The sequence below is a fragment of the Carcharhinus amblyrhynchos genome, chromosome 1 (assembly GCF_965287045.1).
Source record: "Carcharhinus amblyrhynchos chromosome 1, sCarAmb.v2.hapA, whole genome shotgun sequence".
Lineage (NCBI taxonomy): Eukaryota > Metazoa > Chordata > Chondrichthyes > Carcharhiniformes > Carcharhinidae > Carcharhinus > Carcharhinus amblyrhynchos.
The window spans coordinates 137578713-137705366 of record NC_137324.1 but is presented as its reverse complement, the minus strand read 5'-3'; the positions used below and the strand labels follow the sequence as shown (position 1 = coordinate 137705366).

Here is a 126654-nt window from a genome sequence, read left to right as displayed (position 1 = left end):
GATGTTGCGCCAACTAATTAAAAAAGCAATGACCCTCTAACCTAAACCAATCCCTTTCCATCCATAAACCTATCCACGGATCTCTTAAATGCCCCTAAACTAGGCGCATCTACAACTGCAGCAGGCAAGGCATTCCAATCCCTCACCACCCTCTGGGTAAAGAACCTACCTCTGACATCTGTCCTATATCTACCACCCCTTAATTTAAAGCTATGCCCCCTTGTGCTAGCTTTCTCCATCCGAGGAAAAAGGCTATCACTATCCACCCTATCTAAACCTCTAATCATCTTATGTTTCAATAAGGTCCCCTCTTAGCTGCCTTCTTTCTAACGAAAACGACCCCAAATCCCTCAGTCTCTCCTCATAGGACCTTCCCTCCATACCAGGCAACATCCTGGTAAACCTCCTCTGCACTCTCTCCAATGCCTCCACATCCTTCCTATAATGTGGGGACCAGAACTGCACACAATACTCCAAGTGCGGATGCACCAGAAAATAATAGTTTTAATAAATGTTCCTCATCAAAACCTGGTTTCTGTCACCTAACCATTGTTTTTTATTGTCCACACAAATAGTATCTTGACAACTTGTGCATTCACAGTCAGTTGTGTTTGAGTTTCACAACTTACATCTACTTGCAATAGAGTGGGTCTCTTCTCATATGCATTTTGTGGAGTGGCAAGTCTGCAAGTGCATTGTGAACTAGCTTGTGCAGTTATTTGGATAATGGCAGTTGCCTGTGAAATACTCTATATGGACATAGTGATCAGTCTATTACTCAGAACCCATTTGCCCAGGTGTTCTTACTTCATGAGAGAAAGGACTGTGGTTTAATCTAAAGCTTCATTATATAGAAATAATCTCTACACAACAAATTAACTTTTCCCCAAATTAGGCTAACTGCCTGAAAACATGCATCCTACCCATTCGGGTGAAGTTAACTGGGCTGTTGGAATCAGTTCACTGAGCTTGTGTTGCTAGATGAGCTCAGGGTTTTTCTTGGTACGAAGGTTAATCTCTTATGCCCTCTTCTGTTGTCACAGGTCACAGTAGGCCAGTTGAGTTTTCACTGGGGTTTGTTTGCCTTAAGATGTCTGTTTTTATCTCCATCTTCGAGCCCTTCTGGAATATTCTCTGGGTTTCAGCCAATGGATTGAGAGAGCAGGGGTCACAACACCCAGGTCATCCTAGGTGTACATATCTCCTTTCAGCATATGGTTAATAGTAGCAAGTCTGGCTGAAAGTAGGGTATAGACAAATTATTTTTCAATTGTTTTGGCTGAGTACCTTTTGAATTTTGGTCATAACAATTCTTCCATTTTTAAGTTCATGCATTTCTTTTCAATATGCAAGAGAGGTCTGGGTTCTCTCTAAGATATGGCTAAATACTTGATGGATTTCAGGTCATAATGATTCTCCCATTAAGGTCCAGCAATATGCAAGATAGGTCTGGGCTTGTCCCTATTGGCTTTGATCTGTGGTAACCTTGTCCTGTCCAAGTTCTATGACTTTTTGCTTACAGAAGCTGTTTAACTGTGGGTTAATTTAAATTGTCCAATTTTATGTTGGGCCTAGTTGCTTAAGCCGTTAGCCATTTGGCCACACAGCCATTTATCCACAGGAGAGGTTTCTTGTATTTTAATATCCTCAATGAAATGTTCTAAAAATTTGATTTTAATGTCTTGACCAAACAGGCCAACTTCAAGCCCAACTTCAAGCAACTCCATTTTGCTTTAAAAGTAAAATGTTAACTTTTCATAAATCCATGGGTATAACTGTGAATATGACCACAATTATAACTTGATTATTAGCTGAAGTATCTGCAAATTACAGAGGAGGTAAATAGATGAACCTAGCTGAGGCCAGGGCTCTAGCAGAAACAATAGTTTGGACAGTCATATTGGCTTTGAATCTGAGGCAGAGGGCTCAGGTGGAATAGATAGTATAAATAATATTAAACTGACAAACAGGAGAGTAATGACCAGAAATAGTACTCCAGCACAAAGATGAAGGGAAAATTAAAAAATGTAAAGTAATTAAATCACAATGGAAATTGGGAAGAAATCAGAGTGGAAGGACAATAGGGTTTGTAGTCTGAAGTGTTATTTAAGCAAACAAAGAGTGTAAAAAAAACAAATCAAATGAATTACAGTTAGAGTGCAACATGATAGCCATTAATGAGAATTAGCTGCAAGACAATCAGGATCGTGAACTGGATATACCAAGTTATAACAAAGGATAGGCAAAATGGTAAGGGGAGAAGCAACTTTTGTGTTTCGCCCTTCAAATGTTATTCATATTTACCCTTTTATGGACCAAAACAGATGACTTCACACAACTCAGATCTAATCCATTGACCACATTTCATTTTGTATTTTGCAATTTGTTCTGTAATTTTATGCTTGTCATTATTAACTACTGAACCACTAATGTCTTTCTTTGCCATCAGTAAACTCGGATATATGGTCCTCTCTTGTGTAATCTAAATTATTGATAAATGTAGTTAAAGGTATCAACAGATTCCCATCAGCCCCCACTAGTCTCTTTCCAATAATGGAAAATCTAAAGTTTATTAATTAGTGTCGCAAGTATGATCATTAACTCCAATTCTCTTCCACAAAAGGAGATAGGCAATTTTTGAATATCTTTAAGGCAGAAATAGATTGATTCTTGCTAAGCAAAGGATTGAGATGTGGAATTGAAGTTAAATTGATCAACCATGATATAACTGAATGGTGGAGCAGGCTCACAGGGCTAAGTGGCTTACTTCTAATTTGTAAATGGCAAAGTAGAGCATAGGGATCTTAAAGTACAGCTGCACAAACACTTACTTCTGGAAGAACAGAAGTGAATAGCAGAAATTATGTTAAACTTGTATAGACCACATTTGTGCAGAGTTCTGGTCTCCAGGTTATAAAATGATAGATACATAAAGAAAGTTTATGTAACAGGGAAGAAGAATAAGTTGGGATAAAAGTGCTGAAGAAACTCAGGTCAGGCAGCAATGGTAGAGAAAGAAACAGTTAACGTTCAAGTCCATTATGACTTCTTTGGAACAGGTTGGGGGTTATTTTCCATAGAAAAAAGAACTGACAATGGAGGTTTTATGGAGTAGACAAAGATGATGTTTCAATTTGTATAAAGAACAAAACTAAGTGTCATATAAATATAATAGCATTCAAATAGGAAATAGACACTATTCTAGTCACTTGCCACAAGGAACAGTTGAGACAAATAACCCTGATGCATTTAAAGGGAAGGCAAATAAGTACATGAGGGAGCAAGAAAGCTGTGGGATTAGATGAAGGGTGAAACCATGCTTATGTGGATCATAAACATACACAATGTACAGTACATTCTGCATAACATATAAATAGTGGTGAGCCCTTCTGAAAATGTGAATGTTCCTTTAACAGGCATTCCAACTCAAACCACCTAAAGGATAATCTTTTCTCAAACTCTGCAATCCTGGAAATCATGACTCATTGGTTGACAAATAGAAGTGGTGTTATGATTTGGATAGAGGTATGTAGATCTTAATCAGCAATGAACAAAGCACTTTAATCAAAACTGAAATGCAAAAACAATAAAAACTATTCTTGAATCTGCAGCTAATTGCTGAGAATGTAGAAAACTTTACAAATATAAATCTAAAATGCTTTTTGAATTTTTTTTGAAAGGTGAAATGTTTCCTCATGTCCTGATAAAAGTGAAGGCTATTGACAATGAAACAAAAGATAGGCAGATCAAAATGATACCCACGTACAAAGCATGAACTGAGCACATCCTTGTCTAACAGTGATTTCTGGCGGTATCACTTTTTTCCCCACTTGCCCCCTTAAAGGTCAACAACTATTACAACAAATCCAAGACACCAGTTTTTCTTTATTTAATATTCAAGGCACCAGTTTTTAACATTTTGTTCACAAGCACTTCAAGATAAAAGTACAAAACAATGAAGCATATTTCTACAACTAAGAAGAACTGCACAATGAAAAATAGAAAAAGGTACAAAATACAGTTCAAGTTTACATTACAACAAAATAAACCAGTCTAGTTCAGATTATATTGCATCCCTTTATGCATTACACAGTAAAATGTACTCTACTAGGTTAGGCACAATGCAATTAACACTACATCCTCAAAAGTAAAACAGTCCAATATAAAATAAGAACCAATAAATCTGAAGTAACTTTGCTACTATTACAAAGCACATCTCAATAATATACTTTCAAGTGTTTTTGTTGGTAACTAACAAAACAGAAATGAATGATGAATTTAGACACACACACACACACACACACACTCCACTTAAAATGTCCAACTGTGTGTGAAATTATTTAAGACATCAAATTTGGGCACTAATGTTCCAGTAATAAGTCTTATTGCATAATCATAATTAAAATGCACCCAAAGTCTCAAATACCAATACATTGTGAATAATGTTTTCCTGATCATGTTAACAAGTGTCAGTGCAATATATAATCCCTGTAAAGATAAGTAACAAATTAACAATTCAATTTTTCAGTCACCTTTCAATAAAAACATTACATTTATTGTAAACTGGATAAACCAATATCCGCATTTGTGATGTGCTATATTGGCTTCTAGTTAAGCAATACCTCGGCACTGAAATTCTCATCTTCATTTTCCAATCCTCCTGTCTTTGCCCCTCCTTATTTCAGTAATCTCCAGTTTATAACCTACTGAATTACATGCGGTCCTCCAATTCTGGTCTTGAGCATCCCCGATTATTATAACACCACTACTGGGGGTTGAGAGTTCAACTGCCAAGGCCCTAAGTTTTGGAATTCCCTCCCTAAACTTCCATGTCTCCTTAAAGAAGCTCTAAAACCTACCACTTTGACTAAGTTTTTGGTCACCTGTCCTAATATCAACTTGTATGGCTGTCAAATTCGACTCCATGAAGTGCCTGGGCATGTTTTAGTACAATAAAGGTGCTATTTAAACACAGGTTATTGTTAACTAATATTTTTTAAAATTTCTGCACGACACAAAAATGCAACAGACGAAACTATAAATTTAATGCTGAAATATTTAGAATGGGCTGGATCAAGGCACGGGCACGCAGATAAAGAACAGTGGGGAACTTAGTAGGTTACAAACCATAAAGATGTTACAATTTCTATTGGAAGATATGCAGAACTTGGAAGAGCATGGGGTAGTTTTGTAGTTGTAATTTCTTGTAGCAAAGATACAAATGCAGTAGTCCTAATAGTTTATTTGTGTGATAAACTTCTTTGGTTATAATTTGGAAATCCATAGAGTCCTACAGAAGTGTAGGTGGGAGTCTACAAATGAGGCCCAGCTCCAGACAAAAATAGATGTGCAGATAGCTTAGTCCACCGATGCAGGGTTTTGCAACCAATAGAGCAGCAGATTATCATAAAATTCAAGGCTCTGTAGTTTGAAACTGTTCATTAGCAGAAATTCACTTCACAATCTGGTTTGAATTTGAAAATATTCACTATTAGCCAAAGATATCATTTTAAGTTAATATTTGTTTTTGCTGATGAAGCCCAACTATCTCTCCCAGAGTGTCAATACTCTGAAGCTCACCGTCACAGGAATGGCCAACGGCTTCACTGATCCAACTGTATCTACACTGTGGCTACAAGAACAGATATGGAGATGCCGGCATTGGACTGGGGTAAACACAGTAAGAAGTCTCAACACCAGGTTAAAGTCCAACAGGTTTATTTGGTAGTAAACAAAGTGGCATTTACTACCAAATAAACCTGTTGGACTTAAACCTGGTGCTACAAGAGCAGTACAGAGTCAGCAAAACCTGTGGTAAATGGCTCATCTAAGACAAGTCGGGATAGTGTTGAAATATTTACTGCCTACTTAAAATGTCACACAAAAATGTTTTTGCAGTTTGTAAAGCTTGAGAGCCAACAACAAGACTACTTCACAGGAACACAGTGGATGCTCAATGTGCCATGCACAAACTTATCAATTTAACTAACATAGATATTGTCTTCCAAGTTCAATGTTGGATCTACCCTTTTAAATCATCAGAGTGCTGCTTTGATCAGTTGGTTTCTCCCCACTGTACTCTACACAAAATCTGTTGCTAACACTTAGGAGCAGAAGCAGCAGCTTCAATCTTATTTGTAAAACAACTACAAATAAATCAAAAACAGTTCCTAGTGACAACACACTCGAAAGAAGAACAAAGACTAGAAGAAGTTTTATACATGGAGGTTGAGCTTCTTTCAAATTAGATATTTATTTAAAAAAGGTTATTCTAATATTCTTTCCTCATTCAATTAAGCTTCGTGCATAGAGGAATATAACCAAAGGAATATAACTAAAGCAACTGCCAGTAAGTCTCTGGGAGGTATATATTCAAGTTTGATTGGAGTATTGAAGCACACAAGCATTTATCATGGGTGTTCGATCAGGGCAGTGAAAATATTGTGTAAACTGCTCGCAGATCAACAGACTTCATGAGCATTAATCAGTGGAGAAAGGCGCAACATACAATGTAAATATTAAACTACAGAATGAGCATAAACTAACCAGCACCAAGTTAGCTGAGGTAGGTCTACGCAGCCTAATGCAAAGGCACAAATGTCCTCAAGGAAAATGGCAGATACCCAAGCAAAAAGTGAAATGTTTAACAAGTTTTATAGAACTATTTCTACAGTTGCTACCATAAAGCTTTATGGTTTATTAGAAATGCTAATATCTGAACATGAATAGTGTTGCACTTCGCCTTAAAGTCATCACTCATAAGGAAGGATTTGAACTTGAATTAAGAATCTCAAGAACATCAGAAATATAGATTTTCTTCAGTGGAGTGGGGTGGGGTAGGGAAGAGAGAATAATGGGTTAGATTGGGGAATCAATTCTGTGCAGAGCACCAGATAAGCTCCCAGCTATCCACAACTGCAATTACCTGGGACAGGTATGGCATCTACAATCAACTGAACAAATTCAAATACATTTGGAATCAGAACCATACTACACTGGTTGAGGACATTCAGATCATTATGCTGACATGAACAAGCCATCCAACTAATATGATACCTACATTAAATTGTTAACTTAAATATAGAACTACCAAGGCCTAATCCCCACTTCTCACTGCCCCCCACCCCACCTTTGAATAAAGACTTACACTAATTCAGAACTGTATGATGTTCCTTCATGTTTTATACACAGTGTCCACTTAAAGAAATAACACTGCCCTCTAATATCTAAGAAAAGACTTCTAGATTAATCAAAACAATAATGTTCATATTTTAGTTTTTGTAACTTGCAGTAGTTCCTTCTCTCATCAAACGCCTATCTAGATTTGCAAAACAAGGGTGCAAAAATTGGTGGAACCATTATTGGGATGAAAGAGAAAGAAGTCCATTGTGGCAGCTGCAAGTTTCACAATAAACTTGACCCATTGGGTATATTGATCTACTTTAAAAATACAATGTAGGTATGTGTATTCTTAAATCAGCTCACTGTATTTCTTCCTCATCTATTTATTTTTCCAGATAACAAAGAATTACCTAATCCCTTTCCTGTAGATGTTATTATTTAGGAAATTCTATTTAATAGTACTATGGGGATAATAAAACATTTGATGGGCTGGAAACAAAGATCAGCCGTGAAAACATTAAATAAGTAAATGGCAGGCTCAAAAGGCAGAGGTAGCTCGGCACAGCCACTATGGAGGAAAAAGTGGACCTTCTGGATCACAAAGAAAAACTGAAGAGGTTTATGACAAATGTCAGGTACAGAATACAGTTTAAAACCATGCAAACTACAGGGGAAATTGATAAATATAAAGGGGGCCAAGAGAATATGATAAAAATTAGCAGGTGACATAAACAGGAACCCAAAAGTATTTTATCAACATAAAGTAAAAGCATATTTAAAGGAATAGTGTTGCCAATCAGGAGCACAAAAGGAAATCTTGTGGCACAGAGGACATGACTGAGGTATTGAATGAATATTTTGCATCTGTACTGAAAAGAGCATGAACTTAATGTTTCAACATGCGGCGGGGGGGGGGGGGGGGGGGGGGAGCTAAATAGATAGGAGTTACATGCTAAATGGGTTGGCGGCAGTCAAAAGCTAAAAAATCACCTTGTCCAGATAGGATGCAATCTGTGTCACTGAACTGGAGGATTATTTATGTTACACACTTGCTCCAAAAGGGAACAGGAATAAACTTGGGAATTATAGGCCATAATGCTGAGAAAAGTACTGGAAATTGTCAAGGATAAACATTTTCGTTTGGGGAAGCATGGGGCAACCAGCATGGATTTATTAAAAGGAAAACCAAGCTAAATTTTAAGCTAAAAATAATGTATCTAGGGTAGATGAAGGGGTTCAAACCATTAAAAAAAACCATCACCCAATCCAAATCCACCACCAATCTGAGGCCAAAAATTAGGTGGGCAGCTAACCTGCTCCAAAGGGATGGAGTGGAGTTTTTAAATAAAAAAAAAGAGGCTCTCGGTCACATTCCCAAACTTAATAGACTCGCTGGATTCAGAAGGTAAATGCTTATTTCCTGAATTCCATGGACCTTTGGTCCCACCACGAGGTCCACAATTCCATCCCTGATCGCCAGGCTCTGATTTCCCCCACCATGAGGCCTCTGTCCCTGCCACCTTCCCACCCCAGCCTCTGAACTGCAGTCCATCACTTCTCCATACCATCACAAAACCACCAATCATTCCTTCAGGTCAGCAGCCCATCCTCCCCATGACTTTCAAATCATTATAGGCCACATAATAGGTTTATGTAATCTCTCCTGATACATTTAACCCTTGGAGCCCAATCTGTGCTACATTTCTCCAAGGCCAATGTAGCTTTTCTAAAGTGCATTGCCCAGAACTGCACACTATACGTTTAATGTAGTCCAATTAGGGCTTTGTAGCTGTAGTAAAACGTCTTCCCTTGCGTATTCTCACCCTCTAACATCAATCTGATAATTTTTTATATTTTACAATATGTTAGTTTTCTGTGAATGTGGACCCTTAAAAATTTCTTTGTACCTATTCCTACCTTTTCACCCTTCCAATATTATTCATATTTACCCTTTAATGGAACAAAATAGATGACTTTGCACTTATCTTGGTTATAATAGGGGAATTTCATAGTAACTTCATTGCAGTGTTAATGTAAGCCTTACTTGTGACTAATAAATAAACTTTAACTTAATTGATAGGCCACATTTTGTCTTATTGCATTTTGTCCCTTTGTAATTTTATGCTTTCGTCATTATTAACTACTGAACCACCAACGTCTTTGCCATTGGTAAACTTGGACACAGTCCTCTCGTGTAATCTAAATTATTGATAAATATAGGCAATAGTTGAAGGTATCAATATAGATGTTCAGTGGACCCCACTCGTCTCTCCAACAATAGGAAAGTTTAAAATGTATTTATTAGTGTCACAAGTAGGCTTACACTACATGGCAATTAAGCTGCTGTGAAAATCCTCTAGTTGCTACACTCTGGTGCCTTATCGAGTACACTGACAGAGAATTTAACATGGCCAATACACCTAATCAGCATAACTTTCAGACTGTGAAGGAAACTGGAGCACCCGGAAGAAACCCAAGCAGACACAGGGAGAATGTGCAGGCTCCGCACGGACAGTGACCCAAGCCAGGAATCTAATGCAGATCCCTGACGCTGTCAGGCAGCAGTGCTAACCACTGTACTGTCCATCTAATAAAGGTATTCAAAATTATGAAAGATTTGATAGTGTAGGTTGGGAAAAACTGTTTTCTGTGGCAAGTGGGTCAGTAATCAAAGGTCACAGATTTAAAATAATTGGCAAAAAACTGGAGGGGAATTTTTTTGTCACACAATGAGTTAAGATTTAGAACATTGTATCTGAAAGGATGGTGGAAGCAGATTCCACAGGAGCTTTCAAAAAGATAACTGGAGACATACCTAAAAGGACTGATTTGCAGAGTTATGAGGAAAAGGCATGGGTATGGGACTAAAAGGATTGCTCTTTCAAAAAGCAGAAAAAGGATTAGCCAAATGGCCTCCTTCAGCAGCCTGGGACTGTTCGAGTAAAATCAAGCAATTGGAATGACTGAAAGGAAACCAACTACAGACAAACATCAGGCCAGAAATAGAAGCACAGCAAGGTGACATCAAAACTGATGTAGAAATTGCCCCAAGAGCAAGGTATGCTGGGATTACCTCAATCCAAACAATCTGCCTGGAAACAGGTCCTTTGCAAGATTCGAGTTTATACAATTGAAAACTAAAGATGCACCAGGATACATTAGCATGTGTGAAAGGACAGTTATACAGTTCCTGAGAATCAAATCAATATATACATGGCACAGACATGCATCAGTGAAACAAAAGATTCAATGTATATTAATAGCTGAAACTAGACATCTAGGCATTAGCACACAAACACAATGGATTGAAACTCATTAACACCCACTGAAACCCATCGACAACGATGTGAAACTAATCAGACCTAAGCACTGATAGCCAAATCCTCAGAAAATTCCGGAAGGTAGCCAGACAGATATAAGAAACCTAGGCTAGCGGCATTCGAAAGAAAATACGTCTTCAGCTTCCCCAGAAGTGAGTCACGACATGTCAGTGACAAGACCAGCTCGCCTCCAGACCAGAGAGATAGAGAGAGACAGAGACAGACTTGGGAGTTCAAAGTACTGATGGAATCACAAGGATCTGGGGTAGTATACGGATTTCTAAATGATCAGTTAGCTGGAGAGAGTTGTAAAACACAAGTCTTTTACTGTTTGGAATAAAGTTGCAAATTGGTTATTTTCATTGGTTCATGTGCGCAGTCCTTTTGCCTGATATATGCAGAGTAAAATCCATTATACTCAGTGCTGATTGAGTGAGTCCACAGGATATTAGAAATGCCCTGAACACTCCTCCTCTGCTGTAAGATTCTATGATTGTTGCAAAAAAAGAGTCAAAAATGTTTAAATTTGTGTAAAAAATAACTTTTAAATCTGTTTAAATGTACTGGTTCCATTTCTAGTTCTTCCAGTGTCAAAGATTTCTACAATTTGCTCAGTTACCATTTTCGTGCAGCAGGATTAGGTTTCCCCCCCTCTCTATATCTCTGTTTTTTAAAACTATTGCGCTTTGCTTCACATGGCACTCCGCTGGCATGTTCCACAACTACCCGACTCTGAAATTCTTTTGCATCATGATCTCTCCTGCTGCCAGGGCCAGTTTTTTCATCCAGTCTATTTTGACTCATATAAAACCTTTGGTTTTTCACTTTTTCCTGTATATTTTCATTTTTGCTTTCATGCCTGTCACAATCAAGACCTACAGGTATTTCAGAATCCTGTGCAATGCTATTTACGCCCTGAGTATTGTTGTTTTTAGTTGGCGATTTGCTCTCTCCCTTTGTATCAGCTGCTGTGTCCTGACTGTTAGCATGACTGTCAGATAGGATGCATGGGCTTTTTGATGGCAAAGGTTTCCCTTGCCATTTTTTCCTGTTAATTTCCCTTTCTCCCTTCTTACGGACATAAGGGGAACGGCGATACACAGTCCTTTCTGAAGAACCATCTTCCTTTATGTAATGTCTTTCCTTTCCCAAAGTCTGACCATAAAACTGCACAGATTTACTGTTGCTTAGTATGGCAGACATTTTGTAATTATTCTCAGCAGTCTGATCCATAAAGGTTACTTCTACAGTAGGTGCCATAGTATCAACTTTTGATTCATCAATGCGCTGTGAAGTTAAATCACTTCTTGATTTTGCCTCAAAGGGCTGATTACCAAATTCTGAATAATTTGCATCAGCTCCTGCAACCTTTAGGGACTCACTATAGGCTGTATCCACACCAGTGACAGCTGCTGAATTTTGATTTTCTATCAGCAACAGTTCTTTATCCTTTCTAATGGCTGAATGCTGCTTTGCATGAGAATTAGTTGATTGCTCCTCAGCCAAGGGGCATGAATTTCCAATTTCGCCACCAGGTTTTACCAATGGTTGAGAATCTTTGAAAATGACAGGCTGAGTCTTAGACAGTTTGCCCTCTCTAGCACTGATGAGTACTTCTGGCTGACTGTCCATCTCTCCTATTTCATGGCTCTGAGCATTGCCTGATACGTGTTCACATAGATCTGGTACACCAATATTCTGGTCATTTTGACAAGCAGGGCTCCCACTATTTACCTGCAATGGAAATACATGATTTGGTAGAGCCATGTACATAGGATGAAAACTGAAAGCATGCATTTGTGTACTCTGACTAAATAATGCCTGTGGTATAGGTGCTCTCCAATCAGAATGCTGGGTTCCATCTGAAATAAAGTTAGGAAAATACCGTGTGTAAAGGGGATTAAAGTTTTGAGGTGGCTGTTCAGGCTTTGGTGCATCTAAGACAGATTCATTTTTGTGTGGCAGGAGTGGTGTAGTTGCCTGTGGTATTGATGAATGGTCGCCATCATCACTGACATCTCTTTGCACTGATGGACCAGGAGCCTTGGTCTCTGGAGGGCTGGATACATGCGGTGGAATTGTAATATTTTCATTATGCATTAGTCCAGCAGTTGCATGGAACCAAGGATTTGGGTGAAATACTGGAGCAGGGCCCCTTGGAAAGATACCACAACTTTTCAAATAAGCCTGGTTCAATGGATACAGATACGAATATGGTGCCCACAATGGCAAACTGTAAGCCTGAAAAGAAAAAGAAATGCAAGTTTGATATGAAAAAAAAGTCACGCATTTATGATATAACAAATCACTGGCAGCTAGTACAGTAGTTCCCAAACTACTAACATGCAAGCTTTCATCAAGTGAGTCACTGCCACTTTAGGCCAGCACACTAACAAGTCCCAGCTCCAAAATGCTGCTATTGCTTCATTCAAAGATTACACTCTGCCATTGGGCAAAACTTCCAAATCGCTCAATAGCTTTTGGCAGATGAGGAATTCGGAGCCTTACAAAAATTTCCCTGAACAGTGGAGTATCACCAGCAAAGCTGAAGCAAAACCTACAGATGGGTAAAATCGGTGCGTAGGTATATCTTGGCCTTGGAGGGAGTGCAGAGGAGGTTTACTAGGCTGATGCCGGAGTTGAGGGGGTTGAGCTATGAGGAGAGGCTGAATAAATTAGGCTTGTACTCGTTAGAGTTTAGAAGAATGAGGGGAGATCTCATTGAGACGTATAAGATGATGAATGGGATAAGAACATAAGAAGAAATAGGAGGAGTAGGCCATCTAGCCCTTCGAGCCTGCCCCGCCATTCAATAAGATCATGGCTGATCTGTCGCTGCTGAGTTCCACTTTCCCGCTTTCTCCCCATAACCCTTAATCCCCTCTCTTATCAAAAACCCATCAACCCGCGTCTTAAAAATATTTATCGAGGCAGCCTCCACCACTTCAACGGGCAGAGAATTCCAGAGATTCACCACCCTTTGAGTGAAGAAGTTCCTCCTCAACTCCATTCTAAACCGCCCCCCTTTTATCTTGAGGCTGTGCCCCCTAGACCTACTGTCTTTTTTGAGCGGGAAGAGTCTCTCCACCTCCATCCTATCCATCCCATTCATCATCTTATACGTCTCAATGAGATCTCCCCTCATTCTTCTAAACTCTAACGAGTACAAGCCCAGTTTATTCAGCCTCTCCTCATAGCTCAACCCCCTCAACTCCAGTATCAGCCTAGTAAACCTCCTCTGCACTCCCTCCAAGGCCAAAATATCTTTGTGCAGGTGAGGCGCCCAAAACTGCACACAGTACTCCAGCTGCGGCCTCACCAATGCCCTATACAGCTGCAGCAAGACCTCCCTACTTTTATATTCAATCCCCCTCGCTATGAAGGCCAGCATCCCATTCGCCTTCCTGACCACCTGCTGCACCTGCAAGCTGGGTTTTTGCGACTCATGCACAAGGACCCCGAGGTCCCTCTGCACTGTCGCCTGCTGCAGTTTTTCGCCCTGTAAGTAAGTCCTTCCTACCAAAGTGGACCACCTCACACTTGCCAACATTAAATTCCATTTGCCAGTTCCTGGCCCATTCGCCCAGCCTATAGAACATAGAACATAGAACATAGAACACTACAGCACAAACAGGCCCTTCGGCCCACAAGTTGCGCCGACCACATCACCTACCAACCTACAGACCTATCTATAACCCTCAATCTCATTAAACCCCATATACTCATCCAGAAGTCTTTTAAAAGACCCCAGCGAGTTCGCCTCCACCACCACTGACGGCAGCCGATTCCATTCACTCACCACCCTCTGAGTGAAAAACTTACCCCTAACATCACTTCTGAACCTCCCTCTCCGCACCTTAAATCTGTGTCCTCTCGTAGCGACCATTTCAAACCGGGGAAATAGCCTCTGAGAGTCCACCCTATCTATTCCTCTCAACATTTTGTAAACTTCTATCAGGTCGCCTCTCAACCTTCGTCTCTCCAGGGAAAAGAGTCCCAGCTCCCTCAACCTAACTTCATAAGGCATGCCTCCCAGTCCAGGCAACATCCTTGTAAATCTCCTCTGCACCCTTTCAATAGCTTCTACATCTTTCCTATAGTGAGGCGACCAGAACTGCGCACAATACTCCAAATGAGGCCTGACAAGGGTCTTATAAAGTTCCAGCATTACCTCCCGACTCCTAAACTCAATCCCTCGATTAATGAAGGCCAGTACACCATACGCCTTCTTGACCACCTCCTCCACCTGCGAGGCCGATTTAAGAGTCCTGTGGACCCGGACCCCAAGATCCTTCTGCTCCTCAACACTACTCAGACTTCTGCCCTTAATAGTGTACTCGTTCATCCCGTTGGTTCTGCCAAAATGGACGACAACACATTTATCCGCGTTGAAGTCCATCTGCCACTTCTCCGCCCAGTCCTGCATCCTATCTATGTCCTGCTGCAACTTTTGCCATCCTTCCAGATCATCCACAACACCACCGACCTTCGTGTCATCAGCGAACTTACTTACCCATCCCTCCACTTCCTCATCCAGGTCATTTATGAAAATGACAAACAACAAGGGTCCCAGAACAGATCCTTGAGGCACTCCGCTGGTGACTGACCTCCATTCAGAAAAAGCCCCATCCACAACCACTCTCTGCCTTCTGCAGGCAAGCCAGTTCTGGATCCACAAGGCCAAAGGCCCTATCTAGATCCTTCTGCAGACTCTCCACACCCTCCGCACAATTTGCCGTTCCCCCAATCTTGGTGTCATCAGCAAATTTCGACACCCTACACTCGGTTCCCTCCTCCAGATCATCTATATAAATGGTAAAAAGCTGAGGCCCCAGCACCGACCCCTGGGGCACTCCACTAGTCACCATCCGCCAATCCGAATAGCACCCGTTGACCCCCACTCTGCCTCCTATTTGACAACCAATCCTCTATCCACGCTAACACTCTACCCCCAACTCCATGTCCCTCGACCTTCTGCAATAACCTCTTGTGAGGTACTTTGTCAAACGCCTTCTGAAAATCTAGAAAGACCACATCCACCGGCTCTCCTCTATCCACCACCCTAGACACATCCTCATAGAACTCCAGTAAATTTGTCAGACACGATTTCCCTTTAATGAAACCGTGCTGCGTCTGCTCTATCAAGCAATTCCCTTCAAGATGCCTCGCAATTTCCTCCTTAATGACAGATTCTAACATTTTACCTACCACAGACGTTAAACTAACCGGCCTATAATTCCCTGCCTTTTGCCTGGCACCCTTCTTAAACAACGGCGTAACATTAGCCGTTTTCCAATCATCCGGCACTTCCCCGGAATCCAGCGACGTCTGGAAAATAACCACCAAGGCATCCACTATCACCTCCGCCATTTCTTTCAGAGCCCTCAGATGCATTCCATCCGGTCCTGGGGATAGAGGTGGAGAGACTCTTCCCGCTCAGAAAGGACAGTAGGACTAGGGGGCACAGCCTCAAAATAAAGGGGGGGGGGGGGGGGGGGGCGGTTTAGAACGGAGTTGAGGAAGAATTTCTTCACTCAAAGGGTGGTGAATCTCTGGAATTCTCTGCCCGTTGAAGTGGTGGAGGCTACCTCGCTAAATATTTTTAAGACGCGGGTTGATGGGTTTTTGATAAGAGAGGGGATTAGGATTATGGGGAGAGGGCGGGAATGTGGAACTGAGCCACGACAGATCAGCCATGATCTTATTGAATGGCGGGGCAGGCTCGAAGGGCTAGATGGCCTACTCCTGCTCCTGTTTCTTATGTTCTTATGTATGGTGCAAACTAAAACTAAGGGTGGAGAAGACACAGATAGAAATAGGAATAATGCCACTACAACAGAGGCACGCATTTTTAGAAAGCTGTGTGAATACCTTATGGTTATATGGTCGGGGACAACTCATGAAACGGTGATGCAATTAACCTGATAATCTGATCTGAAGTTGTTAGAACAAAAAACATGCGAACAGGGATAAACCTTCAAGCCTGTTCTGCCATTCATTGAGATCATGACTGATCTGGAAACCTTGAACAAAATCTATCACTCAGTTTTAAACTTAACTGATTTGGCGTCAACAGCCATTTGTGTATGAGTTCTGACCATATAACTATCCTTTGTGTGCAGGAGTGTTTCCCAATTTCAGTTCTGAAAAATTTTTGACAACGCCTTCCCCCAGTCGTGGATCTCCAACTAGTGGAACTGACCCTAACTGTTCCCCTTAATGTCGTAAAAACTTTTTTCAAGTCACTTTCTAAATTCTAGGGAATGTAACACTAGATTATGCATTCTCTCCTTCAAACATATCCCTTGGAGTTTAGGTGTCACTCTGGTAGACTGAGCCTGCATGCCACCCATTGCCTAGGCTGAAATTCTCCCGTCTTGTCCACCACAGAAATTGTAGCAGGCAAGGCAGAAAATTTAAAGGTACGTTAAAAGGAGCTCGAGCAGGAATTTCCAGTTTTGTGGTGCACTTGACCAGAGAATTCCGCCCATATTTTTCCTAACATGTGGTCCCCAGTACTGCTCACACCTACCAAGGGCTTTGTGCACTTGAAGCTTGATTTCCATCCTTTAATATTCTGGTTCTCAAGATAATAAATGCTACCATTCCATAAGTCATTCTATAAACCTTTCTCATTATTTTCTGTACTGGTTTTTAACATTTTAACGATCTATGTACTGGATCCCAAAGTCTCTTTGATTCTCCACTATATCCAGCTTGTTTCCATTCAAAAAGTATCCTGTTCTTTCCTTTTTAGATGCAATTTGGATGGGCTCAGAATTGCCTTCATTGGGCAGAACTGTGCAAATTGATTTCAATCACTTGAGACATTAACCTGTTTGTAATTTTATGCTTCCCTTACACTGCTTACCAATGCCATCTATGTTTGTGTCATTGATAAATGTGGGAATGTAGCTTTTTATCCCACTATTTAAGCTGTTAATGAATACACTGAATAGTTGAGATACCAAAACAAATCCTTGCAGGTATCACTAGCCACATCCTGCAAATTAGAGTAACTACCCATTATCCTTACTTCCTGTATTCTTCTGCTAAACTAACTTCCTAACGAGGTCAATAATTCCATGTGTTCCAACTTTAGTTAATAGTCTCTTACAACGGACTTTATCAAATGCCTTCTGGAAGTCATAGAAATATACATTCCTTGTCCACTATTTTAGTTACCTCCTCAAACAGAGAGCACAATTTTTCCACCTAAAAAGTACTGTTCCTGAACCAAGATTGGAATATTATAGTTAAGGAATCTGCAATGGTCTCATCAACATTTTTCACAACCCTGCAATGGAAACCAACTGGTTCTTGGGATTTGCTATTTTTTACTTCCATTAATTTCTCCATTGCTGTTAATTTGCTTACATTAATTTTGTTAAATGCCTGCCTTTGATTTAACAATAGTTTGGGATGTCTGACCTCTTCCTCTACAGTAAACACTTAAGATAATTATACAACACATCTGCTATTTCCATATTTTCATTGGCATCCTCAGTTTTCATGGGGTCCATATTAATTCTGCCTCCCTCATTATATAATGTAATTGTAAAAAAAAGTATTGATTATGGCAATTGCAAATGTCTTTTTATGCCCTTTTTGTAGCTGTTTTGTCACAACTTGGTGGTAAAGTTAAATTCATAAAAGCACCATAAGTAAGTCATTATTTGAAACACATTAAGGATGGCAAGACAGGTGATGTATCAAGGCTACAGCATGTAAAAGCTCCTGGATAACATTGTGATCCAGGGAAAACATGTCTGCAATAAGTATTTGTGGTTCAGGGAACTTCGGCTCAGAATAATTGAGCTTCAGACACAACGATACGTCAGGGAGGATGAGGGTTAAATGGAAGCTGTGTTCGAAGAGGTGGTAACATCCCTTAGGATAGAGTCTTCTGGTTTGGAAAGTGGTCAGAGACATGAGGATGTAACTTCATTTGAAGCAGGTAAGGGGACCCAGAGGGCAGGAGTATCAGCTTCTGCAATTGTCCAACAGGTTTGAGGTTCTCTCAGCATGCTTGGATGAGAGTGCAGGCCACAGGTGGATGAGCTGACTAACCATGGCACTGTGGTTTAAGAAGCCATTCAAGTGGGGAGAGTGCATACAATGTAGTGCTAGTAGGGATAGTGAGGCGGGTTGACATTATTCTCTAGCAAGTATCAAGAGTCCAAATGGCCGTGTTGCCTGCCCAGTGCCAGGGTTCAGGACATCTGTTCAGGGCTGGAGAGGGACTTGCAGTGGGGGCAGAGGATCCAGTGGTCACGGCCCATGTAGGTACCAATGTCAATAGAAAGGAAGCGGAAGGAAGTTATGCATAGTTACAATGAGGCACCAAATTAAGAAACAGAATCTCTGGATTATTACCGGAACCAAATGCAAATTGGCATAAAACAAATAAGGTTAGAGAAATTAATGCATGGCTCAAAGACTGGTGTGGGAGAAATGGGTTCCAGATCTGAAAGCCTGTGATTCCAAATAAACTTATTGGACTTTAAAGTTGCGAGACTTCTATCTGAATGGTGAGAGTTGCGGAGCTCTGATATGCAGAGGATGTGGCTGTCCTCGTGCATGAATCACAAAAGGCTGGTAAATAGCTACAGCAATTAATTAGAAAGCTAAATCAGTGTTGCTGTTCATTGTGATGGAAATTGATCAAAAAAAGTGGAGATTGTACCTCAGCTGTATTGGTGAGGCCTCAGCTGGAGTACTGTGTATAATTCTGGTCTTATTTTACAAAAGGGTGTTAATGTGTTAAATGTTCAGAGAAGGTTTACTATACTAATACCAGGAATGGGCAAGTTGTTTTATGAGGAAAGGTTGGACAGGTTAAGCATGTATCGAATAGAGTTTTAAAAAAAAAGAGGTGATTTGATTGAAACCTTAAAGACCCTGAGCGTATTGACAAGGTAGGTGTGGAACAGATGTCTTTTCAAAGAATCTAGAACAAAGTTTTTAAAAAGGGGTCACTTATTTAAGATGGAGATCATTGGTCTCTAGAACTCTTCCTTAAAAGGCAGTGGAAGCAGTATTGTTAAATATTTTAATAGCACAGCTAGATAGGTTCTTAATTAACAAGGAACTGAAAGGTTACCAGGCATTGACGGGAGTGTGGGGTTGTGATTACAATCATATCAGCCATGACCTTAATGAATGGCAGAGTTGGCTTGGGAGAGGGGGCCACTCCTGCACCTAATCTGTATGATTGCATCTTTCCCATTGCCAGGATCAGTGCTGCTTCTGCAAGTCTTTATTTTGTCTCTTGCCTTGTTGGTTGTCCATTGAAGTTTGTTTTTAGCAAGTAGAATTCACATCCTTTGGAGGTGTAAACTGGTTCAGTATCAAAAATTCCTTTTTGAAAACTTCTATTTATCATGTCATTGTACCCACCAACTGTTTCATCTAGTTTACTGTGAACAATCGCTGTTGCATTCCATTGTAGTCAGCCTCAGCATTAACTAGTAGCTAACAGCTGTTCCATGCTCATCCCTTTCAAACACTACATTGAGCTCAATCATATCATTATCACTCTCAGATAAATTCATGCAACATTAAGCCAATAACTAAATCTGGTTCATTACTCATCACTAAATCATGGGAACTGTCTCCTTGTTAGTGCTTGGGCATATTGTTACAGAAATGAAAGCAAATTACAGTAGCTGCTGGAATCTGAAACCAAAACAGGAAATGCTGGAAAATCTCAGCAGGTCTAGCAGCATCTGTAAGGAGAGAAAACAGCTGACATTTCAAGTCCAGATACCCTGTGTCAAAGCTGTTACAAAAGGCTATTCTGGACATAGAGAAATTCACTCCCTTTCTGACCTGTTATACTGCCAATTCAAATCACACCTTAAAACCACTTGGCCTTTGATACATGATTGTCTAATCTCAGCATTCATATAAACTATTGCTTAAGTGGCCTAATCACAATTCCTGCTGCATTTTTAAATCCTTATCTGTTTCTTAATTTGACCCAAAAAGGCTACTCTTTGCTTAGCTCTCATTATGTCATTTATCATTTAATATATTTCATTCTTAACCACTGAAACTACTTCTCCCCTCTTCCATTTCACTATCCTTCCAGTCTTATAACTTGATATATTTATTCCCCAGTTCTGACCATCTTGAAGCTGTGTCTCATAATGGCTACAATGTCAGATCTTCTAAGCTGACTCTGCACCTTCAGTTAGTTCCTTCTGCTCAGTGGTTTTGTATACTTGGATATTTTACTTATTTGGACTGCACGTTTAATCTGTCCTTCTACTCTAACGTTGGTTTAATTACTTAACATTTTTATTTCGTTTTTCCTTTACCTGCAGTGCCCAAATGTAATCTCTATTACTAATTGTCTTCCATTTTTTGTTTTTGAATTATCTATGCTATCTTTTTCATTCCAATCCTCCTTCCCACTAAGTAGTTTAAAAGTTCTTGTGGTCATCTTATTTATCCTTCTCACCAGGGCCCATCCCAAAAGTATATTTCTTTCCATGAAATGGAATCCCTCTTACTCAAACCACTCATTCGGTCATATGTTCACCCCTCTGATCTGTTTATCCCTGTGCCGGAGATTAGAACCTGGAGGTCCATTTCTATAATTTAGCTCCAAGATCCTAGTACTATCCAAACAGGACCTCATGCCTACTCTTTCCTCTGTTGCTGGTCCCAACGTGGACCACAATGACGGAATTCTCCCAAATCCTTTCACATCAGTTTGAGGTATCACTCTACCTGGCACTGGGTAGGCAAATTGTGTATGACTCATCGTTCCGTTTACAAAGGCTGCTCTACAGTTATAATATTATGCTCCCCTTCCTCCCATTCCCCTCTTTGGATAGCCTCTTGCTCCAAGGTGCCATGGTCCACATTCTGGTTGTCCTTTCAGGTACACCAGATACATTGCATCTATTGGATAGATTCAAGTTGTTCCTCATTATCTCACCTGAACACAAGAACATAAGAAATAGGAGCTGGAGTAGGCCATCTAGCCCCTCGAGCCTGCCCCACCATTCAACAGGATCATGGCTGATCTGTCGTGGCTCAGTTCCACATTCCCACCCTCTCCCATAACCCTTAATTCCCTTGCCTATCAAAAACCTATCAACCTGCATCTTAAAAATATTGAGCGAGGTAGCCTCCACCACTTCAACGGGCAGAGAATTCCAGAGATTCACCACCCTTTGAGTGAAGAAGTTTCTCCTCAACTCCATTCTAAACCGCCCCCCCTTTATCTTGAGGCTGTGCCCCCTAGTCCTACTGTCCTTTCTGAGCGGGAAGAGTCTCTCCACCTCTATCCTATCCATCCCATTCAACATCTTATACGTCTCAATGAGATCTCCCCTCAGTCTTCTAAACTCTAATGAGTACAAGCCTAGTTTATTCAGCCTCTCCTCATAGTTCAACCCCCTCAACTCCGGCATCAGCCTAGTAAACCTCCTCTGCACTCCCTCCAAGGCCAAAATATCCCTGCATAAGTGCGGCGACCAAAACTGCACACAGTACTCCAGCTGTGGCCTCACCAGTGGCCTATACAGCTGCAGCAAGACCTCCCTGAGGTTCTTCTTACACTATACACTATCAGAGTGCACTATATAGCCTATAACAACAATCTTCTGAGCCCATGCCTCTGAGGTGTGACTGAAATCTAAAACAAACTGTTCAGATACTGGTCCCTTCCGTTAAGTGTCAAAGTGTCTCCAACTCAATAACTCAACTGGAGAGGATTGAGATTTATATCAAGTGTTAAGTCTGTAGTTTTTTTTTCCTACACACTACTTTGCATTCACCTACTAGGGGGGCACAGGTTTAAGGTCGAAGGGCAAGGGTTGAAGGAGATGTACAAGGTAATTTTTTTTTTACAGAGGGTGGTGGGTGCCTGGAACTTGTTGCCAGGGGAGATATTGGAGGCAGATAGTGACTTTTAAGGGATATCTTGATAAATAGATGAATAGGATGGGAATAGAGGGATATGGTTGGGGATTTTAGTTAAGTCAGGTAGCATGGTCGAAGCAGGCTTGTTCTTTGTTCTCTTCGTTTTTAAATACCCACAAACTCAACTTCAACGATAGCAGGAAAAATATATAAATGATGTAACTTTAGACTAAGGTATGATAGCACAGGTTCTGTGTCAGGATTGCAGCATGTGGGAGGTTATGTACAAGGAGATGTCTTGAATGAACACATCAACAATAGATGTCTCCATCTCAGATTTTTTCAGTTCAGTTTTTGAGTTGAAGATACTTTGGCACTTCCTTTCCCAGCGGCACCAAGTACCCATTAATGATCGTTCTGTGTTCTCCGCAAATAGCTGATTAGGGGCACTAGATATCTTCTTTAAAAAAGAACCACCAAATGGAATGACACTTTTATAAAGTTGTAAAAAACAAATTGTTCCTTTAATTCTAAGAATTTCTGTATAGTTTTTTTCCCACATTTATGAATAATTTCTAACCATTTTGAGTGTTTTAAAAATGTAAACATTTGCCTCCAAATTATCTCACTCACGATTTAACACACAGCATTAGTTGAACACAGATGGGACTTAATGGGGGCGGGATGTTGACATATTACAATTAGCCTGATTATTTCCTTAGTTCCTGATGGATACAGGGGGGAAAAAAGAACAGTCCAGGTTTTTGTTTCTTATACAGTTAACCATTATTTGAAAATGCACACACTTAGGTATTAGGTAACGGCAGATTTAGGTGACATTCATCATGTTTGAAAAGTCTGCTGGCACAAGCGGTGGGATTTTCTGGCCATGCTCGCCCCAAAACCAGAAAATCCCATCCAAGGTCAACAGACCTTTGTGTGATCTGCTCCCTGCCCACTACGATTCCTGTAGCAGGCGGGATAGGAAAATTCCCCCCAGATGTCCAGGCACACAGAGGGAATAAGTTTGAAGTTTATTTATTTGTCACAAGTGTGCCACTTACAGGGAGAAAGTGCACGACTATCAGCACTGGTGAAAGTGCATCCTAATGAACAAAGAACATAGAACAACACAGCATAGGAAACAGGCCCTTCAGCCCTACAAGCCCACACCGCCATTTTAACATTCAGTGAGTGCCCTCTTCTACCTATGACCTTTGTCTACGCCAACTGGACTCCACAATAAAGGTGTGCAAATTTAGAGAATTATAACCAGATTGAGGGACGCCTAATTTAGGGATAATGAGAGTCACCATCTTTCGAAGGGGGGCAAAGAACATTGGAAGGAGTGTGATTAAAAAACATGAAGAAGCATCCTCACATTTATAAAATCAGGATAAAGTTGATCCTTCACAAACACTTTAATATCATTAAAAACAGTAACAATAGCAATTCATTTCATGCAAAAACTGTGTGTGCAACAAGCCTATTGGCTAAGATCAAGTGTAGTATCGACATGCTGTCCTTGGTTGAAGTTATTAGGTTACATTTTAGCTTCATTTGAAGCAATTTTTAAAAGCGGCATCTCGGCTAAGATACAAATGAGGTCAAGCCTTGAAGGAGGAGCTGTGCCTACTCCAATCAGCTTGGATCATGTAGATCAAGCCCAAGACAGGAGGCGAGAGCCCTGTTGAGACTCTGAATTGGACTTGATTTGATTGAATTGGAATAAAAAAACAAGCTGTTAAATGAGAATATAGTTTGGAGAAAACCATGTGCAATGTAAATCAATAGAGCAGATAGGTTTGCTGTTGTTAATGATCTTTTAATACTGGCATAAACAGCTACTCCAAGAAAAATGGCTTACCTTAACACCAAGATTGTAGAAAAAGCGTAGGATGCTTTTATCTATTTGAAGAAATGAGACATGTCAGAAATCATTATTCTTCTTACAGTTGTCACAATTGCAATACTGTGACAATCGTACAGGACTTCAGTCTTTGTGTAGATTGGGCAAACCAAATTGGTAAAAAGTAGTCTTTCAGGACAAGTTCATGGAATGCATTCAAGTATTCTAGAACAATAAGTCGAGGAAGCAACCAGGGGACAGGTTTATTTTAAACTTAGTGTTGTTTAGGATTAATGCAGCAACATGATGAATTTCATACAATAAAAAATAGAAACTAAAGCAACTGAAAATATTCAGCAGGTCAGGGAGCATCAATGGGTAAGAAACATGCCCCTGTCTACATCAATGGGGGCTAAGTGGAAAGGGTGGAGTGCTTCACGTTTTTGGGTGTCCAGATCACCAACAACCTGTCCTGGTACCCCCCATGCCGACACTATAGTTAAGAAACCCCACCAACTCCTCCACTTTCTCAGAAGACTAAGGAAATTTGGCATGTCAGCTACAACTCACAAACTTTGACAGATGCACCATAGAAAGCATCCTTTCTGGTTGTATCACAGCTTGGTATGGCTCCTGCTCTGCCCAAGACCGCAAGAAACTACAAAAAGTCATGAACGTAGCCCAATCCATCACACAAACCAGCCTCCCATTCATTGATTCTGTCTACACTTCCCGCTGCCCTGGCGAAGCGGCCATGACTTTCTCTCTTCGATGTTCTTCGGTGGGGAGGGGTCTGAGGTCACTTACCAACCGACTTAAGAACAGCTTCTTCCCTGCTGCTTCAGACTTTTGAATGGACTTATCTTGCATTAAGTTGATCTTTCTCTAAACCCTAGCTATGACTGTATGGGACAGCACAGTAGCACAGAGGTTAGCACTGCTGCTTCACAGCGCCAGGGTTCGGGTCACTGTGTGGAGTTTGCACATTCTCCTCGTGTCTGCGTGGGTTTTCTCCAGATGCTCTGGTTTTCTCCCACAATCCAAAGATGTGCAGTTTAGGGTGACTGGCTATGCTAAAATTGCCCTTTAGTGTCCTGAGGTGCGTAGGTTAGAGGGATTAGCAGGTAAATATGTAGCGATATAGGGGTAGGTGGGATTGTGGTCGGTGCAGACTCGGTAAGCCAAATGGCCTCTTTCTGCACTGTAGGGTTTCTATGATCCTATGTAACACTACATTCTGCACTCACTCGTTTCCTTCTCTATGAACGGTATGTTTTGTCTGTGTAATGCGCAAGAAACAATACTTTTCACTGTGTGTTAATACATGTGACAATAATAAATCAAATCAAACAAGTTGTTTCGGGTCAATGACTTTTCATTAGAACCAATGAATTTCATATTCAGATTGAGTGTGCTACCATTAGGAATAAACTAGGGTCCTAACTTCAAACAAAGCCATTTGGAGTCATAGATAGAGTCATAGAGGTTTACAGCATGGAAACAGAACCTTCAGCCCAACTTGTCTATGCCGCTCTTTTTTTTTTAAAACCCCTAAGCTAATCCCAACTGCCTGCATTTGGCCCATATCCCTATATACCTATCATACGCATGTAAGTATCAAAATGCTTTTTAAAAGACAAAATTGTACCTGCCTCTACTACTACTTCTGGCAGCTAGTTTTAGACACTCACCACCCTCTGCGTGAAAAAATTGCCCCTCTGGACACTTCTATATCTCTCCCCTCTCACCTTAAACCTATGCCCTCTAGTTTCAGACTCCGTCAGCCTCCTACGCTCCAGAGAAAAAACTCCCATACTATCCAGCCTCTCCTTACAACTCAATCCATCAAGTCCTGGTAGCATCCTAGTAAATCTTCTCTGCACTTTTTCTAGTTTAATAATATCCTTTCTATAATAGGGTGACCACAATTGCACGCAGTATTCCAAGTGTGGCCTTACCAATGTCTTGTACAACTTTAACAAGACATTCCAACTCCTGTATTCAATGTTCTGACCGATGAAACCAAGCATGCCGAATGCCTTCTTCACCACTCTGTCCACCTGTGACTCCACTTTCAAGGAGCTATGAACATGTACCTATGAACATATGAACTACAACTCTCCCCAATGTCCTAACATTAACAGAGTAAGTCCTGCCCTGGTTCAATCTCCAAAATGCATCACCTTACATTTGTCTAAATTAAACTCTACCTACCATTTGTCAGCCCACTTGCCCAATTGATCAAGATCCTGTTGCAACTGGAGATAACTTTCTTCAATGTCCACTATGCCACCAATCTTAGTGTCATCTACAAACTTACTAACCATGCCTCTTACATTCTCATCCAAATCATTAATATAAATGACAAATAAGAGTGGGCACAGCACTCATCCCTGAGGCACACTGCTGGTCATAGGCCTCCAGTTTGAAAAAATAATTCTCTACAACCACCCTCTGGCTTCTGTCAAGAAGCCAATTTTGTACCCATTTAGATACTTCACCCTTGATCCCATGAGATTTAACTTTATGCAACAACCTACCATGTGGTACCTTGTCAAAGGCCTTGATAAAGACCATGTAGACAACATCAACTGCACTGCCCTCATCTACCTTCCTGGTTACCCCTTCAAAAAACTCAAATCAAATTTGAGAGACATGATTTTCCACTCACAAAGCCATGCTAAGTGTCCATAATCAGTACTTGCGTCCCTAAATGCCTTTCAATCCTGTCTCTCAAAATTCCAACAATTTACCCATCACAGATGTGAGGCTCACTGGCCTGCAGTTCCGAGGCTTTTCCCTGCAGCCCTTTTTAAACAAGGGCACAACATTCGCCATTCTCCAGCCTTCAGGTACCTCACCCATAACAATCGATGATTCAAATATCTTGGCTAGGGAACCTACAATTTCTTCCCTAGCCTCCCACAATGTCCTGGGATACACTTCATCAGATCCCAGGGATTTATCTTCCTTGATGCGCTTTAAGACTTCCAATACCTACTTCTCTGTAATATGTACACTCCTCAAGACATCACTATTTATTTCCCCAAGTTCCCCAACGTCCATGCTTTTCTCAATAGTAAATACTGATGAGAAATGCTCATTCAGGATCTCACCCATCTCTTGTGGATCCGCACGTTTACAGTGATGAGTGCAAACTGACTGAGGGAGGTTACGAAATTACACGAAAATTATAATGGTACTTAAATAATGGCAAACGTTTAAAGAAATAATACAGAATTGTCAATGATTATTCGTTCCTTAAGGAATAAAAGCTCCATTGAAGGGTACCTACTAGAGCATAACAGAACGGTATTAGTAGACTGTTGGAAGGGTCAGATAAAAGAGGATATACTTGGCCTTAATATTATAAAAGTTCATGATTTTTCCTCACAGGACAGCTCTTTCATCCCAGTAATCAGATGCAAGTACAACAGACATATGTTTTCTGAAGTTTAGGAGAATGAAAGGTGATCACACCACCACATAAAATTCTTCAAGGGCTCAAGAGGATAAATGCTGAGAGGTTGTTGTTATCCTTTACTGGGGAGCCTAGAATTAGAAGTCATTGGCCCAGGCAAGGGTTCAACTATTTAGGACTATAAAGAACATTCTATTGTACAGCCAGATGGTCAAAGACAGAACTGGAGCCTAATCTTTACATCCTTAAAAGTTTATATTTAAAAGCTTATAGAGACACAATACTGATATGCATCAGCAAACCCAATAAACACAGTTTCAGTCTGCTTCTGTATAAAAGCATAAATAAATTCCCAGTTAATACCCATCTCCTGAAAACAAAACTCTCAAAATAATGTGTAATTAATAACAAGGAGAAGTCTCTTCAAACATAAGACTAAGTTTGTGAATCTTTGAAATTCTTTATCCCAGAGAACTCTGGACTCTGGATGATCAATCAGTACATTCAAAATTGAGATCAGACACTTTGGGTACAAGGGGAATCAAGCGATAGGCGAACAGGGCAGGTAAGTGCAGTTCAGCTACGATCTTATTGAATGATGGAGCAAGCTCAATGGGCATAGTCCTGCTCTTATTTATATTCCATCAGACTTGTCAGGTTTGCTGCATTGTGCATAACTTAAATGGAATAACAGTCCCCGAATTCAAATACAATGTACAATCTGTTGGAATATCATAAGATGTATAACTGATGACATAATACAGTCTTGAACTTAACAATTCTCATACATTAGACCAGAAAGGAGGTATCAGTCTCAGACTATTTCTACCCAGGTAGCTCAAACTATTATTGGTGAAGGCCTGGAACCAAGTTTTTCCCAATCTTTTCTCATTATTCAATCTAATACCTTTAAGATTTAGAAGTGTATATAATAGAAATACAGATCATGGGGTTGGCTCCAAAATACTAGAAATTTTTTTGCACCCAATTTTTATATGGGTTCTGTTTGAATTCAGAAAAATAGACTGGAACTTAGATCTGGTTTTAAACAGCTAAATATATTTCCCTTACCCTGGCGGCAGCCTCAGTGATCCATAAGAAACACTTGGCTCGAAGCACCAGGCTCCCAAAACAAAACTAAAACACGACCAATATAAATGTTTCTCTGTTAAATAATTTAAACCTCACAGAGTAATTATTGAAAATTGAAATGTACTGAAAACACATCTGTACTACAATAACAACTTGCATTTATACGTGATTAATATCTTTAATATGGTAAAACATTGCAAGACAACACAGAAACATAAAACAAAAACCGACATCAAGTTACATAAGGTGGTAATTTAGGTACTTGGATCAGGAATTGGTTAGCAGATAGGAGACAGAGGGTGGTGGTTGATGGTAATTATTCATCATGGAGTTCGGTTACGAGTGGTGTGCCTCAGGGATCTGTTTTGGGGCCACTGCTGTTCGTAATCTTTATTAATGATCTGGATGAGGGTATAGTTGGGTGGATTAGTAAGTTTGCTGATGACACCAAAGTCGGAGGTGTGGTAGATTGTGAGGAAGGGTGTCGAAGTTTGCAGGGTGACTTGGACAGGTTGCAGAGCTGGGCCGCGAGGTGGCGGATGGAGTTTAATGCGGAGAAGTGTGAGGTAATCCATTTCGGTAGGAATAACAGATGTGTTGAGTATAGGGCTAACGGGAGGACTTTGAATAGAGTGGAGGAGCAGAGGGATCTAGGTGTATGTGTACATAGATCCCTGAAAGTTGGGAATCAAGTAGATAAGGTTGTTAAGAAGGCATACGGTGTCTTGGCGTTTATTGGTAGGGGGATTGAATTTAGGAGTCGCAGCGTCATGTTGCAACTGTACACAACTCTGGTGCGGCCGCACTTGGAGTACTGTGTGCAGTTCTGGTCCCCACATTACAGGAAGGATGTGGAGGCTTTGGAGAGGGTGCAGAGGAGGTTTACCAGGATGTTGCCTGGTATGCAGGGGAGGTCCTATGAGGAGAGACTGAGGGATTTGGGGTTGTTTTCACTGGAAAGAAGGCGGCTAAGAGGGGATCTTATAGAAACATATAAGATGATTAGAGGTTTAGATAGGGTGGATGGTGATAGCCTGTTTCCTCGGATGGAGAAATCTAGCACGAGGGGGCATGGCTTTAAATTAAGGGGGGGTAGTTATAGGACGGATGTCAGGGGCAGGTTCTTTACCCAGAGGGTGGTGAGGGACTGGAATGCCCTGCCTGCTGCAGTTGTAAATGCGCCTAGTTTGGGGGCGTTTAAGAGATTGGTGGATAGGTTTATGGACGAAAAAGGAGTGGTTTAGATTAGTGGGTCAATGTTTTTTTTTAAAAATAAGACTGGTCGGCGCAACATTGTGGGCCGAAGGGCCTGTTCCGCGCTGTAATGTTCTATGTTCTATGTTCTATTAGGGCGGGTGGCAAAAGGTTTAGTGAAAGAGGCAGTTTTAAGCAGTGCCTTCCGAAGAAGAAAAAAGTAGAGGCTTAGGGGAGTATTCCAATTCTTAGGCCTCAGCAGCTGAAGACACAGCCACCAAGTAATGGACGACAAAGACTGGGGATGTGCAAGCGACTTATGAAGAGAAGAAGACAGCTTGATGTTTTTGATTCGGATCGTTCATTTCATTAAATATTAATGCAGTTTTCGCTCTGACATTTTGTGGAACTTTCTTTGACATTTGTACGTGAAAACATTGGAGAGAAAAGGAAAGTTCAAATTAAATAAATCACTCATCTGTGTTGCAATGCAAAATTTAAAATTTCCTAAACCAGGACTTCAGGTTTTCTTGAAGAAAACTGTGAATACTCAATAAGGCATGACCGTGGTCAAGGACAAGGAATTGATGAACAGCAATTTGGAAATTAGCATTGCTGTAGCTGGCTAGCTTCAAAACAAGGACTGAGATCCAAATAACATGTAGCAATTTTACCAGTAATAAAAAAACAAAGGGCTAGAATTTGGGTAGTATCTCAAAGTAGAGAAAGAAAATTATATGGTTTGCAGAAGGAGTTTTTGTGAAAACTATAGATGGGCCCTGTTCATTTGATAACCTTCCTTATGCACAGAGAGCAAAAATGCATCTCTTCTCCTCGGCCCCTAGTGTAGATCTCTCACTGATGACATAATCTTTTAAATTATAACAAGATCTGCATGACAAACAGACTGCACGATGAAGGCATGTAACATTATGGTCAGCAATGCACCCCTCCATGGTAGGTATTTTATGCCCATTTTATGCCCATTTTGATCAAGAGATTAGCGACAGCATGTCATCCACCCTGGAAGCCCTGGATGAACCTGCATCTGGGGTCACCACTGCACACGTCAGAGCAACTTTCTTGAAGGTCAACCCATGGAAAGTGACTGGCCAAGATCAGGTACTCCGACAAGCACTCAAAATCCTGTGCGGATCAGCTGGTGGGAGTATTCGCAGACATTTGCAACCTCCCTTTACAACAGTCTGAGGTCCCTAGCTGCTTCAAGAAGATGACCATCACTCCAATACCTAAGAAAAACCAAGCAGCATGCCTTAATGACTATCGGCCGGTGGCTCTGACATGCATCATTATGAAGTGTTCCGAAAGGCACTTCATGGCCCAAATCAATTCCAGCCTCCTGGACTACCTGGATCCACTATAGTTTGTCTATCACTGCAACAGGTCCACAACCGACACCACCTTCCTGGCCCTGCACTCAACCCTGGAACACCTAGATAACAAAGACATCTATGTCAGACTCCTATTTTATTGATTACAGCTCAGCCTTCAACACTATTATTGCCACAAAACTGATCTCCAAACTCCATGGCCTGGGCCTTGGCCCCTCCCTCTGTGGCTGGATCCTGAACTTCTAACTCACAGACCATAATCAGTAAGGATAGGCAACAACACCTCCACGATTATTCTCAACACCGATGTCCCACAAGCCTGTGTTCTCAGCCCCCTACTATATTCCTTGCGCACCTATGACTGTGTGGCCAAATTCCCCTCCAATTTGATTTTCAAATTTGCTGACGACAACACCATAGTGGGCTGGATCTCAAACAATGACGAGACAGAGTACAGGAATGAGAGAGAGAATCTGGTGGACTGATGCAACAACAATAATCTCTCCCTCAATGTCAATAAAATGAAGGAGACTGTTATCGACTTCAGGAAGCGTAAAGGAGAACATGTCTACATCAATGGGGACAAAGTAGAAAGGGTCGAGAGCCTCACGTTTTTAGGTGTCCAGATCACCAACAACCTGTCCTGGTCCCCTCATGCCAACACTATAGTTGAGAAAGACCACCAACGCCTCTACTTTCTCAGAAGACTAAGGGAATTTGGCACGTCAGCTACAACTCTCACCAACTTTTACAGATGCACCATAGAAAGCATTTTTTCTGGTTGTATCACAGCTTAGTATGACTCCTGCTCTGCCCAAGACCACAAGGTACTACAACATGTTGTGAATGTAGCCCAATGCATCATGCAATTCAGCCTCCCATCTATTGATTCTGTCTATACTTCCTTGGCAAAGCAGCCAGCATAATTAAGGACCCCATGCATTCTCTCTTCCACCTCATTCCATTGGGAAAAAGATACAAAAGTCTAAGGTCATGTACCAACCGACTCAAGAACAGATTCTTTCTTGCTACTGTCAGACTTTTGAATGGACTTACCTTGCATTAAGTTGATCTTTTTCTACAACATCGTGGGCCGAAGGGCCTGTTCTGCGCTGTAATGTTCTATGTTCTATTACTATAACACTACATTCTGCACTCTCTCATTTCCTTCTCTATGAATGGTATGTTTTGTCTGTATAACTCGCAAGAAACAATACTTTTTATTGTATGTTAATACATGTGACAATAAATCAAATAAATTCAAAAATCTAGTTACAGTTTAGCAAAAGAAAAATACTTTAAATTGAGAATTCTGCAATATTCAACAACTATCGGATAAAATGCCTTTAAAGGAATTTAACATTTTTGTGAAAGAGTAACATCTGATTCGCAAAGCGTAAATTTTTGTATCAGAACAGCAGCCAGAGTGTAAGAATAAAAATGCAAGTCAACTATATATAATAATTTTTAGCCAGCTTTAGAAGGGCTTAATATCTGGAAAAACTCGCTCTCTTAATACATTAAACACAAACGAATATGTTTCAACTGCTATATTTTAAACTAACCAAAAACGGTGAGGAAAACGATTTTGGCATTTTACTATCTAAATCTCTAAAGACTGATGCTGTAAAATAGCAACAGCAAATAGAATGTTGCGGTGCACTTGCAGGAAAGTTGATCAGAAATCAAACCTTACTATTTTGTCCTTGTACTGTGTTCAGTTTTGGTCTCCTCACATGATAGGTGATATCGAAATTTGCAGAGGAAGATCACTAGACTAATTAACAGTAGCAAACATTTTATTGAAGATAGGTTCAAAGAGCTGGGGCTCTAAACACAGGGAACAACTGATTGAGATTTATAAAATGATGGGACAGTTAGAACCATAGGATCCCTCCAGTAAGAAGTCTGATCACACCAGTTTAATGTCCAACAGGCTCATCTGGAATCACAAGCTTTAGGAGCACTGCTCCTTCATCAGGTGAAAACGGTATTTTGCTCTTGCTTAAATTGATGTCAGTAAATTGACATCACTTGTACAAGATGGTAATCTGTTCCAAAGGTCCACTATTCTCTGGGAAAGGAGTCAGCACCAGACAATTAACTAGATCTGCCCAAATACAACTCAAAAATTGTAACCTCTGGTCCCCCCTGACCTATTTAATGGGAACAAAATATTAAGGTGCTTAAAGATCTAACTAGAGCAGCCCTTCAACTGTAACTTTCTAATCTTACATGGTCTACCACCACGTCTCATTGTCTCCCCAGAACGTACATCAAAGATGGAGGGGAACAGCTACCTACCTTGCCCCATTGCCTATGATGCACTTAGCGGGCGTCCTCTTGAGACCCTGGACTTGAAGGCCCTGGCTGGCTTCCAGGTGTCTGGGATGTTTCCATGACACATTCTTCATCCCGCTGCCCCTAAGATGTCCCGGTGTCAGGAAGGGGGGAGTTAGAAGATGTGGCCACAGCCGCTGTCTTCTGGCTGGAAGCTCCAGCACAGACTCAAGCCCTCCTCCACCCTTGGGTTCCTGTGGGCTCCTGTCACTCCATGGGACGGCTTTGCTTCTGCAATGAGCTCCAGAAGCTCTGGCCCTCCCAGTCCAGGAGGATCACCTGCGTCCTACCCATGGTAGTTGAGCCTTCTGCGATGGCCACCTGTGTTGGAAGCTACCTCTCAATGGCCACAGCAAGTGCCCTCTGAAACTGGGCATCCCCTCAGCCATGATGCTTTGTGACTGGGCCACATTCTCAAGGCCTGCTGCCATAGCCCGTGTCTCAGCGCTGTCCCGCTGGATCTTCTGCATGCTTTGTAGCCCCTCAGCCATGGCCCTCAGTGAATGGACTACATTCTCAAGGTGCACAGCAATAGCCCGCTGTGTCACAGCACTATCCCGCTGGGTCTCCTGCAAGCTCTCAAGCCTCTCAGCCATGGGCCGCAGAACCTCAAGAAACTTGTTCAGTCTCAGTTGTGGCCCACTGTGAAGCCGCCATCACTTGGAGCCTGCCACTCATGGTGAGAATCCCCTGCCCCAGGCTTTTTACTGCAGACACCAGCCTTGCAGTGTTGGCCTGGGATTCAGGTGAGACATGTAATAGCTGGTCCGCCTGGAAGCTTTGGGACTCCTCCAAACAGCCTCGCAGTCAGTTCAATGTGGCCGTCCTGCTTCCCTCGCTCTGTTGTTGCATCTCCAGCAGCTGAAGGAGAAGTGATCTCAGAGGTCCAACATGTAGCCTGGGGCCAGCAGAGTCGTCACTTCTGCAGGCCCCTGTGTGCCAGAGGCCTTGGGCATTCCCTCCTCCACCCGATTTATCTCAGCAGATGTGTCATGCTCACCAGAGTGACCTAGAAGCCTCACCACTAATTTAATCCACCGATATGTCAGCATCTTGGTGGTTGTAGTGCAGGCTTGCGGCAGACTGAAAAGCTCAAGTGTGTGGACATTAAGAAAGAGGATGTGTTGGAGCTTTTGAAAAGCATCAAGATAGATAAGTCGCCGGGACAGGATGGGATGTACCCCAGGTTACTGTGGGTGGCGAGAGAAGAGATTGCAGAGCCTCTGGCGACGATCTTTGTGTCATCGATGGAGACGGGAGGGGTTCCAGAGGATTGCGGACGTGGTTCCTATATTCAAGAAAGGGAATAGAGATAGCCCAGGAAATTATCGACCGGTGAGTCTAACCTCAGTGGTCAGTAAGCTGATGGAAAAGATCCTGAGAGACAGGATTTATGAACATTTGCAGAAGTATAGTATGATCAAAAATAGTCAGCACAGCTTTGTTAAAGGCAGATCGTGTCTTATGAGCCTGGTTGAGTTTTTTGAAAATGTGACTAAACACATTGATGAAGGAAAAGCGGTAGATGTGGTTAATATGGACTTCAGCAAGGCGTTCGATAAGGTCCCCCATGCAAGGCTTATTGAGAAAGTGAGGGGGCATAGGATCCAAGGGAACGTTGCTTTGTGGATCCAGAACTGGCTTGCCCACAGAAGGCAGACAGTGGTTGCAGATGGGTCTTTTTCTGCATGGAGGTCAGTCACCAGTGGAGTGCCCCAGGCATCTGTTCTGGGACCCTTGCAATTTGTGATTTTTATAAATGACCTGGATGAGGAAGTGGAGGGATGGTTTGATAAGTTTGTCGATGACACGAAGGAGGTATTGTGGATAGTTTGGAGGGATGTCAGAAGTTGCGGCGTGACATAGATAGGTTGCAAGACTGGGTGGAGAAGTGGTAGATGGACTTCAATCTGGATAAATGCATAGTGGTACATTTTGTAAGGTCAAATGGGATAAAGGAGTATATTATTAAGGGTAAGACTCTTAGCAGTGTGGAAGATCAGCAGGATCATGGGGTCCGGGTTCACAGGACTCTCAAATCGGCTTTGCAGGTAGAGGATGTGGTTAAGAAGGCACATGGTGTACTGGCCTTCATCAACAGAGGAACTGAGTTTAGGAGTCGGGAGATAATGCTGCAGCTGTATAAGACCCTGGTCAGACCCCACTTGGATTACTGTGCTCAGTTCTGGTCACCTCATTACAGGAAGGACGTGGAAGCCATTGAAAGGGTGCAGAGGAGATTTACAAGAACGTTACCTGGATTGGGTGGCATGCCTTATGAGGATAGGTTGAGAGAGCTCGGTCTTTTCTCCTTAGAGAGACGAAGGATGAGAGGGCACCTGATAAAGGTGTACGAGATGATGAGAGGTATTGATCAGAGGCTTTTCCCCAGGGCTGAAATGGCTGCCACAAGAGGACACGGGTTTAAGATGCTGGGGAGTAGGTACAGAGGAGATGTCAGGGGTAAGTTTTTCACTCAGAGGGTGGTGGGTGAGTGGAATCAGCTGCCATCGGTGGTGGTGGAGACAAATTCGTTAGAGTCTTTTAAGAGACTTCTGGATGAGTACATGGGACTTAATAGGATTGAGGGTTATAGGTAAGCCTAGTAGGCAGCGATATGATTGGTGCAACTTGTGGGCCAAAGGGCCTGTTTGCGCCGTAGTTTTTCTAAGATTCTATCTGGGATGGTGAACTGCAAGGTGAAAGCTGACACCAAAATGGTGCCACCCTTGGAGGTCCCTTCAGCCTTACCTCCGAGGACTCGTCCAAACTATCTGGAGCAGGATGGGTGGGAGCCGCAGTGGGGCCCACGATGCCAGAAGGCCCCGGGCCATCCGGATCTGTTCCTGCAACATAGGGAGCAAGGGAGGGAGAGGAATCTGGGATGCAAAAAACTTGATTTACATAGAACATTACAGCGCAGTACAGGTCCTTCGGCCCTCGATGTTGCGCCGACCAGTGGAACCAATCAAATGTCCCTCTAACCTAAACTATTCCATTTTACCATTGAACATTTTTTTTACATTTCTCCATTAAACATAGAACAAAACACAAAGAAGATTACATCACAGGAACAGACCCTTCAGCCCTCCAAGCCTACAACGACCAGGCTGCCCATCCGAATTGTAACTCCATACCCCTCTTGGCACCATATACCTCTATTCCCATTCCATTCATGTAGCTGTAAAGACATCCCTTAAAAGGTCACTTTTGTATCTGCCACTATGACTTCCAGCGAGTTCCAGGCACCCAACATCCCTCTCTGTGCAAATAAACATGTCTCATACATCTCCTTTAAGCCTTGCACCCAAAACCCATGCCCCTTAGAAGTCGCCTCAAATTGAGTGAGGGATTGACAGGTGCTTACTTCTCGACTCCAACCCAACCATGCTGTCACTGACAGCCCGCATCTCCCTTTCCCTGAACAGCTCCAGTGCCCGCTCTTCAAAGTGGGTGAGGACCTGAAGGTCTGGCTGACCACCCCAAGTCTTTGCCCTCTTTTGGGTGTTATGGTCAGTCTTCTCCTGTGGGGACAGCAGGAGCCACAAAAGAAATAATGGCATAACTCCTGCAGACTATCAAGTGGCAGTCCTTCGAGAGCAAGCTGGCAGAGCACTCCAGCAAGTTACATGCAGTTTGCTTGTTAGCACTGAGGGGAAGACAAGTGAGCTGATGTGGAAAGCAGGTGTGCTGATGGCGGATCAGTACCTCTGTGACTGGGGACAGAGGAGAGAGAGGGAGGTGTTATACAGCCATCGGAGCTGAGAGGAGATGGGGGCCTTGTGCAGGAGGGTCTGGGGTGGGGATCACTCTGCCTAAGACCAGTGGAGCAAAGGGTAGGTGGGCTACTGCCACTCTGCCTGAGATCAGCGGGGGAGGTGGGGTCCACTGCCATACTGCCTGAGATTAGGGTGGGGGTGAGGGTGGAGTCTACTGCCACCCTGCCTGAGATCAGTTGGGGGAATCACTGCCAGAGATCAGTTGGGGGAATCACTGCCAGAGATCAGTTGGGGGAATCACTGCCAGAGATCAGTTGGGGGAATCACTGCCAGAGATCAGTTGGGGGAATCACTGCCAGAGATCAGTTGGGGGAATCACTGCCAGAGATCAGTTGGGGGAATCACTGCCAGAGATCAGTTGGGGGAATCACTGCCAGAGATCAGTTGGGGGAATCACTGCCAGAGATCAGTTGGGGGAATCACTGCCAGAGATCAGTTGGGGGAATCACTGCCAGAGATCAGTTGGGGGAATCACTGCCAGAGATCAGTTGGGGGAATCACTGCCAGAGATCAGTTGGGGGAATCACTGCCAGAGATCAGTTGGGGGAATCACTGCCAGAGATCAGTTGGCGGAATCACTGCCAGAGATCAGTTGGCGGAATCACTGCCAGAGATCAGTTGGCGGAATCACTGCCAGAGATCAGTTGGCGGAATCACTGCCAGAGATCAGTTGGCAGAATCACTGCCAGAGATCAGTTGGCAGAATCACTGCCAGAGATCAGTTGGCAGAATCACTGCCAGAGATCAGTTGGCAGAATCACTGCCAGAGATCAGTTGGCAGAATCACTGCCAGAGATCAGTTGGCAGAATCACTGCCAGAGATCAGTTGGCAGAATCACTGCCAGAGATCAGTTGGCAGAATCACTGCCAGAGATCAGTTGGCAGAATCACTGCCAGAGATCAGTTGGCAGAATCACTGCCAGAGATCAGTTGGCAGAATCACTGCCAGAGATCAGTTGGCAGAATCACTGCCAGAGATCAGTTGGCAGAATCACTGCCAGAGATCAGTTGGCAGAATCACTGCCAGAGATCAGTTGGCAGAATCACTGCCAGAGATCAGTTGGCAGAATCACTGCCAGAGATCAGTTGGCAGAATCACTGCCAGAGATCAGTTGGCAGAATCACTGCCAGAGATCAGTTGGCAGAATCACTGCCAGAGATCAGTTGGCAGAATCACTGCCAGAGATCAGTTGGCAGAATCACTGCCAGAGATCAGTTGGCGGGGGGTCTGTTGGGGGGTGGGGAGAGACGGCTCCGCTGCCACTCTGTCTGAGATCAATGGGGGGGATGGAGCCATGATTGGTCTGGCTGGTGGAATAAGGGGGTCTGTTGGGGGGTTTGGGCAATATCCATGGGGGCCAGGGGGAGACATTACCTGGCTCAGAAGGGATGTGGCAAGGGAGCAGCATTCTATCTTTTTTTTAAGCATGTGCAGTTAAAGGCTCTGATCAGAATTGCAGGGTTTCAGGCACATTAAGCCCTGCACACAGGCGTCTGCAGCACGATTCAGAATTGTTGATATTTTTGCAGAGTGCGTGTGGGGACGCCTGAGAATGGACCTAAAAGTCAGATCTGCAACACTCCCAATTTCAAGTCTACCCAGCATTTAGAATGAAAATGGTAAAATAGGGCCCCACAGTAGCACATTGGTCCATCTAGCCTTCACCAAAGTGTCTTCACCTGTCAATGTTTGTAATTATATATAAGATTCCTGAGACACACAGCAATTATTGATGTTTGTGCTTCATTAAAAAAAGCTTACACAATTAACACTATTTTGTCTCATCCTTTCTTCCTTAAAAATTCCCCTGTACTGCTAACTAGATTCAACTAGTAAAATAATAGAATTCAAGTAAATTCCCTGCAGCTTGTATAGTGTATTTTTCAGTTTTTAGGTAACTGTTTGCTGCAATAGGTTAACATAATACCTTTCACCTCTGGCACTTCGGTTCAAAAAGAGAGAAGGAAATTTATTGGCTCTACATGTCTTACATAAAATGAATTTGGAAAGGTTGAATCATGGATATAATGACAAGGGAGCATGACATACTACTTAGCACAAATTATCACTAGCAGAAATGAAAAAGTAGTAAATGCTGCAAGTATGAAAGTAAAAACAGGAAATATTTGGATAACAATTCATAGAATCATAGAACCCTACAGTGCAGAAAGAGGCCCTTCAGCCCATCAAGTCTGCACTGACCACAATCCAAACCAGGCCCTACCCCCATATATATTATTACCCACTAATCCCTCTAACCTATGCATCTCAGGATGCTAAGGGGCAATTTTAGCATGGCCAGTCAACCTAACCTGCACATCTTTGGACTGTGGGAGGAAACCCACGCAGACATGAGGAGAACGTGCAAACTCCACACAGACTGGTTTTCACTTTACAGCATTTGCTGTTATTTCTATTCCAAAGTACAAATATCATAGGATATAGGAAAACAGGAATTCTCAGTAATATTAGAAGTAAAAACAAATTCAGCATGCTGTTTTAAAAAGTTCATTCTATTTACCAGTTGGAAGATCAGCTCCACTTTTGTTGTACGAATACACAGGTGCACTGATGAGGTACTCTCCCTTTTCATTCATAGCAAACCCAGGATACAACAGGTCATCATAAGAACATGGAATTTGAGGTGCAGGCACTGGTGGCAGATTAGTGCCATGCATAGGAGTACAAAGTGGGGTAATGAATGCTGAGGTCATTTGAGCCTGTGACATTGTTGGACTGGTCATCACTGTAGATGATAGTGATACAGATGTAATAATAGTCTGTGGTAAATTCTCTGTGAAACAGAAAAAGTTATCTTCAATATTTTTTCTTAAAATGTAGAGTCATGCAATAATATTACAATGAAGCTGTGAATTATATTCCCGAATTCTTAACTTTTTCATTTCAGAAGCATTTGTTAATAAAGAACTGAGCATTTGAATCCCAACCACGTGGTTATGAATGCATTCTATAGCTTTATTAACTTATGTAAGTAACAATCAGCTTTAGAAAGGTACAAGAATATCACCCATTTTGTTGCAATAGCAGCATTTTTAAAAGCTGCACTTAGGTGGATTAATCTACTGTCATTAAAATCCTATGATTGTTAAATGTTTCCCAGATTAAATACACTAGAAATCAATTGTTGGGAAAAGGGATACAATACAATTTTCTTTCATTCATAGCTGTAAGGTACATTTGAAATACTTCAAAAATAAGCCTCAGAAATTGTTCTGAAGGAGGCAAATTTTGAAAGTTGGATGATCTTTAACAACTACTTCATTCAGTTTTTAAGATGTAGTTTGGATTCCTTCTTACGCTGGAAAATCTATAATTACCTGTAAATTATGTGCAATTGTAACAAAACCATCTTTTCAATTGGACACTACAGATGTGATTTAACATCTTACCTGCTGACTGACAAGTGATTAACTCAGGTGGATGAACTGAAAGCACCGGTGGAGTCAAAGATGCTGCTGAGGAAGGAAGATGTGACGTTCTCGGATCTGAGTGAAGGACGGGATCCATTCTTTGGGTTGTAGTGTACGGGGGCATCTCCAATGGATTCTTCAAGACAAATTTAAAATCAGGTACATTTTTAAAATATATAATTCATGCAATCCATTAATTTTTACTTTTTTGCTTACAAACTAGTGGCATCAGAAATGTTGAATGACTGCAACTTTGGGATCTTCTGAACTTTAATGACATTTCACAAGTATATTAGGACTTTTTTTAAAATCAATAAGAAATTCAAACTTCCAATCATATGCTGAATGCACAACATAACAAAATTTCACATTGAAATTTATACTGTAACAAGCAGACTAAAAACACTAATGACTAAACACTGGTTTGTAGGCAACTTATACTGAAAACCATAAAATAGAACACCTAACATAAAATCGAAAATAAACAACTATCAGGTAAACTATATACCGTCCTTAAAGTAGACATTCAATTTTCCTAGAATTGGCCCACAATAATACTTAGCTCCTGACAGTTCACTTCTGTTTTTCTCTTTTCTCAGCCTGGTAACGCCGAAAACCAAAAACTGTCTTTCACAGTAGGAGCATTATTGGAGATCTCTTTTGCTAGACAAATTACTTCTTTCAGAAAGCTTTTTCCAAATGAATTTAGTAAACTTGCTGCATGGTCATTTTATTAATCAAGTGCATGAAAGTAGTATTTCATTATACTTTCATATGAACCAGTCGCTGAATACTTGGTACCATGTTTCTGGCATTCGTATGAAGACTCGCATGTAGCAACAAATAATAGTGCCTTACACTTTGACCAAATTCCAGACATGCTTAGTACACAACAGAGAAGGAACTATTTATATTTGCCTTTCATATCCTTGGAATATACAAAAGTGCTTCAGAACTAATCAAGTACTTTTGAGGTACAGTCACCGGTGTGATATTGATAAACACGGCAGCCACTTCGTTTACAGCAAGGTTCCACATATAGCAATGAGATGAAACTACCAGATATAAACATCAGAAATAAAAGCTGAAGTAGGCATATGCCTGGTGAGTTTATTCTACCATTGTGGCAGATATTCTATATCACTTTACCCTCATAACCCTTGATTCTAATGTACAAACATCTATTGATCTCAACAACCAAGCATCCACAGCTTTTTGGAGTGGAGGCTTCCAAAGATTCCCAACCCTCAGACGTGAAGACATTTATCCTTATCTCAGTTTCAAATGGCCATCGTCTTAGCCTGAAGGCTATTTGCCCTTGTTCTATAGCCTGCATAAGATTATGTGATAATATATAGGAGCAGTAGGCCATTCTGCCCCTTTAGTCTGCTCCAGCATTCAGTAAAATCTTGGCTGATCATAATTTCTGTCTGTTCCCATAACCTTCAACCCCCTTGTCAATCAAAAATCTATCTAACACAGCCTTGAATATATTCAATGACCCTAAATTAGTTTCCCTCAATGTGGAATGCCATAAAACAACAGATAAGGGTCATGGATGGAGGGGGGACTGGTAATGTTAAAATGGCGGTGCGGGCTCATTGGGCCGAAGGGCCTGTTTCCCGGGCTGTTTTTGTTCTTTGTTGACCCAGCCTCCACTGCTCTCTACAAGAGAATTCCAAGGTATAACAACCCTCAAAGAAAGAAATCCTCCCCATTTTAAATGGGAGGTTCCTTAACTGTACCTCCTACTTCTAGTCTCCCCCACAAGGCAAACACCCTTCCAGTATTCACCCTGTCAAGTCCCATCAGAATCTTATATGATTCAATAAGATCAACGCTCATTCTTCCAAAAATCAATGGGTATAGGCTTAATCTGCTCAACCTTTCCATCTGAGTCAACACTTCAAACCTGGAATCAGCCAAGTGAATATTCTCTGAAGTGATTTCAATGCAATCATATCTTTTTTTCAAATAAATAGATCTGGAATACTGTGTACAGTTTAGATGAGATCTCACTAAAGCCTTGGACAGATATAGCAACACTTTCCTACTTTTAGACTCCATGCCCCTAACAATAAAGGTCAACATTATAGGGCACTGGGATCAACTCCCCTGCCATTCTTCAAAATATGTCATGGGATTTTTTTTTTACATCTGATTGAAGAGCCAAATGAGGCCTCATTTTACACCTCATCCGAAAGACAGCACCTCTGATAGTGCAAGAGCCTCTCACTGTTGTGTTGGAGTGTCAACATTGATTTTCATGCTCAAGTCCTGCAATGTGACTTGATCTTGGAACCTTGTATTTCAAAAGGCAAGTGTGACCGAAAATGTTCAGTGTGAAGGCAAACTCAAAATATTTTGTTCATTGTCTTTTACAGTTCCTTATACCCCATGATACTTTCACCTGCTTTGGTCCCTAAGGGATCCAACATTTACTTCCATTACTTTCCACGGATTTGACATTTTGATTTGATTTGATTCATTATTGTCACATGCTTCTTGTGTATTGTTTCTTGCGCACTATACAGACAAAGCATACTGTTCATGGAGAAGGAAACGAGAATGCAGAATGTACTGTTACGGTCATAGATAGGGTGTAGAGAAAGAAAAATCAACTTAATGCGTGGCAGGTCCAGTCAAAAGTCTGAGAGCCGCAGGGAAAAGCTTTCTGGAGTTGGTTGGTACATGACCTCAGACTTTGTACCCTTTTCTCAACAGAAGAAGGTGGAAGAGAGAATGTCCAGGGTGCATGGGGTCCTTAATTATGCTGGCTGCTTTGCCAAGGCAGCGGGATGTGTAGGCAGAATCACTGGACGGGAGATTGGTTTGAGTGATGGATTGGGCTACATTCATGACCTTTTATAGTTTCTTGCAGTCTTGGGCAGAGCAGGAGCCATACCAATCTGTGACACAACAAGAAAGAGTGCTTTCCATGGTGCATCTGTAAAAGTTGGTGAGAGTCATAACTGACATGCCAAATTTCCTTGGTCTTCTGAGAAAATAGAGGTGTTGGTGGGCTTCTTAACTATAATGTTAGCATGGGAGGGATTACCATGTTGGTAATCTGGATGCCTCAAAACTTGAAGCTTTTGAGCATTTCTACTTCGTTCCCATTGATGTAGATAGGGGCATGTTCTCCATTATGTTTTCTGAAATTGATGACTATCTCCTTTATTTTGTTGACATTGAGGGAGAGATTATAGTTGTTGCACCAGTTCACCAGATTCCCCATTTTATTCCTGTACTCTGTCTCTTCACTGCCTGAGATCCAACCCACAATGGTAGTGTCATCAACAAACTTGAAAATCGAATTAGAGGGGAATTTGTCCACACAGTCATAGGTGTACGAGGAATATAGTAGGGGGCTGAGAGAACAATCTTACGGGGCACCAATGTTGAGGATGATTGTGGAGGTGGTGTTGTTGCCTATCCTTACTGATTGTGGTCTATGGATTAGAAAGTTCAGGATGCAGTCACAGAGGGAACAGCCAAGGCTGTCGGTGTTTGGAGTTGAGTTTTGTAGGAATAATCTTAATGAAGGCTGAGCGGCAGTCAATAAAATAGGAGTGTGACATATGTGTCTTTGTTATCTAGGTGTACTAGAGTTGAGTGCAGGGCCAGGGAGATGGTGTCTGCTGTAGAACATAGAACATTATAGCGCAGTACAGGCCCTTCGGCCCTCGATGTTGCGCCAACCAGCAGAACCAATCTAATGACCCTCTAACCTAAACTATTCCAATGTTATCCATATGCCTATCCACTGACCATTTGAACGCCCTTAAAGCTGGCGAGTCCACAACTGCTGCAGGCAGGGCATTCCACGCCCTTACTACCCTCTGAGTAAAGAACCTACCTCTGACATCCATCCTATAATTATCACCCCTTAATTTATTGCTATGTCCCCTCATGTTAGCCTTCACCATCCGAGGAAAAAGGCTCTCACTGTCCACCCTGTCTAATCCTCTGATCATCTTGTATGCCTCAATTAGGTCACCTCATAACCTTCTTCTCTCTAATGAAAATAACTTCAAGTCCCTCAGCCTTTTCTCACAAGACCTTCCCACCATACCAGGCAACATCCTGGTAAACCTCCTCTGCACCCTTTCCAACGCCTCCACATCTTTCTTATAATATGGCGACCAGAACTGTACGCAATACTCCAAGTGCGGCCGCAACAGAGTTTTGCACAGTTGCAATGTGACCTCACGGCTCCGAAATTCAATCCCTCTACCAATAAAAGCTAACACACCGTATGCCTTCTTAACAACCTTATCAACCTGGGTGCCAACTTTCAGGGAGCTATGCACATGTACACCGAGATCTCTCTGCTCGTCAACACTACTAAAGAGTCCTTCCATTAAGCTCTATATTCTGTACTCCTGTTACTCGTACCAAAGTGAATCACCTCACACTTTTCTGCATTAAACTCCATTTGCCACCTCTCGGCCCAGCTCTGCAGCTTATCTGTGTCCCTCTGCAAACTGTAATATCCATCCTCATTGTCTACAACTCCTCCGACTTTGGTGTCATCAGCAAATTTAGTAACCCATCCTTCTACACCCTCATCTAGGTCATTTATAAAAATGACAAACAGCAGTGGCCCCAAAACAGATCATTGAGGTACACCATTTGTAACTGAACTCCAGGTTGAATATTTCCCATCAACCACCACCCTCTGTCTTCTATCAGCTAGCCAATGCCTGATCCAAACTGCTAAATCACCCTCAATCCCATGCATCTGCATTTTCTGCAGTAGCCTACCACGAGGAACCTTATCAAATGCTTTACTAAAATCCATATACACCACGTCAACTGCCTTACCCTTATCAACCTCTTCGGTGACTTTTTCAAAAAACTGATAAGGTTTGTGAGGCACGACCTACCCTTCGCAAAACCGTGTTAACTATCCCTAATCAATTTATTTCTCTCTAGATGATTATAAATCCTATCCCCTATAATTCTTTCCAAAACTTTGCCCGCAACAGAAGTAAGGCTCACCGGTCTATAATTCCCAGGATGGTCTCTACTCCCCAACCTGTGGGCCTGTTGTGATGGTAGACGAACTGTAGTGGATCCAGGCAATCTGGCAGTTTGGGACTGATTCATGCCATGACTAACCTTTTGAAGCACTTCATAATAATGGATGTCAGAACCACCGGACGATAGTCATTAAGGCACGCTGCTTGGCTTTTCTTTGGTACTGGGATGATGGTCATCTTCTTGAAGCAGATAGGGACCTCAGATTGTTGTAAAGAAAGATTGAAGATGTCTGTGAATACCCCTGCCAGTTGAGCGGGGCAGTATCTGAATGCTCGTCTGAGTAGCCCTACCCGGCCAGTCGCTTTCCACTTAACATGTTTGTAAAACGTCTTACAAGTTTTTACATGCTGGTTTTATTGATCCAGTCAGGCTCCAGGATCCTGGCATCAAGAACAAATGCGTACTGGAAACACACAACTGGGTCTTTCCCCTGTATTTTGAGAGCAGCAGCCAATTAATGAGTTACCAGTGGGGATGCCATTCCCCGCTGTGAGAGGTGGGCCCAAGTGTCAGTAGCTCACATGTTGCTGCAATTTTGTCAAGTACACGTACAGCACTCAGGAATCTGCAACCCAGAAGATTGAAGAAGGTGTGTAGCATTGCTGAGATGATGGTAAGAAAAGCTTCAGTGATGCTTCTCTGGACAAGCAGTCCGTGAAAAGAAATAGATCCCTTTTTCATAAGGTGGAAGGAGGTGGCCACTGGTCATAACCAAGAAGGCATAAATGGAGATGGCTGAAGTACTGAGCAGTAGAGGGGTTCTGCCGAGAACCTGCGTCCAGTGCAGGAAAGGCTATAATGACCTGCTCTGGTCAGGAAAAGCAAGCGGCATGAACATACTGGTCTCTAGAAGCCCATCAAGTGAAAAGTGCTCAAGGTGGTGAATGGGGCAATATCAAAATACATAAGGCACCCGGTCACACAACAAAGACCATGCTCAGACATGGGTAAAAGTTGTACAGAGATGGCTAAATGTCCAGCTCACCATTTTATAGATGTGGCACTGAACATTTACGTTGCCTTAGATGAAGCATGTAGTGCCATGAGAAGGCACTGACACTGACCACATTTATACTTATAGGAGAAGCATGTCCAGAATGCTAGGGAGTGCCGATGGTGTAGAGGTAAAATAGCCTTTATCATTGACTTGATGCTAAGAAAGGAGATGGTTTTGATAATTGATGGGGTCACTGTAGGGCAGCCTATCATTGGGAATGAGGTAGGTATTGAACGTAAGGAGAATTTGTAAAGATTTGATTGCATCCAACATTCCCTGGACCATATCTGGCATTCGGCTTATGTGAGGACCTACAATGTCACAATGCTCCTCATGAAGGAGAGAATGGAGGTATTGATGGTAGAACCAACACTTTATTTTTTTAATCTCCACCAGATTTAGATTCAGATGAAGAACAGATGAGTGATGCACCCATTCTAGAAATCTCAGGATGTAATGCCACCATTCCCATTTCATATTTATTATGGGCATTCTTCTGCTGTAGGGCAGAAGGAAGCACGAAGCCTGCAGGGTGTCAGGGTCGAGGGGCACTCTGCAATCAGGGTGGGGAAACGGGACGATGACGAGGGACATGCTGCATATCGGGGATGGGGGGAGATGAACGAAGGACATTCTGCAATCGGGGGTTGGAGTATGAGAGGGAAAATATGCGAGGGTGGGGTGTCCTCAATGTCCCTGGAAGGAGGGGTGCTGGCAGGAGAGTTGCTGTTTAGATGTTTTCTGCACGCATATGCAGTTCAGGACTCCGATCCCAGCTGCTGGCTTCTGGGCAATTTAAGTCCCACCCCTTACCCTACAGGCGAGGAATGGTTTCTGCTGTTTTTAATCGTCTAAGTGGATAAGATAGCAGATTTGGAGTAGCTCAAAAAACAGATCTGAAACTCCCATTTTCATGTCCACCCTGGACTTAGAGGGCAATGTTACCAAAAAAAATTCAAAGTGTGATGAGATGGCCAAGCTTCTGAAGAATAGCTGAGTCCAGCTTTTCTTAAATTTTGATTAATTAAAGAGAACATTGTTGAACTATGACCTGAATTATTTGTACATTTATTTCCATACGTCATTTGACACTGTGTAGATGTTTAAACCCTTGACAATATATTCTGTAAAGGTGACTTAATTGAGAGTTACCTTAAGTGGATAGGTTGGACAAGTTCAGAAGAGTTAGGGGTCACTTGATTGAAGTCTAAAAGATCCTGAATGATCCTGACAAGGTGAATGTGGAAAGGATGTTCCCTCTTAAGTCAGGCAGAACTAGGAGGCACTGTTTTATAATTAGGCATCACTTTTTTAGGATAGAGATGTGGCTGAATTTTCTCTGAGGGTTGTCCAACTATGCAATGCACTGCCTCAGAAGGCCATGGAGGCAGGTCATAGAATACTTCTAAGGTGGAGATAGATTCTTGTTAGATAATTAAAGGTTATTGAGGTAGATGGGAATGTGGAATTAGAAACATAAACAGATCAGCCATGATCTTAATAAATGGTGGAGCAGGGCCAGGGGAGGGGGGGCGCAAATGACTTATTTTGCTTCCTATTTTGGATATTCATATGTAATTTAATGAAGGCTTTTGCAGACTTAGGTTGCTGGAATGTATAGATGAAGAGACTCTCCTACGACATGTCAGTGTCAGAAATCTCTGGGAAGAAATGTGTTGGCACATCATCCCCTTCCATTTCTGCTCAACTTTAAAGACTTGCTGAGTTGTATATCTCCTTGCCATGCATGCTAATCTCCAGTGTCCCGCAACTTCATCAAAATGGTCCTTGCAATCATCTGACAATGGTCGCATTTGTCTTTTGCCTATGAATTTGGGTTGCATACAGAGGTCAAGACACACTGACCTAAATGGATACTGCTGGTTCCCCAGGATTCAGCCAAAAAAGATGGCTTTAAAAGATGAGCCATCTGCACTGCCCAAGTTGTAGCAATAATGGTAACTTCCTGGAAAAGTTGCACACACCAGCAGCAAGCACTTATGATGGTCAAAAAGAACTTAACGATGAGCGAATGAAAGCCATTCCTGTTCATAAAGGTGCCTAGCTATTCTAAGAGACCCTCTATGGCCACATATTTAGAGTCAATGACTACCTGCACCTAGGAAGAACAGCCATGACCCCAAAACTGAGTGCTCTCTTGGCCTGATTATTGTAAACTTCATGTACAGGCAAGCCTAATAGTACGTGGCATCAATGAACTTCTTTATGCAACGATTGATTGTTGACTTAGATAGACCTCCAGATGATAAAGAACAAAGAAAATTACAGCACAGGAACAGGCCCTTGGGCCCTCCAAGCCTGCACCGACCATGCTGCCTGACTTAACTAAAACCCCCTACCCTTCCGAATACCATACCCCTCTATTCCCATCTCATTCACGTACTTGTCAAGATGCTCCTTAAAAGTTACTACTGTATCCATTTCCACTACCTCCCCCGACGACGAGTTCCAGGCACCCACCACTGTGTAAAAAAAACCTGCCTTGTACATCTCTTTTTAAACTTGCCCCTTGCATCTTAAACCTATGTCCCCTAGTAATTGATTCTTCCACCCTGCGAAAAAGCTTCTGACTATCCACTCTATCCATGCCTCTCAATCTTGTAGACTTCTATCAGGTCTCCCCTCAATCTCCATTGCTCCAGTGAGAACAACGATTCCTGGAATTATCTATTGGTTTGGAAATTGAATGCCAATGACATATTTTAAGGTAACAAGCATTGGATGGCTGCCACATCCCAATTGTCTCAACTGCTTGTTCATTATTCCATTTAGCTTCACCACCATCTCCCTGGAAAAGTGGTCAGCGTAAGCATTGCTGCTCCAACACCTCAGTGAAACTGAGCCTTCATTGGTATGGTAGCAGGGTAGTACCATGTGTGATCAGGCTCTCCAAATTGCCCCATGCTCTTTTCCTCATTGAGGTCCAATGGCTTCATCCAGCCACTAGAGCTTTGACAAAGGTCATCTGGACTCAAAACGCCAGCTCTTTTCTCTCCTTACAGATGATGCCAGACCTGCTGAGATTTTCCAGCATTTTCTCTTTTGGTTTCAGATTCCAGCATCAACAGTTACTGCTTTTTTTTCCAGAGTTTCCCTAGTCTTAGTGAAGGTATAGCACATGGCTGCATGCCTATCTCTAGGCCACTCACCTCCACAATGGAGGATGTCAGAGTCTCAAAACACACTGCCCCTCACCTGACCAAGCCTCCTGCTTTGATACACTAAGTTCTGTCCTGTTTGCAGTGGATTCTTATGACCTCGTAGTAGCAACTACCTGCCCCTGCGCGACCCCTACATCCCTCCTTGATCCTGCCCCATGCGAGCTGGTAAAATTCTGGCCGTCTCATGGCTCTCATGCTATATTTTTCATTATCAATTTTTCACTCATCTTCTGCTTGCATCTAAAACTCTCCCAATCCTCAGTCTTACAACTCTTCTTGGCAACATTTTATGCCGCCTCTTTTAATTTAACACCATTTTTGACCATCTAGTTAGCCACGGATAGATCCCTATTCCCTGGAGCTTTAATTTCTCGGTGAAACACAAATTCATTGAGAATTATGAAACATGTCTTTAAATATGAAATAATGCAGACTGAAGATAATCTTCTCCTGTGCTATTGGCTGAGGGATGGATACTGATGAGAAAATCTGAACTCCCTTGCTCTCCTTCGTAGAATGCTACAAGATCTTATACGTATAAGAGAATTGAAGCCTCACCTTGAAGTCGCAATTGAAAGACCACTTGGTCTGATAGTATAGCATTCCTTCAGTATTGCACCGAAGCATTAGCTTAGGTTATTTGCTCAAGTCTTTTGACGCAGTTTGAACCTAACCAAAAACCGTGATACACTTCGGCAACACCTCAAACTGAGTCAGATTTTGTGAAACTATGTCATGTTGCAAGCTTAGCTCCTGTTTCCATTCAAACTATGGTAAGTTGCAAGCTTAGCTCCTGCTCCTATTCAAGTCCATAAAAAGACCATTTTCCTCCACCTATGCAACAACTCTGCCACTGAAACCCCTGTGTAACGTTTCATAATTTTGATGCTAGACTTTGCTAAAGCTCTAAGTAGTCCCTCAAGTCCAATGTTTTTCTTGTTCCATCAGTTCCCTGGACCTCATGAGTTTGTTTTTTAAATACTTGTCACTTCAAATTCCTCTATAGTCTTCAGTGATTTCCTCCTCATTCATGTTCTTGCACCCATACTTTGCTCCTCTTAACATTTGAGTTTCTTTTTCCTGATTCCTGCTGTTCAATCATTATTTATTTATTCAGGCAAACCACTCTGCCCAGTTCATTTAGCCTGGCCAACCTCTCTCCCAGCCAGCAGATAGTTAATTAGCCACAGCCCACAAAAGACCAAAAGCATCTCTCTCCATTCGAGAGACAATTGATTATATATAGCTAAATAGGCACCATTCCTCAAACGAGGGGCAAGGCAAGGAGGCAGGCCTCCCTTAACTACCACAGTGGTACAGGGATTGAAAGCACACCACTTGCATCATACTCGAGCTATCTCACCGACTGAGCTAGCTGATCACTCATTATTAGATTTTCCAAAACCTCCTCAAACATGCTGTAATTTAGAGCTCCATTCCAACTCTTTTCAATACTCCCTTTGCACAGTTCCTCAATGTGACTTTTTCCCTCAATGCGAAGAGCTTTGAGGTGTCTTCCTGTACCAACTAAATTAAATTTTATTTGGAATTTACTCCCCACAGAATTAAAAATGAGAAGAAATGTTAACCAGGTTGCAAATACACTATCACCTGTTTATTTTCACTATCGCAATAAGATAGGTTTGAGAGGAACTGAACTGTCAATGCTACATTCAGAATGCTTAGTTAAAGGTTTATAAAAAGAATGAAAAAGATATGAATATTTTATTATTTTTAGAAATAGTTTAAAGTATTAAGCTCAGCATTGTATTGCTATCTGTTTACTGTCTTTCTTAAATATAGTCTTACACCTTATTCATAAATTCAAAGTTTAGTTCTGAATGTAATGATCAAATATTGCACTTTAAACCCTTCAACCTGATAAAAGCAGTATGATGGGCAATATGATCCAATGCTCAATAACATAGAAAAGTGTAATTCTTCATCCTATGACACATTATTCCATATGCAACATACATGTGGTTTTAAGTTGGGGCCATAATGCATTTTGAGGTCATGAATTATCTGCCATTAGGTACTTTTTTTTGTTTTAACCCAGTTTTTAACCAGAGTTTAGGACCTCTCTGGACACTCAGACAATATATCATAAGGTAGGACACAACTGCTGTAAATCAGTAAAGTGCCAACATATTGTGTTATAAGCTGATTGTATGTTGCTGATGTAAACACAAGTTACCCTACAATGCTGGTCTAATCTGAATCTTCTGGAGAACAAGCAGTTTAACCAGACCTGTTTTACATGGGAGGGTGGGTTCCTTTTTTGGAGTAGATTAGCCTCTGGACAGCTAGTCTGGATTGTATCCAATCTAGTTTGGGTTTGGCAAACACGACTGTAATACATCCTTTTGTGAATATTGGCTTTGAAGAACACAAAATTTTGAATGGTGATAAATAATTATCACTGTTCTAGCAGACTTTTTAGACTTTATCCTGGTCACCTTAACCGATCACCAAATTAAGGAGGTGAAGTTTTGAAGAATTTCTAATTCATTCAGAATTATTATCAGGATAGAAAAAGCAAGAAGTGATAGTGTAGGAGGGATGAGGTAATGGAAAGATTTGTGAATTTTAAAATCAAGGTGCTGCCAGATTTGAAACCAATGTAGGATTTTTCATTGGGAGTTTAAAAAAGAATCTCCCATACTCTGTGCACTGCAGAGTACACCAGCATGATTCACTCCACAAATCAGTACGTGAGGCCTAATCCCACCCAGGAGACTGGCAGAATAGCATTCAGTGGGCCACTGCACATGCACCGATCTGTCAGTGCTGAGATCAGTGCATGCAAAGTGGCCCCTGTCCACTGGCCTCCCAATTGCTGGTATGAAGGCCGTATGTCCCAAAGACCAACAGATCATAGAATCATAGTGCAGAAAGAGGCCCTTCGGCCCATCAAGTATCTCATCAAACAGCATGTCCCAGCTGCTGACAACCAGTTTAACATTGTCAGTCAGATTCACAGTATAGTGCACATGCAAGTTACTGGAAGTTACATATATTATTACACAGAGCCCTGTTCTTTGCAGGCAATAAGAATATGTACACACATTGCACCTTTTTCAGCTGAACAAAATAAGTGACAGCCGTTCACTGAGCCATTCCTCCCACTGTCTGGTTCAAGTTTCAAACAATGCTTGATAGCTAACGGTCATCACTTGGTGCATCCTCCATGGCAGTGCCGCTATCAATCAGTCTACTTGGTAATCAATCATCACTTTTTCCTCATACAGTATAAATTACCATTTTTTCCTTATTTTGGTTATTTTACAAAGTGCCCTAATGAGCGCAAGTCATAAACATAAGAACATAAGAAATAGGAGCAGGAGTAGGCCATCTGACCCTTCGAGCCTGCCCCACCATTCAATAAGATCATGGCTGATCTGTCATGGCTCAGTTCCACATTCCCGCCCTCTCCCCATAACCCTTAATCCCCTCTCTTACCAAAAACCCATCAACCCGCGTCTTAAAAATATTTAGCGAGGTAGCTTCCACCACTTCAACAGGCAGAGAATTCCAGAGATTCACCACCCTTTGAGTGAAGAAATTCTTCCTCAATTCCGTTCTAAACCGCTCCCCCTTTATCTTGAGGCTGTGCCCCCTAGTCCTACTGTCCTTTCTGAGCGGGAAGAGTCTCTCCACCTCTATCCTATCCATCCCATTCATCATCTTATATGTCTCAATGAGATCTCCCCCCATTCTTCTAAACTCTAACGAGTACAAGCCTAGTTTATTCAGCCTCTCCTCATAGCTCAACCCCCTCAACTCCGGCATCAGCCTTGTAAACCTCCTCTGCACTCCCTCCAAGGCCAAAATATCCTTGCGTAAGTACGGCGCCCAAAACTGCACACAGTACTCCAGCTGCGGCCTCACCAATGCCCTATACAGCCACAGCAAGACCTCCCTACTTCTATATTCAATCCCCCTCGCTATGAAGGCCAGCATCCCATTCGCCTTCCTGACCACCTGCTGCACCTGCAAGCTGGGTTTTTGCGACTCATGCACAAGGACCCCGAGGTCCCTCTGCACCGTCGCCTGCTGCAGTTTTTCTCCACGTAAGTAATAATCCTTCCTACCATTATTCCTACCAAAGTGGACCACCTCGCACTTGCCAACATTAAATTCCATTTGCCAGTTCCTGGCCCATTCACCCAGCCTATCTAGATCCTTCTGCAGACTCTCCACACCCTCCGTGCAATTTGCCGTTCCACCAATCTTGGTGTCATCAGCAAATTTCAACACCATACACTCGGTTCCCTCCTCCAGATCATCTATATAAATGGTAAATAGCTGACGCCCCAGCACCGACCCCTGGGGCACTCCACTAGTCACCAACCGCCAATCCGAATAGCACCCACTGACCCCCACTCTCTGCCTCCTATTTGACAACCAGTCCTCTATCCACGTTAACACCCTACCCCCAACTCCATGTCCCCTGACCTTCTGCAATAACCTCTTGTGAGGTACCTTGTCAAACGCCTTCTGAAAATCAAGAAACACCACATCCACCGGCTCTCCTCTATCCACCACCCTAGACACATCCTCATAGAACTCCAGTAAATTTGTCAGACATGACTTCCCCTTAACGAAACCGTGCTGCGTCTGCTCTATCAAGCAATTCCCCTCAAGATGCCTCGCTATTTCCTCCTTGATGACGGATTCTAACATTTTACCTACAACAGACGTTAAACTAACCGGCCTATAATTCCCCGCCTTTTGCCTGACACCCTTCTTAAACAACAGCGTAACATTAGCCGCTTTCCAATCTTCCGGCACTTCCCCGGAATCCAGCGACGTCTGGAAAATAACCACCAAGGCATCTACTATCACCTCCGCCATTTCTTTCAGAACCCTCGGATGCATTCCATCCGGTCCTGGGGACTTGTCCACAATCAGCCCCTCCAGTCTGTTGAGCACCGCCTCTCTAGTAACAGTAATGTCATTGAGACCCTCCAGTCCTATCACCTTTCCATCTCTAACATCCGGCAAATTATTCACATCCTCCTCCGTGAAGACCGAAACAAAGAAGTTATTCAAGACCTCAGCCATTTCCCCATCCCCTACCACTAAGTCCCCCTTCTCATCCTCTAAGGGTCCAACGTTCACCCTAGCCAGCCTCTTCCTTTTTATATATTTATAAAAACTCTTGCTATCCTTTTTTATATTAAGCGCTAGCCCAGCTTCATAGTTTCTCCTACCCTTCTTTATCAATTTCTTTGTCAATCTTTGTTGACATTTAAACCTCTCCCAATCCTCTTCTCGCCCACTACTCTTAGCTACTGTAAACACCTCCGCTTTTAATTTAACACTTTCCTTCACCTCCTTCGTTATCCACGGCTTATTACCTCTCCTCCTACGGTCCTTTTTGACCATCGGAATAAATTTCTGCTGAGCACCAAGAAAGATCTCCTTAAAGATCCTCCACTACTCCTCAGCAGACCTACCTTCCAACGCGGTCCCCCAGTCCACATTCGCCAATTCCTCTCTCATCCTACCGTACTCCCCTCTGTTCAAACATTCTCCTCCTCCATCTGCACCAGAAACTCCACCATACAATGATCACTCTCCCCAAGAGGATCCTTCACCGCAAGGTCCCTAATTCTACCCGCCTCATTACATAACACCAGATCCAAGATAGCTCGCTCCCTCGTCGGCTCCAACACACACTGTTCAAGGAAACTATCCCGGCAGCATTCCAAGAACTCCTCCTCGAGCCCACCGCGTCCAACATGGGTCGACCAATCAATATGCAGATTGAAATCCCCCATACTTACGGCCGTCCCATTCCTGCACGCCGCACTTATTTGCACGTTAACAGCCCGCCCCACCTCCAGATCATTATTCGGGGGCATACAGACGACACCCACCAGCGTCTTCCTCCCTTTGCTGTTCCTAATCTCTACCCACAACGATTCCACTTTCTGCTCTTTGGCTCCAATATCATCCCTTGCTACCACCCTGATGCTGTCCTTAATCAGCAGAGCTACGCCCCCTCCTTTTTCCTCCCGCCTATCCTTCCTAAACACTTGATACCCCTAGACATTCAGCTCCCAGTCCCTGTCACCTTGCAGCCACGTCTCTGTAATGACCACCAGATCATATCCATTTGTGCTGATCTGCGCCACCAGCTCATCCACTTTATTCCGAATGCTTCGTGCATTCAGATAAAGTGCCTTCATCCCAGCCTTCACCTAGACCCTATTTCCCGGACAACCATACTCACCAACCATACTCACGCCCCCCACTCCCTTTACTATTGGAACATCCTCAGCCTCTACCCTTACCTGTACCCTCTCCTTAACTTTAGGCCTCGTAATGTCACCTACCCTCGCACCCTCCCCCCCCCCTAATTAGTTTAAAGCCCTGTCTACAGTCCTCTTTACACGATTCGCCAGGACTCTGGTCCCAGCACGGTTCAGACCCACCCCATCCCAACCGAACAGGTCCCACCTACCCCAATACTGATGCCAATGCCCCATAAATTCAAACCCATTCCTCCCACACCAATCCCTGAGCCACCCATTCATTTCCTTAATCCTGTCAACCCTACGCCCGTCTGCACTCGGTTCAGGCAGTAGCCCAGAGATAACCACCTTGTCGGTTCTACTTTTTAATTCCATTCCCAGCTTTTCATACTCCCTCCCCAGATCCTCAGTTCGCATTTTGCCTATGTCGCTGGCACCCACATGTACCACAACGACCGGATTCTCACCCTCCCACTCCAGGTTCCTCTGCAGCCCAGATGTGACATCCTGGACCCGAGCACCAGGCAGACAACACACCCTTCTGTGCACTTTGTCATTGTGACAAAGGACAGTGTCAATACCCTTCACCCCACTATCCCCAACTACTACTACGTTCCTTTTCACCTTCTCTTTGCCTATGTCCTGCTGCATCACTGTACCGTGTGCAGTTTGCTCACTGACCTCACCTCACTCATCCTCGTCCACACTGGAAGCAAGGACCTCAAACCTGTTATGCAGATTGAGAGGCTGAGGCCTCTGCTCCCCACCCCCCTTCCTCCTCTCAGCAGCCCCCTCTTGTTCCTGACCCTTAGAGTTAGCCAGTCTAGGGGGGGTGGATGTCACTTGCACCCCATTGACAATGGCACCCTCTCTCCCCCTGATGAGCCTCAGTGTCTGTAGCTCAGAGGCCAGCTCATCTACCTTGAGCTGGAGCTCCTCCAGCAACCTGCACTTACTGCAGACGTGGTCACTGGGAAGGACCCTGGGGTCCACCAGTTCCCACATCATACAAAAACAACACATCACATGCCAAAGCTTCAACATGTCTCTTTTTTCAAGCAATACTTCCAAACAACAATTTAAGTATTCTTTTAACAACATAATAATTATTAATAACCGCAATCAACTTATCTGGTTCAGAGAGTAAGCCATTTAAACTGAGTAAAAAAGAGTGAATTGTAATTGGATTTTGGAAAATGTTCTTTTTTTTACATTTTCTTTTGTTTTTTTTCCCTCTATCTTGATACAATATTTTTATTTCTCTTTCTGACAATTTACATTTTGCCTCATTCCCTTAAAATTATCATCCTAAATAGCATTCGTCCCCAAGACCTGTAATCATTGTAATTCTGTTGAATGCAGTACCGCTGAAAATGCTGCCTCTAGATACAGCTTTCGAACCACAAAATCTGTCATTATGTTGTTTTCTCTGCCCATGATTCCACATCCATAACACAGACACGTCAGTAATGCAAAATGAAACAAAACAGCATTATACTCACATGGGGTGCCGGAAAAGATTGCTCAACTCTCGAATGCATTTTAGTTGGTGCTTGAACTTCATCAGTCTCTGGTGCAGTCTTCACTGAAGAAGCGAAATGTTTACATTCTACATCTGTGTAATCAGATTCCAAGCCTCGGTCATATTTTCTACAAATGACAGAGTTAAAGCAAGACCTCAAAAAATTATTTAAAATAGCCAGGCTTTCTTCAGAACAGAAACAAAATCATCATGAAAACAGTCTAACAGTAGATTGAAAGAAAATCGAGGAACTGTGTCAAAGCACAAGCTAGTAGACACAGCAAAAGGGAATCAACAGGCTGTGGTCAATTGAAATTGAAATCAACAGAACACAAACATTCAAGGAAAGCTCAACAAGTTGCAGAGAAATTTAAAAAGACTGAATTTAAAAAATCTGTAACTGACTTCAGCTTTCAACTTATACGAAGTATTCTTACTATATGCAGTTCACGTTTACTCAGAAACCCAAGGACAAATTGATTTATACAATTAGATTTTTAAAACAAATCAGAATAGAATATCAACAACAATTTGCATTTACATGGTACCATTAATATAATTAAGCATCCCCTAAAGAACCGTCACAAGAGCATTGTCAAACAAAATTTGACACTAAGCCTTTCAGAGATATTAGCGCAGATAGCCAAAGGTTTGGATTTCAGACCTTCTTAAAGGATGAATGCAAGATCGAGACAAGAGAAGTCTTGAGGAGGGGGGGGATTCCAGAGCTTGGAACAAAGGAAACTGAAACAAGGGCACCAAAGTGAAGTGATTAAAATCATGGATGTACAAGATGCCAGAATTGGGAGAGACAGAAGCCTCACAGAAGAGGTGGTAGTGCAGGAGGGGCAAGATAATGGAAAGTTTGTGAACTTTAAAATCACGGTGCTGTCAAATCAAAAACCAATGTAGGTCACCAAGCAGGACTTGATACAAGATTGGATGTGAGCAGCAGAGTTTTAGATAAGCTGAAGTTTCTGGAACCAAAAGAGAAAATGCTGAAAAATCTCAGCCGATTTGGCAGCAACTGTAAGGAGAGAAAAGAGCTGTTGTTTTGAGTCCTGATGACCCTTTGTCAAAGCTTTGACAAACAGTCATCTGGACTCGAAACGTCAGCTTTTTTCTTCCTTACATATGCTGCCAAACCTGTTCAGATTTTCCAACATTTTTTTCTTCTGGTTTCAATTTCCAGCATCTGCAGAAATTTGCTTTTATGAAGTTTCTGGAGGTTGCAAATTCCAAGAAAACCAGGCATACTGGCGGTCACAAAGGCACAGATGAGTATTTCTGTCATAGATGAGCTGACGTAGGAGCTGAGACGAGCTATGTTAGGAAGGTGAGAATCTTGGGATTGGAACAGATATGGGGTCAGAAGATCATCTCAGGGTCAAATATGTCACCAAGGTTGTGAATGGTCTAGTTCAGCCTCAGACAGTGTCCAGGAGAAAGCTGGAACTACAAGCTAGGGAACAGAATTAATGTCAAGGTTCAAATACTTGTAGGAAATTTCTGCTCATCCAAGACTGTAAGACACACCATCAACATGGCAAATCAGAGGCAATGGGTAGTTGATGTGGCAGCGCAGAAGAGATGGATTATCATTGTACTCGTGGAACATAACACTGAATGTCTAGATGACATAGGTGGAGACGAAGGGTAAATATTTGAAGACTGCAGAGGGAACACTGCAGGAAGAGAAGTGACCACAGATGACTTTCAGGCTACAACTTGGACAGATATACATGGAACCAGTGAGGGAAGTTGGGAGGTAAGCAGTTAATAAAAATAGATTAAAGGAGTAAAAGGGAAAAGATAAATTCAGAAAAGGCTATTTAGAGGATAAACTAGGAAAAAAATGCAAGTTTTTATGGACTACAGTAGAAGGGATCCTTAGGGAAGAGAGGCTTATTGGTGGCCCAGCTGATTGAATAATCTTAATATTATTGGCAAAGAGTTCACCTGAATATGGAAAATTGACCAGATATGTCCTGTCCAAAAAAGTAGGACAAATCAACTTGGTCAATTACCATTCCAATTTATTTCCAAACATCAGCCAAGTGATGGAAGGTGTCACTGACAATGCTATCAAGCACTTTCATAATAATAACCCGCTCAGTGATGCTTAGTTTGGGTTCCAACCCAGGCACTCAGCTTCTGACCTCATTACTGCCTTGGTCAAAACATGGATAAAACAGCTGAACTCAAGATGAGACAAGAGTGATTGCACTTGACATCAAGTCAGCTTTTGAATGAATGTGGCATCAAGGAACTCCAGCAAAACTAGAGTCAATGGGAATTAGAGGAAAAACTCTCCACTGGTTGGAGTCATGCCTAACCCAAAGGAAGATGGTTGTGGATTTTGGAGGTCAATCATCTCAGTTCCAGGGGTTCCTCTTAGGTTTAACCATCTTCAAATGCTTCAATGGTCTCCCCTCCATCATAAGGTGGGGATGTTCAATGATGATTGCACCAATATTCAGTATCATTCATGACACCAGATACTGCAGCTAACAAACAGGAAATGGAAGGAAGGAACCTGGGGAAATTACAGAGATGTGGTAGGGAGTAAATTGTCAGAGTTGTGGGCTGAAAAGTGTCCAGGACCCGATGGACTTCATCCTAGCGGCTTAAAAGTAGTTAGTGAAACAGTTGATGCATTGATTTTAATTTTCCTAAACTCCCTAGACTAAGGGAATGTACCATTAGATTGGAAGACAGCAAATAATACATCATTATTCAAAAATTGAAGGAGATAGAGAATAGGGAACTATAGGCCAGGTAGCTTAACATCTATCACAGGGAAAACGTTAGAAGTCATTATTAAAGAATTTATAGCTTATAGCTTGATGTTGAGGAAATAACATGGACTACGGATAAAAGAGAACCAGTGGATGTACTGTACTTAAGATTCCCAGATAAAGAGTCACTTCAAAAGGTTATTTTGAAAAATAAAAGCTCATAGTGTAGGTGTTAACATATTGGCATGGATTGAAGAGCTGGCTAATAGAAGCAGGTAGTAGGCATAAAGGGGTGTTTTTGGGTTGGGAAGATATAATGAATGGTGTGCCACAGGGATTAGTACTGGGACCTCAACTGTTTACAATTTATATAAGTGACTTGGCTGAAGAGACTGAACATATGGTTGTGAAATTTGCTGATGACACAAAGACAGATAGAAAAGTAAGTAGAAAAAAAAGACAGGATTGGTTAAGTGGGTGGGTAAAGATCTGGCAAATGGGAGTATAATGTGGTAAAGTGGAAAATTGTCCATTGTCCACAAGAAGTATAAAAGAGAAGCATATTACCTAAATGGTGAGAGATTGAAAAGCTCTGAGATGCAGAGGGATCTAGGTGTACATGAATCACAAAAGGCTAACATCCAGATAGAACAACTAATTCAGAAAGCCAACAGAATGTTATTATTTGTGAGCGAAACTCAAATCAAAAGTAGGGAGGTTATGCTTCTGTTATACAAGGCACCAGTTAAACAGTACCTAGAGAACTAAATACAACATTGGTCACCTTATTTAAGGAAGGATATAAATGCGTTGAAAGCAGTTCAGAGGTTTACCAAATTAAAACATGGAATGGGCGGGTTACCTTATGAGGAAAAGCTGGACAAACAAGGCTTGTACTTGCTGGAATTTAGAACAGAAAGCGACGGCTTGATTGACACACACAAGATCTTGAGGGGTTTTGACAGTGTGGATATAGAGTGGATGCTTCCTCTTCTGGGAAGATCTTGAATAGGGGGTCACTGTTTAAAACTAAAGGGTTACCCATTTAAAATGGATATGGATCTTTGGAACTCTCTTCCTGAAAAGGCAGCGGAAGCAGAGTCTTTAAGTATTTTTAAGGCAGCAGTCATAGATTCTTGGTAAGCAAGGGGGAGATAGGTTATTAGGGATAGGCAGGTTGCAGATTTGAAGTTACTATCAGCCATGATCTTGTTAAATGGCAGAGAAGGCTTGAGGGGCTGAATGGCCAACTCCTGCTTCTTGTTCATATCAAACAGCCTTGGGCTGATAAGTGACAAGTAACATCTACATCACTCAAGTGCCACGCAATGACAATTTCCAATGACCAAGAGAGAATTTAACCAGCTCCCGCTGACAATTATTAGCACTACCATCTTCTACCATCATCATCCTGGGGGTTACCATTGACTAATAACTCAACTGGGTCTGCCATGTAAATGCAATGTTTGTAAGAGCAGGTCAGAGGCTAGAAATTCTGCAGAGAGTAACTCAACACCCAACTCCCCAAAGTCTGTCCACCATCTACAAAGCGCAAGTCTGGTGGAATACTTTCCCCTTGTCTGAATGAGCGTAGCTCCAACAACACTCTAGGAGCTCAACCCCATCAAGGACAAAGTAGTTTGCTTGAGTGGTACACCATCCATCACCTTAGGCACCTAGTCCCTCCACTATGGCAGCAGTGTGTACCATCTACAAGAGGCACTGCAGTAATTTGTCAAACAGCCTTCAACAGCAACTTCCAAATCCATGACTTCTACCACCTAGAAGGAAAAGGGCAACAGAGTTATGGGGACACCACCACAACAAACTCCCCTCCAAGCCACACACCATCCTGTCATGGAACTAAACCACTGTTCCTTTACTGTTGTTGGGTCAATATTCTGGAACTCCCTTCATAACAGCACTGTGGGTTTACCTACACAACTTGGAATATAGTGGGTCAGGAAGTTCAGGCCATCTTTTCAAGGGCAATTAAGGATGGGCAACAAATGCTGGCCTTGCCAGCGATGCCCACAATCTGTGAAAGAATTAATTTAAGATGAGGTTACGATGAAAAATGCTTGGAGCAAAGGACACTGTCTGTTTTATTTAAGCCCATCGTATTCTTGGGTCAAAGAAAAGCTAGACCCGATCCAAAGAAGGCCAAGGTGGGCTCTCCAGTGCAATATTGAGGAAATGCTCCACTGTTGGAGGTTCCATCTCGTGGATAAGATGTTAAACCAAATCCCCATCTGCCTGCTCGGGTGGATACAAAAGATCCCAAAGCAATATTCTGAAGAGGAGCTATCTTGACTAAATTTATCCTTCTACCAACCTTACAAAAAACAAATTATCTGGTCATTAGTACATGGCTGTTTGTGAGAATATACTGTGCGCAAGTTGGCTGTCACATTCCCTGTATTACAGCAATAACTGTTCTTCAAAAAGTACTCCATTGACTGCAAAGCACTTTGAGATGTCCAGTGTTTGTGAAAAGTATCATATACATGTGGGTCTTTTTTTATTATTAGCTGGTTGTATAAAGAGCAGCAGACATAGGTAGAAGATCTTGGGCAAGAGATACAGAAGAATTTTTTACCATTGAGTGGTGATGACCTCAAACTTGCTGGCTATCAGGGTGGTTGAATGATGCAATGAATGATTTCAAATGGAAATATAACAGGGACTCAAAGGTAATAAACCTGCAGTTACAAAATAGAACAGAGGAATGGAACTGTCTTGACTGCTCTACAAAAAGCTAGCACAGAACTGATATGCCGAATTTATAATAGGAACAAAGAAATGGCTGATCAACTGAATACAGACTTTGGTTCTATCTTCACAAAGGACTTCACAATAAGATAACAGAAACGTTGGGGGACACAGGGTTTAGTGAGGGAGGAACTGAAAGAGATCAATATTTGTAGAGAAATGGTGTTGGGAGAATTGATGGGATTGAAGGCCATTCAAACCCTAGGTTTACCAAACCCAAATTCTGCATTCTGGAGTACTTCAGTGGCCCTAGAATTGTGAATGCATTGGTGATCATCTTCTAAGAGTTGACAGACTCTGGAACAGTTCATGCAGATTGGAAGGTAGCCAATATAAACCCATTATTTAAAAAGCGAAGTAGGGAGAAAACAGGGAGATGTAGACCAGTCAGCCTGACGTCTGTAGTGGGTAAAATTCTAGAGTCAATTATCAAAGATTTTATAGCAGGACACTCAGTAAACAATGGTAGAATTGGACAGGGCCAATATGGATTTATGGAAGGAAATCATGCTTGGCAAATCTACTGGAATTCTTCAAAGATGTAAGTAGAAGATTTGATAAGGGGGAGTTAGTGGATGTGGTTTATTTGGACTTTCAGAAGGCTTTCAACAAAGTTCCACAGAAGAGATTAGCGTGTAAAATTAAAGTGTATGGGACTGGGGGTAGTGTATTGAGATGGATAAAAAAACTGGTTGACTGACAGGAAACAAAGGGTTTGAATAAAAGGATTGTTTACCAAATACAAGGCAGAAACTACTGGGGTACAACAGAGATTAGCGCAGGAACCACAGATATTCACAATACATATTAATGATTTAGATGAGGGAGCTAAATGTAATTTCTCCAAATTTGCAGATGACACAAAGCTGGGTGGGAGGGTGAGCTGTGAGGAGGATGCAAAGATGCCTCAGTGTAGTTTAGATAAGCTGAGTAGGCAAATGCATGGCAGATGTGGTATAATGTGGATAAACATGAGGTTATTCACTTTAATACAAAAACAGGAAGACAGATTATCTGGATAGCTATAAATTGAGAGAGGGAAATGTGTAATGAGAACCGGACGTCCTCGTACAGCAGTTGCTGAAATTAAGCATGCAAATGCAGCAGGCAAATGGCATGTTGGCCTTCACAGCGAGAAAATTTGAACACAGGAGCAGCAATGTTTTGCTGCAATTTATAGGAACTTGGTGAGAATAGTGTGTGCAGTTTGGTCTCATCTGAGGAAGGATGTTCTTGCCATAGAGGGAGTGCACAGAAGGTTTACCAGACTGATTCCTGGGATGATGGGACTGACATATGACGAGAGGTTGAGCCAGTTAGAATTATATTCACTAGGGTTTAGAAGATTGAAGACCGATTTCATTGAAACCTATAAAATTCTAACAGGACTGGACAGTGGAGCTGCAGAAAGGACGTTCCTAATAGTGAGGTTGTCCAGAACCAGAGGTCATAGTCCAAAGTTACAGGGTAAACATTTTAGGACTGAGGTGAGGAGAAATTTTTTTGTCCAGAGTGGTCAGTTGTGGAATTCATTACCAAAGAAAGCAGTTGATGCCAAAACATTGCAAGTTGTCAAGGAGTTAGATATAGCTTTTAGGAAGAATGGGGATCAACAGATATGGGGGGGGGAGGGGGGGGGCACACGAAAATGCAGGATTAGGCTATTGAGTGGGGATGATCAGCCATGATCATAATGAATGGTGGCACAGACTCAAAGGCTGAATGACCTACTTCTGTTCTTATTTTCTATGACCTCCTTCCGTGCTATAATGACTGTGGTCTTACCAGATGCTGGGATCCCCACACTAAGCTGGCTAAAATGTCTGGAATGAGGGGCGGGGGCATGAACCCAACTCCCAACAGCTGTCCCATACATTTTATGGCAAGATGTCCACTCTTTCTCAGGACAAGATCCTACCCTAGGGAATTGCTGGCTAATTGGATAGTCATGATGTGGAGATGCCGGTGTTGGACCGGGGTAAACACAGTAAGAAGTCTCACAACACAGGTTAAAGTCCAACAGGTTTATTTGGTAGTAAATGCCATTCCTTCATCAGGTGAGTGGGGAGTTCTGATCACAAACAGGGCATATGAAGGCACACACAGTTTACAGAATTATGATTAGAATGCGAGTCTTTACAGCTAATCAAGTCTTAAAGGTGCAGACAGTGTGAGTGGAGATAGCATTAAGCACAGGTTAAAGAGATGTGTACTGTCTCCAAACAGGACAGTAAGTGAGATGTTTCAAGTTCAGGCGAGTCATGGGGGTTACAGATAGTGTGACATGAACCCAAGATCCCGGGTGAGGCCATCCTCATGTGTGCAGAACTTGGCTGTCAGTTTCTGCTCAGTGACTCTGCGCTGTCGTTTGTCATGAAGGCCACCTTGGAGAACATTTACCTGAAGATCAGATGCCGAATGCCTGTGACCGCTGAAGTGTTTGCCAACAGGAAGGGAACAGTCTTGCCTGGTGATTGTCGAGCAGTGTTCATTCATCCCTTGTCATAGCGTCTGCATGGTCTCCCCAGTGTACCATGCAAGAGTATGTGCACATACTCTTGCAACTCGGCCAATGTTGTCTATCTGATACACTGCAAGAAAGGATGTCCCAAGGCATGGTGTACTGAGGAGTCACTGAGCAGAAACTGATTGCCAAGTTCCAAACACGAGGACAGCCTCAACCGGGATCTTGAGTTCATGTCACACTATCTGTAACCCCCTTGATTTGACTGAACTTGCAACATCTCACTAATTGTCCTGTCTGGAGACAATACACACCTCTTTAACCTTTACTTAATGCTATCTCCACTCATGTTGTCTGCACCTTTAAAACTCGATTAGCTGATCTGCTGTAAAGACTCGCATGCTAATCAGTATTCTATAAACTGTGTGTGCCTTTATATGCCCTGTTTGTGATCAGAACTCCCCACTCACCTAACGAAGGGGCGAAGCCCTGAAAGCGAGTGGCTTTTTCTACAAAACAAACCTGTTGGACTTTAACCTGGTGTTGTGAGACTTCTTACTGTAATTGGATAGCTACAGCTCTGTAATTCCAGAACCAAGGACAGGGCCATTTCTGGAAATAAAGGCAGCTCCACCATGTCAAGAAGCTAAGACAAGTTCAGCATCAGGAGTCTCAGAGCAAGGGGAGAGGTGTGCATGTGTGTGGTAAGTTCAAGAAGCCTCAGAGGGTTAATGGGGTGATGGGTGTAGCCTCTGATGGCCTCTACAACACACAAAGTTGAACAGTCTTGGGCACTACCCTATGCAGCTAAAACTGCCAGGCTTTCCACATGGTGTAGGCCTCTCCCTTACATGAGTAAAATACTGGTGGCCCTTAATTGGCCACTAATCAATCACTTAAGGGCTTCCATAAGGTCAAATCAGGAAGGTTGCCCACCTGACACCTTCGGCTCAACTTCATACAAATTTAGACAAGTCAATTGTTGGCAGCTAAACAGCAGGAAGGCCACCCACAGGATTTTACCGGCGTCCCATGCCTTCAAATCTACCGGCAGGGGAGCACAAAAACAGCTCCTTGTCTCCAAATGACACTGGCAAGAATTTAGGCTGACTGCGCACTATTGAAAGTATTTCTGCTATAATGTTTTAGGACTGGTATTTCCATGAGGGAAGAGCCGCCTGACTCACTTTGCAAATAATGAAAAAGTCCAGGTCAACAAGGATACAGGGATTGCTGTTTTCAAACAAGAGTGGGAGGGATCCAGCTCTATCCAATTTAATTTTAAAGATGTTTTAGCATGATTTTAATACAATTGCCTTCTATTTATGCATATTTTTAAAGTATGATTCAAAATGATTCTGTTAAAATGTATCTTTCATTTCACTGATTTTTAAGGTGACAGATATTGCAGCAGTTTAGTTTTGACAGATTCTGTGGGCATGAACTGTCCTCTTCATCATTTTGGAGACATGCTGAGGTCCACAACATGAGAGAATTCTCCCTCTTTGCAAGTGAAATTTTCAGTCCACTAGACAATGGAGGCTGGATCATTGAATAGATTAAAGGCTCAGTTTAAAAGACTTTTGATCGACAAGGGAGGGGCGAGCAGGAAAATAGAATTAAGGCCACAATCACATCAGCCATGATCTTAATGAATGGTGCGCATCATGCTCCTATTTCTTATAGTGATATTATGACATTAGGTAAATTCCCACTTCACTTCAAGGTCAGATGTGAGCTGCAAAATCCAGGCCATTATTCACAGAAACTTTCCCAATAGTTATATCATTGAAAATCAGGGACTGTGTTCCGATAAGTATTCAAACCTGCATCACTGATCATTAGGCCTTCAATTTAATTCATTAAACAGTGAAGAAATTGCAAATGGATTTGAGGGTCATAACCTCATGAGTAAATTAAACTGCATAAACAAAACATATGCCAAACTGTTTAAAAGAGGTAAATGACACCACGCTGAGAAATGCATTTTCCATTTTGAAGATTAAATTTTCAGTTTGCATCTTGCAGTTGGCTGTACTTTATTATCCTAGCCCTTTTTAACTTCATCTCTACCTTGCTACTGTGTCTGAAAGAGAAACAGGAAGAATCGAGGTCAAATATGTAAGACAAGTTTTTTGCGCAGTGTCGTGTCTATTGGGAACTATATTGAGAATGCTCAAATTCACCTCGGTTATTTCCATTTTCAGAATCTGGGAGATATAGGTAAGGTCATATTTACACTCTATTCCTAACTGACTTGATAAGCTGTTGGTGGCTTGCTGTCTTCTTTCTGGTGATGTGTTTCCATGATGTAGCTGATTGAAATTAGTTTCTCAATTAACTAATGAACTGGTAATGTGTAGGCTTGACCAAGGAGTGGTATGAGTTTCTCTTCTTTGAGAGATATTACCTCTGATAGCTTTCATACAAACTCTTCTGATATTCACACTAAAATTGCCAGTTGTATTGGTTTGGTTCTTGTGGTCCTAATGATGAACACTTGACAAGTTTGCCATTATGGAGAGCTACAACAGCCACTCAACTTCAGGGAGCCCACTTACGCTGAGATCTGGGAGTTGAAGTGCTCCTAAAATGAGTCGACACTGGTGGTTCTGCCGGATTCTGTCATTTGGGAAATTGGGTCGAAAATCCAACAATTACAATTCTTTTTACGTTGATGTATTTGGGGCAGCTCCAAGCAGGTGCAGAGCCTGCTCTGGGCGCGGCTTTCGGGTAGAGCCTGCTCAGGAGCACATTCCTTTAAATGGAGGGTTAAAACATTCCCACTCCTACAACTCCATTCCCATCTCCCCATAATCACAAAAGACAAGGGGTCTGATGCTAAGCCCTGTAGATCTCACTGGGTACTCTTCCAGTCACAAGACCGCCCATTAGCCATTACCCTTTGCTTTCTGCCTCTGAGTCAAATTTTGGATCTAACTTTATCTTAGATCCCATGGGCTTTTATTTTTCGTGACCAATCTGCCATTTTGGGACCTTATCAAAATTCTTGCTAAAATCCATATAGATTACATTAATAGTATTATCCTTATTGACCCTCCCCCCTTGTTAATTCCAGAATTATCATTAAACTTGTACAGCCAGAGGGAAAAAAAAAGTTCCTCTGATACTCACTTTGAGAGTTGTGGAAAGTCTTCATCTCGTCCTACATACTCAGCTGATGATTTTTTGGGTAGTTGACCTGGGGTCTGCTGTGTCGAACTCTGCTGCCTAGTTCCCATTGTTTGCTGCAGACGGGGTGGTAAGCTTGACTGCAATCGGCTTGGTTTATTTACAAAACTGCTTGAATTCTTCACTCCCTTGAAGTCAGCTTCTATCAAAAGAAATGCTTAATTCTTTAAACACTTTTGGTTCTGACTGTATGATAACATAGTGTATTAGAACCAATTACCAATAAAATTTCTTTTTGTCATGCTTGATATTCAGCAGTGATATCAGAATTTGTATCTATATTTGAACATCACAATATAAAACTATTGTCTTTGCCTACACCTACTTAGCAAGGTATTTCAGTTTGTAGAAATGGATCTAAGCATTATTTTGTTACTGCCATATTTTGAATCATACATCTCTTCTTCAATCATAATCAAAGATGACTTAGAAAGAAAAATCGTTACCAGAGTTAACATTCGTTAGCTTCTTAGTTCTTTTTCCTTGAACTCTGTTCCAGCTTGTGCCCCGAGAGACCTGTGTAAGTGGCCTAAGGTTCTGAAGAGGGACACTGTGTCTAAATGAAAATATACATATATATAAAAAATTGAAGAAACACACTCAGTTCATAATGTTACGCCTGGCCCATGTTCTTGTTTTAGCAAATCTTGATGAGTGTTTTTGTGTTTTCATTATTCAATGTTTTTCATACTTTTTGACATGTTCAGTCACTTTTTGATTTCATAATTCTGTGATTAAAGTCAACTTAACCCAATTATACATTTTTAAAATCAAAATGCAGTCTGATAGAAATGCATCTACAGTGTTCACCATTAACCTATTTATGTTTAGCACTTTTCATTTAGTATATATGATTGTTTAGTATTCTACACATGAAAGGTACCCAAAATGAATATTAAGTGGTAGTCATTGCAGCAACAGACCAATGCACTCAAGTTTGAATTCAGCCACAGCTTTGTGCACCTCACCAGTTAGCCTGAAACAGAATGATAATTTACAGTTGGGCCACTAGATGGAGCACTGGTCACTTTCTATCAGAAAGAAAAACAAATCCTTAGAACTGATGCATGAAATTTTTGAACTCTGACTTCTCATGGGGTCATCGGCAAAATTCCAATTTTTGCTTTGCCTCTAATGCCACTGTCAGGGAATGTGCAGAACAGGTGGGAGAATACAGGGTTAGTGACCTGTGATTTTGATATTAGTAATAAGAGATCAACCCAACTATAAATTTGTTTAAATAGTTTTCTCCCCTTCTATTCCACACATTTTCTATTTTGTCATCAGTGAAGAGACCATCTCTATCAAGGACAGTCATAGTTAACCTCGTTTATTTATCAATAGTGACTAGACTAACAGAAGATGATCTCCAGATTTTCTTCCATCTTTCCTGATGTTACTATACTGGAGTACAGTTCCTTCAAGGTGGTACCAGCAGTCATCCACATTCCCAGCTTTGACTCTTTGGTTGAAATTCGTATCAGTTTATCACTCATATGGGTGTTTCACACAAGATTAAATGTCTGCTGTCTGGGTGAGAATAGAAGCACAGTTTAGCTTGATCTTACGCTCGTTAGATGACTACCCTTGAGCCTCCTTGTCAAGGAAAATGATTTCATCTCAGTCAACTGTGTGGCAGAGGGACAGTGAGCATACCAAGCTTTATCTATTGTGAGATATCTTCATCCTATTTAGGAGTAACGGAAATAAGGAAGGAATGGATTTACTGGATGCACCCCACAGGCTTAAATGGAGATCACGTGACTTAGAGAAACATACAAGAGTCAGGAAATATAATAACTTTATACAAATTAATGGTTAGATCAGAGTTAGCATACATGTAATGGTTCTCATTATAGAAAAGGTAATTAAAACCATAAAGCTTTGACATTTTGGATACACCAGAATTATGCGAAGGATTGAACACTATATAATGAAGAAAGATCTAGAATAATTTTCACCAGAGCAGAGAAGGCCAAGAAGAGATCAAAGTTAATCAAATTATGAGTAGTTGTGATGGTGTGAACAGGGAAAAACATTTCCTCTGGCTGAGATATCAGTGACAAGGGCTCAACAACTTAACATTGTCACAAAAGAGCAAAAAGAGGTTAGAAAACAATTCTTTACACAGTGGATTACTGGAGCAATAAATACTTTGCCACAGGAACCAATTTATCTTTTTAAGGGAAAATTAGATAGACATTTAAAGCAGAGGAGGATTTAGTGCTATGGGTCATAATGGGACATTAGTTTTGAAGTACTCTAGCAAAGAGTAATGGTTTCCTTCTGTATAAAGTTCCAGGACATATGCTGAATGTAGAAGTAGTAGTAACTGCAGAACTTGCTCAAATCATTTTCTCAATCTCTGATCTCAAGGCATTTAAGCACGATACAAATTAAGCACTGCACCCTGCACTTTCAGGAAGAAACTCAAGAAAAAAAATTGGATTTTAAAAAACCTAGCATTAAGTATGATTTACTGCTGTTGATAAAAGTTTAGCAAACCTACAGGCCAGATGAACACAGAAGCAGCATTTCAGTGAGTTTGCACACATCAGTGGGAGAGAGACTACACCAATGGAAGAAAGACTGCAGCTGGAACAAGATACAGCCAGAGTGAGGGGATTGGAAAATTTGGAGCGGAGTGGGAATTCGGTGTTGATGGGAAAGGAATGCTGATTTTCGGGAAGAGCGGAGAGGTGGACCTGTGAGGGAGACTTAAGGGCAAGAGGTAGAAAGTAATCAAACTATAACACGGCCAGCAGGTAAGTGATTGGCTAGTGACTGGTGATTGTTTTTCTTTTTTCTCTTGGCATTGTAGTTGTTGTTGTAAGTTAATTTACAGGTTAAGTCATGGCTAGAGATCCCAGACCCGTGTCATGCTCTGTTTGTACAATGTGGGAATTCAGGGTCCTTTCCAGTGTCCCTGGCTCCTTCACATGCAAGAGGTGCATCTAACTGCAGCTCCTGTTAGATCACTTGACTACTCTGGAGCTATGGATGGGTTCACTTTGGAGCATTCATGATGCTGAGGAAGTTGTGGATAGCACATTCAGTGAGTTGATAAAAATTACTGAAGGAGATAGGGAATGCATGACCACCAGACAGAGGAAGAGTGGTAAGGCAGTGCAGGGATCCCCTGCAGTCATCTCCCTCCAAAATAGACATACTCTTTTGGATACTGTTGGGGAGATGGCTCACCAGGGGAAGGTAGCAGCACTCAGGTCCATGGCACCATGGCTGGCTCTGCTGCACAGGAGGGTAGGAAAGAGAGCAGCAAAGCTATTGTGATAAAGGATTCAATTGTAAGGGGAATAGACTGGCATTTCTGCAGACACAAACAAGACTCCAGGATGGTATGTTGCCTCTTTGCTGCAAGGTTCAAGGATATCTCAGAGGCTGCAGGACATTCTAGAGGGCAAAGGTGAACAGCCCACTGTAGTGGTGCATATAGGCCCCAAAGATACAGGTTAAAAAAAAATGGGATGAGGTCCTACAAGCTGAATTTAGGGAGTTAGGAGTTAAACTCAAAAGTAGGCCTTCAAAGATAGTAATCTTAGGATCGCTATCGGTGCCACGTGCTAGTCAGAGTAGAAATGTCAGGATAACTAGAATGAATACATGGCTTGAGGGATGGTACAAGACAGAGGGATTTAAACTCCTGGGACATTGGAACCAGTTCTGGGAGAGGTGGGACAAGTACAAATCGGACAGTCTGCACCTGCGCAGGACTGGAACTAATGTCTTAGGGAGAGTGTTTGCTCGTGCTGTTGGGGAGGGTTTAAACTAATGTGGCAGGGCGACAGGAATTGATGCAGGAAGTCAGAGGGAAATAAGGTGGCAACAGAAATAAAAGGCAGTAAGGGGAAATGTGGAGGGCAGAGAAGCCAAAGACAAAACTCAAAGGATCACAGTAAAGAGTACGGAGACTGTGGAGAACTCAGTGAAAGAGTCCAGTAAGGCTAAGAGAAATAAAACAGGGAGAGTGTACAAAATATTACACGACAGATGGTCTGCAGTGTGTTTGCTTTAACGCAAGGAACACGACAGGTAAGGCAGATGAATCTAAAGCTTGGATTACTACATGGAACTATGATGTTGTGGCAATTATGGAGACTTGGATGAATGAAGGGCAGGACTGGCAGCTTAGCATTCCAGGATTTAAATGCTTCAGGCAAGATAGAAAGGGTGACAAAAGAGAGGAGGGTATTGCTTTACTGATTTGGGAGAATGTCACAACTAAACAGAGGCAGGACATCTTGGTGCGATCATGCAGTGAGGCCATATGGGTAGATATTTCATGCTGCCATGAAATATTCTTGGCAGGCAGGATTAAGGAGAATCCCAAGGCTTTTATATGCATATATATGGAGGAAGAGAGTATCACAGGAAAAGATAGGTCCATTCAAGGACAGTGGAGGGAATGTGTGTGTGGAGCCAGATGAGGGTCTTAACAAGTACTTTGCATCAGCATTTACAAAGGAGAAGGATGTGGTGGATGGCGAGTGTAGAAAGGAGGATGTTTACGTTCCAGGACATGTTGAGATAAGAAGGTTTTATTAGGGGCCTGCTGCCTTACATCAGAGGTTTTGAAAAACATTAAGGTGGACAAGTCCTTAGGGCCAGATACACTGAGAATAATGAGAGAGGCGAGGGAAGAAATTGCTGAGGCCTTGGCCAAAATCCTCGAATACACTTTAGTCACGGGCGAGGGACCAGAGGACTGGAGAGTAGCTAACATTGCTCCTTTGTTTAAGGAGGGCAGAAGAGATGATCCAGGAAATTAGAGGCCTGTTGCCTTAAATCAGTGGTGGGGAAATTATTGGAGAAGATTCTTAGGGAAAGTGTGTACTCACATCTAGGACAGAATAGGCTTATTAGCAATAGGCAGCATGGTTTTGTGAAGGGGAGGCCATGTCTCACAAACTTGATTGAATTCTTTGAGGAAGTGACAAGAAAAATTGGCCATGACAGGGCAGTATATATTGTATACATGGAATTAAGTAAAATCTTCAATAAGATTCCTCATAGCAGGCTGATACAGAAGGTGAAGTCATACGGAATCCGAGGTGAGCTGCTAAGATGCATACAAAACTGGCTTGGGCACAGTAGCAGTGGAAGGGTACATTTCTAACTGTAGGTCTGAAACAAGCGGTGTTCTACAAGGATCAGTGCAGGGGCCTCTGCTGTTGCAATATATACGTATGATTAGTTAATTTGCAGATGATATAAAAATGGAGGGAGTATCAGATAGTAAGGAGGGCCGTCAGAAGATGCAGCAGGATATAGATCGGCTGGAGACCAGGGCCGGGAGATGGAGATGGAATTTAATGCAGACAAACGTGAGGTGATACGATTTGGAAGACATAATGTAAAAGGAAAATTTACAGCAAATGGTAAAACCCTTAGCAATATTAGTGTAGAGGGATCTAGGCTTGAAGATCCACAGTTTCCTGAAGATGACAACTCAGGTGGACAAGTTGGTCAAGGCAGCATATGGCATGCTGGTCTTCACTGGTCAGGGCGTCACGTATAGGAATTAGAAAATCATGTTTTGGATTCGTTAGAAAGAAGGCGGCTAAGAGGGGACCTTATTGAAACATATAAGATGATTAGAGGTTTAGATAGGGTGGACAGTGATAGCCTTTTTCCTCGGATGGAGAAAGCTAGCACGAGGGGGCATAGCTTTAAATTAAGGGGTGGTAGTTATAGGACGGATGTCGGGGGTAGGTTCTTTACCCAGAGGGTAGTGAGGGATCGGAATACCCTGCCTGCTGCAGTTGTAAATGCGCCTAGTTTGGGGGCGTTTAAGAGATCCGTGGATAGGTTTATGGGTGGAAAGGGTTTGGTTTACGTTAGAGGGTCATTGCTTTTCAACTGGTCAGCGCAACATCGTGGGCCGAAGGGCCTGTTCTGTGCTGTAATGTTCTATGTTGCAGCTGTATAAGACTTTGGTCAGTCCGCATTTGGTGTATTGTACAATTCTGGTCACCACACTCCCGGAAAGATGTTGATGCACTGGAAAAGGTGCAGAAGAGATTTACCAGGATGTTACCTGGTTTGGAAGATATGGACTATGAAGAAAGGTTGAACAAACTTGGATTGATTTCATTACAGAGTGGGAGATGGACGAAGGGAGACCTGATAGAGGTTTACAAGATTATGAAGGCTTGGATAGAGTGGCTAATCAGAGTCTTTTTCCCAGGATCAAAGAGTCGGTTACTCAGGGGCATAGGTTGGGGCGGGGGGGGGGGGGGGGGGTGAAGAAGAATGTTTAAAAGAGACGTAAGGGGCAAGTCTTTCACACAGAGGGTGGTGAATGCCTGGAACACGCTGCTGGAGGAGGTGGCGGAAGCAGATTCTATATCAATGTTCATGGGGCATCTGAATAGGCAAGGAATAGAGGAATATGGACCATGTAGAGGCAAGAAAATATAAGCGAGGCATCTGTATTGGCATAGACTTGGTGGCCCAAAGAGCCTATTCCTGTGCTGTACTGTTCTTTGTTCGAGGAGGGAGAGCTGCATTTTGCAAGCCCCACCTCCTCAGTCTTCAGGTGCATCATAAATATAACTTGGAAAAACCTTACCAGTTTCACTGAAACACGATCTGACATTCAAGCTCATTGAATATACAGGCAACCATTGGCCCACATTAACTCTGGTAACCTTCAATAGCCTTCAACACTTCCAAGTAGATTCTTCACTAAGTCAAGAAGCCAGAGTTTATAGTCATAAGCAATTAAGTGCTACAAGTAAAAACTGCAAGATAGCTTGATCTATTTATTTGCTAAGACTTAGAAAATAAAGGCACACAATCGAAAGGCCATCTTTGCATGCACTAAAAGAATATTCTCAGCAGGAGACATTCTCCTGTCCAATGGAAATCAGCTAGCCAACTAATTTATTCCCCCAAGGGCCAGTTATTCCAATTTGCAACTTGCAGCATGACAACACGTACTACCACATCAGAAAGCCAACACGTGCTGTTAAGAGATTCTAAATCAGAAGGATGTATCTACTGCAATTAAAATATAGCCCCTTGAATGAGACTAAATGTAAAGCAATTTCTGGTCCAAAAGTTCTAACATCTGCTCATTACCAACAGGTATATTATTTATTGTACGAATTGTATAAATAAAATGCTTTGAGATGAGCATATTAATGAGCATATGCCTCAAATTGTAACTCATCATCTCACAATATATACATTTACATTTTTAAAGTGATTCAGTGATATTGCTGTAAATTAACTTTGGATCCACTATACAACAAACGCTGAAAAATATTTAACAGGTCATATGTAACATTCTGTTGCGGGTCACTGCACGAGTGAACTGTGAATCACTGGCCCAGAATTTGCTAAGAAAATAACACTGACTGAACAACACATTGGTATTAATGTGCAGGTCAGCCAGCAACTTGTAGCGAGGAAGAGAACTTTGTAATTCCAAAATCACAAGTTGCTGGGTAATCACAGAATCCCTACAGTGCAAGAGGCAATTTAGCCCATCGAGTCCACACCGACCACAATGCCACTCAGGACCTCTCTCCACAACCCCATGCATTTACCTTAGCTAGTCCCCCTAACAGTAAGGGGCAATTTATGAATGGCCAATCCATCTAACCTTTGGACTATGGGAGATAACTGGAGCACCCAAAGCAAACCCACACAGACACGTGGAGAATGTATAAACTCCACACAGTGATCCAAGCTGGGAATCGAACCTGGGTCCCAGGAGCTGTGAGGCAGCAGTGCTAACCATTGCGCCACCATGCCGCCCTTGTGGTGCTTTATTAGTAGTTTCACAAAAATAGGATTTCATCCTAACCTCCCATGAATTTTCATGAAGTTGCTGCATTTGTGCGATTATTTTCCATTAACTTTTCTGCAGAAAGTTAGACCTAGTAATTAGCATATAAATGCCCTTTTAAGAAAGGCAATAACTTAAATAGGAGCAGGAGTAAGTCTTATGGTCATTCAAGGCTTCTCTGCTAGTCAATAAGAGCATGGTCAATCTTTGACCCCAACTTCAGTTCCTTATCTGCTTGCCAATGCCTTGATTCTCCTAGAAGCTGAAATCCAATGAGCTCAGCCTTGAATTTACTCAGGAGAAGAGCATCCACAGTGCTCCAGGATTGATAAATCCAAAGGATTCATAATCCACTTAGTGAAGAAATTTCTCCTAATGTCAATCTTAAACATTCGGCCTCTTATAATGACATTATGGCCTCCAACTTTACATTTTCCAGCCAGAGGAAACAACCATTCAGCATCTATTCTGTCAAGCTCCCTCAGAATCTATGTTTCAATGCAATCTCCTCTCATACTTCCTAAATCCGGAGCCACTCCACCTCTCTTCATAGAGCACCCTTTCATCCAAAGAATAAGCACTGTATTTTCACTGTATTGCTGTCAACAAATATATATCCCTACTGAAATGAGGAGACCAAAACTATGCACAGTACTCTATGTGTGGTCTCATCAAAATCTTAAACACTTGTAGAAAATATTTCTTACTCTTATACTTGAGAGTGTGTCTGCAGTAGGCTCACTTTGCTGAACAATTGGATTGTAAAACCTTTTTGAAGCTGTTCTCCTAGCTCTGGCAGCGAGTGTATCAGGCTTGATTACTAATGGTTTAAAATCTTAAACACAGATTGCACATTTCATTAATATTGCAAAAAATTAGTATCATTGGTGAATATGGTGATCTGATTACCTTACGTTTGGTGAGCATAAAAATCCTACTGGATGACAGTGATCGGTAACAGATTGTAAACAGTTGAGGCTCCAGCACTGATCCTTGCACCACCCACAAGTTACAGCATGTTCATTTCAAAATGCCCCGTTTAACCCTAATGTTTTCCGTCCATTAACCAATGCTCTACAGCTCCAATGTCAATAGTGCTTATTTTTTGGTTATGAATGGTTGGAATTTATTAATGTCAATTTTTTAAAAAACTTTTCCTTTTGGATTTTTTTCTCTCTCTTTATCATATCATTTATCTCAAATCTTCACAGATTATTTCAATCCTTACATTTCACTGTTAAAGGATGTGCACACCAGGTGTCCTGTTATCTTCCCCTATAACCAGCTTGCACTTCCAACGACTGTTTAGGCAAAACTGTTTAAAACCTAAATATGTACAAACAAGTAAAAAGGCGCACCACAAAATGCTCTGCTCCAGCAAAATTGCGACGAAAATATTTCATTAAGAACTGCATTCACAGAAGACAAGTAGAAAAATATTTCCTTCCCTCCAGTCGGAGCCATATTTCATACATGAGACTTGCCTGCAAGCATCAGAAAACTATTCAATCATAGGAGTATTTCAGCAGTGCTAGATCCTATTCTCAACCAACATATATATACACCTTTCAATGGGGTTCACAGAGAAATCAAAGTAAGAAGTCTACTTGATTTTCTCCCAACCCCACCACTATTTATACGGCCTATAACCCTTAACACCAGTCTGGATTAAATTATCAAATTCAATACATACTGAATGTTAACTTGGAACTACCCAATCAGATTCTTTCTGGGAATCGCACTAACCAACTGAGTGATCAGGAAAATTTGATAATTACTTTTGAATGGAGAATATTTATCACTTTCTAAAATCTTCACTCTCCTTTTCCCAACCCTCAAGATAATTTTATAGTTCCTTACTTTTTAAAAGAAAATCAAAATCTAAATCTGGTTTTGAGAGGGTCTAAGAGCCTCAGTGATGTATGCTGTTCAGTACACTCATGACAGTCCTCAATTTGAAATCATAACTGTTTTTCTCCCCAGACCAAACCACACTGTTTCTAGAAATTTCTATTTTTATTTCCGATTTCCAGCATCCATAGTATTTTCCTTTAGCTGAAATGTTGAATTTAGACCAAAATGTAAAGCAGCCATCTCATTTTATGAAATAGACATTGAAAACAAAAGGCATACCACAATAAATTTATGAATATTTAAAACGAAAGTAATCAAACTTACTTTTCTCCTAGTTGTTCTATGTAGACAACAAATGGTCCATTATCAGGATTGACTGCCTGAATGTGTGCATTGTAGCATTTACCATTATCCAGGCATACCTAAGGGGTTATGAAAGGATTAAAAAGTATATAAACTTTTTAAAAGTTTTTATTATTTACATGATGCATGTGTCCACAACAATAAGCAAACCAGAGTGTGTTTCAACCAGGACCTTTAGTGATATAAACCATGAGTATGGGAAGAAAAAACAACAGGGGAAAGACATGGACTGAGATGATGAAATAATTTGGAGGACATGTTCACCGTCTACAATAGGGACTAGAGAACAACATTATCTGCAGACGGCAGTATGCCCTAGTGAAGATATAAGAACATTACTTCAGAGTGGTATGATTTTGGGAATAACTATACAGACAGACAGAGTTTTTCTTCAAGAGATTGAACGAGTGGGTTAAAAAGTCCAAAGTACAGTAGATCAGTATACACGGTTTGTAGAAGTAATGAGGTGAGGTTGTGGGGGGGGGCGGGGGGGGGTGATGAGTCTTTTCTTATTCCAGGCTTTATGTTTGAAGAATCAAGACTGGAAGGATTAGAAGAATGAAAATCATAGTAGAAAATTGTGTACTCAGTAATTTCACAATAATAAAGTGATTCACAAATTTGCTATGATCCAATAAAAGTTCCTATACTTCTTATTAGATGTCCAACCTATCGGTTTCTTTGTTGAACGTTGTTAATTACCTGACTGATGCGTTTTACAACATCAACCCCAACCTCATCTACTGTCACATTTTCAAAAACTGACTAATGTGAAAACAACTTGGTTTTCAAGACTTCAATTGACTAAAAAGTGTATCTGGCAAGACACCCATTCTCACTGGCCATTTATATTAGTTATATTTTTAAAAATAACATGACAGTGAATCTTAAATAAATATAAATTCCTAGTATTCAGATGAGTATTGTGATCAAATCACTCCCATATTTTAGTTTTATGTTGCAATTGTGCACAAATTAAGATATGTAAATCTGCAAAAAACAATCGCAAGCTAAATCTTATGTGACAGTGGTAAGAAGTCAATAAATACTGTTAGAAAAATACTTTTTAAAAACAATGTAAAATACTAGTGGTTCTTTAAATGTGTGGAAGTTACATTTTAATCTATGAAGTTTGCAAGCTCAACAGTACAAGGATGGTCACAGGAAGTTGGAATGGAGGAAAAGGAGAACAATAACAATGAATGAAGTAGGGAAAATATAACCATACACATTTTAATGTCAATTCGGAACTCGTCTGCATCGTCATGCTCACCACAAATGGCAACAAATAGCTAGATGTTAGACCTTAGCGTCTTTGCCAAAACTAGGCTGGCCTGTGAGCTGAATTTGAATTGTGCAGTTTAAACATTAACAATGTCCCTACTTTTATAGGATTCATTAGCTGACATTAGTTAACAGTACTCCTGGGATGTTCTTCGTTACCTCCCAGCAGTTTTTTCTGCAAAAGAAGATTGTCTTCAAATAATTTTGAAAAATGAGAGACAATATTCAAAAGCTTTACAGAGATAAGATTTATATGGAGTGTTCTTACAGGAAAAGCAGCTGTGTACATGTTTGACAAAAATGAGTGACCAATTCCACAACAGTTGCAGTTTCCTTTTTTTTTAAAAATGGCATTATGCTGAGAAAGGGAAGAGAGAAATTTTGTCAGTTAAGGTTACTTCAATTTTCAAAATATATAAGCTGATGTTTGAAGTTGCTTGGTTATCTCTGCCTGTGTTTTGTTGACAGAAGAAGGCCAAAGCTGTGAGTTAGAGATGACAATTTCCAAGTGAGAGAAAAGTAGACAGGCAGCTTTATTATATTTGAGTTTTTAAAAAATAGTTGAATTCAGAAAGCTAACAAAACCCTCTTTAGGAGAAATGTAACAAGGTAGTGTAGGAGGGAAATGCATTAAAGCTTTAAACAGCTCTAGTTTCTCAGGACCCAACCCAGGCTCAATGAATGGGATTGTGGGAGAGGTTATGAGTAAGGTAAGCACTGCAGAACAGAAAGGAAGACTGGTAGTGGCAACAAAGGCAACAGGACAAAAGTGCTGATGAGTACTTGACTGTGGTATGAAAATAGCAAGTAACAGGAAAAGTATAGGGTAGGGAATGCGATGGTAATGAGGTGGTTGGGGAAATCATGAGTAATTGAGGGGGGGTAGTAGTGGAAAAGGGGTATGGAAAAATAGTCACAGAGGGTTACATTTTCCCCACAATTCTTATGGTAAATGTAGTCTGCAATTATTGGTAACTCATTTCCAAATCACCAAATCATACCATCAGCAATCTAATTCAAAACGAAAAAATGGCAGACTACATTTGCTGCTGAAAGTATGTGTGAGAGTAACAGAACAAAAAAAGAGAGGAGAAGGATATGAGGGACGAAATCAGAAAGTAAAGGTAGAAAGACAAAGTGAACATTAATAGAAAAGTAAAATACTGCAGATGCAGGAAATCTGAAATGAAAGTAAAACATTTCAGAAATAAATAGCAGGTCTGGCAGCATCTGTAGAGAGAGAAACAGAGGTAACTGTAACATGTTGGTGTGCAACGTCCTATTAGGACTGGGAAAAGTCAGAAAAATTACGAGTATTGCATATTGGGGGTGACTGAAGATTGGAGCAGGATTATTGAGGAAGGAATGGTCTTTTCAGAATGCTGCAAGGGTGGGAAAGGAAGAGGTGGCATCATGCTGAAGGTGAAGAAAATGACAGAGAATGATCTTTTGAAAACTGAAGCTGGTGGGATGGAAGATGACGACAAGGTGAACGGTACTGTGATCCTAGAAGGGAGGGGAAGGCAGAAAGTGCAGAACAGCCACAGTTGAAGGCTGTGTCAACAACCATGGGGAAAACTGGGGAGGAGAAGAAATCTCCAACAGAAGGAAAGAGGAAGACATATGGGAAACACCAGAACAGAAGGTTGCATCTGAACAAGTGTGATGGAGACTGGAAAACCCACAAATTGGATGAAGTCCTTCCAGGAATTTGGGTGTGAGGAAGTGTAGTCAAGTCAATTGTCTTAGTGAATATTTCAGAATCAGAGACAAAGAGTCAGAGATAATTTGTGGGAAGGCAAGAGAACGGTTGAAATGGAAGCAAGGTCAATTAAGTTTTCTAGTTCAAGACAACAGTAGGAAATGGCACCAATATCGTCAGCAATGTATCAGAAAAAAGGTGAGGATGAGGTTCTGAGTAGGAAAAATAATGTTCCACATATCCTGCAGAAAGATGGGCATGGCTCAGACCCACAAAATTACTCATAGCTACCAGAAAATGAACGTATTTTCTGATATGCCTGGCACAGGAGGATGAATAGTTTGAAAGTAAAAATTAAATATGGATTGGAAGATCCTACATTTAATATCTGCTACACTGATAAGACAGCACTGATTGGGCATTTCGTCATTTCCAGCTTTTAAACAAAACCAACCGAAGCCAATTGGAATATCGAATACATTTCTCTCATTGCCCATGAGATTGGCATGGCAGGAATATCAACCAAACAAAGGCATATTGATCAGATAAGTAAATTGCTTTGTACTACATTTTATTTGGATGGGGGCAGCGTTGGCAAGGATCACATTTATTGCTTGTCCCTAATTGCCCTTGAACGGAGCAGCTTGCAAGTCCATTTCAGAAGGCATTTAAAAGTCAATCACATTGCTGTGGGTCTGCAGTCCCAAGAAGGTTAGATCAGATAAAAACGGATTTCCTTCCCTGGAGGAAATTAATGAAACAGCTGGTTTTTAATGACATTTGATGATAGTTTCATAGCATGATTACTGAGACCAGCTTTCAATTAATTAACAGAATTTAAATTCCACCAGCTGTCGTGGTGGGATATTGGTCTGGGTCATTAGGTCAGCGACATAACCACTACGCCACTAATTCCCCTGCTAAAAGGAACAATTTGAGTCATGACACCCTAATTATATACTGCAACCCCCACCCTCCTACAACAATCATTTCTACAAATTTACTTTGGGATATTCCACTGACCTCCAGCTGTGAACACTGAAGGCCTTGGCTTCCCTTTCTAGGCCATGACAAAAACACCACAATTTCATCCTTTACCCCTATTGAGCAAGTTCCTGGACTGTGGCCTAACCTTTGACCTCGGTAGGCATATTTTAGGCCTGTACCATGATCTAGGAAGTGACCCCATCCTCCTCCAAGGATATTGTGAGACTATAGTCTCATCTCCACACACTCCTATAATATTTTCAGACCTACAGCTTGAACTTTACCCTGTATCAACCAGGGCATTTTTGGGATTGAATTTCAGATTTCAGCCCAGTCTCCTATCCCTCATCATTCTTCTTTGTCTCTCAGTCCCAATCCTCTTTCATGGACTTTTCCAAAAAGGTCAAGGACAAGTTTTGCACACAAAAAAATACATCACTAGAATCCTTAATTCAAAATTAAAACATCAAGAATCAAATATTATGCATGAATGCTTACCTTACATTTGTCTCCAACAGTGTATTGCATTCCAGCAGCAATAGAATAATCTCTCTTCTGCTGTGCTGCAAGGTGAGTTTAAATACAAATATTTAACAGTAGCAGTGTGTGAAAGAGTCAACTCAGAATCAAAAGATTGCAAATAAGGCAAAATGCTCACCTTGTTCCGATTTCTGCCAAACCTCATATTCAATGTTTCTGTAAACATTTGGGTTGAATGCTCGAAGTACCTTTCTGGGAAAGGTTATGTGGGCAGAGCTTTCACTTTTCATTTGCAGTTTCTGAGAACACAATAAATACAGACGTGTGAAGTATTTTAAAGATTTGATTGAACATCAAGTCAGGGTAAAGATGTATCTCAGGTAGTGTCAGAAAATAGACAGTATTAGATCATTATTCAATTCCATTGCTGTCAATGGGACAAAGTATCAGACACTGCAGATAGCAGTCAATCTGATATTGCTAGATTTTGTGCCCAAGCCGAGAAACATTTCATCTGTTGCTTGTTTCTTTTTTATCATTTGTTTAAAAAAACTGAATAATAAACTTTTAGAGTTTGCTTATTAACATTTTTTACAGCACACAAACAGGCCATTCAGCTCAACTGTTACTTGTCAGTGTTCATGCTCCACAAGGGTCTTCTCCCACCCAATTTATTGCACCTCATCAGCATATTCCACTAATTCTTTTTCCTTCATGCTTAACTGGTTTCCCTTCAAATGCATAATGCTAATTGCCTCAACTGCTCCATGCGATAACAAATTCCACACGTTTCTTCTGCCTTGGTTCTTAATCCAAATTTTTCCAACTGTGCCATGCTTTGTCCTACTCCCAGGCTGACATTTAAAATCTATTAATGAGACTAGAAGTTTCAATAGTAAATGTGGCTGACCAGATTTCTCAGGCCTCGAGAAATCTAGCAGTTGCAGCAAGATGAGGACAGCCTCAAGAAAAAGATTACAGCTCTGCCTTTGAGCCAGGAGGAACAGGAGTGCTTCCTTTCACTTCTAGGCAATTGAAGCACCCATCCCACCACTTGGGGTCAGGAATCAAAAGTCCCTATGAAATCGCTAAACTGATCCTTTGGCCTTTTCTGGAGCGTTTGTTGCCTGACTGGAAGTCAAGCTTGTCAATCAGTCTGACATTCTGGGGAAACTTGTCAATGACAAAAGACACAGAAGCATATAGGGATAACCTATACACTACCAGGTCCCTCTGCTTCCAGTGTGTCAGAAGGTTAAAAATGCCCTATAATTTGGGGAAACCTCATTTCCTACATTTCAGGCCACATTTTATCACAAATCCTCAAATTTTCCATGATACAAACAAATTACTACTAAGACTAGTAAATCACAGAAATTTAGATGGAGATAAGCCCTAGGCTTGATCTCTAGTCAGCCAAGACAACGATAGAGATATAGACAAATACTGAACGGATCTGCCCTCACACAAAAGTGAAAAAAAAAGATAGACTGTCTAAGCTAAATACAATTCTTTGCTAATCATGAAAATACAAATTTTCTTGGCCATTCACCATTGCCAAGTTTGTAATAATGGTGTTTGCATTTATTAAGTGATATGATTTGAATATGCTTTTGCAGTAATGAGCAACCGATCAGAGCTATTAAAAAGCATCTATTTGGTTTTAAATTATCCAATGTGTATTCAAGAGTCAGTTTTGCACAGGCAATATTGTTCACACCATGGAGTTAGAAGGTAATGCATTCAGGCATCATTAAGGATTTGAGTACATCATTTCTGTCAGTACTTCAATGTTATGCTGAGGGAGTGCTGCATTGATGGAGATGCTATCAGGAAAGCATTAAAAGTTTACAATATTTCATAATTTAAGGATTACCTTCTGGGTTTTATTACATGACTGGAGCTTGAATCCAGTCATTTCATTCTCATTAGCAGTTTTGCCCCTGTTAAAAGATTACAAAACGATATTAAAGTATAGCCATGCTGGAATTTAGATATTTTTAATGCAGAGAAAAGATAGCAGTAAAATTGCAAAGATAATTTAACAAAATGACCTGACTTAAGTTTAAACCTTTATAGTTTCAAAATAAATGAAACCCTGTAAGCAAATATTTTAGCACAATGCTTAAATGTTCACTGTTCCCACATTCTGTGAAGTTATGGTCTCCCAGTGTGAAAATTAATACAAAACATTGGATATGTTAACATCTTCTCCACTAGGACAAATAATCAAATTAGTTTTGAAATTAACACTAAATTCCAAAACAATAATTGGGCTAAAACTCTTGCAGGTAACCAAGACAGCTTAAAAAAACAAGAATCTAATTAACTTCCTAGTTACCACCTACCATGGGTCAGGATGTTCTTGGCCATTAACAGCATCCACAGGTGACAGTTCCTAATTAGCTGTCACGGATACTGGTCTTTTCTAACTAAAGCTCACAGGTTAACAAGTCGAAATAATGATCACTATGGTAACCATTCCAAGAGAAGAAATGTGGGTTTTTTTTCCCCAGTACAGGATACCAAACCTAAGGGAATGAACAGTAAGTAGCTAATAATCAAATCTAACTGTGTCTGGGACATCTTTTAAAAAAAATGTGCAGGGTATTTTTATAAATCAGCTTCGAAATCTCTTGCTTAGATTCCTATTGGTAATCCACAAAATGCAAAAAGGGGCAAGCATGCTTTGTTATCAATTCAGTGTGATTTATTGAAAAGATAATTGGATTTTAATGATATCAGCAACATGTTTAATAGCCCTGTCTTCGGTCAACTATGCAGAGGCTGGATAAAACAGAAGCAATGTTTTTACTAAACAAGAATGAAACTGGCATAAAGCAAGTACAAGTGTGAGACAGAGTGAAAGAGACATTAAATGATAGATGGAAGAAAAGACAGAGATTGATGCGGAGCAACATAAAGTAAATAACAAAGACAAAGTCTAAATCTAAAAAAAAAAATCGGTAAAGTCAAGAATTCTCCTTTTCACAAAGAGGTCAGATCAAGTAAAACTAGCACGGGACTTCAGAAGCTTAAAAATCAAACAGTTTGTTTTTCTAGAGGTAGATCCTGAGATGTGGTATTAACTGAACTGTAGCTCAGTAAGCACAATCTTTCAGAAAGTTTTCAATGAAGTACTTCAAGAGGTTTCTCCATAAGAGGGGATGTTATGAAATTAGTGATAAGCTGCTTCAGTGGATTCTGAAAGTAGGAAGCTGTAGTCAATGGATTTAAACACAAGATTTGCTAAATGACAAAAAGCTAAAGCCCATTTAACAGCTATCAACCTGGTAGCCACATGATAGAGCAATATGGAATTGGTGACCAATTACAGCACTCCCTCTATCAATTAGTTCATAACAGACCCAGATATGATTCAGGGAAAACCCAGTGGAAAGAGCTTTGGGACCCATATGTCCAAATAAAGACTGTTGGATTTGTATTTATATAGTGCTTTTCATGACTACCAGATGTTTCAATAGCATTTTTCCAGCCAATGAAGTACTGTTGAGGTCACTGTTGTGATGTAAAGAGCTCAGCAGCCAAGATGCACACAGCATACTCCCACAAAAAGCAATGAGATAATAGCCAGATAATCTGTTTTAGTAATGTTGATTGACAGATAAATACTGACTAGGACTCTACTGCTCTTTTTCGAGCAAGTGTCTTGAGAATTTCTGCATTTAGTCAAGCAGGCAGATGGGGTCTCAGTTTTAACATTTCACCAAAAGACAGCACCTGACATTGCAATGCTCCCTTGTTTTTTGTGCTAAAGCCATGGAATGGGAATTGAACCCAGAAAAGTGACTCAAGAGTGCTACTAACTGAGCTACAGCTGTCAATGGTAAACTCACCTATTCCACCTAAGTACAGCACACTTATCATGGGTATCAAACATGTTATTTTTGGAAATAAATCAATTTCATTTGTAATTTAGTTATAATGACTCAAGAAGCCTAACTGGAAAGGAACATAGTATATTACTAAAAGCAAAGTAAAACAGCTATCTTGGTGTACACACACTGGCCCTGCCACTCTTTTTGGCAAATCAAATAAACCAAAATAAACAAATTGAGGAACAAAGTAAAAAGGGGCAGCCCCTTAAAAGGGGAACAGCCTGAATCAAAAACTAGTCACAGATGAAACTTAAAACATCAAATCAAAAAGTGATTAAAAGGGCCAATAACACACCCCCAGTCACTGTGGTGCCGCACAGGCACAGCACGCCTCAATAGTGCCCATGGACTCCGCATGCTCCCTCTCCAGGGACACCCAGCCACGAATGTAGCTGCAGTAGAGGGGCATTCAGGTCAGACAATCCCTTGGTCACCAGCTGCCTGGATCTGTTGATGGCAGGTTTGGTCAGGCCTTGGAGCAGATTCACAAGGAGGTCCTCCTCATTCTCTCCCCTCCCATCCCCAATCACACAGCCACCCACCCCACCAATGATGATGGGGCTTTCTCCATTTCTTTGCCCGTGGCCTCATCTCCATCATCCATCACTTGGAGGGTCTGGCCAGAGGGCACGTAACAGGTGAATGTCTCTCCCACAAAGAGCCTCAAAGCCATGACAGGGAGTTGGTCCTCAGAGGCAACCTCTGACTGGACGTCAGCTATCTGTCCCTATGTCTGAACTAGAATCTTTATCATCCAGATGACTGGCACTAGATATTTAAGAGGGTGGAGCTTCTCGTCCACAGACCAGTGTGAAGGATGCCAAGGGTGGCACATCTGTAGAAACGGTTGCCTCTGCGGAGGATTTTCTGTGACCGAGATGATCTACGTGCTTCTTTAAGGTCTTCTTCCTGGTTTTTACCTTCTAAAACACCAGTCTTGTTTTCTCAAGAAAAACTCCTGGGATCCATAGAGAACTGGCACCAAAGTTTCTCATGTGGCTGTGTCTCCCAGTTTAAATTCTCTATCCAGTCTCTGACCATTCAAGCCGCTTTTGAGTTTTTTGTTTTAATGCAAAGATGCCGGCCAAATTTGGGAACGTCAGGCTCAGCCTAGTCTGATAGCATCAGCCCATCAATAGCTCTGCTGGGGTTATTCCCATCATCATATGTGGCACAGTTAAAAAGGAAGCGTGAGATTTGTTTGTAGGAGAACTTGTGGTTTTGTTTCTTCATGCCACCTTTGAAACACTGGACCACCCACTCAGCCAGCCCATTTGAGGATGGGTCATAGGGTGCCATGTGAACGTGCCTTATTCCATTCATACTCCTGAAGGTCTAAAACTCCCCGCTGGTAAACGGGATCCCATCGTCTGTCACAAGACCCTTGCATACTAAAAGACTGACAGAGTCTCTCTATGGTATTATAAGAGATAGTAGAGGCCGGCCGGTGCACATCATTCCATTTTGACCAGGTTTGTTTTGTCATTGTCTATGCCAGACCACCAGACACAGCTCCTTGCCAGCATTTTCATCTTAGAAACGCCTGGGTGACCAGATCGTCGGTCTTGATATGGGAAAACCACCCAGGCTCCCCACAAGATGATGCAATCCTCCTGTCATTTTTCTGCTCAACTTTGGAGTCTGGAACCTTCACTAGCTTTGTATTATCTGCAAATTTAACATTATGCTTGTGACTCCTAGGTAAGGATCTCACAGATTGATGACAATCCCAGTACCAGTTCACTCAGTCAGCTCATTAAGTTTCCATTGTAAAATATTTCCACTGATTCCTGCTTTCATAGAATCATACAACACAGAGGAGACCATTCAGCCCATCGAATCCATACTGACACATTAGAAACACCTGAACTCCCATCTAATCACATCTGACAGCACTTGGCTCATGGCCCTGAATGTTATGTTGTGCCAAGTGCTCATCCAAATATTTTTTAAAGGATGTGAGGCAACCCGCCTTTACCACCCTCCCAGGCAGTGCATCCCAGACTGTACCTACCCTCTGGGTAAAAGCATTTTTCCTCACATCTCCCCTAAATTTCCTGCACCTCACCTTGAATCTGTGTCCCCCTCATGACTGACCCTTCAACTAGGAACAGCTGTTCCTTATCCACTCTGTCCATGTCCCTCATAATCTTGTACACCTCGATCAGGTCACACCTCAGTCTTCTGTTTCAATGAAAACACAGCAAGAAGTCTGACAATACCAGGTTTAAGTCCAACCAATTTATTTGATAGTAAACTCACAAGCTTTCAGGGTTTGCCCCTTCGTCAGGTGAATGGAGATTTCTCCTCCTTAAAAACGTCAATCAAATTTTGACCTCCCTCTGACAAAGTCATGCTGACTATTCCTGATCAACCTTTGCCTCTCCACATAGAGATTTGATCTGGTTTCTTATTGTCACATGTATTAACATACAGTGAAAAGTATTGTTTCTTGCATGCTATACAGGCAAAACATACCGTTCGTAGAGAAGGAAACAAAAGAGTACAGAATGTGCTATTACAGGCATAGCTAGGGTGTAGAGAAAGATCAATTTAATGCAAGATAAGTCCATTCAAAAGTCTGACAGCAGCAGGGAAGGAGCTGTTCTTGAGTCAATTGGTATGAGACCTCAGACTTTTGTATCTTTTTCCCGAAGGAAGAAGGTGAAAGAGAGAATGTCCAGGGTGCGTGGGGTCCTTAATTATATTGGCTGCTTTGCCGAGGCAACGGGAAGTATAGACAGAGTCAATGGATGGGAGGTTGCTATGCGTGATGGATTGGGCTACATTCACAACCTTTTGTAGTTCCTTGCAGTCTTGGGCAGAGCAGGAGCTATAGCAAGCTGTGATACAACCAGAAAGAATGCTTTCTACGGTGCATCTGTAAAAGTTGGAGAGAGAGTGGTAGCTGACATGCCAAATTTCCTTAGTCTTCTGAGAAAGTAGAGGCGTTGGTGGGCTTTCTTAACTATAGTATCAGCATGAGGGGACCAGGACAGGTTGTTGGTGATCTGGACACCTAAAACTTTGAAACTCTCAACCCTTTCTACTTGCCTCTGTTATGCATATTCTCCTTCACACTTCCTGAAATCGATGACAGCCTCCTTCGTTTTGTTGACATTGAGGGAGAGATTATTGTCGCTGCAAAAGTTCACCAGATTCTCTATCACATTCCTGTACTCAGTTTCATCATTCTTTGAGATCTGACCCACTATGGTGGTGTCATCAGCAAACTTGAAAATCAAACTGGAATGGAATTTGGCCACACATTGTAGGTGTATAGGGGGTACGGTAGGGGGCTGAGAACACAGCCTTGTGGGGCACCAGTGCTGAGGATGATCGTGGAGGGCATGTTGTTGCCCATGCTTACTGATTGTAGTCTGAGTTAGGAAGCTTTTTCCCTGCTGCTATCAGACTTTTGAATCAACTTGCATCTTTCTCTACACCTAGCTGTAACTGTAACACTATATTCTGCACCTCTCCTTTTCTTCTCCTCTATGCACTCCATATATGGTAACTTTTATCTGTACAGTGTGCAAGAAACGATACTTTTCACTGTATCCCACCAATACATATTTCAATAATAAATCAAATCTACTCGTGGTGACTTGCAAGGATCAGTGGTAGGCTTTTTGCCTTTCCAAGAAGATTGTATGGCTTCAGACAAGTAGGGAAGAGATTGCATCGCAAATATTTAAAATGGGTTGGATGATCTAGTGGGTCTTTCCCACAGTGAAAAACTAGACAAACAAGGTTTACCCTACTAATCCCCCAGAATAGTAGGGGCAATTTAGCATGGCCAATCAACTTAACTTGCACATCTTTGGATTGTGAGAAGAAACCGGAACACCCGGAGAAAACCCATGTATACACGGGGATAACATACAAACTCCATACAGTGACCCAAGCCAGGAGTCGAACCCAAGTCCCTGGCACTGTGGGGCAGTAGGGCTAACTGTGAGGCCATCATGCTGCCCCTTGATATCTGTATTTCACTCCAGAAACATAGGCAGTAACGCAAGAGATGATAAGTGCTGGCAGTCTAAGCATAAGAACTAGGGACCATCTGGCCCTCGACTCTCTGCTATTCAATAAGATCATGATCTTTTTATGGACTCAGTTCTACTTACCTGCCCACTCACCATAACTCTTAATTCCTTTACTGCTCAAACATTTATTTATCCTTGCCTTAAAAACATTCAATGAGGTAGCCTCAACTGCTTCACTGGGCAGGGAATTCCACAGATTCACAACCCTTTGTGTGAAGTAATTCCTCCTCAACTCAGTCCTAAATCTGCTTCCCCTTATTTTGAGGCTATGCCCCGTAGTGGAAACAACTTCTCTGCTTCTATCTTATCTATTCCCTTCATAATCTTACATGTCTCTATAAGATCATCTTCTGGAGTCCAATGAGTATAGCCCCAGTCTACTCAGTCTCTCCCCATAAGCTAACCCTTTCAGCCTAGTGAATCTCCTCTGCACCTCCTCCAGGGCCAGTACATCCTTTCTCAAGTGAGGAGACCAAAATTGTACACAGTATTCCTCACCAGCACCTTTTACAGTTGCAACACAATCTCACTGTTTTTAAACGCCATCCTGCTAGCAAGGAAGAACAAAATTCCATTCACCTTCTTAATTACCTGCTGCACCTGCAAACCAACTCCTTGAGATTCCTCGAGACACCCGGGTTCCTCTGCACAGCAGCATGCTGCAATTTTTACCATTTAAACAATAGTCCATTTTTCTGTTATTCCTACCAAAATGGATGACCTCACATTTAGCAACACTGTAGTCCATCTGCCAGACCCTTGCCCACTCACTTAGATTATCTATATCCCTTTGCAGACTTTCAGCGTCCTCTGCACACTTTGCTCTTCCACTCATCTTAGTGTCATCTGCAAATTTTGACAAACTACACATGGTCCCCAATTCCCAGTCATCTATGTAAGTCGTAAACGCATATGTATGCATACACATGCACGTGCACGTGCATGAATGAGACCAAGCAGTGCGTGAGAGTGCAAGCAAGGACAGAGAGAAAAGGAGACAGATCACCATCAGCCATTTCCTATCATCTAGGTTCAATGCTTTCACTGAAGCTAACAAACACCTTTAAGAGTATTAGTTTTCGTTCAAAAATGCTGCAGATGCAGGCCACGATGCTGATTTTTCTATAACAAGATTTGGTAAAATTTTCAGGTATTGCCTATCTGACGGTGTTCCTATTTTTCACTGCCTCCTGAATCTTTTTCTTGCTTGAAAATTCTGAATCTGTCTGTGAAACCTTTATTCAAATTGACTGCTTACCCAAACATTACTATTTCTGTCTCAGAATCAGAATCTTCACTAGCATTGAGGTGTTCCTCGTTTACTTCGCTGTTTGCATCCAGCACTGCAGGCATTATTGCAGAAACATCAACCTTGAATACATTCTGGTAAAGCATTTCATACAGAATGGCTGCAAAATAAAACAAGGGTTAAGTTTACACTTTTATGTACCATGGCCCTGAAAATCCATGGCCTGAGATCCCAATGATTTTTCTGATTACACCCTCCAGTGATGACTGTGCCAGGATTAGTAGGATGAATACGCAGGTGGTTAATTTTTAATGGGTAAGTAAACAGAGATCTAGAACCCCACCTGTACTTAGTAGCCATAAAATTCAGCACCTGATCAGCAAAGGGGTGAAGGTTGGGGAGTTTGCAGTCCTTGTCTCCTTCCAGATAAGTCTCCTTTAGATCCTCAGGATATTTGAAAAGCGTTTTTCAATACTCTTCAGAGGATCCAGGACACTTTGCTAGAAACATGTCGCTTAGGAAGTGGATTAGCACCACTGTTTATCTGTCAACAATGCAGATCCATTCTACCTTAGAGTGAAATGATAGTACACATATGCATAATTAGGTCATCAGTGTAACTTCCGATGAATGGCATTTGTGAATAAAATCCAATATATTGATATGAAAACCAATGTTCCAGTTTCCTCTTTAAGAATATGATGTTAGCAATTTAAAAATGAAATGTTTATTTTACCTGGACACGTACCAACTTCCCATGTTGCAATTGGTTGTAATGTTTAACATTTTGACATATAACCAAGAAAATTATAAATGCTTCATCCACAATCTGTGCTCAATGATTTGATCTCAACATGGATGGAATGCCTCAAGTGATCCACTCTGAGTCAGAGGTGGAGAAAGAGGAAAAGAGAATATGTGAGGGATAGCCAAAAATTCCTGCTTCAGACTGTTATCTGAAGAATGCTGTTAGGAAACAAAGGGTGGAATTCTCCCAAAAGAAATTCTAGTTGCCAAATTCTTGCAAAAACTGAAGTAAAGCTCGCTGCTTTTTTCAGTGGGATTTTCAAAGTGAAAAGTGCCCCATTGTGAATCAGAGGCTGGGGCAGGGCCTATTCCCGCTGGAGAGGCAGGCAGCATAACATTGAGCAGGCCACTGTGCACGCGTTGATCTATCAGCGTGCATAATAGCCCCATATTGCCGGCCTCCCGGTCGCTGGCCAGCCCCTTGTCCCCATAACATTACCCCTCCAATCCTCCCAACCCCCAGTCACTGGCCTTCCGGACATCTCCGGACCAGCCCCTCTCCCCTCCTCCCACCCCCCACCACCACCCCCCCCAGTCCCAAACTCCCAATCCCCCTCCCCTACAGCAGCCCTGAAACCATCCCCCCCATCCTAATGGCGAGCCCCGATCATTGTCCTCCCTCCCTCTGCCTACAATCCCAAATACAGACTGGCAGCAGAACCCCTCCTCCACTAACAGCCCCCAGGGGACCTGCCCCCATTAGGCCCCACCCCCTTGGCATCACCCAACATCTGGTGAGCAGTGTCATGGTGCCCCTTGAGCATGGCCACTTTTCCCTTGGGCAGTGCCAGGGGACCAGGCTGGCAATGCCTAGGGGAATGCCCCCCCAGGTTGGCAGTGCCTGTGGAAACCCTCCCCCCTTCACCATCAACCTCCTGGGGGGCCTCCACGGCCCTCCTTCACCTCAGTGGGGTTGGACCGCCAGCTCCCCACTGGTGGGAGGAGATGGCAGGCCTAGAGACTTCAGTCACAGACCCACTAATAAGATTCAAATTCTTATTTAAATATTTTAATCAGTTCCGTGCCAATTTCTGGCACAGAGCTAACGGCACCAGAAATCCAACGGCTGGGACATCCAGCGGGAAGCCTGCCACACAGCCTTGCTGATGTCTCTCGCCTGCTGCACTGGGCTGGGAGATTCACCCCCAAAGCCTGATAAGAATAGGATCAAACTTATTTATATTGTCCTTCTTTCTGGCAATCATTTTCAGGTCTCACCATTAAGTATGATCAGTCAGCTGAGGTACCAGAAGGGTCTGTTGCCCATGAAATTGTACCCATCAAAAGACCACCCATCAGGAAGGGAGAAAAAAAAAAATCAAGAAATGGACTCCATTCTGTTTCCCAGTTTTGAACAGTTTGTTTCAAATTGTAGACAACAAAACTTGCAAATTAAAATCAGAGTACTTACATTGGCAAAAGGCTGCAGCATCCACAAATGTCCTCGGGTAGACACTGTCATAATGATTTCCATTTGAAAAGCACAATAAGATCTAAATGCAAGTCACAAGATAAATTTTTCAATTAGCCTTATTATCATCCTCATTGGACATCAGTTGGTTGCTAATTTATATCCAAATCTCAGGGACAGGGTGGGAATCCCATCTTTGGTATAGAATAAAATAGCTGCTGGGCTATCAAGATTGGTGGGGATGAGTTCTCCTCGGTTGAGTGGGAGGGCAAAAATCCTATGGTTGGTTACAAACTACAAAACATGCAGTCTTTCATTTATAAAACTAAAATGAGAATAGTTAAATATAAGGCTGTTCTGACAATTCAGAACACAACCTCAAAATCACTGACACAGAATTGTTATGTGTAGAAAGTGGCCATTTGGCCTGTCATGTGTGCACTGCCTCTCTGAATGAGCATTATGGCTTAGAGTCATTCTCCTATCCTTTCTCTGCACCCCTGCTTGTTGTTTCAATTCAAATAATTATACGTCATCTTGAATGCCTCAATTAAACCTGCCTTCATCAGACTTCCAGTTACATTTTCCAGACCTGAACCACTTGCTGTGTGAAAATTTCTCACATCACATTTATTTCTTTTCCAAATGATTTTAAATCTGTGTCCTCTGATTTTACGAATGGGAACAGTTTCTGCCTATCTACTCTATCCGGCCCCTCATGATTTTGAGCATCTCTATCAAATTTCTTTTGACATACTTCTCTCCAAGGAGAAAAGTCCTAACCCTTCCAACCTATGTTCATAAATGAAGTTTCTTATTCCTGGAACCATTTTTGTAAACCTCTTTTGCACTCTTTTCAATGCATTTGCATCCTTCCTATAGTTGGACACCGCCCTGAACTATACACAATACTCCAACTGAGGTCCAATTAGTGTCCTATACAAGCTCAGCACAACCTCCTTATTCTTGCACTCTACGCCCCTACTAATAATAACGCTGAGGATACTGTAGATTTTATTAACTGCTCTCTCCACCTGTCCTGCCACCTTTAATGACTTATGCACATATAAACCCAGGTCCTCTGCTCCTGACAGATACCGTTTCAGGAATTATTTTTATTTGAATTCTAATTTCCTGCCACAATCAAAATCTATCATTCCTTTCAGACCTGTTGCAGTGATGTACTGATTCTCTTGAACAGCAACAGATCAATTCTCAAGGCAGGCTCAAACTGTGAGCACCACTTCCACTGAACAGACCCTCCCCTAACTCTTCACTCCAACTTCTGTTCCTCTTCCACTGAAGTAAATGCAGTTACTTAAGGCTGACAACATTAGTATTGTGTTATGTAGTTGCTCTCTAGGCATTGTCAAGAGACTTCAGGTAAGAACAAAAGATATTTATTGATAAACAGAAACTTGGCACAGGGGTTTGCAGCCCCAGTCCTTACATGCTTACTACATGGCTTTCAGATGTATTCTGCCCAAGAGGTGATCACTCACTCTCAGTTCCCATTAGTCCCTCAAACTAGGTGACCCTCTTCTGCTGTGCTGTCTTAAAGAGACAGACATGATAATCATTACGTATAAACACTAAAACAGGCCTAAAATTACTTTTTTTTAAGGAAATGTATATTGTTTAAATTAAAACAAAAATCTGTGACAGGTTTATAACTTTCACAGATACTTGGGGGTGAAGGAGGGACTTCTCTTAAAGTACTTGCTAGTCAACCATTTATAGACTTCCTTTTAAATTGGCAGAGTTCAGAACCAAGTTCAAAAGCATTTTGATATGGAATCTAACAAATATCAAAATATTTAGGTCATCACCTCAAGCAATTTACAAAGTTATTCCACCAACAACAATAACTTGCATTTAGGTATCCCTTTTTAAATGTAGAAAAATGTTCCAAAGTATTTGCAGAAGCATTATCAAACAAAATGTGACACAGAATCACACAGGAGATTTTAGGACAGATGACCAAAAGCTTGGTTTTAAAGAGCATCTTGAACAGAGGAGATCAAGGCAGAGAGAGGTTTGTGGAAGGAATTTCAGCAAGATAAATCTGTCAACAGTGGTGCATGAAATCTGGAATGCACAAAAGACTAGAATTTGAAGTGCGTAAAGATCTTGGAGGTGAGTGGGTTGGGCATTACCGAGATACACACTTGAATTTGAAAACCCGGGACGGAAATGTTTAAATTAAGGCCTTGTCCATCTAGGAGCCAATCTAGATCAGCAATCACACAGAGATTGGTGCTCAAGATGGTGCAACTTAGGATAAGTGTGCAAAAATTTGGATGAATGCATGTTTTTGGGAAGGTGGAAGATTGGAAGTCAGCTGAAACAGCATAGCAATAATTCAGTTGAGAGATAACAAAGGTATGGATGAAGGTTTCAGCAGCTAATGAGCTGATGCAAAGATGGAGACTGGTGGTGTTATGGAGGTGGTTTGAAGACATGGGGTGGAAGCTCAGCTTAAAGGTCAAATAGTTTATGATATAGCAGTACTTGAGTTCAATGACAAAGGTACAGCTTTCATGGGTTATTTTGATGAACTCAACAGTTCTCACTGTAACTTCCAGTGCTCCTATTACAGGAAAAGACTTTAGAATTCACCCGTGCTGTTCTATCTCAGGTTTGTACATGGTAAATATTTAGAAAAAATTAACTTGTATTTGTATGGTACCTCTCACAAACTCAGCAAATTCCAAAGAATTTTACAGCAAATTAAGTAGCAAATCTGAAGTATAGTCAGTATTGTACTGTAGGAAACATATCAGTCATTTTGCACAGCAAATTCCTGAGAACAACAATGAGTTAACGACCAGATGATCTGTTTTAGCAATTTTAGTTGAGGGATGAATATTAGCCAAGACACTGGTAAGAATTCCTACTCGTCATAGAGTTGAGGAGGCAGATAAGACCTCATCTGAAGGACAAAAACTCTGAATTATCACCCAACATTACGTGCTCATGTCTCTGGAGTTGATTAAATAAAGATACAAGAAGACCATTACTTCAGAGGCACTGGGTGCAATTTTAAGACCTCACTCAACCAGAGAGCAGAAAATTCCACCTGAGGTCAACAGACCTTCTCATTGTCCGCCCCTCACCCACACCAATTCCTGTGGCAGACGCGGTGCTAGAATTCCAAACTGTATCAAATTCTGTCAGGTTTTCTGTAGCTTACCGTGTCAGGGAATCCATTTTCAGTTACACGAGCAGGCGGTTTGTTTGGTTCCTGGTAAATTATAAAATCGCGTCTGTGAAATTAAAAATAGATCAAAAAATATCTTGAAGCATCCATGACAAATTTAATCATGTCTGCTTTAATGTGCAGACTAAGAGAAAACTGCCACCACAGCTAAATTCTTTCAAGCACAATAATAATGGCCATATAGAGCAGATAATCCTAGGTGTGGTTCCAAACTGAGCCAAGTTAGGTAATCTCAGCTGGGCTGTCTGGCAGACCACTTCAACTAACATCATATTGCCTAGTCTAAAATTTAATAGCAGGACTCTGAGTCACGATTGCTCTCAGTTTACTTCTGATCAAACATCTACACATCCTCATTGTCTGGTGAGATCAGGCTCAGCCAATGCATTGCACACATTTGCCAAAATTCATACATTGAAAATGGGCACTGAAAGTATTGGATTGCTCTATACAACTCAGAGGATCAATCATTGGGAAATGAAAAAAAAACTGTGGTTTTTACTATTTTCGTTGAACATTCTCATTCAATAGTTATATAATTATTGGAGATGAGGAAATAAGGTGGCTTGGTTAGGCGGGGTAATAGAAGATGAAAGATATCATGATGAAACCTCCAAGAACACCTCCGCCAAGAGGTGGCAATCCAGTTCTGATCTGCACAGTATAAAGCCACACTACAATTTAATGCCTACTTTGGGCAACAGATTGTAAGGCCAGGGTGCTCCTCCCCGTTTCCAAATAAATTCGGAGTGGACCATGATGAAAAATGATAGAAAATTCAGGTAGCAACGCTTACTGTTACAACACCATCCCAACATGGATTTACACCTCAACTTCTCAAAAATTTTGCAGAATATTCCATCCATATGTGTCACAAATGATCACACTTTCCCTCTTTTATGCCCTCACCTCCCTTTAACAGTACTTCCTGGGCTGTCATATTATGAGTTACAGTAGGCCCTGGCAGCAATTTTTGAGTTTCCCCAATGAATGGGTACTTCTGCTCAAGACATGATAAAGCACTTGCAATAATTTAAGACAAACATTTTAAATTACTTCAGATGTAACTAGATGCCACAACAGCAGATAATGTAGCAAACAGATGAATTAAAATTAACTAAATGTTCTGATCACATCTTTGACAGATTTTGAACAATTAGCAAACAATGATCACATTACTTAAATTTGCACGATGCAAGGCAGAGGTTTTAAATCCTCATTTCTTGATGATTTTTCACCATGCCCATCGTGTATCGTGGGGGAATCATGTTCGCAAGAAATGCCTGCTATAAATGGTGGGCACTATAAGATAAAAGATAAAGTTGCAATAGTCCCAAATGACCACAGGCTGCTCTCTCCTTTAAGGGAGAGAACTGACTGGTGGTGATTTAACCTGAGGATCACCACACCTCAAGCAAGGGGCAGATTCTAGAAGGAAAGGCCTTCATGAATAACCTCAGCAGATACAGTAACTGAATCTGTGCTGTTGGCATTGCTCTGCATCACAAACCAGCCGCCAAGCCAACGGAGCTAACTGACCCCAAACAGGGAAAGGCATAGTCATACTGTCACTGGACTAGTAATCCCAGGGTAATACTTTGGGGACCCAGTTCGAATCCCACCATGGCAGATGATGAAATTTGAATTTAATCAAAAAATCTGGAATTGTCGTAGAAACCCATCAGGTTCATTACCTATTCAGGATTCACATCCACTGTTAAATGTCCTCTGAAATAGCCTAGCCATCAGTTCAAGGGAAATTAGATGGCCCAGCCAGCAATACCCACACAATAAGAAAAATGAAAAATAAATCAGTGACTCAGTGAATAATTGTGTCCTAAGACCTTTCAGATCTTCAGCAGTATAGTCAAGACCAATACTTGACCTTGCTGAGGAAGTGCTTCATTGTCAGAGATGCTGCCTTTCGAATGACAGTGAAATCAAGGCCCTGTTCAGTTATTAATTGGTTGCAACATATCTGAAATGCCCTTCCAGTATGAAAGGCATTATAAAATGCAACTTCTTTCTTTTGATACATTTCCAAATTGGTACGAAACAAATAGGAAGTAAAAATGCCCAACTCTACAAGGCACAAAATAGCTTCAGTAAAATAAATATCCAAGGTGGTCTTACTTGTACATGAGTGAAAGAGCACTGATTTCCACTTGTCCAACCCATTCCTGTGTTAGAAAACAAAGGCAATTTAGAATCTGCTCATAAATTAATAAAGGTTAAATGTTTTAAATACTATTTGAAATTTAGTTTCAGCATATAAACGAGTGCACTACTGTACCAAAAAGTGGAAACATCCATTTTTCAGATCCCTAGCTGGCAGATCAAACATGAATGCTGAACAGCAAAACTCTCTAAGGAGAAGTTTTGAGGGGAGGGATGTCATCACGTATGGAAAGCAATTAAAGACATCCATGCATCTTTTACAGACCGAATAGTTAGAAATCCAACATTCACTTGCCTACCTTTGGAGAACAATACATACGGCAGTGGAAAACCAGAGTTAAGTAAATCCATTTTACAAAAGTATTTCATTATCTGGAAAATTACATAATAATGCCAAGAACTTGTCACAATTCAAAGTGCAAACTTGCATTTTCCCTTTTGGTTTATATTTTAAAGCATAGATTTTCTCATCAGTTATTTTAACACCAACATGACAGAATTTGGCTTTTGTCAGTGTTGAAGCAACACCAAATTGTAAAAACAGAGCTTAAGAAAATTTATCTATATAGATATTAAAACGCACAACTTCAGTGTTGTAACTGTGGCAATAATTATTCAGAAATTAAACAATTAATGTTAAGATTGAGGAATATCAGAAACCAGTCTTTCAGAAGAGTCAGTCAACAGTGTTGCAAAGAACATATCCAGGAAGGACACAAGGGAATATGATCCAGCCTTGGGTAGAGATTAACATAAACACCAACACAGAAGAGGTTAATGCAGATGGTCCATCTAAATGAGGTATATCAATGTGGATGATAAAACAAACTAAAGCTAACCGAAATGATTTATATATTTGATATAGCATTAGTTTCAAACATTGATAAACTTCCCTTTACTCTGCCCCAAATTCTATCTCCTACATTCGGTTACACTCAAGCAGTCCATGTCCAGATGCAGCAAGTCCTTGACAATATCTGGGCTTGGCTTATGAGTGGCAATTAATATTTGCACCACGTGTGCCAGGCAATGACCATCTCGAACAAGAGAGATTCTAATCATTGCCCTTTACTGACTAGCCACGTGAATATTATGGCTACAAGAGTAGGTCTGAGGCTAGGAATCCTGTAGCAAATAACTTACCTCCTGACTTCTCAAAGCTTCTTCATAATCTACAAGGTATAAATCAGGAACATGGTGGAATTTTGCCTGGATAAGCGCAGTTCCAACAACACTTAAGCAACTTGAGAACATCAAGGACAAAGCAGCCCACTTGACTGGGACTGCATCCACAAACATTCACTCCCTTAGCAGAAGCCATGCGTACCATCTACAAAATGCACTGAAGAACTCAACAAGGCTCCTTGGACAGCCTCTTCCAAAACCATGACCACTACCATATAGAAGGATAAGATCAGCAGACATATTGGAACACCATCACCTGCAAGCTCCCCTCCAAGCCACACACTATCCTGGCTTGGAAGTATATCACTGTTCCTTCACTGTCACTGGGTCACAATCCTGAAATTCCCTCCATTACAACTGTGTGAGTGTACCTACACCAAATTACTTGTAGCAGTTCAAGAAGGCAGCTCATCTCCACTTTCACAAGGGCAATTAGAGATGGGCATAAAATGTTGGTCTAGCCAGCGACACCCATGCCCCTTGAATAAATAAAAAAGATCAAGGCCAAGATTCTCCCAAAAAAATTTTAAGTGCCGAATTCATGTAAAAACAGGAGCAACACCCACTGTTTTTTTCAGCCGGATTTTCAAAATGAATCTCCCCCACACTGTTCATCAGAGTGCCTCAGGGAGATTCATGCTGAAAATCTGTAGATGCGCCTACTCCGACTGTAGCAGCTGGCAGCACAGCGCTGAGCAGGCCACTGTGCATGCACCGATCTGACATTGCGGAGATCGTGCACGCGCAGTAGTCCCAATCTCTGGCCAGCACAACAACCACCCCCATCACTGGCTTGTTGAACCTTCCAGCCCCCAATATTAGCCTCCTGCACGTCTCCGGGCCAGCCCCGACACCTCCCCACCTCGATCTCCCCAACCCAGCAGTCCTGATCTCTCACTTTACCTCTTGGGTAGTGCCAGGGAGCCAGGCTGGCAAATGCCCAGGGGGAATCCCTCTTACCTCTGACCTGCCAGGGGGCTTCCATGGCCTCCCTTCACTCCAATGGGGTCAGGCCACCAGCTCCCTACTAGTGGAAGTCTGAGCGCCAAACACGCACAGTGGCATTGGCACCCAGCACGGAACCTGTTAAACAGCCTCCTCTGATGTCTCCCGGCCTGTTGCCCTACTAGAGCATTTTCTATCAACTAATCACAAATTCCAACATTCTAGTTCATAATGGAAACTGACTACACAAATTTGTCATGCTGTAATTACATTCTCCTACCAGTGGAACAGTGCAGTGCCACCACTGGCGGCGGCGGGCGGGCGAGGGATATAATTACTTCATGACATATTTTACAGAAACCATTTCTATAATAAACATAAATGTAAAAATTCAAAATAGAACTAAAAAAGGACAGAATATTCAGCACAAAAATTCTGCTCGTCTTGAACATGGATTTGATTTTGTGTGCGTGCAATGCCACACAAAATCAACTCAAATAATCTCATATAATAATTCAGAGGATATATTGATTCTCACCTGTTTTCTAACGTCTTTGTGCTACTATTCTCATTTGCTTCCCTCCTTTCATTCTTGTATTTACCATTCTCTTTTCTGTTTGACTCTCTTCCCCCCGATATCACTTAAGCTTCATCCCACTCTTCACTTCCATTACATCCACTACACTTACATCTTCCCATGACCCCTTTCCACTACCTATAAATAGCCTACCTCAATCTCTGCATTTTCACTTACACATTGATGAATCCATCCGCTCTAATTGCCAGCTTGTGAAAACCAAGAGACACTCTTGTCTTCAACAAATTTCTTTTCACCCTTCCCTTTCTATCTGTTTTCTTCAAAGATGCTTTCTTTGCTATCAAGAGTCAATTTGAAAACAAATAAATTGAAAAGAAGAAAGAAATTGACTGGCCATCCTTCCATGTGTCTCTCCAAATTCTTACCCATCCTCTCTCAAATTCACAACCCTGTTTGCATTCAAATAATTTTCTAAAGTTATTTATTATATACAAGGTTGCCTTTTGGATTTTTATTCTAGATATTCTAGTTTGGCACTGTATCAATAATGCAAAGCATTCAAGGGGGTATTAGATGATTACTTGAATAGAAACAATGTGCACAGATATGAACAAAAGGCAGGGGAATGCCACAAAAACATGTTTGTCTGGGGAGTTGGTGCAGACACCATGGGTCAAATGACCTATTTCTGTGATGTCATAATTTTATGATTCTATGAAATGGACCTCACTTGCCTTATGACCCAGAGCGTATCTTTAGCTGCTTATATCTACAGAAACAATACCAAGGTCCAAGGACCGAATAGAGCCTATGACACACCATTCCAACTCATGATTTTTCTTTTTCTTCAGCAGGCAGATTGAATATTCACCATCAAACTGGGATTTGAGCTTTAATCGAACAAAAATGGTCTGGCGTTTATGCATGATTTCTACTCAGAATGAGTGACAAAGACTGTGAAATTATAAACACAAGTGAGTTCATAACTGCTTTAATCAATTATCTATGATCGTTTACACAGGTTCAAAAGCCCATCTGCCTAAAGCATTCCTGTCCACAAAACTGGCTGCACCCCAGTTGGAACAGTGTGTTTCTGCCAACTGCACTCACAGGGAGGCTCATCATGTTACTCCCAGAATCTCAGATGCACAGACACATGTGGTCAGATAAATCCAGCATTGTCACCTGCAGTGGGCAGTAGTCAGCTGAAGCCTGGCTGTATTGTGCTTTCCCTGTGCTGTTGAATTTAGGTTATTATAATTGCAGTCAATTACAGCAGAGCAAGACAAGTGTGTATTTTCAACTGACTGCTGGCGCAGGTCCAATGCATCAAGGGCAGATCAAAATCATACACTGAAGCCAATTAAAAAGTACGAGCAATAGCATCAAGTCAGTCAGTTGAAGGGATAGCACATTGTGCGCAATCCCCCTCCTGGAGGATGCCCTGTGCCAATCTTTTCCAGTTGATTAAGAGATGCTTGGTATACTGATTCAAGGATTTTATGCTTGGGCTTACACAAATCAATTTGCATGGAAACTTGAAGATAAATGCACCTTGGCAAAACCAGCACAGCGTTGGACACATTCCACCAACTGCATATCAACATTGTTCCACACCAATGCTTGCGATATGAAGCAGGTAAATGAACAGAATTCACAATTAAACTGGTGAATGTACAGACTTATTATTTACGAAAATAAATACATTTTAAAATAATAATTCATTTTTCCCTGAGGTTTTCCCTACAATGATCCCTGAAAATGACTGATCACATTTTTTACTAAGAATCAATCCAGCACTGAATCACAAGAACACAAGAAATAGAAGCAGGAATTGCCCACCAATCCCTTCAAGCCTGTCCCGCCATTCGAAATGTCCATGGCTGAGCTATGCTGGCCTCAACTCCTTTTCTGTGCTACTTCCACATAGCCCTCTATTTCTCAATCCACCTCCATTTGAAATACTTCTAATGATCCAGCTTCCATTGCCCTTTGGGGCAGAAAATTCCAGAGGTTCACCACCCTCTGCGAGAAGATATTTCAATGAACCTCAGTTTTCTTTCTTGTAGCTATGAACCCTTGTTCAAGGCTCTCCCATTAGGGATACCACCTCACCATCTACCTGGTCAAGCCCCCCACTCATGAACTCTATGTTTGAATTAGGTCACCTTCACTCTTCTAAACTCCAAGGAATACAGATCCAGGCTATTTAGTCTCTCTTGATAGGACAACCTTCTCATCACAAATTAGCCTGATGAATCTCCTTTGGGCTGCCTCCAACATAACCATATGCTTTTAAAGGTAAGTGAACAAAACTGTACGTAGTATGAAAGGTAAGGCATCACCCTGTCCAACTGCAACAAAATCTCCCTATTTAAACTCCAACCCGTTTGCAATAATGGCCAAAATGCCATTTGCCTACTTGTTCCACCAGCTTGCGAGCATTTTGTGTTTAGTCATAGACATACAGCTTTACAGCATGGAAACAGGCTCTTCGGCCCAACTTGTCCACGCTGCCCAGTTTTTAATGCTAGGGTAGTCCCAATTGCCTGCATTTGGCCCATATCCCTCTACACCCATGTAACTGTCTAAATGCTTTTTAAAAGACAAAATTATATCCACCTCTACTACTACCTCTGGCAGCTCATTCCAGCCACTCACCACCCTCTGTGTTAAACATTGCCCCGTGGACCTTTCTGTATCTCTCCCCTCTTACCAATGCCCTCTATTTTTAGACTCCCCTAACTGTTTCACGTGTTCGAACACCTAGGTCCGTCTGCATTTTACTCATCTGCACTTTCTCTATTTAGATAACAGTTTGCCTTTTGATTCCTCCTACCAAAATGCATGACCTCACACTGCCCCATATTAAACTTCATTTGCCAGGCTTTCATCCAGTCACTCAATCTCTCTATATCCCTTTGCAGAATCACAATATCTTCATATCATCAGCAAATTTGGATCTCTACATTTTATTTCTCCCTCCAGGTCATTAATAGAAAAAATTGAACAATTGCCAGCCAAAACTGATCCCTACAGTGCTCCAGTAGTTACAGCTTTCCAATCTGAAAAGGACTCATTCATTCTAACTCTCTGTTTTCTATCCAACAATTTTCAATCCATGCTAACACACCTCCTCAAATCCCATGGGCTTTTATTTTATGCACCAGCCTCTTATGCAGCACCTTATCAAATGCCATTTGGAAATGTAAATACACTACATCTACAAGTTTCCCTCAATTCATTCTCCGTTATGTACTCAAAGTGTTCAAGGAAATTTGTGAAACATGATTTACTTTACATAAAGTCATATCAAAAAGGTTTTCCTAAATGATCAGTTATTTCCTCTGATCATTAATTCCAGCATCTTGCCAATAATAGATGTTAAACCAACTGGCCTATAGTTCCCTGCCTTCTGCCTTTCTCCCTTTTTGAACAAGGGTGTCACATTGGCTATTTTCCAATCTCCTGCTATCCTCCTGGAGCTTTGCAAGTTACGAAAAATTTCAACCAATGGGTCCTCTTTCTCTGCAGCCACTTCCTTTAAAACCATAGCATGCTGTTCACTGGGTCCTGGTGACCTGTCCACCTTTAGCCCCTTGAGTTTTTCTAATACTCAATCCTACGTAATTGGGATTTTTGTAAGTTCTACCATGTTATTACTAGTAATGTACTGATTTCTGAGGAAAGGCAAAAAAAGGTACAATTCTAAATTATTTGTGAACCAGCTTTGTTTCAGTGGACCTTTGTAGAACTGCATTGACTTTAACAGACATTTTTTGTTGTCTTACATAGGATGTTTGCCATCCAGTTTGAATAACCTAAGAGTGGAATTTCATATCCTTTCATTAATAAAAGTTGTTGTACCACTCCAAGCTTCTGCATTTAATTTACATTGGTATATTGACAGCACTTTTGTTTTAGTAAGAACAACATACTTAATGGTGCATGAACATTTCCCGACTGATACTTGCTTGGATTCTCATCCACATGTAATGGCAACAAGCAGAAAGCGCACTTCAAAGTTTTCCATAACGTAGAGTAACATCTACTTGCTGGTCTTGCCACCGTAACATTTGCCCATGCGTTATGCTCCCACCCAGCAGAAATCCTTTTTGAAAACCAGTTGTGATGACCATGCTGGGGACAAGGAGGTAAGTATAGCCCCCAATAGTGAGGGACATGGCCATGCAGTGCCTGGGCCAGGAGCCCCATTGGGGGGAATCCCCTTATGTTTAGTGGGGGTTGCAGGGAAAAGAATGGAGAAATCCAATGCCTGCAAGGAGTGGTAGGGGAGGGTGATGCCCCGATGTTGTCATTGTGATAGGGGGATGTCCCAATGTCAGCACTGTGATTAGGTGGGGTGGGGTGGGGGGGGGTCCTTTTATTTAAGTTGGTGATTGGGGTGCCCTTTAAAAATGGCACAGACTTGCTGGTGTCTTTAGGCCCCACCTTCCACCTGACTATGTGAATCTCACTTCCCCTTTAAATACAGAGTAATGTTCAATATGCCAAGAAAAGACAGCTGTGAAACTTTCAAGTTTCAGACGAGTTTTCTAACCTGAGTCAATACTGCATTTTTGGGAAGACTCTGCCTAATTTCTCCTTATGTGGCTCAGTATTGTATTTTTTTTTTATAATGCCCCAGTGAAGTGCCTTGAGACACTTTACAACAATGGCATCATATGAAATATTTACTTACGCTTATATACACCTTCGAAGTTGTTCATATTAGTAATAGTACTAAAGAGGATAAGATAGATATTCATAGAATCATAGAGCACAGAAGAGGCCTTTTGGCCCATAAAGTCCACATCAACACATTAGAAACACCTGAATTCTCACCTAATTCCATCTGCTAGCACTTGGCTCATTCCAGACCATCCCCACCTTCTGGGTAAGGAAGTTTTTCCTCACATTCCCCCCTAAATCTCCTGCCCTGCACCTTGAACCTATGTCCACTCGTGACTGACCCTTGAACTAAGGGGAACAGCTGCTCCTTATCTGCTCTGTCCACGGCTCTCAATTTTGTACACCCCAATAAGGTCGTCCCTCAGTCTTTACTGCTGCAACAGAAACAACTCAAACCTATCCAACCTCTCTTCATAACTTAGATGTTCCACCCTGGCAGCACCCTGGTGAATCTCCTCTGCACCTCCTCAATGTAATCACATCCTTCCTATAATGTGGCGACCAGAACTGCACACAGTACTCTAGCTCTGGCCTGACCAAAGTTAAATTAAAAGCAGGGAATTCCAGATTCACCACCCTTTGGGTGAAGTTCTATACAACTCCAACATGACTTCCCTGCCTTTGTAATCTATGCCTCAATTGATAAAGACAAGTGCTCCCTATGCTCTTCCACCTTCAGAGATCTGTGGTCAAACATGCCAAGGTCCCTTTGTTCTCAGAACTTCCTGGTGTCCTAGCATTCATTGAGTACTTCCTTTTCAAATTATTCCTTCTGGAGTGTATCACACTTTTCAGGGTTAAATTCCATCTGCCACTTGTCTGCCCATTTGGCTATTCCGTCTATATCTTCACGTAGCCCAAGGCATTCCTCCTCACTATTAACCACCCGGCCAATCTTTATCATCCACAAATTTACTGATCCTACCTCCCAACATAGTCATCTATGCCATTTATATAAATGATGGATAATAGGGGGCCCAATACAGATCCCTGTGGTACGCCACTGGACACAGACTTCCAGTCACTAAAGCAGCCTTCTATCATCACCCTCTGTCTCATTCAACTGAGCCAATTTTGAATCTATTTTATCAAATTACACTATATCCCATGTAAATTTACCTTCCTTACAAGTCTCCTACATGGGACCTTGTCAAAGGCTTTTCAGAAATCCATATAAACTATATCAACTGTACACACTTATCAACTGTACAACTAGATCATCTACACACCTAATCACCTCCTCAGAAAATTCAATCAAATTTGTTAGGCATGACCTCCCTCTGACGAAGCCTTGTTGACTATCCCTGATCAAGCTTTGTCTCTCCAAGTGGAAATAGATGCTCTCCTTCAGAAGTTTCTCTACCACTGATGTGAGGCTCACTAGTCTGTAGTTTCCTGGTTTATCTCTACAACCCTTCTAAATAGCAGAATCACATTAGCTGTTCTCCAAAGCATCATGCACTCACCCTGTTGCCAGAGAGGAATCGAAAATTTGGGTCAGCGCCCCTGCTTGTCCTCCCACAGCAGCCTAGGGCCCAATTCATCTGGACCTGGAGATTTATCCACTTTTAATTTGCTTATTGCAGTAACTGACTCCTTAACTAATAATGCAATGCCTCCTCCTCTTTTATCCCCTCCTCTGTCTCATCTAAAGATTCTGTATCCTGGAATGTTGAGTTGTCAATCATGTCCTTCCTTCAACCATGTCTCTGTGATGGCTGCTATATCACACTTCCATGTATCAATCATCGTCCTCAACTGATATTGCTAGTCCACTTTCTGCAAACTGGAAGCAATTTACTGTCCATTCTGGAAGGGTGGGGCTTCAATTTGAGATGTCAAAATTGGCATGGCGTTGGTGGAATTGCATCTCGTAACTAGGCCTCCCTGCTCACTTTTCACCTTGCCAATGGATTCATGCTGCAGCTAGAAGAGCAAGTTCCTGCTGCAGCCTATGAAAAATGTAGGAACGTTGTTTTAAAATGCAGTCAGCAGCATATGCCTCCACTTTGCTGTTAACGAGAAGATCCAGGCCAATTTTTTTAATTGCTAAAGGCACTTGTTGAATCTTCATTGATCAGCTATGAACCATCAAGTCTTCTTGTAACAAAGACAATAGAGATAATTGTGAAGACCATGGACAGAAAAGTCAGGAAATGTGTAAAACCAGCTCTGCACCCAATCCTGTGGGTGTTCCAATCAACAAGTAACTTCAAATTACCTTTATCTCAAAGCTACAGCCTATTCCTGATAATTTAAAGTTATTTGCTGAACGAATTAATATTGAATTATCCAACAATTTGAATGAAGCAATGTAATAACACAGCAACGTGAGATTTTGGTGTTTACAAATAGTTAATTATCAAATAATTCAAAGTTGCTTAGGTTAAATTAAGTGTCAACCCAAATGTTTAAAACAAAATGAACAACTTTACATTTTAGTATCATTTCGAATCTGAAAATTCAGCTCCCCTTCCACCTAAAGTTTCCAGGTATTAATTGAGATACTATTCACTGGTGGCTCAGATAACATCTTGTTTATATAGAAATAAAAAACTGCAACAACATACCTGTGGTTTTTCAAGGTGCTTTAAATATTCATCAAATGATCCTTCGATGAACTGCAAAAGTTAAGTAAAATGGTATAATTGATGCAATGCATAAGTACATAGAAACAAATGTGAACCATTCAGCCCCTCAAGCCTGTTCTATCATTCAGTGAGATCATGGTTGATTTGTATTTTAATTCTGTGGTGGCTTAATGCAGTTGGTTAGGCAGGGGTTCTACAACTATTAATCATAATTTATAAATTATAATAGATTTTTGGGTTTTTTTAGAAAAAGGAAAGTTCTAGATTTAGACTACCCTAAAGTTTACGTGAAGTGCTTCCTGAATATACATGAGTTACCATATCTTAATAGTCGTGGTATTGAAAAGCGAATTTTAAAAAGGAATATGTCCTATGTCAAAATACTGTGCAAAAGAAATGATGCTTCCTCTACTAATACAAGATTTATTTTCTTTCACAAGGGGGACAACAAACTAGCTATGGTGTATTCAGTAGTCAGATCAAGATAGTTTCTGACGTAAATCAAAGCAAGTCATCTTCTCGCCTGTCCACTGAGGGATAACATTTTCCATTTCCGTGTTTGGATACATAAATCTTTTTTTTAAAAAACCTCAAAAAAAGCATACCGCTTCAAACTGATCTCGGTTCCTCCTCAGGTAAGAAACACAAGCTCTTCTCACTTCAAGGTGTTTAGACTGTGTGTGGAAAACCTGAAAAAAAAACAAACTGAAATAATTCCTGTGTGAAGTTGTTCAATAAATTATTTACAATCTGATCATCTCCTGTAGCTTTGTTTACTTAAGGTCGGGGAAGTTGTGATGTTTCACTGCTGACATTATTTAAGTCATGTGCCAGCCAATATTCAAACAAGAATTTGGATTTATATAGTGCCTCAAGTTATCCCAAAGCATTTTTAAAGTGTTGTACTTGTCGGCAATGACAGAAATGCAGCAACCAATTTGTCCCACAAGCACTAACGTAGTAATGATCAGATAATCGGTTTTAGTGGTGTTGGTTTAGGCACAACAATTGGCCAGAACATCAGGCTGAACGCCTCTCCTCTTCTTTAAAATTCCAAGGGATGTTTTACATTCAATAAGTCTCTTTGGAAGGACTGAAGTGACAACCTAGATTTTGATGGATGGAGACAGGGAAGGAGAGAAGTGGCAGAAATACACAGATTCGGGTAGCTGTTGCTGCTTCTAAATTCCCAAGATAAATCATAGGGAAATTATGATCGTTTATAAACTTCAGGTTCCACGTGAAGAAAATATTGCATGACTGCAACCAAGTATCAACCAGACCTTTGTTTAAGCTAATGTCTTGTCGCATTAAACACAAGTAAGTCAAAGCTTGTTTTTAAACATAAGAATGAGATTGTTATGTCTATATTGAATCAGTTCCTTCAATAAATGTGTGGGTCAGACGATCTACTGAAATTTTAAGCAGGAGTAGCATGGGAGAGTGAAAGGTTGAGGGCTGAATCTTCCTGGGTTGTAGGAAAACAATTTGCATGTCAATGGCACCTTTAAGGAAAAAAGGCATTAATTAATATTTTACGCTAAGTCACATAAAACTAGATTAAAGAGGATGATCAAAAGGTTGGTCGAAGAGACAGATTTTAAAGGGGTGAGGTAGGGAAGCGTAGAAAGAAATTCCTGGGCTTAGGCCTTGGCAGCTGAAGACATGGTCACTTTTGCAGATGTCACCAAGATTGCTGGCATTGTTGACAGTAAAGAAAGTTATCTAGGATTGCAATAGGATCTTGATCAATTGGGCCAGTGGGCTGACAAATGGCAGATGGAGTTTAATTTAGATAAATGCGAGGTGATGCATTTTGGTAGATTGAACCAGGGCAGAACTTAGTCAGTTAATGGTAGGGCATTAGGGAGAGTTACAGAACAAAGGGATCTAGGGGTACATGTTCATTACTCTTTGAAAACAGAGTCACAGGTGGACAGTTTGATGAAGAAGGAATTCAATTTGCTTGGTTTCATTGGTCAGAACATTGAATACAGAAGTTGGGACATCTTGTTGAAGTTGTACAAGACATTGGTAAGGCCACACTTGGAATACTGTGTACAGTTCTGGTCACCCTATTATAGAAAGGATATTATTAAATTAGAAAGAGTGCAGAAAAGATTTATTAGGATGCTACCAGGACTTGCTGGTTTGAGTTATAAGGAGAGGCTGGATAGACTGGGACTTTTTCCTCTGGAGCGTAGAAGGCTGATGGTGATATAAAATGAGAGGAACAGATCAGCCAGATAGTCAATATCTTTTCCCAAAGGTAGGGGAGTTTAAAATCAGAGGACACAGATTTAAGGTGAAAGGGGAGAGTTACAAAAGTGTCCAGAGGAGCAATTTTTTCATGCAGAGGGTAGTGAGTGTCTAGAACAAGCTGCCAGAGGTAGTAGTAGAGGCAGCTACAATTCTGTCTTTTAAAAAGCATTTAGACAGTTACATGTGTTAGATGGGTATAGAGGGATAATGGGCCAAATGCAGGCAATTGGGATTACCTTAGGGGTTTTAAAAAAAAACGGTGGCATGGACAAGTTGGGCCGAAAGGGCTGTTTCCATGCTGTAAACTTCTATAACTCTATGACACTAACGGTGGAGTAAATTAATCAGGAGTGTGCCAGAAGTTAAAATTTGTAAATCTACGTGACAAGTCTCTCAAGCAGTTTACTTTTCAATCAACAGCACGATGGTACAGTATTAGCACTGCTGCCTCACAGCGCCAGGGAGCCAGGTTCAATTCCCAGCTTGGGTCACTGTCTGTGTGGAGTTTGCACAGTCTCCCCATTTCTGCGTGGGTTTCTTCCAGGTGCTCCAGTTTCCTCCCACAATCCAAAGGTGTGCAGGTTAGGTAGATTGGCCATGCTAAATTGCCCCTTGGTGTCAAGGGGTTATGGGGATAGAGCCTGGGTGGGATAGTGGTCAGTGCACACTTGATGTGCTAAATGGCCTCCTTCTACATTATAGGATTCTATTATTCAACGACTATCATTTGGGCACTTAAAACACTTGGTCAACTTCCTTAAATGTCTGAGTGAAGTCAAGACACTTTTTGAGTCTGTTGATATTAAAAGTTGCTCATATTAATAACAACTGTCTATGTTTACAAGGCTGGCCACTGAAATAAACTATCAAATGAATTGTGAGATAAGACAATATTTACTTAATACACACCAGGCAGCTGTGTGTAACTGATGAAGTTTAGGAGACAGCCAAATGTTAAGTACAAAGCTGGTCTGAAACAGTTGTCAGACACCACACTGAGATTGCAGATCTAGTGAGGAGGAAATGAAGGTATGAGTAGATAGAAAAAAAGCTAAGCCTGCTATGAATATTAGATATGGGATGATAAGAACATAAGAACATAACATAAGAACATAAGAAATATTATTTCTTAAAATCAAATGGAAGGTACAACAATGCATCAAAATAGTTGCACTTGGATAATTTAGCTGAATAACTGTAATTCCTAATCAAAAACGATACAGTTTAGGCAAAGGTGGACAAATAATCAGCAAACTTCAGGAATTACTGGGAAACATGAATTTAAGATTGGCACACTGTCCATGGTTGGTAACTAAACTGTTAATGTATACTTCCACTTCGAATATAGTGAATAGTGAAACTAAAATACTGAAAGAGAAACCTAATCTGCCAGGAAAGATTGCTAGGAGAAAAAGTACATTCAAGAAATCAAGGAAGTGAGGAATTGATTGACCACAATGTTTTGGTGTTAAAGAACATTACACACACTCCAGACTTGTGAACTGAAGGACTGAATCTAAATCATGAGAATGTTATGAGCTAAAATAGCTGGGTCTGCACGTGCATGATATATTTAGGCAAGTATGCAAGGATGCATCACCAGCTTTAAAAAGAGCGGCAAACACAGCAACAGCAACTGAAGTTACATATCTCATTTGGAACAAGGATTAAACCATCCATGTAAAAAGCAAAACCATCTGAAACAAACCCTTGAAAATTGTCCAGGTTAAGTGATTTGACTGATGGACAATTTGCAATAAAGGTGCACTGTTACACAAGTTAACCCAGACACTGGACCAAAGTAGTCAATCAGTTACTGAATTGCATTTGCCTGAGCACATATCCCTCACAGTATTCTTCCTCATTGGCAACATTTTTCAATAGTATTTCATGTTTCTTTTCCCCCTTGCTGCAATCCATGTAAATGTTAAAGAATAAAGAACAAAGAAAATTACAGCACAGGAACAGGCCCTTCGGCCCTCCAGGCCTGCACCAACCAGGCTGCCCAACTTAACTAAAACCCCCTAATGCTTCCAGGTACCATATCCCTCTATTCCCACCTCATTCATGTACTTGTCAAGGTGCCCCTTAAAAGTCACTACTGTATCCGCTTCCATGTTAAGATGCATCAAAAACTTGATCGTCAATCCTGCATGGCAACAATGTAAAGTCAAAGAAGCCACAAACCTGCATAGATTCAATAGGATTAGAGTGGATAGAGCAGATAATAAAAGTGAGAACCAGGGTAAATATTGAAAGATCAGGAGGAAGTGAAAAGAGAAATAAGAGGAACAAAGAAAGAACATGAGAAGAGATCGACAACAAATATACAAGGGAATCCTTGTATATTTATATGACTGTCTACTACAGTCATATGAATAATGAGGGTAGCAATAGAAGTGGAGATAAAAAGAAACCTACACCTGGAGGCAGGGGATGTAGTAGTGATGGGAAACAGGATAATAGTGGTAATTTGTTCTCATCTGACTGGAGAAAAATGTACAATGGTGCTCTGCAAGGGCCAGTACTACGACCAGAGGTTTTCTTGATTTCTAATAAATGGCCTAGACTCAGGTGAACATACACAATTTCAAAATCTGTACATTACACAAAACTTGGAAGCAAAGAGAGCTAGGAGGTGGATAGTGACCGAATCCAAGAGGTCATCAGCAGGCTGATGGAGTGGACAGATCCATGGCAGATTAAATTTAATGCAGAGAATGCAAACTGATACACTTTAATGGAGATAACAAAGAGCAGCAAAATAAACTAGAGTACATTTCTGAAGCAAGTGCAGGAACTGAGTGACCATGGGGAAGGTGTACACAAATCATTGAAGGTGGTAGGGACGTTGAGAAAGGGATTAATAAGGTGCACAGGATCCTGAATTTTATAAATAGAGGTACAGAATACAGAAAAGCAAGGACACAGTTACAAAATAATGGTTCTGCCTCAATTGGAATAGCATGTTCCATTCTGGGCACCACACTTCAGGAAGGAGGTGAAGACTTCAGAGGAGGCACAGAAAAGATTATGAAAATATTTCCAAGGATGAGAGACTTCAAGTACGTGAGCAGTTGGAAAAATTGAGGTTGTTCTCCTCAGAGAAGATTTGACAGAGGTGTTCAAAATTATGAGGGGTCTCAGGAAAAGTAGATAAAGTAACAGAGGTAAAGAGAACCATAAGACAGATTTAAAGTGACTGACAAAGGAACCAAAAACAACATGTAAATTTTATTTTTTGTAATGTGTGATTAGAATTTGGAATACAATGCCTGAACGAAAGAATGGTGGAGGCAGATTCAATCATAGATTTCAAAAGATAAAGTACCTGCAGGGAATAAAAATTAAACTATACATGCAGAGAACCAGAGGTTGGGAGGGCTGAATTACTTCCTCCTGAGCAGTAACCATTCTGTCATACTAATTAAATGAAATCAGACTGCTGTCTTTCAACAGTTGACGGATTTCTACAGATCTCAGTAAAGCCATTATTTTCTGTAATAACGGACATCAGCATGGAATTTTGATAAATTTCCTACTGATTGGGACTGCAAGTACATTGTATTATCTCCAAATTGTGGCCAGTCAATGTGGCCAAATACAGTTAAGGAATCAAAGGAACTGCTTCAGAAGCCAAGATTCCCAATGGCAGAATCAGCTATTCCACAATGTGAAGATTCATGGAAGAAACAGTTCCCATTTCTCCAAATATTCTAAAGTCAAGATTATGCAAGATGTTCTCCAAAAGTTAGAAAAGAAAAAGAGAAAACAAAACAAGTATTTTGAGGTTTGGGGTGTGTCAATTATGAAAAGTAAAGAATGATGTTATATGCTGTAAACCTCTATGACTCTAAGTATAATCATGGCCAGAAGTTAGCAGTTTGCAGCTGAGAAAAGTAAAGGATCAAAAAGGATGCACTTAAACGTTGAAATGGAATATAATGGAAAAGATCACAGGTGGAATAAGTTGTGAAACAAAGAAATTGCCTGATTGAGCAACAGGATGAAAGATAATTCTCGATGCAGAAGCACAAATTCTCTGTTACCTCAGAAAATTCTGAGTTCAGACTCAACTAGTGGGAACAGCAAGTGATAAATGTGTAAGGAAGAAAATCAGGAAGCCTCATCTCAAAGCAAGGGAGATGGTTAAATGGCAAATTAATCAAACTTTGATTGAAGTCAACAAAGTATAATCTCACTTTACATCCTTTACTTAGTGGTAATTATCTCAACTCAAGGCTCAGAAAGTCATAGGTTCAAGCTCTATTCTGGGTACTGTGTTCATTGCATATGTATTTGTAGTTAATAGTATGCAGATAGTGGGCATTAATTGGGGATTCGTTTGTGCACCTATAAGTAGATAGTGAGTGAAACGGCGGTTGTTGGGTTAGAAGGTGTTGTATCTCTACAAATAAATGGTTATAAAAGATTGGCTCCAATTTATCCTTCACCATTTGGATTTATGGAATAAGTGTGTTGCACCTTCCAGTTTTCAGATGAGATATTAAACAGAGGCCCCCGTCTCCCATCTCAGGTGGATGTAAAATATCCCAAAGCACTACAGTATTCAAAGAAGAGCAGGGAGTTCTTCCAGTGTCTTGACCAATATATATTCCTCAAATCAACATCACTAAAACACAGTTCAGCAGCACAGTTATATATGGACTCAAAACATAGAATTTCTTTGGTAAGATCGCCCCCTAAGTGCCAAATCAATGTGAAAATGGGGGAAATTTGTGCCCTTTTTTTGGGCACGTTAAAAATGAAACCTACTAACTCTGTCAAAAAAAGTGAAGTCAAATCTCTTTCTGGCCAGCAGGTGGAGGGGGCTGGGCCTAAGCTCACTCATAGCCAGCACAAAGTAACAGAGGGAACATTTGTGCATGCTCAGATCTGTATGTTCTGTGAAGTGACCACCTCTCCCAGCTACTAGTGGCCTCTGTGGCCAGTTCCCCTCCCCACTCCTGCTGGCCTCTGCAACTGATCCTGCCCCCCACCCCCTGCTTTCACAGGACTCTGCAGCCAACTCTATCCCCCACATGCACAAACCGGTCAACGCTGGTCACAGTGTGCAGTACTGCACCACCCCCCGCCCCCGAATCCCTACACAGTGAGCATTGCCAATGTGCCAGGCCGGTATTGTCAGGGTGCAGGTGGGCAGTTGAGGGCACCCTCCCGGGGGGTCTCAATGGCCTCCAGTACTACTGGCAAGGCCAACATTTCTGGTCCCCGTTGAGCAGCACCATACATGATCCTCACCGAAGAGAACCTTCACCAGCCAGGCCGCAGAGGCGAGTGAGCCCAGATGAATCCATCTGGGGCTTACTGGTAATATTTAAATTCTAATTTCACCCTTTTTGAGTGCAAGACTGATCTTGCCAGATACTTGATGCCGGTAGGAACACAAGAGGTGAGAAATCAGGCACAAACCTGAACCCTCAGCTCTCACGCAATCTTACCGGCTTGCCCCATCCATCAGCTGACAGGATAAATAGGCAAGATCTCAACCATAAACTCTGTTTCTCTCTTCTCAGATGCTGCCAGACCTGCTGAACGTACCCAGCATTTTCTGTTTCTACTTCACTAAAACTACAATTAATTGTAACTGTGCTTCGAAAGAACTTCACTGATCATAATGCACTTTGGGACATCCTGAAGTCACGAATGATATAAAAAGGTCTATGTATTTTGCTTCATAAACTAAATATGGCTTACAGCAAATGAATAAAGGGAGGACCATAAAACAATATGTGGAAGAAAATTTGAGAGAGAGAGGAGTGAGCATGCATGTGTGAAAGGGGCAAGAATATGTGAGAGAGATGTGTATGTCAATACGAGAAAGAAGAGTGTATGTGAGGGTGCGAGGCAAATGTGTCTATGTTTGTGAGGGAGAAAGGAGATTGTGTCTTATGAAAATCAGCTTTCCAGCATCATTCATCCCATCAAAAATGGGAATGGGTAAGACTTAAAGTATTTTTCTAATAAGGAAACTTTTAAATTTATACCACATTACCCACTTCTAAAGCGGTGCTACTTTCAAAGGTCAATGTTAAGGTGCTAGTGAGGATGGTTTGGTCAGGGGTTAATGTGAGGTAGTCATGTAGCTGGTGAATGTATTTGTAACTGTGTGCTTCTTCCAAATACCTGCATAGATATAGCTAGAAAAGACTTGTTTACATTTGATTTTTGTAATTGCAGCAAAAAAAAGTATCGACACTGTGAGAATGCTTGGGGTTCTCTGATGCTCTTGGGAGGTCCATAGGGGTTCCATGGCTTGATAAGCTTGAGAAACTCTAGGTTATGCTTTAAAATCAGCACCTATCATGCACTCGGAAAATTCCAAAATACTTCACAGCCCATTTGTAGTATGTTTGCTTTGAAAGTACTATTTGAACAACTGCAGGGGAGATCTCCCAGTGTCATCAGCAACATTTTATACCTCAACCAATATCACTATAAAACTATATTAATTGGTCATTTATCTACTGGTGTTTTATTAGTCTTTGCTTTGCACAATTTGGTTACTTTAGCCTGGATTTCACAGCCCAGAGTCAGGCATGACAACTAGCCCACCGCCTTCCTGCTCATCCCTGACTAGATCCCCATAAACTGAAGGTGGGTGTGTGCCAAAATTGACAGCCCACTTGCTATTTCTAAATAAATAGTTAATGGGCAATTGAGCTTGTTAATAAGGTAATTAACCTAAATAATACACTGCCAATGCCACAAAATGGCTCGCAGGGGCAGGCAGGCTAGATTCAGAAGACAAATATTTTTAAATAACTGTGGAAAAAGCAGGAGGGAAGGGGTGTATGTTTTGATTAAGTGGCTTGTGCACACTAGGGACACTATCCCCTGCCTCTAATCAAGTGATGGGACACCTAAGCCAATGAGTAGGCTGCATGAGTGGACTTCCTGTATCTCAATTGGGCTACAAGATTGAAATTGTGCACGCTCACTCTGACCCCATGAATGAGTTTTAATACATTTAATATGTTGAATATTTCATAAGTTATAGAAAATGCTGACTAATTCATATATTAATAAACTATCAACTTCAAGTGGTAAAAACAAAAGAAATATTTACACTTGATAGGACAGAGAGGTAGCACATGACCATCACAGTCAATGTTGTGTGCAATCAGCACGCACCTCACTTCACTTGCCCTTCCTTTATCTGCGTTTCACTTCAGTTATATTTGTAGAGAAAATGCTACACGGATGGAAACCTGTGGAATGTCGCAACACTGTCTGAGGGAAACAGTCAACATGGGCCACAGGTTGCCCATTACTACTCTAATCCAGCACTCCCCCTTTGTTTCGTCCTGCCTGCCTTTCAAAATCTACTTCCCCATCCCTCTCCTCCGGCAGCCCAATCCCTTCCCACCCAAAAAGCCAAGGACATATCTCAGTCTAGGGTCCACTGAATTTATCCAAGGGCCTCCTTTGCAGTCCCAGCAGCAAACACTACACAGAGTTCTGGAGTCACAGGGACTGCTGCAGCAAATAGCTGGAAATTCTCAAGAGTAGGACCTCTTCCAACTGAGGGGTGTAAGTCCAACGCTCATCTTTGGAGCAGAACAGTCTTCGTGAATATTAGCCTCATTGAACGTCATGAATCAATTCCAGCCTCCCGGACAACCTGGCTCCACAGCAGATGCCATTTCCCTGGCTCTGCACTCAACCCTGGAACACCAAGGTAACAAGGACATCTTTTTCAGACTCCTATTTATTGACTATAGCTAGCTTTCAACACTTTTATCCCCATGAAACTCATCTCCAAACTCTGTGGCCTGGGCCTTGGCACCTCCCTCTGCAACTGGATCCTGAACTTCCTAACTCACAGACCACAATCAGGAAGGACAGGCAACAATATCCCCTCCATGATCATCCTCAACACCTATGCCCCACAAAACTGTGTTCTCAGCCCCCTACTATACTCCTTATACACCTATGACTACGTGCCTAAGTTCTCCTCCGATTCGATTTTCAAGTTTGTTGATGGCTATAGTGGGTCAGATCTCAAACAATGATGAGACAGAGTATAGGAATGAGATAGAGAATCTGGTGAACTGGTGCAGCAACAATAATCTCTCCCTCAATGTCAACAAAACAAAAGGAGACTGTCATAGACTTCTGGGAGCGTAAAAAAAGAGAACACACCCCTCTCTACATCAACAGGAACAAAGTAGAAAGGGCCGAGAGCTTCAGATTTTTAGGTGTCCAGATTATCAACAACTTATCCTGGTTCCCCCGCCCCCCCCATGCTGACACTATAGTTAAAAAAGCCCACCAACACCTCTACTTTCTCAGAAGATCAAGGAAATCTGGCATGTCAGCTACAACTCTCCAACTTTTGCAGATGCCCCATAGAAAGCACTCTTTCTGGTTGTACCATAGCTTGGTATGGCTTCTGCTCTACAAGGAACTACTAAAGGTTGTGAATGTAGCCCAATCCATCAAACAAACCAGCCTCCCATCCACTGACTCGGTCTACACTTCCCGCTGCTTCAGCAAAGCAGCCAGCATAAGTAAGGACCCCAAACACCCTGGACATTCTCTCTTCCACCTTATTCCATTGGAAAAATGATACAAAAGTCTGAGGTCAAGTACCAGCCAACTCAACAGCAACTTCTTCCCTGCTGCTGTTAGATTTTTGAATGGACTTACCTTGCACTAAGTTGATCTTCCTCTACACACTAGCTATGACTGTAACACTACATTCTGCACTCTCATTTCCTTCTCTATGAATGGTGTGCTTTGTCTGTATAGTGCACAAGAAACAATACTTTTCACTGTATGTTAATACATGTGACAATAATAAATCAAATCAGTGTGGTACCAACTTTCCTTCCATTGGCAGCACAATTAGGCTGCACAGCACCAAGGACCCAGGTTCAATTCCAGCCTTGGGTGGAAGTCTGTGTGGATGTTCTCAATGTGATGTGTGAGCTTTTCCTGGGCACTCCAATTTCCTCCCACAGTCCAAAGATGTGCAGATTATGTCAGTTTGCCATGTTAAATTACCGCTTAGATCAATTAGCCACGATAATTGGGATTGGGGGCAGGCCTGAGTAAGATGCTCTTTCAGAGAGGCGGCGCAGACTCAATGGGCTAAATGGACTCCTTCTGCACTGTAGTGATTCTATGGAGCCAGCAATACAAACCTCCCCATCCCCAGGCAAAATTCAGTCTCACGTTTTCCTTTAACAGGTTGCTTTTACAGGAAAATTAACAGCATAGCATGTCAGTGCCACAGTTACTAATACGCAATTTGACTAGTGAATTCCAGGGATTGAAATACGCCACGAGTTCTGAAATCACCAAAACTTATCTGGGAACGTAGGAACAAGTGTTAACCCAGGATCTATTCCACTGTTCAATATGATCACAGTATCCTATCTCCATTTACCTACCATGGCTCCACAACTCCATAATACATGGCTAGCAAAGATGATCATTCATAGGTTTAAACTTGTCAATTCAGCTAGCAAATACTACTTTTTTTTGTAAGAGCTTTTGACACTTCACAAGAAGGCTATTCAAAAGAAAGTGTTTTCTAGTCTTTGGTATCAACGGCTGTTGTCAGATTCTAAGGATTTGTTTGCCTTTATTAGACTTCCTCATCAGCACAAAAAGTTCTCTCCCAATGCTGTAAGTTCCTTTCAAAGCCCCAAATTCATCAGTTAAAAGGACCACATAACATCCTCTATTCCAAGTGATATATAACTAGTTTATCTAACCATGCCTCATGATCTAATCCCTGAAGCACTAACATTCAAGTACTCCAGGTCCAATACATCTTTCCTAAGGTGCACTGCTCAGAATTATGCACAATTCCCATATGTAGTCTAACTAAGGCTTTGTGTAACAAAAATTTCCTCCACTTGAATGGCCAATCATTTTTAATGTGATGCCTGTCAACCTTTCTGACCCAGTAAGTTAAATTGCATTCCTGCATGTAGTCAATCATTACACTTTGAAACATGTTAAATAGACATTTTTAAGAAATTTTCTCCCCTTTGCAAACCAAATCTTTTCATATCTAATTTTGTACTGATTTGACACTAATACACACCTCTTCAGCACCATGCCTTTCACAATCCTTAAATCTCATTGGTTAAGGATGTACAATATTGGTGCCACCATTCACTGAGGTCCCAAATTTCCTTCTCACACTGTTACAAGATCAAACTTACAGTAAGTTACAATGCAAATTTTTTGATCAAAAAGATTCAGAAAAACGTCCAAACAGTGGCACATACCATGGGCTGCCCCATTACAACAGCATCTACACTTCAGAAGCTCTTGGCTGGCAGAGGGAAACATTAGGACATCTTAAGTTCGTTAAAAAAATTACATAAATGCAAGTTCTTTGTTTCAAACATTTACACCTAGTATTCCAAACCTAGATGTAAATACACTTTCACACTACATGGCTAAAAATTACCTTCAAAATGTTAAAAACGTTAACAAGTTATGATGAGATTGGTGGTAAAATATGGAAACATTGTAATAAAGTCACAAACAATAATCTCATAATTTACATACTTTAATACCATGTAAATTATTTACACTTGTTTAGCTCGAGTAAGGCGAATGGGATGCTGGCCTTCATAGCGAGGGGGATTGAATATAAAAGTGGGGAGGTCTTGCTGCAGCTGTATAGGGCATTGGTGAGGCTGCAGCTGGAGTACTGTGTGCAGTTTTGGGCGCCGCACCTGCGCAAGGATATTTTGGCCCTGGAGGGAGTGCAGAGGAGGTTTACTAGGCTGATACCGGAGTTGAGGGGATTGAGCTATGAGGAGAGGCTGAATAAACTAGGCTTGTACTCGTTAGAGTTTAGAAGAATGAGGGGAGATCTCATTGAGACGTATAAGATGATGAATGGGATGGATAGGATAGAGGTGGAGAGACTCTTCCCGCTCAAAAAAGACAGTAGGACTAGGGGGCACAGCCTCAAGATAAAGGGGAGGCGGTTTAGAACGGAGTTGAGGAGGAACTTCTTCACTCAAAGGGTGGTGAATCTCTGGAATTCTCTGCCCGTTGAAGTGGTGGAGGCTGCCTCGCTAAATATTTTCAAGAAGCGGGTTGATGGGTTCTTGATAAGAGAGGGGATTAAGGGTTATGGGGAGAGGGCGGGAAAGTGGAACTGAGCCACGACAGATCAGCCATGATCTTATTGAATGGCGGGGCAGGCTCGAAGGGCTGGATGGCCTACTCCTGCTCCTATTTCTTATGTTCTTATTTACCAACAAGTTTAACATCTTTAATGTACAGGAGAAATCCCAGAGTATAAACTGGCCAACAGTTTTTGTTGAAACGAATTGCAACCAATCATGCAAGGCAACGAAGAAAATAGTATGAGCTGTTTTTTGGATGTCTTGATTGTAAGTAACATATCTAATTCAATTATAGACAGATACAATAGCATGTAACAGCATTTTTATTTTACTTAAGGAGCGAACCTGTTCAGAAACAGCTCTGAAGAGACAAGACCCATCCTTGGCAATTCTCTTTCGGTATAGACCCTGGCTCTTCAAGTATTCATCCAACAGAAATTGTCCGGGATGACAGCGTTCCGAGGCCTCGCAGCCTTTGCCTTTACCGGCAGTACCGCCCCTCTCCATCTCAAGTGGCCGCCTCACGCCTGCTGTGCGAGCACATGCTTACATTAACTGCTCCACCACGCTCTCTGCTCCTGGACAAAGTTCCAGGCGTTTAGATACGATTGTCCTGCAGCAAGAGTCCCACTCAGTGCGGCCATTTGTTTTGACAGGATGCATTCTGGATGATGTAGTCCGCCCTTGGCCGCCGCCGCCTCCTCCTGCGCAGGCGCCGCTCCGTAAAGGGACGACAGGATCCAGAGTACAGCGCGAAGCCTCACCGGAAAAAGGAAGCGAGAGTGAGCAGGATCACCTCCACAAACAGGGAGGGTTGGCCAGTGTGTCATAGGAGACCCTAATGTCGGAGTCAAATGTCAAGATTTAACCTTTTGGTCGCTTATAAATCATTCTCAATCACAGGACTAGTTTTTAAAGGCAATTCACTGGAATGTTTATCAGACAAAATTTGACAGCGAGCCATATAAAGAGCTATTAGCGCCGACGACCAAAAGCTTAGTCACGGAGGTAGGTTCAAAGGACTCATTTAGAAGGAAGAGAGCGAAGTTTGGGGAGGAAATTTCAGATATAAGCACGTGGACCGTTAAAAGCGTGGTCGTTCATGATGCTGCAATGAAAATTGAGGATGTATACTAGAGTCATAAGAGTTTCACAGCAAGGCTCTTCAGTCCAACTTGTTCATGCTGCCCTTTTTCCTGTTGACCAGGGCCTCCGATGACAATGTTTGCTTGATAGATAGTAAAATGGCTGTCCTATTCCATCACAAGTTGCGTTCCCCCACAACTGCACACCCGCCCCCCCCGTCAATCAAGACAAAGGCCAGCTATTTCCATAATATCTCATCCATACCTCGCCTCAGTTCATCTGTGGGTGAAAATCTCATTTGTACTTCGGATGGCACCACACTTAACAGTTCCAATATTTGGACAGATTTTCAGATTTAATCCTCTGAAACCTTACGTGCATCAAAAACCGTTGCCTACGTGCTAACCATCCACCCTGACCGATATCTCAAGGTTAAAGTTTTTATCCTTCTGTTTAAATTTTTTCATAGCCTTGCCTATCCCTTTCTTTACAACCTCTTCCTGCAACCCTCTGAGAACTCAGCATTCCTCCAGTTCTTGCCCAATTGTCCCAGAGTGCTTTACAAAAACACCATTTTAGTTGGCTCGTTTGGCCACACCACTGTACACAGCCCCATATGGATCTTTGCTGGATCACCATGCGCAGCCCCTGGACATAAAGCATCTGCCACCCGATGGACATCTCCAGAGGCTGGTCAGGTGCCTCTGATTCAGCATGGTCCTGGTCTCCAATGATGCTCCCACTGTTGGCACTGTGTGATCTCTCTGTCTCATATGAGTGTGAGGTGCCTCACCACTTTGCACTATTTGTGGAGCCAATGATTTAATGCCCCTCCCCCCCGCCCCCCAACATGAGGCTATCTGTGCTGGTCCCTGGTTCCACATGAGGATGTGATGCAGGAGCAATTTTTTCCTAAGAGCTTAAAGGGTCGATCATTGGGGTCATCAGCATCTCCTGGAAGGAGAAAGGTTAGTAAATTCAACCATCTCAGTGTCAAGGTGTGCTAGGCAGGCTGAGGAGACAATGCAGACCAGCTACATGGTGCCATCTGCATTGGAGTTTCAATGGACATTCTGGCTATGACATTTCACCTTCTGATGACAGAAGTTTGTAATTTTCCACATAGCTATGACACAAGCATCTGTGACCTGCACTCTTACTTTCAGCGAGACCCCTGTCTCACCATGATCAGAATAGCGAGCTGGCTGGTGGCACTCCATCTCCAATGCATCTATCACGCTTTGTGAGGACTAACAGATTTGTGACTCTCCCCCCAGTTTGGTGGTGTTGCACAGCATTATGTCTCATCTTCTCCTGACAAGGGACAATAGAAAGCCTCATTAGTTCTCCATCTCTGTGGAGACCCATTCCAACTTCCTCTATCCAGACATCAAGAAGGCCATTATATTGTGGCACACATTACTCTCTAGTGCACTAAGGCCAGTGGTGCTGACATTTCAGTTTTGGCAGGGTAGGCTTCAGTGTCAATTGACATACACACACACACTTGAGCTTCCCTGCTGAGGTCCATAGCTTCTTTGCATTTAGATAGAAGAGTACAGCACAATACAGGCCCTTCGGTCCTTGATGTTGTGTCGAGCTTTGTCAGAAACCAAGATCAAGCTACCCCACTCCCTATCAACCTGGTGTGCTCTGTGTGCCTGTCCAATAACCGCTTGAAAGTTCCTAAAGTGTCTGACTCCACTATCACAGCAGGCAGTGCATTCCATACCCCAACCAGTCTCTAAATAAAGAACGTACCTCGGACATCCCTGCTATATCTCACACCATGAACCTTATGCCCCCTAGTAACAGCTACATCCACCCGAGAACATAGTCTCTGAATGTCCACTCTATCTATCCCCCCTCATCATTTTATAAACCTCTATTAAGTAGCCTCTCATCCTCCATCGCTCTAAAGAGAAAAGCACCAGCTCCCTCAACCTTTCTTCATAAGACCTACCCTCCAAAGCAAGCAG

At 41.7% G+C, this 126654-nt stretch overlaps 1 protein-coding gene across 2 annotated transcripts; it reads right to left on the bottom strand.

Moving 5' to 3' along the window:
- Window positions 1-8045: 8045 nt before the first annotated feature.
- On the bottom strand, window positions 8046-124243 carry otud4 (OTU deubiquitinase 4). 2 transcript variants are annotated; one of them, XM_080193309.1, is made up of 18 exons: window positions 123935-124243; window positions 110807-110890; window positions 110181-110231; window positions 100206-100252; window positions 98046-98118; window positions 94853-94934; window positions 92644-92794; window positions 85314-85380; window positions 83616-83736; window positions 83456-83520; window positions 78946-79043; window positions 69401-69510; window positions 68898-69096; window positions 57769-57916; window positions 40758-40914; window positions 39869-40141; window positions 24187-24227; window positions 8046-12683 (listed from the first exon to the last, which is right to left on the bottom strand). In XM_080193309.1, the coding sequence occupies exons 1-18, from the start codon at window positions 124094-124096 to the stop codon at window positions 11058-11060; spliced, it is 3555 nt and encodes a 1184-aa protein (XP_080049435.1). In that variant the 5' UTR covers window positions 124097-124243; the 3' UTR covers window positions 8046-11057. The 2 variants fall into 2 exon arrangements, with proteins under 2 accessions (XP_080049435.1, XP_080049441.1); XM_080193315.1 differs by having other exon boundaries at window positions 68898-69093.
- Window positions 124244-126654: the final 2411 nt, after the last annotated feature.

Bases quoted from the DNA above. Each gene is read 5' to 3' on its own strand.
- otud4 (XM_080193309.1), bottom strand. From the start codon at position 124,096: ATGGAGAGGGGCGGTACTGCCGGTAAAGGCAAAGGCTGCGAGGCCTCG. The intron at 92,795-94,852 runs GTAAGTACTCTG...TTTATTTTGCAG, and splicing joins TGCTGCAGCCTTTTGCCAAT to CCATTCTGTATGAAATGCTT. The intron at 69,511-78,945 runs GTAAGTTTGATT...ATTTTCATTTAG, and splicing joins ATAGAACAACTAGGAGAAAA to ACACAGTGTCCCTCTTCAGA.